Here is a 121,896-nt window from a genome sequence, read left to right as displayed (position 1 = left end):
GTCGACGTTTGGGATTGTGCCTCTATTGCGGGGGGACCAGGCCATCTGGCTGCCAACTGCCTGAAAAAACAGAAGTCCACCGCTCCGACCCCACGCACCCCCTCTGCCAAGCCACCACGGAGGTCCGGTCCTCCTCCAACGGGCTCGTCTAAGGCTGTTACCGAAGGTGATCCCGAGGAGGGGGAAGTGGCGGTTTGCCTCTCATCAGCACCCATGGATGTGGGTCCTACTCCAGATGCGGTGAGTGAAGGCAGCGCCCCCATTACGGTTCAAGCGGTTCTGGCCAACCCTGCTAAGCATACCCGTATTCTAGCCTCAGCCCTCGTAGATTCTGGCTGCTCCCATTGCTTAATCGCGGCCCCAAGTGGCTGAAGAGCTCGGTTTAGACCGAAGTTCCCCTAGCAAAGCCCATACCGTTCACACAAATGGATCGGCAGCCCACTCGGAGCCGTAGGGCCCGGCTCGATTCAAAACGCCAACCTGTTCTTCTTCGCTATGCCTGACCATTGGGAGAAGATTAGTTTCATACTTGCTCCAGTGGCTAAACATTCCATTGTCCTGGGCATGCCATGGTTATTGTTACATGAACCAAATATTATTTGGAAAAGAACGGATTCTAGAATTCACTGATCCCCCCTGTGGAGAGCATATGAATTGGGGGGAAAACCCACCACCCAATGACATAAACTCCCTGGTTTCTTCGGCTGTACACGTCCCAATGACTTTCAATTCCACTGGCATTCCACAAGCTTACCAGGACTTAGCCAGAGTGTTTCAAGAACAGGAATGTGATCAATTGCCCCCCCATAGAGACACTGACTGCAAGATCATATTACAGCCCGGGGCTCAACTACCCAAGGGTAGAATCTATCGTATGAGCCCCAACGAAGAGAAGGAACTCCGTGCCTTCTTAGATAAAAACCTTGTTTCAGCGGATTCATAATGACCCGGGCTACCAAACATCATACGCCATCCGCTCCTGTCCTATTTGTAAAGAAAAAGGACGGGTCTTTAAGACTTTGTACTGATTACCGAGGATTAAATTCTGTTTCCATGTCCAATAAATACCCTTTGCCCTTAATCAAGGACCTCTTAGATGCATTGGGCAAGGGACGGATTTTCACTAAGTTGGATTTGAGAGAAGCATACTACAGAGTCAGGATTGCAGAGGGCTACGAACATTTGACAGCGTTTAATACTAAATTTGGACAGTATGAATACTTAATTATGCCATTCGGGTTAGCTGGGGCACCCGGCGCATTCATGGCCCTCATCAATGAAGTTTTGCATGACTTATTATATAAAGGAGTAGTTGTATACTTAGATGATGTTTTAATTTATTCACAAACCATGGAGGAGCATGAGGCTTTGGTTAGGAAGTATTGCAACGCTTTTACCGACAACTCCCTCTTCGCAAAACTGTCTAAGTGCTGTTTTCATCAATCCTCCATAGACTATTTGGGCTACAGGATCTCATCCGAGGGTTTAAAAATGGATCCTGCAAAGATTGAAGCAGTCCTCCAATGGCCTGCCCCCACCAACCGGAAAGAGCTTCAATCTTTCCTAGGGTTTGCTAATTTTTATCGTGACTTTATACCCCAATTTGCTGAACTAACCCTTCCACTCACAGACTTACTACGCACTAAGGGTAAAGACCCACAGGCTGCCAAGCCTGGGGCTCCCCTCCCTTGGTCTCAGGAATGTCAAACAGCCTTCCAGCTTTTGAAATCGACTTTCACTACCGAGCCTGTCTTAAAGCACCCCGACCCAGACCTTCCTTTCGTGGTTCACGTGGATGCTTCGGACAAAGCGCTTGGCGCAACCCTGTTGCAGAGAAATAAAGATGGTAGGCTTGTTCCGTGTGCTTATTTATCAAAAAAATTCTCCGGCTCAGAACTCAACTGGACCGTAGGGGATAAAGAGACTGCTGCCATCAAGGTAGCGCTTTCCACTTGGCGCCACTGGCTTGAGGGGGCTAAACACCCCTTCCAGGTTTGGTCGGATCACAAGAACTTGGCCGCCCTCTCCACCCCCCTCAGAATGTCTGCAATACAACTACCTTGGGCCGATTTCTTTTCCCGCCTTTCTTTCACCGTCCATCTTCTCCCCGGAAAGACCAACAAACTGGCTGATGCGCTGTCGCGCCTTCCCGAGGGGTGGAGCTGCTTCTACGAGACATCCCGCCGCACTGTCCTCTCCCTCCCAACTGGGGCTAGCCGTCACTGATCTCAGACATCCGCCCCTCCTCCATCGCCCGTTCCCAGCCTTGTCTCCCCTTCCTGCGGGAACTTCGAGGAGGCGGGTCTTCGCGAGCTGCCGGGCGGAGGAAGGCGACTCCCAGCTGCGCTTAGTGGATGGTGTTTGGAAGCCGGGGAGTGTTGGTACGTGCCTCCCCCCCTTCGTGGCAGGTTCTCGAAGCCTGTCATGATGCCCGCTTCGGGCTGGACATTTTGGCTTTCTCAAGACACTGCATTTAGCCCGCCATCAGTTCTGGTGGCGCGCCATGCGCAAAGACATTGAGGCTTATATCAAGGGGTGCTCTGTTTGTGCGGAGGCCAAATCCATTCCGGGGAAGCCCCATGGACTGTTAAAACCTCTCCCGGTTGCCTCCCGTCCCTGGGAAGTCATCTCAATGGATTTTATTACGGATTTACCAGAGAGCCAGGGAAACACAGTCTTGTGGGTGGTGGTGGACCTATTCTCCAAACAAGCCCATTTCATCCCCTGCACCTCCATTCCCTCTGCTCCTAAATTGGCGCGACTATTCATTCAACATATATATCGTCTACACTCCTCCCCTCAAGGTGGTGTTGTCGACCCATCGGGCCTCAATTCATTTCAAAATTCTGGAAAGCTTTCCTGGGCTTGTTGGGGGCCACCCCGGCGGTTGCCGCCCCCTACCACGTTCAAAGTGACGGTGAGTCGGAGAGAACGAACAGAACTCTCGAACAGTATTTACGTTGTTACACCAACTATCACCAAGACAACTGGTGCGATTTAATTCCGTTTGCAGAATATGCCTATAACAATGCCGTTCATAGCAGTACGCAAAAGACCCCCTTTGAAATTGTGTCTGGTCGCTCCTTCCCGCCATTGCCCCAACTACCCGCGGAGGTGCTGCATCCTCCAGAATTCCAGCAGTGGATTTCATCTCTGGCTGAGGGGTGGAAAACGGTTCAGACTGCCTTGCAACAAGCTAAAGATTCCCAAAAGTTCCAGGCGGATAAACATCGTTCTGACTTTCCTTTGCGTGTTGGGGCTTGGGTCTATTTGTCTACTAAAAATCTCAGAAGACGCATATAAATTCTCAAAACTGGGGCAAAGTTCGTGGGACCTTTTAGAATTACAAAAGTGATTAATGATGTTACTGCCGGTTAGATCTGCCTAATTCTTTAAGTAATATCCATCCTGTCTTTCATTCAAGTTTTGCTCAAAGGAGGCTCCCGCTTCCGATGCCTGGCACGACTCCTCCGAGATACCCCCGCCGACTATAATTGATGGCCACAAGCATTATGAAATTGACGCCATTCTGGACTCTCGTTTTAACCGCAATCGCTTGCAATACTTGGTTTCCTGGGTGGGGTATTCCTCTGGTTATAATCAATGGGTGTATTCAGAAAATATTGACGCCCCCTCTCTTATTTCTGCTTTCCATCGTACCTTCCCACACAAACCAGGGGGGGAGAAGTTTTTCTTAGAGGAGGCAGAGTGTAAAGGTTTCAATGGTGTTGATTCTCAGCACAGCCGCTTGGCCTTGACTGGATTCCAGGACTCGGGCGATGGGCCAGAATCGGCAGCAATTACTCTGGTAGAGGCCTTATCTCACAGAGAGAGATGAGAATGCCGTTCCCATGAGAATGGGACTGGGGAAACCGGGAGGGGGATGGGACGGAGAAGGTTATAACCTGTGGTTCTGGCGGGAGACTTCATTCCTGTCATGTCGTGTACGTGAGCTTTCTAAGATGTCTGAATAAACGGTCTTTCAACCCAAAAAGCCTTTTATTTCTGCTCTATGGAATTCCTTACAGGTTGGTTGATAGAGGTAACACATGGTTACCTCAGTTGTAATAAGGGTTAAAAGAGTGCAGAGAGAAACAGGGTTGCCCATTCTTCATCTGAAGGACGGTGAGAGCTGGTGCATCCACTTACCATCGCCATGTGGACCCTTCCTGTATGATGCACCTTCTCTTGCCATTATAGTAGGTGAGCTCATTACATCCATTCAGGGCCACCAAGAGAGAGGACTGGGGGTGGGGACAAAATTCATGAGGCCCAAGTAAGTTGAAGGGCCCGTTAAGTCAGAGTAAAGCTAAGCTGCATCCAGCCAAATGCACTTTAATTGTATTTTAATGCCATTCTGCACTGCAGCTGCCGGGGGCACAGGGAAATCTGAGTATAGTAAAAGGGCAGTCATTCTGACTATCTGCAGGCTTTGCATTTCTGCAAGGCTGAAACAAACACTTGCCTAACAGATCAGCTAAGTTAAGCCCATCATTGGGGCAATGCATGGCAAGCCAGCACAGCGCATGCCTGCTCCAGAACTGCCAGGCTGCAGCTGGCTAACGAGGTGGTTGTCTCCTGCAGTCCATCATTTCCCTCTTCCTTTTGTTATACCCAGACCCATGCTAGTTTTGCCTACCCAGCCAGATCTTGCAAAAGTGTAGTTAGCATGTTGTAGCAAAATATAACTGTCCCTCTCTTGCCCTAAATTTCTCTCCCACGTTTCCACACTTTTCTCCTTCATTTTGCTTTCTTTTGGTATTCTCTGCATTCATTCCTTTCTCTCCCCCTACTATTTTTCTGGGCCTTTTTTATTGTCAGTCTTAGGCTCATCTCCTTCCTACCCCTGACCTTGGCAATTTATAATGAACTTAACTGTAGTATAGAAGCAAACCTTTGTTACTATTATGAACAGAAGAAGGGGGGTGGGAGTTACTGGTAATATTTCAAAGTGCATTTGAGAGCCAGTGTGGGATAGTGGTTAAGAGCAGCAGACTCTAATCTGGAGAACCAGGTTTGTTTTCCCACTCCTCCACATGAAGCCTGCTGGGTTACCTTGGGTCAATTGCAGTTCTCTCAGAACTATCTCAGCTCATGCAGAGGCAGGCAATGGCAAACCACCTCTAAACGTCTCTTGCCTTGAAAATCCCATGATCCCATACCTCTATGGCACTTTCCACAATAGCAAACCATTGCTAATATGAACAGAAGAACAGGGGAGTTAATGTTGTAAATGCATGATTATGTAATATTAATCTGTTTTAGTGGTTATGCATGTGGAAAAAGAAGTTAAAATTCCCTCCCTGCACTTAATTAAACTGAATTCATTTTAAATACTGTTCAAACACTGGGTTCAAGTGTCAGTAACACCGAACAAGTTGCTTAAAAGTTCTCTTATTATATGTTGCCTGTCAGGAAGATAATGTGGACCAGGATGTTTTGATTCCCTTTTTGGAACAGCTATTCCTATAATCATTTTGGGGTTCATGGCCAGTTCTCAAATGTGTAGCATTATTTTCTGGTGAGTTCAGAGGCGTAGCTAGGAAAAATGAAGCCTGGTTCAAAATCTGAGTTTTGTGCCCCCCCCCCCCCAATGGGCGGCCACTGTGATGCTGGAATCCACCCCCAAACAGCATAACTTTCAATGATGTTTAAACTAGGGAGCCCAGATTCTCCTTTTAAATGCACCTTAAAGGGAGAATCTTGGGTCCCCAGTTAAAACAACATTGAAAGTGATGCTGTTTTGGGATGGATTATCCCCCACCCTGAAACAGAATCACTTTCAATGTTTAAACTGGGGACCTCAGATTCTCCCTTTAAATCCATGCCGAAGGGGGTGGATTTAAAAGAAGAATCTGGGGAAATTTGGGCGGTGCCTGCTGTCAGGGGTGCAATTGTTAAGCTAGCAGCACCAAAGTTTCAGGGTATCTTTAGGAGACTCTCCTGATCATACCACCCAGGATTGGTGAAGTTTGGTTCAGGGGATCCAAAGTTATGGACCCTCAAAGGTGTAGCCCCCATCTCCTATTAGCTCCCATTGGAAACAATGGGGAATGGGGGCACCTCCTTTTGGAGTCCATAACTTTGGACTCCCTGAACCAAACCTCACCAAACTTGGGTGGTATCATCAGGAGAGTCTCCCGAAAAATCCCTGAAATTTTGGTGCTGCTAGCAGCCTAACAACTGCTCCCCCTGCAGGCCAAAAAGGGAAAAACACTTAAAATACTAAAAACCACAAACGAATCTGAAATTGTTGCACCCCCCCCCCCCAGGCGTGCCCCCAGTGCAACAAGCACACCCTGGCCCCCTGGTAGCTATGTCTGTGTGTGAGTTTTGCCTGCCACAAGAGAGACCCTTAATTTCCAATGCAAATAGCTCAGAGGTGGTGGTGATGGTTGTGTCTGGAGTAAACATGGGCTAAGGTATTCAGATGCTGTTCATCTTTGGGCCTGTAAATCTCACAGTCATCATGGATCTGGGGGCCAATTTTGCATCTCTTAGCTTTATTTTCTGATGAGTCATGCCTGCCACAAATGGACAGATAGGCAGACAAGCTGATTCTTTTCTCACTATAGATTCATATTAACAGCAAGCCAAGTGATTTGTTTAGTCATTGTATTTGGTTTGGATCATGGTCATATGCAGGACAATTAGAATCTTTTTCTGAGGACCCATGGTACTCTTGGTAGGCCTGCACTCCCTGTAACAATTAGCATCCATCATCTAAACACATAACCGTATTGGTGAGCTCTATATCATTGCTCCCCCCTGATCTTAGACCAATATTATGTCAGAAAAAAAAATCACAATAACACAACTTGTGCCTTTTTACGGGAGCAGAAAACTTCATTCTGTCAAATGCAACAGGGTTGTTTGATAAACATTTTATTTGGACAAGCATGTTATCCGTTCACCCAGTTTAGACTGCTGCAGTACGTACATGTTTAATTAAATAATAATTTAATTTAATTATGCATGTTTACTAAGATGTATAATAAGGAACATAGCTGTTTAATTAGTGAAATACATTTACAGTAAAAAGTATGCATATCAATACATATTTCATAGATGATTGGAAAAGCTGGGGAGAAATAATATAGTATTCCTGATAACAGGTGTGTGATTGTTACATACGCTGGTCTTGAAAACAAGAATGAACTTGTTGGTTGACTTGCAATTATGTATTGAAGACATTAAATAGTCACGATGAATGTGCACCTTAATGGGATAGCCCCTTTAAGAAAAGGGAGTATCAGAAGTGATGAGGAAAGCAGCTAGAAAAGGGAAATTACATAATGGGAGAGCCTTGTTAAAAGAATAAAACAAGACCACAATTTTCTGGCGGGCAGAAAGCCGTGCCTGATATTCCCACAGAGTCTTCTCTTGCATACATCGGTCCTGTGTGGGCAGATATGTCAGATTATACCTGCTATGCAATTAAGCCTCCCATTTTGGCTCTGATTAGTTGTTTCGAGTTTGCATTGTTCTGTGCTGGCATCATGGCATCTCTATTGAGATCTCACATAGTCTCAGTCTCTGGGTATTGCTGACAATTTGAAGCATTCAACACCCGTGTTTATAGGCTCATTATTGCTACTTCAATGGACATTGGCAAAAGAAATGATTGGGCAAATTTCAAGGCAAGGGGGTTTCAATCTTAAAACTAGAACAGGATGCCAACAAGAGGCCTTTAAGATCCGGCTGTGAAACATATTTTCATTCCCCCCTTCAATATCCAGCCTAATGAAGAGCTCTGGAGAACTGGAAAGCCTGTATGCTGCTTCATATTGTTTAGGCTGGTCCGAAATAGTTTATTTTATTTATTTATTTCTTGGTTTTCTATACCGTCCCATTCCCGATGATGAAAAAGGAATCACGTGGTTATTGTTTGTGGAATTTTTTGTGGACCAGTGCTTCTACCGTGAGCTCTTGATGGAAATTTGTTGTAAATATTACTAAAAAAACAGAGTTGATCCCATCAAAATTCCTGCCTAGGGTTTCTTTGTGACAAACTAGGTAGGATTCCGTTGCCCCTATTTCTTTGCTCAGGAAGTGGCGTTTGTAAATGACATCATAAGCAAGAGAAAACTACAAACGCTATTGTATTTGAAGGAGGATCTTGTTGTCTGCCGTTCCCGGAGCAGGCTGCAGGTGGCGTTGCGAGTTTAGCGCCGTCCTCTTCGCCCTCTCTCCCAAGTGCTTGCGGGCCCTACGCGGCAACAGCAGGGGGCGCCTGATCCCATACCGAAGCCGCCGCCGCCCCAGTTTGGGAGGGTTTGTGTGCCGCAGACTCCAGTCGCTTCCCGCGATCGGTTCTCCATCCGTTTTCAGCAGCGTTTAGAATCTGCCGGCTGAGGAAAGGAGCGCTGTCCATTCAGCACCACCCCGGGGGGAAAGACATCAAAACCCCAAAACCTTTAGCACAATCCGGTCTGAGCCTCTTTAGTGCGTGGTGTGTCCCGCAGTAAGTACACGGGGAGAAACTGATGGGTGGGGGCTTTGAGCGGGCATTTCATGGGTCTGATTATGAAGCTTGCTGGCTATTGTGCACCTCCGCTCTTTCCCCCGGGTCAGATTTCTAAGGAGGAGGAAACAGTGGGGAAGGGACATACCCTTTTAGTGTCTGTTTTTGCTGGGACGCTTAAAAACGAAGAGTCTTTGAGTTCAACAATAGCCACTCTTTCATAGCAGACCTTAGCAGATGCCTAAGACTAAGGGGCTGCTAAATAACAATTCGCATAAAACGCTATGCCTCAAAAGGTAAATACAGTAGTTACAATTTTTGTAAAGAATATCGCAACCCTGAGCCACAATTACCCCTTGTACAAGTCTATTGGTTTCCATGGATTTGCAACAAAGCACCAGGGTGGGGGTTGGGCATTTTGTTTCCGTGACATGATTTTGATTTATCATTTTATGAGATTTTTTTTAAAAAATAGATGCTTGATAGAACATTTTTGAAGAATGGGTCAGGGAGCATGGTTGATATTTTTTTAAATGGTAGATAAAATTTAAGTTGCTACAAAATTTAAGATGCCCTCTCTGTAGAAAGCTAGCAGGGGCTTGCAATTGAGAAGGAAGTCATATTATGCAGGGCAGACTGGAACATTGCAAGTCAGTCTCTGTTTCTGAATTGCTAGTCTTTCCCTGCCTCACCTCTGGTCCTCTGAATGCATTTTAGGTCTGGGGTCTAAGGATGGTGAAACTGGGGAGCAATTTGAATGATAAGAACAAGCAGCAGCCGTCCAATGAGGATGGTTTTCAGACAGTTCCTTTGATAACACCTTTGGAAGTAAATCACCTGCAGTTCCCTGCTCCGGAAAAGGTAAAAGAAATAATAGGCAACAATGCTTTTCTACTGTGTTTTTCTGATGTCTGTCAGGGCGTTCAAACACACACACGTACACACGCACACACTCACTCACTCACTCTCAAAACTACTGCTCTGCTTAAATGCAATGACAAAAGGGGGTTGGCTTTTGCTTTGTGTGTGTGTATGTTTTAAAACATGGCAGACTTTCACCTAATATTTGGGAGTTCCAGAGAGATCTGCCCAGTGGTCTAACCTTCAATAATATTTAGTTGGGAACAAATTCAGTTGTATCTGAACCACTTTGAAAAGTCATTTTGTGCATCATTGTCTTTTTTATGTGCACTGAGAGGGTGATGATTAGGGTATTGTGCTTTATCATCCTCACAATCATGTTTGGTTTTAGAACTGTCGTCCAGGTTGGTTTTCTGATATTAAATTGCCTTCTATGGATGAGTAGAACAATTGAATTCTTCTATATGGCAAAGGGACATTCCTTGCTTCCATTTATTTTTACATTTTCAGTTGTCTCCTGGGAAGAAATAGCTTTTGTAGAGCTTCCAATTAAAGCTCTCTGATTTCAAGTGGCGTGCTCAAAAATGGGTGTCATTGATTGGCCACTCATTGATCTGTTATCTTTATATAGCCTATTGTCTACTCCATACTCTTTATTGACATCAATACCGTCACTAGGAGAGATAATGTGTTGCTGTGAACTCATCACACCATAAGATTGCGTGCCCAGAAACCATTATGTGATGGAAATCCTTATGAAAAATGTGATTTACTGCAGCACTGCATCTCTGTATTCTAATGATGTACAGAAGGCATTTTTCCCATGGAGTAATAGCAATATACTCAGCTCTTGAATTGCATATATAATAAATATGTAAAAACATGGATACTGTGTGGACTGTATAATGCTGAAACTTTTAATAAGGAAATAAGAGGGAAGTGATACAGATGAAAGGGCTCTTTTAGTTCATCTCAGTAGATTCAGCCTCATGGCAAAACAGTGGAACTCGTCTTTCCAGATCACCAGTCAACAGATATCGAAGAATTCCTCTAAAGTGAATTGGGGATGCAGAAAGTGAGGGACAGCTCCAGCAGTCTCAAAAGGTAGCAAAGGCCAGCCTGGTTACCTGTCTGCCTGATTGCAAAGTTTCAAAAGATTTCTCTGAAATAGAAGAGGCACAGTGTGTAATCTCAGGTTCCTGATGACATTTCTGGAAACAGTTCTGATGCTGGGATTTTACAGGGGTCAAACTTATTTTGTTCCCTTTCCTTCTGTTTTTTTTTTAATTAGAAAGGCATGCTTTCCTAAATATTGTTTTTCTAAAGTTAACTTTTTCCTTCTAGCATATTTACAAAAAGATCATAAAATGATGGTACATCTATCTCTCCCCACACAGATATTGCACTATTTCCCCCAAAATACTAGGCTTAAAAAACCCCAAAGAAACACCTTGGTTCATTTATCCCACCATTCCACGAAGGGACTCAGAGATGTGCACACACAATTATCTCCATTTCATTTTCACAACAACCCTGTGAGGTAGGCAGGCCGACAGAGCCTTTTTTCTGAATGAAAACAGTAGCTCTGAATTCCAGGACCTAGTGACATCTTAACAATAAACATAGGTTTGTAGGTTTCCTAGGCAAGAGCTTGTTTAATCAGAGTAGTCATTTGTCTACAAAAGTTCATTCCATAGCCTATTTCTAGCAATTCTGATCAAGCTTAACTTAACTGCTTGCTGATAGTTAGGGGTAGTCCATGCAGAGCTTCTGCTTTGCACAAAGACAGGCCCCAGGTTCAATCCCAACATTAAAAGAGTCTGATAGTGGGTAATTTGAAAGAGCTCGCCCTGAGGCCCTGGAGAACTGCTGCTAGTCAGAGCAGACAATGCAGACCTTGATGGACCTTGATGGTCTGACAGTGAAAAGCAGCTTCATGTGTCCTGGCATTGCAAATGATAAGATCTAATCTGAAGAATGCTTTCCTGGGCATAAGCCACGTTAAATAAAATGGAGAGAACTGGCATGGTGTAATGATTAAGATATCCGACTAGGACCTGGGAAATCCAGGTTCATATCCCCATTCATGCCATGGGAGCTCATTAGATGACCTTGGGCCAGTCACACACTCTCAGCCCTGACCCTGGCTAGTATTTGGATGGGAGACCTCCAAGGAATGGCAGGGTCATGACATGGAGGCAGGCAATGGCAAACCAATGGAAGGCCAAAGTCAGTCTTGCAGCTGGACAAGCATTATATTTTCTCAGGATGATCAAGTGTCAAATTCCTGAGGAACTGCATCATGAATTTCCAAGAGAAAAATGAACACAAATTGACAAACTCTAAAAATCAAACTTTCAGCAACCAGTGGGGGAGGATTTCAGTTTCTCTGGACACAGTTATTGATATTTTAGTCGAAAAGACTCAGAGGGAGACTTCTGTGAGAAATTAATGAATCAGGATCATGTACAGATTTGGAACAATCACTTGGACTCAACAGGTACTTGGGTGGTCATTTCACTGCAAAAAAAATAATGGTTCCTTCTTATAGGTTTGTGCACATGATGCAGATGTGTCCTTCTATGCCAAAAGCTGGGAGTGGGCCACACCCTCTCTGCATTTTTCCTTTTGACTGGATCTTGTTTTCACCTGTGCTCTGCAATGCAATGTAACACATCTTCTCCTGGGAAATTTGGGTGTAACCCTTCATGTATCTGATGAAGTGGACTCTGGCTACCAAAAACCTATGCCACAGTAAACTTCTCAGTCTTTAAGGTGCCATAAGACTTTTTATATTTCTTCCCCCTCTGGAGTCTGCTTTGCAAATAATCAGATTCTGAGTGGGCTCCTGACAGGGTCTAACTACATATTATACCATCCTTGGATCATGTCTAAGTCTGGGTCTGCCCTGATGACTTTCAACCACATGTAATCTGTAAGGTCCCTACTGGGCACTCAATTTCCAGGTGCATGCCATTCCATTTGTAATTGGGACCACTGAACTTAGGGAGAGGAGACTCTTCCTCCCCACACTGTTTTCCTGACCTCAAAGCTCCACAGTTGGGCTTTTTTTTCTTGTTGGGGAAACCTGTGTGCACTCAGTCAGTACGCATGAAACCCCAATAGGGCAGGCCTAAAGTCCTCTCCCCAGTTGTCATGGTCCCAATCCAAATTGAAGGTCTCACACACACACCTAGAATTTGAGTTCCTAATGGGGCACTTAATGGTCATCTGATTTAAAGTCCTTGTGACAGACTCACAGAATTTGTAACCGGTAGTCAGATCCTCAGTTGGGAAATGGAAGGTGTAACTCCAAGGGTTCTGTGAACAGACTCCTCTGAGGCAGTGTGTGAAGACTGGGGAGTTATTCGTATTTGAGAGGTCAAGAATTGGACTGCATCTAAGTCCTGCTCATAAGAATAGTCAGTTCTGGACCAAGTGGCTGATCAAAGATATGGCAGATGCTTTAGGAAGAGATGCCATGACTTCTCAAGGAAATCTCAGTGGCTGTATTGGGCTAACACATACTGGGGAAACTTACCTTCACCAGGCTGCTATAAAGTTCAACAAGCATCAGCAAAGATGATATCTTCTCATAAATGCAATTCCCATTCTCTTTCAGAGGACTGGGGAGCAGATTTGTATACACAAACAGAGGGTCATGGGGCTGATCTATCTGTTCTGAAGAATGGAGTGCTTCTCTACCATCCAAGTCTCATATTTTCATATTTCAGTTAACTCAGAAGATGTCTGCTTGAAAATGGAAGAAAAATACCTATTGCATGATTACTGAATCTAAAGACAGAGAATATAAAAAAGACAAGGTGCTCAAAACAGTATGGTCTTAATCTACTCAGTTTGCCCTTCTATTATGATTTTTTGGGAGGGAATATATTCAGTGAGACTTAAGGCAGATTACAAAATATAAAAACAATACAATCAGCACAAGACATTCAATAAATAGGGAAATAGGGAAAGGATTACAAAATTAGAAGACAATTCAGGCTAAAGTCAACCGAAGACATGACATACCATAAATCATCCAGAAAATAGATTACTGATGCCAAAGACAATGCACTAATACTGGGCTAGGGTAATCCTTATCTTCTTTACCTATGGAAATGCCAGAGTTAGTTGGGAAGCACATATATTTGTTTTTGTGCAGAGTGATAGATGTACCTTGTCTAAGAGAAGGATCCTGAGCAAGACAGTATTAATTCACTAACAATAAATGCAACCCTATCCCTGTTGACCTCTGTTGGTTTAGAATGGCATAACTCTGTTGTGAATTGTACTGCAAGGCTTTGTTTAAGAAGGATTCGACTGGTTTGATCTCACTCATCAATCTGCATTTAATCAGCTTATTTATACCCATAATGTTTGCCCCCCCGCCCTTGATGCCTTCTAAGAAGGGATTGGAAATGTGATACAGGAGCTCATTCTTGATTAACTCAGGCTTTAGGCAGAGAGATTTCAAGCATACCTATTATGAATTGTCGCTTCAGTATCTTCAAAATACCAGATACCATTAATTCAGTTTCTTGGATGCATGATTTTCCCTTCTCTTTGAAAATCTTGGCAACTCAGTTTTCCTGGCAAGTCATTTCATGCACATAGCTAGCTTTTGAAAATGCTCATTGCTTTAAAAGGATAAACCTGTACAGTGAAGAAACAGGGTACTTCTCCCCTGTCCCCCACCCCCCACATGTAGTAAGGAGAGCAACTCACAGATTAAATGGCAAAAGGATGCCCTGACATAGTTGTCTGTAGGATTCTGTTGGGGAAGATCCATTTTCTTCTTCCTGACCTTTGGCTCATAGTATTCTGAATGGGGCCAGTCATGCTCTGAACTGATTTGGGGCATCAGATTGGCCATGACATCATTTGACTGCATTGTCAGTCCAGCCTAGCCCCTTTGCCAGGGTGTCTCTGCTGCGTTTGCTACAAAAGAATTCAGTGGCTTTTATCTCTGGCAAGAGTGGCTTTCTAGTCCCAAGATAGAGAAGAGCCAGTTATAATGTGAGCTGTAATGTCAGAAAATGGAGAAGGCCAAAGCAGGGGTTCCAACTGTTACAGGATGCCATCCTTCTTGACTCTTGCCCATTGTCACTCTTAGACCACCTGCCTTCATCATTCCTTTCTTCATTTTTTTCAGTTCTTGCCAAACAGTTTCCCATGTTTAGAAAAAGTAGCTCTGGAAAACAGAATGAATTACATTAAAAACAATGTGCAGATAGATGCACATCTGCTTAATCTGCACAGTTTGTCCTAGTAATGGAAACATAATTTTGCAATTTTAGGAGGCGTGTGTGCATCTGTGTATATGTGTGTGTGTGTGTGTGTGTGTGTGTGTGTGAGAGAGAGAGAGAGAGAGAAGAGGCTTTAATTTAAACACTGTGATAAAGGTTTGCTTTGCTTATTCTGCCCTCATTGGTAACTGAGCTATCTTAGGTAGACATTTTGTGAGCAGTTTTATGTGAACAAACATGGGGTAGCTGCTGCTGAAGAAATGAAGAATATAAGAGAAAACATGGACTCTGAGTGGAGGATAAGGGAAGGAGGGAACACGAGTTATATGTTTTAAATGTCAGCAATCTTCTCTTCTTTTCACTATTCCCTGCAAAAACCATGCTTTAGTCTTTCATGAGACTTGAAAACCTGATTCTCCACCCTGGCAATGTGAACAATTCGTCATCTTTCGGGAAAAAAAATCCATCCCATTGTCTCAGGCTATCAGGCTACTGTAAATGTTTGCCATAAATTGGGTTGAACATTATCCCCTGGGCATTTCTGAATGTGGATTTTAGCATATGAATTCACCTCACATGCTATCATAATGGAGATGCTTTTTTCTTTATATGTCTCGGTGAAATCATTCCAATCCTGAGAGCATTTTCCTTCTCTCAGATGTCTTCAAGTATTTTGTGATTAAAGTCAGTGGCCACTTGATGCCTTTTGATATAGGCTGCAAACCTAAAAGATATATATAATTGGGAAATAACCTAAAAGATATATATTTGGGAAATAAATTACATCCAAATCAATGAATCTGCTTCTGCTTCTAATCTAGCCTGGCAGTTTAAAACCCCACTGATTTCAACTGGGAGTATTTAAACACATGGGATTTATTTAATTACTTCATTTGTCCTCTACCTATCTTTCTGTGTGGACCAAAAGCGGTTTTCATCATTCTGTTCTTTGCTGTTTTGTACTTTGCTGTTTTGTCCTTGCAGCAGGGTGAGGTAAATTAGGCTAAAGGGGTGTGACTGGTCCAGTGTCACCAAGCCAGCCTCCATGGCAGAGTGGGGATTTGAACCTGGGCCTCCCAGACCCTTGTCCAGCCTTTTAACCATTACTCACTACTAGCTCACAGTGTGCTTTAAACATACTTTGACTGAATCTTGCCCACGGTTAGGAGTGAGTTGCTAGATAGTGGGGAGGGGGGGCAGGAAAAGATACAAAGCAGAATCTACCAATAATACTTCAGTGGTGCTTTGTGAATTTTGAGGGGTCATGAATTAAAATGGTTGGTGAATTATGCTTTGTGATTTATTATCATGGGGAATAATGGGTGATGCTTTGGTGGCTTGATAGAAGCAAATAAAACAGGGTCTAAGAAATGACCCATTCACAGCTGAAGTGGAGATGCAGGCTCCATATGCAGAGAATGTATATTGACGCAAAAAGTGTTTATAGTGAATGCAGGGTGTACTGAAAGGAGAATCACTGCATTAATCCTCAAGTATTGTGGATCTATTTTTAATTCCTTAGAATATAAATTCATATGAGAAACACATTCTTGATCTGAGGACATGTATTCAGAAGTTAACAACTGAGGAAAACATAGCCAGTGACAATGCCTAAACTCACTGCGAAATAAACAAGAATCATTAAACAACATTTGAAAAGCTGGAAATGACTTAGAGAATCAGAGGAGTTGTGATTATCATAATGGCCCATCTAAGTGTACAACAGAAGGATGAGTTAGTAGAGCCCTGAAACAGGAGAGGGATGCCTCTTCAGGATAGTAGAGGATGCTATTTTAAAGCTCTTCCCACTAAAAAAAAAAAAAACCCAAAAACCCTGCAGGTAGAAATCTGACATTTCAGGGGGGCAAGTTTCTAGCCCAGATTTTTCTAGAGCACTCAAGTTGTAAAGAGGTTATTTTTTTTAAACATAGGGAAGCATTCAGAGATGCAATATGAGGGAAAATTCTTTGAACTTATTACCACTAAGTTCACCTGTATGTGTTATATATTTAGAGTGAGAAGGACATTTGATAAAGACTCATAATTATTCCTGTTGCCATCTAGTCAGTATTTTGTTCTGTTTGCATAATAAAAACATTTAATGGCAAGAAAACAATCATATTCTCAGATGCACTCTGTCCTTAAGTGGAGTTTTAAAAGTGCTTATGCGAAAAGTTCTGTGTTCAGGGGTATTGGGTCTTGAAAGCCATTGTTTAAATAAGGATTATCTCTATTGGAAAAGGAAAAGCAGTCTGTGCACGGTTTCTTATATCTTTAAAATAAAAAACACACACACACAATTCCTCATGAGGAAATCATCTGCACATTCCCAGAAGTATCCAATGACACCCAGCCAGCTTCATGGCAAAGAAGGATTTGAATTCATGTCTCTGCAATCCTAGTTTGGTATTATAAACTCTACCCCACACCTGCTATCTATCAGTGAAATCTCATGCAGAGTTCCTCTGATCTAAGGCCATTGATTTCAGTGGCCTTAATTGAATTGAGGCAGAAAACAGCAAATTAAACCCTGAGCTAGAAGTGCAAAATAATGTTGCTTATAAAAGCAAAAAAGAAGCAAAAAGTCTTCTCCCAGATACATATAAATGATGATTGCTAATAAATTAGCTGTTCTGCTCAAAAATAGTTCTTAAATAAATCACTGAATGTATTAGCTCAACGTGTTGAAGCCATCAAAAACTCTGATAGGTTGATTGGGACAACTGCAAAAGGAGTAGAAAAATGATACAGATTCAGAAGTAGTGGTGCATATACAGTGTTAGAATCTGGAAGAGCCATCTGGTTTGAAGAGGAATTAAGAGATGGGGAAAATTGAGCCATTTTGAGGAAAACGTTACCTTTAAACAGTCTCCTTATACAACACCACACAAATACTAGAAGAGTGATTTGTGCAAATGCCACATAACAGGTATAAAAATGATGAGGCAAAGTTATACATTGTATCATGGTAAGATGACATTCATTACCTTAGCAGGATGCAATCAATAGGACACTGAGCAGGATTGGGGTTGCAAGAGCTACAACAGGCTCCCAAACAAATGTTGCTCTTTAAGGTCTTGCACCATCTTAACCTCGTAAGAAAACACATCATAGTACTTGCTGTTAGCATGAATAGACTGATGTTCGGATGTCTTTATCTCCTCTTTATACTCCACCCACAATCTGTTCCTTACATTTACATTCCACCCTTCTTCCTAGGATTTCAGAACAGAGTACCACATCTCACCCACTTTTTTTTTTTTTTTGCAAAAACCCTCTGATTCGGCAAGGTTGCCAGTCTCTAAGTGGTGGTTGGAGATCTCCTGGGATTACAAATAATTTCCAGGTAACAGAGATCAATTCACCTGGAGACAGTTGTCCATTCCGCACAGCACAAAAATACATCTGTGTGGCATCTTAAAAAGAGGTGACTGCCTCTTTTCACTCCGCACACTCAAACTTAGATGTTAGGGGAATGTCTTAAAAAGAGGTGGCTTCTGGGTGCTTTCCAAACAGCAAAGTCATCAGAGGGGAAAGAGGCTGTTTCCTGCCCAACCATTTTGCTCTCTGATCAGTTTCATCCTCAGCTTGTATCTGACATTTTGTGTGCAGATAAAGGGATTCTCCATTCTGCCACCATTGGCTGAAGGTTGCCCCACGCCGTTTGCTCTGCAGGCTCCGATTCTGGGCATTTTTTTAGTCCCAAAAGTACATAGTTGTACTGCTGATGCTGGTGATATATAATTTTTCTTTTTTAAATTTTTTTTGGTGAGCTATTTCCATAGCTACCTAGGCCGTTTCTGCACGGCCCATTTATGACGGCCTGGGGGCGCCAAAAAAGGCGCCCCCAGGCCGCCGTTCGCACAGGCACCGCTGCTGCAACGCAGGCAGAAAGGCGACTCCGGACTCTTCTTCCCTCCCAGGGCGGCGTCAAGCCGCCTAAACCAACAACCCTTTTAAAGAAGGTTTGTTGTTAGAGGGAGCGTCTTCCCTGGGCGGCGCGCTGCCCGAGAACGCGCCGCCACGGGAAGACGCCAGGTCTCCTGTCTCATTACTCAGAGGGGTGTCTCTATAATCACGCCCTGGGGTCGGCGCAGGCTCGCTCCACACTGTCCTCCGAACCTCCAGGGGTCGGAGGGGGGGCAGCGTATAGGCTGGCGATGCCCTGCAGGCAACGAGGGAGGGGACACCGTGAGTGGGGCGGGAGGGCGCAGAGGCAGCCCCGCGGGCGGAGCCGCCTCGTCCGTCTGCTGGCTCTCCGGCTTCCTCCCGCTTCAGATGCGAACGGGCTTGCGCCCCCACGCCGCCCGCACTCTTGGCGGTGTGGGGGCGCAAGGAGGCCGTGCGGAAACGGCCCTAGACACAAATATGAGAATCTTAGCCTGGTCAACCTGGTCAATCCAGTGAGAGGCAGACTTGGGACAACCTTCAGCAAATGGCAGTAGGGAGAATCCCTTCAACTACACACAATATGTCAAGTGCAAGCAGAGGTTAAAATTGACCAGAAAACAAAACAGTTGGGCAGGAAAAATAATGTGCCTCCTGAGCTCTGCATTCTGATCAGCCAGACAGGAGAAGTCTTGCAGGCGAGGGAAAGGTGCACTTTGAAGTATTCTCCAAAAAAGACACCTTGAGTGAAAATAAGGCATCTTGAGGATATCTTGGGAGGAAAGCTGTGTGGAGTGCCTTCCCAGGATACCTTTTTAACGTCCCCAGGACAACTTATTTAGGCTGTGCAGAATGGACCCATGGCTGTTTTGAAAGGTGAACTGTATGGCATTGAAGTCCAATTTTTCCCAAACCTTGCCTTCCTCAGACTCCACCCCCCAAATCTCTAGGTATTTCCCAACCAAGAACTGGAAACCTAGAGGCAGGTTAAACTGGAGGCGAGAACAACTGGTCTACAATCAGACTTTCCAATTTCCTTCTTATTTGTAGAAAAAAATTACAGAATTTATAACTGCACATCCACGCCATTGTTCCTGGTTTCTTGGGTGACCAGGATTTCTATAATTTTGTAGCACTAGTCTCTTTCCTTCTAGGCTACCCTGGATGAGTGTGGAGAAGACTAGATACTGTTGTGGGGTTTCCGGGTTGTATGGCTGTGTTCCACTAGCATTTTCTCCTGACGTTTTACCTGCATCTGTGGCTGGCATCTTCAGAGAATCTTTGCAGCCACAGATACAGCAAAACATCAGGAGAAAATGCTACTGGAACACAGCCATACAACCCAGAAACCCCACAACACTCCAGAGATTTCAGCCATGAAAGCCTTTGACAGGACTGCATAACTTTCATAATGTTTATGTTCAAGAGAGACGGGTGGACATTCTTATACTCACAGTGTCCTTATGTTTTTGAAAGCTCAACCAGAACCTTGGAGGAGGCAAGCAGCTTGGAATAGCCTCAAATATTTCCCTTATAATGGTAGTTCATCTGATTTGTAACTATGAACACTCAATGCATAGAGTGGAACTGTGATGGAAAGCCTCGCCTTATCTTTCTCACAGATAGATTGTGATGTTCACAAAATCTCTGTGTTAGGGTTACCAGGTCCCCCGGCCGCTGGTGGGGGATGGGAGTAGTGTTGCTTGATCCAGGTTGGAGATTTGGGGATGGAGCCTGGAGAGGACAGGGACCTCAGTGGGATACAACACCATAGGCTCCAACCTCCAAAGCATCCACTTTCTGTTGGGGAGCTGTTGTCTGAAGATGAGTTGTAATTCCAGAGGATCTGCAGGTCCCACCTGGAGGCTGGCATCCCTACTTCATGTAGGTAACTTGTGTACGTAATCTGGGATTTTGTACATATAAATTGACGATTTGTATGCTTAGTGGACGTGTTATAGTTTACACAGACAAGTCAAGACAGTTTCTGCCATAGTAATTCTACTCCCCCTACCCACACTGAGTGCATCCTGTTGCAAGTCATTTGAACAGGATGTAATGACTGCTAGATAGAGGTTAGTAGTCTGTACAGGCCTTTAGCTTCTGGCTCTAGTTGTGTTGTGCATTGTTTGAGTTAGGGTTTACAAGCCACAGCCAGAAGCCCCCAGGAAGAACTGGGGAGGGGGCCCTGATGCACCAGTATCATGCCAGTGCTCTGACATCACTTCCCAGAAGTGATGTCTTTAGATGTTCTAGGATTTACAAAAACAAAAACTCTGTGGGTGTACCATAGTGTTTTTGTAAAATGCTAGGCTGTCACAACTCACTTTGTTTTTTTGTCTTAGATCTGGAGCGGAGGTAAGTGTATTGGTGCAATGCCAGGGCATGCTCCTCCTCCTGTCGACTTTTCTCCACCCCAGAGCCTTGGGTGCCAGCAAACAATGAGGTTGGGTGCCAGGAGGCCTCCTGAATTTATGTATAACGTCATTCTGGGAACAGAAAAACCTTTTTTAACAATTATTTTTCAGTTTAGAAATATGCCAAATGGCACAAAGTCAGATTTAGAAACTGCAAACTCTAAAGTGGAAGTGTTGTGTGACTAAAGGAGTTGGTGAAATGCCATGGAAGGTAGACAAAGATCGCCTACTCTTGGGTGGGAAATTCCTGGAGATGTGGGAGTAGGGGTGGGGTTTGGGGAGGGGAGAGACCTCAGGAGGGTGGGGTTTGGGGAGGGGAGAGACCTCAGGAGGGGACAATGCCATAGAGTCTGGCCTCTAGAACAGCCATTTTTTTTACAGGTAAACTGAAATCTGTAGTCTGGTGACCAGTTGTAATTCTGGGGGATTTCCAGAACCCACTTGGAAGCTGTCAACCCTGAGGAAGAATGAACTTCACAGCTTTTGCCTACAGGCAACGGATACCCCTTTAAAACACTTCATAAAAGCCTGTTGCAAATAGAAAACCAGTGCATCCGAGAGATTTAAGTCTACTCACTTCTGATTTGCTCCTTTTTAATTGCACAGAACTTTTTATTTTAAAATAAAACAAGCATTAGAAATATATCCCCCGCCCACTCCTCCGACCCCCATCCAGCAATGTGAAGTGGTGTGGAGAATCTGTGGTGGTCAGTATAGACCCTTTTGGAAAGACCATTCTCTGAAATCAGCCACACAGAGATTAAGCCTCTTTAGTTGGATTAAAGGGACACATTAACTACTCTGCACAAGGCGGTGTGGTAATTGAACATTTTTCAGTTTTTCACTTTTTGCAGGCCTCAGCGTCTCGACTTTGAGGAAAGTCAGACATTTGTTTATTTGTTCCAGGTTCAGAATGAAAAACATATATTCCTCAGCCAGTCAATAATCACTCAGTGTTTTAGTTAAAGCCTTTATTTAAAATCAATCTTATTATTCTTGAAATGATTAGATAAGCAATGATCGCCATTACACTGATTAAACTGGAATAGCTCATAGCAATTAAATTGCACATGACATATTTATTCTACTTAAACTGAATTTATTTTATTTATTATTTATTTGGGATATTTCTATGCTGCCTTCAGAGTCCTGATTAAGATAGCTTATAACTGGAGATACAGTGTGATGTAATGGTTAAGACTCTGATCTGGAGAACTGGGTTCGATTCCTCAACAAGAAACCTGCTGGGTGACTTTGGCCGTTTCTGCATAGTGGCAGAAACGGCTCTCCACTGGCATAATTAATGCTGATGGAGGCTCAGGACCACTTGCACGGTATCATGTGGGCGGCCCTGAAGCTGCAGCGAACCACAGACTCGGGTTCATCCAGTTCACTTACCTCTCCTCCCTGCCCAGCTCTGGATGGCTGGAGGGACACGTCCACACTGCCCTCCAATCTCCGGGGGTCGGGGGGGGGGCAGCATGGGCATGTCCCTCCAGCCATTCAGAGCTGCACAGGGAGGAGAGGAAGGTGACCGGAGGGGCCAAAAGCGCCACCCTCATACCAGACCGCTTCGCTCTGCACTGGCAGGAAGATGCTGCTTTTGAAAAAAAAATTTGCTCCTGGAGCGAATTTCAAAAGCAGTGTTTTCCTGCCGGGGTGGGGGTGGGGGGGTGAGCACGGCGCTGCTGTGATGCAGCAGAACCAACTGTGCAAACAATGCCCCAGTGAATGGTGTTTTTACTGTCCCTAGAATGCTGTTCTTCAGCCGTGAAAAAATGGCCTTTGGCCAGTTACAGTTCTTTCAGAACTCCCAGATGGAGATAGGCAATGGCAAGCCATCTCCAAACATCACTTGCTTTGAAAACCCTAAAGAGTTGTCATAAGTTAACTGTGACTGGTTGGTACTTTACACCACCAATTTAGGCAAAGACATGATTCTAATCTCCTGTCCCCATCTGTCATCCCCTGCTACCAAACAGCTGGCCAGCGGGGTTGGGGGGGAAGTGTGCAAAAATGAAGGGATGGCACCAGCAGTGTCCCAAGTTGCTCACATTCCCCCTGTCCATTCAGAAGTGATTTTACCATATCTCTGGGAATGCTCTAGCATTTGAGAAAAACACTATGGTTAAACCATAGTTTTTCTCAAATACTAGAGCAGCTGCAGTGTTGCTGGCAATACACTGACATCACTTCTGATACTTACACACACACCCCTCCTCTGTTGGTGGTCGGGGGAGCCTGACAATCTTAATACAGGATGAAATATAATTATGTGAACCCCCATCAAATTAATGTTGCTTTCCCATATACAAACAGTGGCAGTTATTCAAAGTCTATATGGCCCCTTCTGCACACGCAAAATAATGCATTTTCAAACCGCTTTCACAACTGTTTGCAAGTGGATTTTGCCATTCTGCACAGCTTCAAAGAGCACTGAAAGCAGTTTCAAAGTGCATTTTTCCGCATGTGCAGAATGAGCCAAAGTGAATACACCAAGCCACATTTGCTAGGGATCTGATTCATTTTGAAGAAGACACAGCCTCTTTTCTTCCATCATAACACTTTTTTACCGTTAACCTTTCCTGAGATCTCACTGTGATGAATTCAACACACATCCAACTTTTCCAGACAACTTTCTTTATTAGATGGATAAGAGCTCCTCCCAAACCAATGACAGAGTAAAGGAATAATATTTAAGGGACTAGAATTCTTTTTCTAAAAATAGAATTGTGGTATGAGAAACGGAAGGGTAAAGAGGTAGAGTACTTTAAATTTAAATATTCTTTCATATCAAAATCTTACTGGCTATGAAAAATTAGCTTTGCATGGACTGAATGGATTTCCATAACATTCTAGTGTTCTACAGTCAAAGATATATCGAGGGTAGGAAAAGCATTCAAATATTTACCTCTGTAGAGCTAGCTGTAGGCCAAATGGCTCCCTGTCACTCACAGGCACATTGTTTCTTGAATGGACACAGATGTTAGATGGGATGCTTTCCCATGAATAATTAAATAATGAATCATAACAACACTGGTCATGCAGACCAAGGATCCCCAGCTGTTCAAGTGAAAATGAACTGTTTGCATTATTTCTTCTAACTGCTGAGTGGAGAGTTGAATATATAGCCCATTACTAGATCCAGACCTACCTCCGGCCTGCAATCAATCCTGTAACAATTTAGCCTTCAAGTTCTTCCTTCCAAAGCCATCTTTCTATGAACTGACCATTTTTTTGCCATTAAGTCAGAGCCAATATATAGCAAACACATAGAGTTTTCAAGGCAAGAGACATCTACAAGTGCTTTGCTATAGCCAACCCCTGAGTAGTGAGTATTCCTTGGTGGTCTCTCATTCAAATACTAACCAGGGCTGACACTGATCAGCTTCTAAGATCTAATGCGATTGGTTAACCAGGGCTATCTACATTAGGGCAAGGAATGAACTGCGCCTCCAAAAACATAACATGGTGTATCCCTACCTGGATTGCACCACTTCGGACTGCAGGAGGAAAGTTAGATGGAGCAGCAGGAAACCAAGAAAGGCAGGTTCCCAGAAGGTTTTAATTAAAAGGGTGGACAGGATTGAAGGATGCTTGAAAGTAGAGGCATAGAAGCCAAAGAATGAGAGGAGACTGGATACTGAAGTGAGGGAGATGGGGAAATGAAGTAAAAAACCAGGAGGAATGTGGCGCCAATGGAGCAGGCAGAGGTTCTGCGAGTGGGGAGAAGAAACACTTTAGAATGATCAATGGAGAGAAGGTGTAGAAGGACATTTAGTGGTGAAAAGAGAATGCTGGATGTAATATGTTTCTTGCTTAAACATAATTGAACAGTTTCCAATGAAATGTATAATAGAAATTATGAAGGTGCTTCTCATGCTTCTTTGTGGATCTCCAAAAGTGAGGAGGTCCAGGTGACCACTAACTGGGCACATATATTAGAGTACCATATATTTGTATCATACTTTATTATCTTCAGGAACAAATCTGGGCAAATAGATTTCATGCCTCTTCATGAACACACTATGATGAACTTTGGATTTGGATGACTCGGGTTTTTGCTGACTAGGGATGATTTTGCACGGTAAAAATGCCCCGTTGTTAGCATGGAGATTAGTCCAGTGCAGCTGGGAGTTCTTTGTGGCTCCTGGTGCTGCAGCTTGTCTGCCACGTTGTTTCCCTGGCACCACCTCGCAGTATTGGCTTTGCTCCACGAATTTCCAGAACCACCAAACTTGAGGTTCTTTTGAAATCCCCTTTGTTGCTTAGTGGCTTCTGCTGCCAAGCAAAATTCCTTGTCAGCAGAACTGAAGCCATTTTTCCTGCCTCGCTGCTGTGGCCTGCCCCACCAATGGACAGGCACTGAGAATGCCCCCCCCCCTTGCAGTGGAAAAAACCACAGAGGGAGAAACCTTCGTTTTTAGACAGAAAAGTGGCATGTGCAGGCGCCGTGTACGGGAGGGCAGCAATTCTCTTGCATACACAAAGATTAGAAGCCCTTTCCCCACTTACCTTAAGCCCTGCGCTACTCTCCGCAAGTAGCACGGGGTCCCACTGCACTCCCCACGTCAGGGGCGGCAACAGCGCAGCCGCCCCGACGCTGCCGCTCTCCCGCAACCTCAGCACGCGGCATCCCTGGCGCTGGCGAAAACGGCGCCTTGTGATGACCCCGTGCAGAGCGCGAGGTCGTGGGGATGCCCGGACACGCGCCAGGGATGCCTCGCACCGAGAGCAGCGCGCAGCAACGGCGGCAGCAGGAAAAGTGGGGAAAGGCCCTTAGATTTAGATTTTAGATGAGGGGTGGGGTGGGGTGGGGGATAGCGATTCGCTAGCACACGCAAAGATTTTAGATGGGGGGGGTGAGGGTGCCGATTCTCAACACCTGCTTTGTGTTCAGAGTCATTTAAAACTAAAATAGTGTGAGTGGGGGGAATGGGGGGGGGAGATTGAGCCAATCAAAACGTGGGAAACGGAGGTTGTCCACGCATGCATGGAAGACATTGCAGAAGAGCTCACGGTGCAAATGGAGATGCACTGGGCTCATGAAGAAACAGTTGGGGCATAACATGCTGGCCCTGCCTCGAATTCCAGGAAGAACTGGGGAGCAGTGAAGGATCAAAAGCGGGCAAAAAGCCCCATGGCAGGTTAACTCCCATGGGGCATTTTGACTGTGAAAAATTGGCCTAAAACACCAGCATGAAAATCCTCCTTGCACACTCAGGGATTGCCCTGGCCATAAGCTTTGTAAGGCTACATAGACCAAATCTAAACCTGGAAGCAGTCATTATACTTGGCAGGAACAGCATGTTTTATTTATCAGTCTTGCCAATGCCAGGGACTCTTGCAGCGAACACAACTTTCCATTATTAATAAGTCTAAGAAGCAGTATTTTAAAATTTCATGATCTGCACTTTTTGCACCACCTGACCTGCAATTTACGATATACTTCTCAGTGGCAAAGTGGGAATTACATCAGGGCTACATGTCCTTCCCTTAAAAGAATAATTTAAAGCATTCACAATCCCCAGTTATGTTAAATATTATCAATCTCTTTGTGCAGAAGATGGAAGTATCAGTGTGCATGAAGTGCCAGGAAATTATACTGTGGTTCCCCTGGTGAAGAAAGGATTTTGAATGAATGCAAGATAGAATGCTGATTCTTTGTTTCATCCTGAACATCACAGAGGCCAGATGTTACTGTGGTGTGATTTCCTGGATTGATGGCCCTTCTGGCTTCATACTGCACATTATATAGGATTGCCAAGTTCCAGGAAATGCCTGGAGTTCTCCTGGAATTGCAACTCATGTCCAAACTAGAGACTGGTTCTCCCAAAGAAAATATCAGTTTCAGATCATGTGAGGTTGCCAGACAGGGACTGAAAGCCACCCTGGGGGGCTTACCAGAAGTGGGGGCTCTTAGTAGTGATGATGCCTTGATATCTCTGGAGATCCTCTGATGTCATTCCCTGTGCACCCACATGTTATGTCATAATGTCACCAGGGATTCTGTGACATTTGGGCAAAAAACTCTGTGGTTTAAACTCCAGCTGCTACAGAATGCAGTGACCCAGCTACTGTTGGGAGCTGATGCTACACATAACTTCTTGCTGCAGATACTCCATTGGTATCTGATACCACACTTAGTTCAACTTTCCTATCACCTATACTGCCACTAATGGCATTGGACCCATGTACCTACAGGATTGCCTAGTTGTGCTATGTTTTGAAGGTTCCTTGAATAGGTAAAATCAGCAATTGGCCACTCATATGCATTCTCTATGGTGGTTTCCACATTATGGAATGCCACTGTATGAGGCTGTTAGGAAAGACGGCAAGCTATGATGCAATGGATTAATTCAGGAGACAAGGTTTTTTCTTTCTTCCAGTCCTTCAATCCCACACCTACTGTATTATGTTTTTTTACTGGGAATCTTTACCATTCAATTCAAATGTCAATATATTATGTAATCTGCTTGCTGACTGAAGAAGAGTTGGATTTATATCCCCCTTTCTCTCCTGTAAGGAGACTCAAAGGGGCTTACAAACTCCTTTTCCTTCCCCCCTCACAACAAACACCCTGTGAAGTAGGTGGGGCTGAGAGAGTTCAGAAGAACTGTGACTAGCCCAAGGTCACCCACCTGGAATGTGTTGGAATGTACAGGCTAATCTGAATTCCGCAGATAAGCCTCCATAGCTCAAGTGGCAGAGTGGGGAATCAAACCCATTTCCTCCAGATTAGAGTACACCTGCTCTTAACCACTACGCCACCACTGCTCCAGGGTTCTACTGCATTTGTAACTCACCTTGAGTCCCAGAGAGAAAGGTGGACTATAAATGAATGAATGAATAAAACTGAAATCTCACATGAAAAAAAAATCATGTAACTTGTCAACTTCCATGGGCCCACAGGGTGATCAGGACTCTTGTAATTTTGTCTCCTCAGCCCCTCCAGCAGCACTTTCTAAGGTTGGTGTTAATGTCTTGTGTACTCATGTCCTTTATAGGTTGACAGTGGCTCAGCAGCATTTCACATTTGTGCCATGTTTCCAACCTTGCAATTCCTCCAAAGGAACTGCATTTCTGTTTGGAAACCAGGGTGTGGTGATTTCTTCTGATCCTCTCACCTCACTGTGGACCCCCATTTTGGAAAGTACACTGTTCCTAAGGAAGAGTTGACCACCAGGAGCAAAGTTTGGGAGGCTCAGAGGGCTGCAGCAGGAGGGGGAAGTGGTACTGTGCCACTCCTTGATGTCCTTGGATGGTTGGATACATGACTGTGTGCATACCTGGAGTTACCTGTGGAAACACAAATCTGAGCAAAGTCTGAGAAATTTTTGTGGAAAGTAGGAGGAAGCAAGACTGCTTTTTGATGTTCACACAATTCCGATTCTCTTATGAGAGGCTACTGGGGAATAAGGCCTGATGTTGATACCCAGCTGATGTGAACACACCAGTTAGATCTTGTTAAAGTTACTCATGAATCTGATTTTGGTTAATACTTCTTGATAACACTTGTCTAGCCTGGCAAGTGTGAAGTAATGAACCTTCATATCCATTCAGCTGTAGAGCCAGACTGCCTTTGGTGTATCTGAACCTCCATTCCATGTTGTAAAATGAGAAGCGTGACCTGTCAATAAAAAATCATAAGGAATTTGAGCATGATGCTGACAGTTGTTTTAGAACTTACCTGGACAGCCAGACTAATAGACAGAAGTAAAAATTGTAGTCAGTAGTGCTCTTCACTTCAAGAGAAGCAGGAAGCCTACCTGAAAATCCTTAACGTGGCTTAGTCTGTTTTTAGATCTAGGTCAAATCACATTTTTTGGGATACTCTTGTCCTCAAGTGATTTTTATACCTGCCCTATTTATCTCTTTTTTGTACAAGACCTATGGCTCTGTTCATGGAGCTTTATAAAACAGTCTGAAAAAGTGGCATTATTATATAATAAACTAGTATGCCTTCATAAATTCATGCGTGCCCTTGGACCTACCTTCTCAGATGACATTTTCCCCCAAAAGTTATACCAGCCCAGAGGATTAGGAAGTGACTCATATACCCTCTTCTTGAGAGTCTGGTGTGATGTTTCACAATGAATGTGTAGTGACATACATCCTTTGAATGTCTCTTCAGAAATACATTTGTTCTTTCCTGAGCCTGTTCCTCAAAACCTTCCCCCTGCCCCATCACTGTGATACTCTTTGCAAATTCAGACAGTATAATAATGAAGGCTTTGAAGTATGGACAGGAAGGTGACAGAATTGTGGATTGTTTTGTAAGGCAGGCAGGATAGGGGGCAGTTGACACATTTTTTTTGTTAGTCATACTGCTTCACCTGCCTCTGCTTTCTAGCTAGGAGGACTTAAGAGTTTAATTATACTAACTAGAACATAATTTCTGGTTCTCTCTTTCCAGTGGAATGCCTCAGGTTGCTAGTACCCTGAGATTCAGTGGGCCTCCAATTATCCTGAATTTTGTTATCATTCTTGGATCCTTTGGGAATTCCAGTGGAATTCCCCAAAATTTTGTGTGAAAAATATTGGATGGGTATTATTGGACAGGTACATTGTTTTCCACAGCCCAGATAACATTGTGAGTGCAAGCTGTACTCAGTTGTGCTGACCATTAGCCCCTCTTTGAATTCTATGAAATAAACTACAGCAGGCTAGCAATTTAATTTAAATTTAACCACTGGCAATTTACTGCCCAATCCAGAGGGCTTGGGCAGCTGGGGAAAGCACCATTGCTGCACTGCTGCGCCACCTCCTGAAGGCTTCCAAGTAGTGTGACAAGGCAGCGAGAAAACCCTGGCTGCCTCAAAATCCTCCATAGCCCCAAAGGGAGGCAGCGTATGTCCAAGGGCTACACCAGAAGCATTTCTGGGCAGGATGCCTGGTGAAAATCAGCTGGGAGCTGGGAGCAAGGGGGGCAGAAGCAGCAGCCAGGTGCCCTCGACCCTGCCTATGTCGATGACAAAGACGGCAAGGACTTCCTGCTGCCTTGCCGTCTTCCTGGTCACGTGGGGGGCCAATTTTGCACCCGGAAAATAGTGGTGCCCAGAAACAGAGGGTACCCCTCATCCCTAGGCAAATACGCCACTGCACCAACTCCCAGTGAAAGGAACTACCCCTCCCCGGGCTCACTTGGACACCAGGAGTTGAGGCAAGCCAAAGAGGGGGAGACCCGGCAATGTGGCGAGGGACACCAGCCATGAGACATGCTGGCAACCCCAGGAGAAGGTGGGAACTGGCTTGACAGGGAAGCAGCCGCAGTGACAGGGAGGGGCATGTTTCCTGGCCGTTCTCCGAGGGCCTGGGGGAGAGGCTCGCCCAACTGCAGGGGCTGCGAGGCTGCAAGCGACAGACCTAGAACTAGGTGGACTAGCTTAGTCTACCAACGCCAGTAGGAGGGCAGAGGCAGCGCCCAGAAGACCCGACACCGGCCCTGACTGAGGGGGCAGGGATGAGGCTCAAGTGCTGAAGGTGGGACAAGCTAGAAGAGGGATCAGGAAGGCACTTGGGGATTGGTGGAGGGGGGTGATTGACAGAAGGGGAGAGCTTAAAAGGGAAGAAGACAGAGAAGTGGGGGGAAGTGTGAGAGGAAGAAGGAGGAGAGGGAAGAGGAGGAGAAAGGAAGGAGGCTGGAAGAAGGAAGAAAGGCGAAGGAGGAAAATGAAGAACAGAGAGCCTGAGATCTGGAACCTGCTCCGGAATTCCACTGGGAACCCCCCCCCCCCACCCAGGAAAGGGATAGTTGGTAAGAGGGAAGGGGCACTCAGAAGATGGAGCGAGGAGGGCCGGTGTGACAGGGGCAGTCATCTAAGTAGTAACCCTGTGGCTCAGGCAATTAACAGAACTGCACTGCCCGCCGACAATCAGTGGTGAGGATGAACCTACCAATGCTCATGAAGGGACAGGAGGGACGGATTTGAGCCCCAGTCGGGGCCCTAGGGTGGCCCCAGATCTACATTTTTTCCCTGCTGAGTTTACACATAAGTGAAACTAGGTGAATAAATATGTGAGCAATTAACATATAGAAAGACATACTTTTGACCATCTGAATATTCAGTGTTATTGAATATGAGATGCATTAATTTTGAAAAGTTATATCCTTCAGAAAAAAGGAAGGTTGGAGAAGATTGCGATGTACAGCTATGTATGGCATTACAACTATCCATTACCATGATCTTCTTGTTCCTTGCTTTCATTTTTAAGAGTAACTCTATCCATTTAATTCGTGGAGTTATATAAGGAAAAGTGCAAGCCATACATTTCTTCTTAAAAATCAGAAACCAGCTTGACTACAGACTTACTTTTTAAAAAGTGCCTGTGCTTTTATGACAATCTGTGTATCTGGATAATTCCTTTTTATAAAATGTGCCTCCTAAGAGGTTTTTCAAAAAGAAGCTCCCTTCTTTAAGAGTCCCCAAAGTGCTTGATCTAAGATAGTTCAGACCTTACTCTAATTAGGCATATGGGAAGCTGAAGCAATTATTAAAATACTTGTATATAGATATAGATAAAGTATATAGTATATAGATAACATGCTTTATCTGAGTCCCTGGATCCTTTTGGATTATTCAGTCTCAGTCCCTGGATCCTTTTGGATTATTCAGACTCGGTCCCTGGATCCTTTTGGATTATTGGAATTTAGTCCCCAGATTTGTAAAGCAAAGCATGTTCAGATTATTTCTTCCTTGCTGTTGAGTAACCGGAGCCTCTGCCAACACATGGAGGCAGAAGATGTGGTACCTGTCAGGGATTAGATCTATCGTCCCTTTCTGTAGAAATTAATCTCTGAAAATATGAATTACAGCACAGTTATAAGTATTATGTTTTCTGACCTTTTTTGGCCTTTCTGCCCCCTAATTAATTCTTAATACAATACTGTTAGCAGTGTAAGGGAACCTCTCTTGCATAGAGGTCATCCATGTCCCAGACATAAATTAAACAAGAAGAGGGGATTTAAAGGGAGGCAAATGGATTGAAAATGGGATATAAATCTGGGGAGGGAAGATGGATGCTGTGGCAGTGCTTCTGCATTTCACTCCATGATTACAGTGGAAAACATATGTACAAGTTGCAAGAAGGAACTGGTTGCTGTGCCTGACTGGTTTATCAGCAGAATACAAATGCATCCTCTGAGCATTTCTTAGCAGGTGCTGATGGGCACGTTTCTACAATTAATGATCCATCCTTTGCAAAGGGCACAGAGGAAGCAAATGGGATGCTGCATTAAGGGCCCAGCCTAGGCTGTAAAGCACTGCAGCAAGGAAGAGGGCAGCAGAGAGATGTTAATGCTGCTTGATGCCTTCTTGGCTTGCCTGCCCAGCATTAAAATGCAGCACGCATGACTGCAAAGCTCACAGACCTCAACTGTCTTTCCAAATGTTCCTTTTATGTATTCTGGCCAACTCCAGAGTAATGCGAACAAAAAATCTCTGCAAGGGGTCAGCAGAGTGAATTCCTTTTAAATTTTTTTGACTCATCCTGTTGAATCAACAGTCTTTGCAGTCCTTCCACTTTATCAGGGTACTTCTATATTTTAAGGATCATGCATCAGAACGTTGCACTACGCTTGGTTCTTTCCACAATTGGAAGAATTACCTTCAAAGGACATTCTGCTCCAATGAAGCACTTTTACATTATGTTGACTTGCCTGAGAGAGACTGAAGCACATCTTAACTCATTGACTTTCCAGTTCCAGAGGAGTTATCATGCCAATCTATTGCAGTTAAAAGACTGTAAAGTCTCATGGTGCTAAAGACTTAGAAATGTATTGTGGCATAAACCTTCTTGAGTTATATGGCACTTAGACGTATGTATGAAGTGTCTATCATATCACTCTATCGAATTCTCAGCATGGCTGGATTTGTGAATACTTAAATTTGGAGACTGGAGCCACAAGATAGATCTTTCTACAAAAATGGAAAAAGCCTCAGGTTTGCAGAAAAATTTAAAACCTACAAAATTACATGGGGGAGGATTAATCCCTCCCAATATAATAAAAGCAGCACTTGTCCCTTTAAGAAACAGATGTTCTCTGGAGTGGCCATTGTGGTGGTTGTTGGGCAACCACAACAGTATTGTCAGTTGTAGCTTTGGTTTCTGTCGGTAAATCCCAGGGGAGGAAGCAGGGCCCTTTTCAGGGCCCTTTTCAGGGCTATTTTGTCTTTTAGGGAAATTCAAGGGGCCAGTCCTGGCAACAACTATGGGCAACTTGCACCATGTGACTTCCATGAGTCACACAGGCCTGGCTGCTCACTACTGTTCAATAGCAGCCATCACATGAAAGCCAATGTGGTGCACTGGTTAAGAGTTTTGAATCAGGGAGACTCAACTTCAAATCCCCACTCACCCATGACATCTTGCTGAGTGACCTTGGGCCATTTACCCACTTTCAGCCTAGCCTATCTCACAAGGTTGTTTTGAAGATAAAATGGAACAGAATGATGTCAGTTGCTTTGGACCCACATGGTGGAGAAAGGCAGAGATTAAATGTAGTAGAAATAAATGTAGCAGATGATATTCTCACTGGCTAAACATGTTTTGCTACCTCTGCCAGTTGACACACAGTGGACACTCAGTGAGCAAATGCAAGCTTTTCTCCAGAATTCCATGCATAAAATTACACACACACCCAACACACACAAATTACCCTGATCCAGTTTCCCAAACAGATTGGGGGATTTGGAATCTCCCCTGCTCTGCTTCTCTGTTTTGGCCATAAGCAGATCAGCACCCACTAAACTGGGAGGAGTACCTCAGACTTTCACTATCATATAGAAGCCAGGGACAGAAAATCCCTGACTATAACCTCCCTATCCCATTATCCCTCTGCTCCATACCATGCACAGCTCTAATTTTATGTTCTTGTGATGTTAATCCTGCATATTGTAGGGTTTAACATAAAATACTCAAAACCAGTGATGTGTTTTCATTTTATTAATATTTGAATTCAGTTCTCTGGCTATCTGACTGCCCATATCCAATTTAGGCAAGACCTGCACATAAACGAGGTGACATGAAGTAGATAAAACATCATCAAGCCCCAGGAGGAGGCTAATAGTGTCTTTGGTGGAGGAGGATCAGACTAGAAAAGAACAGAGGCAGGATTATGTTGCAAAGTCTGAACATAACAACCACAGGCCAGAGATGGGACAAATACAAGACGGCAAGGCAGAGTAGGATTGCCACTTACATGAGAACAGAGCATATTGATACAAGATACTCTGTGTTCCACAGAAAGATGATACTTCGGTCAGTTGAGGTTTGTGATTGAGAAAATTGTATGCTTCCGCTTAAGAATATAGTCCTGAATGAATACAAGAATTATCATTCATTTTTATGCGCTGCCTTGTCAAAACCATTATTTTGTGCATTATTGAACATGATACTTTGATACAATATCATTTAAGATAAAATATATTTTTACTTTCAAATTTATGGGTGGGGGGGAGCAGGGCTAGGTAGGTAGGCACTAGGGCCCAGACAGAGCATTCTACAACAAAGTAGGTCTAGCATACTTTGTTCTGTGGCAGAGGAATATACAACCCTTCTATCATCTTTCTGAGGATCTGAGTATAGTAGTATGCAGTGCACAGCAGTGCCTGATCAGTGGCTCCAAACAAAGAATCATGGCTGAACTGCAAAGCAGTGTAGTAGATTCAGAGGTCTGGTTGACCTATCAGGAAGCATCCAAGGCATACATATAAGGACGTTTCTGAGACCTAAGGAACTTCCCCTTATGAAGAGAAGAGATGGAGGTCCCTCGATGGAGCCCACAGTAACATTGGGCCTTTCCCCACTCAAAGCGATCCCCCCTGTGCCGCGCGCTGCTCTCAGCGCACAGCATCCCTGGCGCACACCCAGGTGTCCCCACGACCCCTCTGCGCGGGGTCATCAAAAGGCGCCGCTTCTGTCACAAGTGTCAAGTGCCGTTTTTTTTCTGCCGCGTGCTGAGGGGGCGCAACCGCGGCAGCGTCGGGGCAGCTTCGCTGTGGCTGCCCCTGTCATGGGGAGTGCCCGAGGATCCCGTGCTACTTGAAGAGAGCAGGGCGGGACTTAAGGTAAGTGGGGAAAGGCCCATTGTTTTAGATAAGTGGGGCTGCTTTGGAAGTGCTCTTGTTACATTTAGTCCAAACACACCTCTCCTCCTTTGAGAGCAAGCTCTGCAAGAAACAGTTCTGATTTTTAAAAATTGTATTATTAGCACTATAATTACTTATGATCACTTTTCTTGTTATTTTAATTTTTCTTCCTTTCTGTACATTTTGTTGGTAAAAAAAACCTAAAGAAACAGTTCTGTCAATTTTAAGGAGAATCCAACTGACAGGGCACTGATGTGCCAGATAGTTACAGTATCACCAAGAGCATTTCCCTCGCCCCTGGAGGACATTCACATTGTCAAATAAAAGTTTCCTTAAAATTATTAATAGAGGACTAAACCAGTACATGCATAACCATTCGTGTGTTCCACCTGAAGTGGAGAGGCAAACTTATCACTGGATTAGTATTTGATTCTGGAGAGTGTACATCCATCAATTCAGTCAGGAACCTCAGAGGAAGCGGAGCTCACCCCGTGGAAAAAGAGAAGTTCTGGAAGCTGTCCTTTTATATGACAATAGGGAGACCTCTGAGAACTTTTGAGAGTGGGGAACTCCCATTCCTACCCTCCCCTTTCTCACCACTGAAAGGAGATCCCCTGTCTTTCTTGCCACCATCTCTTCACCATTGTCACTGCTGCTTTCTTGCCTCCACCAGGGCTTTTGTGCACCATTTTGGGTGGCTACAGCGTTTTTAAATGGTGCTTGAACTTGGATTCTTTTTCCTCCTCAGTTTTTAATTTCAGAAAATATAGTTTGTGTGCAATCCTGGGGGTTTCCCTGGGTTACAGACCTCTGAGAGGCAATTGGGACTGACTCTACTGTGCAGATTTTACTATTTACATGGAGACTAGACCTTTGAAGTTACATACAGTGAAGACCAATTTCACCATTAAACTTTTCAATTTCTTTGATGATGCTGGTTGCCTCCAGTGCTTTTTGGGGGCCAAATTACATGCTGCAGTGCTGTGATCCTGTTTCATAACAGGTTCCCCTCCCCGGGGGGGGGGGGACCTCATATGGAGCTCTAGCCCTCCACGTTTACTGTGATACCCACTTTTGCTCCTAGACAAGAAAAAGATAGAAGCCCACTCCTGTTGGTTAAACGTTTAAATTAGCTCCTGGATGAGCTCCTTAGAGCAGGGCCAACGACATATTCTTCAAGTGAACAGAGATCATTGCATACAGTAGGTATATAGAGCTCACTTCTGTATGTGCAGATTAGTGAAATGCTGGCATTTGAAGACTAGGATATTGTTGGCTCACTTCTGGAACCATAAGCATGGAAATGTCTGGTGAAAACAGCAGCTCTTTCAGAGCCTCTTTCTTTCCATATTATTGTTGCATGATAGGGCAATAATGGTGCTGTCATTTTCCAAGTCCAGTATGGATCATGGGAAGGTGGACTTCATTTGGGGGCATTGAATCCACAAAATATAGGACTGATTTGGGGGTGGTAGTGGTTAAAGGTTCTACCTTAATGTGGATCCTGTGCCTTCCAAGCTCTGTCCCCTTTTCAGCAGAAACCCATGTATCAAAATCTGTTGAATAACATACTCTAACAAGATCTGCTGAATAATATGATGTAACATGACCTCAAAGTCCATTTTTAGAGTCTGCTGTTTTCTCCACAAAACCCCATGCCTATGCATCCTCCATGACTGGTTAATACAATGTACTTAATGTGAAGCTGCCATTAGATCCTCTGGAAGATACAGCTAGTGAAGAATGCTGTAGTCCACATCTTATTTGGTGTAGGGATGTGTGAGCATATTTGACCAATGTTTTGGCAGCTGCAGTCACAGTGTGCTCCCAGAACCAATTTGGGATTCTGACTTTGACCTTTATTGCCTGGGTTTCATATTCCTCAGAAAGTCCTTAACCTTGTATGAGCCCTCCTGCCTGATTGAGATCATCCGGTGAGACTGTTTTCTATGTAGAAAGTAAGAACATTCACATCAAAGAGCACAGTCAAGTCTTGAGACACTGAAGTTGTCGACCTGTGGACGTATGTACTACATCCTGCTTTTTAAGAAGAAACAAATGGAGATCTACAGGCAGTTGCAGAGATGGGTGGCCAGAGCCTTCTCCAACACCCTCCTTCAGCTTGCCCAAACTCTCCAGGAGGGTGTTCTGAGGCCCCCATTGGGAGGCCCCCACTGCCAGGCTCAGCATGGCTCCTGGGTTGTTTTACCATTGCCAACAGCCTGAGGTGTAATGGGGGGATTTTGCCCCCCCCCCCAATTAATTTTTTTCCTGAAGATCTAGTGAGACCCCTAAGTTTTAAGAAAAACCGGGGGGGGGGGGGTTAGTCTGCCCCCAATCTGTGGATTTAGACTTGGGAATTAGATATATAGCTGCAGAGCCACTTTTGCCTGCAAGTGTATTGATCATCCATGGATGGGTGTTGAGACTATTCCACTGAAAGTGATTAATGCAGTGCAGTGACTGAGCTGCATTCCAGAAAATTAATGGTTCAGAGTTCATACCAGCTACATAATGCACTCGGGAGTAATGCTAATCAGGTCTACTCAGCTGTAAGTCCCATTGTATTCAACATGGCTGACTCCCAGGAAACGTTAGAATTGCTGCTTTGTTGGGCTTAGGCAAGCTGCTGTCCCTCAGTCCCTATCTGCCCAATGGGGATGACAAGAATACTAACCTGCCTGTGGCAGTGTTCTTGTGAGAATTATTGTCACCATAGATGGGAATGCTAAACGTGTTATGTAAATGCAAAGGGAGACGGCTGCTGCTGCTGCTGCTGACATTGTGTGCTGCTGACTAAAAAAAATCTAATTTTTTTAAAAAAATCTTTTAAATAGAATGAGATTTTAATTGTCTTGCACGTTTGCCTCACACACTTGGAGAAGAAATGTTTTACATCAATAATCAGGGACAGTTCCAGTAGACGAGGCCAGTTTTTTTGAAGATGAGAGATCAGGGCAGATGATAAAGGAAGAGATTCCTGGTAGTCAGTGCCCCTTAAATCTTCTGGCACAAAGACTGCCTAATCTTGATCAATGTATTCTGCAATGTGAAAAGTTGGAAATGATCATCTAGTTGTTGACTCCTGACGGTACAATCTCTACATCTAAAGCCTCCTTTTTTTTTAGAAAGGGGAGAGGGTCAGTAGCAGTTTCTGTAAACTATTTTCAGACTTAGATCACAAAATAAACTACTAACAGCAAGAGTTGCCCCCGAAGTATAAATGTTAAAATTGCTGAAAAATTTAAAATATAATGAAAGTGAGTTGCCATCCAGACTGCTGTATCATTCGGCATTAATGACTAGCCGGTATTCATCTGCCTTTGGAATATAAGCACTAGGTGAAATCTTACTATTTGTTCAATTATTCACAGGCTTGCAAGGTGAAACAATAGGAAGAATGACTATTTCTTTCCAAAAACAATGTATTTTCAAAAAGTGTGTGTGAATGTGTGTGTGTGTTGTACGAGTTAATCAAAATGACTACTGATACTGCAAGATTTTCATAGGGGTCGAAGAATACTGCAAGTGAGATACACGCCAGTTCTTAATAAGAGGGATGGTATTTTTATTGGCTTCAGCTACTGTATGAGACACAAACCTTTGAATCATACTAGATACTTCAGGCAAATGGCTCAAAATGATATACTGGTGGTGCACTGGGAGGTCAGTGTTCATCTATCCATATCTGCAATATTTCAAAATAAAGAACCAGGGAATGATGACACCGAGTAAAAAGCTAGAGATTGCATAAAATAGTTGCTGAAAACTGTAGTCCCAAGTGCCAGACAAATAGAAGAGTTCCTCCCTTCCTCTCCCCCCCTCGCAACATCTAGTGTAGTGGTGGCGAACCTATGGCACGGGTGCCAGAGGTGGCACTCAGAGCCCTCTCTGTGGGCACGCGTGCACAGAGTTTGTCACGTGGGGGGCTTGCTTCTGAGTAAACCCTCCTAGGGTCGTGATTCACCCATTCGAAGCATTGCACGGTTGCTTCAAAGCAAAGCCACCGAATACTACCAAGCTTACTCCCAGGTAACGCGTGTCTCAGATCCAACCATTTTTCCTAAACTAAAACCTCAGTATTCAGGTTAAATTGCCGTGTTGGCACTTTGCGATAAATAAGTGGGTTTTGGGTTGCAGTTTGGGCACTTGGTCTCGAAAAGGTTCGCCATCACTGATCTAGTGCAATTTATCCAATGTCCCAACACCATCAAGCTATGGGTTCCAAGCCTCATTCCTCTTCATATACTACCAATGATTGGAACAGGTAAAAATCAAGGTACTTTTTCATGGATTCCTCTATACTTCTTGTTGTGTCCTTAACAGCCCAATCCTGAGCTGTCATGCCAGCAGGGACAGACCCACTTTGGCGCTGCCCTGTCCACTCCAAAAGGCTTTCCTACAGTGTGGGAAGTCCAAAAAGTCCAAACTCCAAAAACTTACCTTTAAGGGGGGGGGGGGAGATATCATATGCCGCGAAAATTGTGGCGTATGTCCGAGTCCTGCTCCACCACTGCAAGGAGGCTAAACTGGCAGTGAAAGCTGATTAAGGTCAGGTCCATCCCTGGAAATGGCCGTGCCATGCCAAAGCAGCTTTGGGCGGCAGGGAAGCGCTGGCAGAGAGCTGGATGTGCTGGGGTCCAGGCTGCCCCCTGGATTGGAAACAGGCAATGCTGATAGTAATGTAGGTTACCAAAAATCTCCACACAGGACAAAGCAGCAACTGAAAAAATATGTTGCTTTTGGGATTATGAGTATGACACGTCTGCATCTCAAATGTTTATTTGAATCTCTGATAATCATTGGATAGTGGGAGGAAGCTAATATAAATGCAGTATTAGAAATGGTTTTGAGAACATGTAAAGTAAAAGAAATCACTTGATTGCTTTCTCTTTATATCATTCTGTTGCCTGGAATCTGCTTTTATTTTTGAACAATGCCTTGACCATTTAATGAAATTTTCCATATAAATGTAGTTTATTTTCTAGATAAATATAAATAAACCACATATGAATGACAGCATGTTCTGATTCTCATGTAACCTCCACAATACTGATAGGAGGACCCAACATGGATGTGGGAGTTCTCCATTCCCTGTCCAGACTGTCCTAGCACTGCTTCTACATAACAAAGATGGGATCCAACTCTGCCTATTCTAATAATTTACCTTCAATAGTGTGACACATCCAGTGATAAATGGAAAATATCCTAGTAGGAAGAGAAGCCCCACTGAGAAGGAGAAGAAAAGTTTGGATTTATATTCTCCTTTTCTCTCCAATAAGGAGACTCAAAGGGGCTTACAATCTCCTTTCCCTTCCCGCAAATACCCTGTGAGGTGGGTGGGGCTGAGAGAGCTCTGAAAAGCTGTGACTAGCCCAAGGTCACCCAGCTGGCATATGTTGGAGTACACAAACTAATCTGATTCTCCAGATCAGCTTCCGCAGCTCAAGTGGCAGAGCGGGAAATCAAACCCAGTTCTCCAGATTAGAGTGCACCTGCTCTTAACCACAACAGCATGTGTGTGGGATGTATTTTGCTGCATAAATAGCATCCAGTTCTCAAAGTTATAGAAGGTTTGAATGACAGTTATCTGGTCTCATGAACACACCTATGAACCCACAAGAAGTTGCCTTATATTGAATCAGACCATCACAGTCAGTACTGTGTATTGAGATTGACAGCTGCTCTTCAATGTCTCAGGCTGAGATCTTTCATTTCACCTGCTACCTGGTCCTTTTAACTGGGGATGCTGGGGATTGAACATGTGACCTTCTGCATGCCAAGCAAATGCTCATCCACTGAGCCACAGCCCTCTTGTTGGTAGAATTTTTTTTAAAAAGTGATTGCAGTATATGTGAGGTTATTCAAGGCAAAGGGTCACAGGACAATAATATTTCAGATGACAAAAATATACCTGCTTTATTATGAAAAGTTAAGATGTCAACATTTGCCCCTAGGTGATTGTGAAAACAAGAACAGAATATCAACCAGACCAGAAGACCAAAGGAAAACTCAGAGTGCCTAAAATTGCTGAATTCACAGTCAGTTTCACTGATGGTGTAACAGAAAGATTAAAGGTAAGAAATGCTAATTGCTAGCAAGCTATGTGCAGAGCTAATTATCACGGAATAATTAATAAATGACATCTGGCTTGATTCTGGTTTAAAAATAGCAACACTCTCTTCTTGATCTAGCAAGACTGATTTAGCAATCCTTCCCTTCACCCTCTAAGGAAGCTGAAAGGTGTTTGGGTTTCACAACAAAAGTCTGGAATTAGATTACTTTGTGAAAGAACATGGAATTAGCTTTATTGTCCAGCTTCAGTGTGTTCTCGACTTCAACCCACGCTGCCACCAAAAATACATTATGCTCCTTGAAAGGATCTAAAGGTAAGGCAGTTCATTCTCTGACATAAAGCAGGCTTTGAAATAAGCCTGTATCTTGATCCATCAATTACTTATGGGTGTTTATACATATCCTGCTCTACAGCCAAGGGCTCCCCATTCAGTTTGTTGGAGGAAGGGGAACTGTGAGTGCAACAAACTGATTCTGTGCTTAACTGCAAAATTCTGACAGCAGTAGACAAGTGGCCCTAGATTCTAGAAATTCCTTCTTCTGGAACTGAAACAGAGCACTCGTCCTTACATGGAGACAGCAGCCAAATCACATCATGTCTTTCACACTGCAGGGTGGTGGAGTAGCTAGACCACTGTCTGATCCACCCTCCTGCTTACCTAATCACCACTCCCACCATGGGGAGGAGTTGGAAAGCATGGGGGACCAAGCCATAGAACTGATTTCTGAGTGTGCTCATAAGTAAAGCCCACTGTGTACAACAAAGCTTGCTCCAAAGTCTGCATTGCAAGTAGAGTGGCCAGATGGTTTCAACAAAAATACTTGACAAATCTAATAAAAATTGTCAATACATGTGCACACACACCCCACGAGCATGGAGCCTGTTGAGTCGATATTTTTCCTTGGGGACCAACGGATGGTCAACATGTTAGAATTGCAGTCACCTGCAGAGAAAAACAGTGGCTCCAATTGAATGAAGAGATGTCAGGATGCTTTAGTTGGACACACATAGCTTCATTTTAAAAACTGGAAACAACAGGAAACTATTTGGTGGTGAAGTTTTTGATGTTTTTGTTGGGGGGGGGGTTGTTACTATGGCACCCAAACAATGCAGCAAGATCAGCCACCAGGTGAGGAGGGACAGCAACTCTGGCATTTCTGCCCTTCCACTTCTCTTTGATTGCCATGCTGCCTCCAGTTTGCCTCTCTGTGCCTGCCTTCTTCTCCCCGCCTTGGCCATACTGGCTATGGCTTGGTCCTCCACTCTTGCCGACTCCTCCCTATGAGGGTGGGAGTTGTGATCAGGTAAGTAGGAGGATGGGAAGCCTGAACAAGTAGGTAGGAAGTGACAGACTGGAGCTGGTGTAGCAATAGGATGGGCGGATGAAGGAAAAGCCAGAGGTGATAATGGAAAGCAGGAAGTGGAGGTGGAAAAGTGAAGTCAGAGACAACAATGGGATTTCTCCTCTGGCATGATTCAACTAGTTTGCTGTAATGGCTGAGTGCTAGTGATGTCTATTCTTCGGTAAATGCATTTGTTTTTTAATTGTTTTCCCTAAATCATGCTGTTACAATGGGTACAATGGGAATTCCTCATTCGAATCTCTGTTGCTATATTGTGTCTGGAAAGGCTTGCATCTCTCAGATGCCTGTGATAGAAACCACAGGATACTACTGTGTGAGCAATTTGCAAAACAGATGTGAGGGGCAGGGAAACAGAGGTACAGTTTACAATAAGTAAACATGTAAAGGAATAAGTTACATATTCCCCTCAGGATGGGAATGAGGCCAACAAAGTCTAAGAAATGGATGTTCATGTGTTCACAATGTGCTCAACACCACTTCATATCTGGACTATGGCTTCATGACCCTTCCAGTGCAGGATTACCTTCTTTTAAGGTCCTCATTCTGATTGCAAAAGCTACCAAGAATAACAGAGATAATGACTTCAGGTTTACTTATACAAGTGTAAATGTTTCCTTCATAGGACTGAAATGTAGGAAGCATGTTATTTAAAAACAAAGCAAAATAATATGGATTCATTTTGCACCGCTGTGAGTTACCTTCATTCCCCTTGCACTAACCTTTTCGACCTGCTTCCTCCAACTCTTGGATTTCCACCCATCTCAAACACCACCTTTTCCTTTCATCTCCAATTCTAATCCATCCATATGTCTCTTATCTGACAACAACAGCAAACTGTCAAGCTGGGAGGAAGTAAGACTTGAGGCTGAAATCAATGCTGCATTAGTTAGAATTTTTATAGGCATCCTTCCTTCCCTTCTTATAACGGCTGCTGTGGGATTAACTGTGGACCTTCCTCTGCCTGCCAACCATTTTCTTTCTCCAAAGTCCATATGATTTCTATTTTGAACTTCTCAATGTCACTTATTAATCACCCATCATCACAACAGAAGGTAGATAAGGCTGTAAACCTCTCCAGCCTGTTTTTCATAAAGCTCACATGTACCACATTAAGTTTGTGGTATTATTTCCTGACCAAAATGAGTTCAGATAATAGATTATATTTTATTGCCTTCTGTACTGGATTTTTTTTTATTACTCTTCATTTTGATTCCAATGCATATTTTAGGCAAGTTATTAAATACACTTCCCTCTGGTTATGTGCATATCTATTATCTAGAACTGATGAAATCATCTTGCATTTGTGTTTTTGTAACAGGAAGGCAAAGTAAATGCTTAAGTGTTATTAGCTCAGTTTTTGGCAGTGTGGGGAGAAAAAGGGCCAACCTATTATAAATGAGATCACCATATTTGCTGTTGCTGGGTGGATGTGCTCTACAGTTCCCTAGTTAGCAATGTGCTAGAAATTTCATTTTCACTTTCCTGAAGTGGTACGATTAAAAGGAAGTGTTTATGTATATGCATAGATCATGGCCCTTTCTGCACAACAAACTTACAGTTTTTTAGGGCTGGAAATAAAACATTTTCTCCATGGAGCTCCACAATGTTTCCAAGCAGCATTCTCTGCGTTGTTGTTTTTAAAAACCCTTTTACAATTATTCTTTTGTCTGAAATGTTTCAAAGATGGCTTCCCTCTCAGTGTGGTCTTGTTTACAATGTTTTATCTTTCTTGCTGCCAATTTCCATTCCTCTGTGTCATTGCTCAACTTCCCCTCAGCACCAATTTTTCACATCCCTCATCTCTCTTCTTTCCCCCTCGCCTCTTCATTTTCATCATTTTTGTGGGGTTATGTTCTGCTGTTTTGGGTGAATCTACAAAACATCAATTAAATGAAGCTACAGAACATTAAAGCAATAAATCAGTGAAACATCATTTCAAAGATTAAGCTAAATAAACAACTCCACCCTCACGGCAGCCATGAAATGTTTGGAGGAAGTGAGTGCAAGCAAACATTGTGGTAAAATGGGGAGGGGCTCAAAAATGTTCTGGAAATATTCTGACTTGTGTGGAAGGGGCTCATTTCTCCATCTTTTCTAGATTGTAAGTGATTTGTCTCGATAGATGCATTCAAGGTCAAATGAGTCATCATGCTGACTAAAATATGATAGCTGGCTTGTGAGAACAAAAATAGTACTTGCTTCTCTGAAGGGATTCTGGGAAAAATATTTGAGGAGATTTCTTTGATAAAGTTTGAATCTGTGGTTTGCAATTAGGTTAGGGATTTAGCTGTGCTCTTGTGCAAATTATAAGCATTTCTCTAGGGCTTGTGTCAGAAAGAGTTCCTAGATTGTTACTTTTTTCGTGTCGCCCTTAGAAGATAAGAAATGAATTAACTTTCTTTGGGGTTACCTCCTACTCAAAATCAGAATTACCTTTTCAGTGGAAAAAAAATGTTCTAGTGATATGGGAAAGTGAACCTCTGTCATTTCGTATCATGAATGGAAAATAGCTGCTGGTGTTCTGTGTCATTATTATGTTTCACCTCTTTCTGATGAGCTATTGAAGCCCTTTCTCGCTCTGCCTTGATGAATGATTGCCAGCCACAGTTGAGTATATATTGCAGCGAAAATCTATAAAGAAAAGCTGAATTCAGGCATGCCTGAATTACACAGTGAACTGAGGTTATTCCTATTTGCTTAGCTGCATAATTCTCTGTAATTTTCTTCATCTGTACATCTAACACAACTTACCCCATGTTCTGAAGTCATCAGATTGCATGTTTCCTTGACATCACTGACTTGTGGGGACAGAAATCGGCATTATACACACTGTTATACATATATGGATACATATATGGAGTAATGACATCAGGACATGGGTTAAGTATATGTTACAGAGTGGGGAACAGGAAGGGCTGCCATTTTGTGTGGCAGTCCTGTGTTTCTACCAATGCTGCAAATGCAAATGCCTGAAAGATTGTTGGACGATATGGTGGTTTTGTAGGTTGCTCCATATTTGCAGGAAGTTTCAGAACTGGATGTGCTTATCAAGCAAATCCAGAGATACCCTTTGCTTTGTGCTATTGATTATATGATTGGTTAAACGCACTAATAAAGGAGTATGAAGAAGCTGAAGCTGAACATGGAAAAGAAGCTTATGTAAGTGCATCTGTCAGGCATCTAGGATAGCATTGATGTGATCACTTAAATTGTAGTAACATCAGACAGGAACTGTTGTCCCTAGGCAACTGTTATTTTTTTCACAGCTCCTCTTGCTGAAATATTGTACCATTTCTTCAGCTTGTCAGTTCTGAAATATGATACTATATTTCCTTGTAGCTCAGCTCAATTACAGAACATCCTGAAAGTTTGGCCAATTATTCTTCAGTTGCATGACTCATCTTGTACATACATTATGACAAATATCTGAGCCACTCTGCGTAGGTGGGATACGAGAAAATGATGTTAAAATAACATTATGACCTAGCCACCGATGCACCAAAGTAATTTCTTTCATTGTAGCCTCTTCCCCCGCCCCCCACAGAGGAGAGATGTCAAAATGTTCTTGATGTAGAAGTTTTCCTGCTGTGTTATAAGAATATACTCAGGGGAAGCCCTCTAGAAGGGTTTTCCATTCTTTCTTGAACATTTCATGCAGCACAAGAAGGACAAGTATCTACTGATAGACATGGTTGAATGTAAAGGGAACACTTAAATATTTCATGGCCATTTGCATTAGGCTTGTTCACAAGTTACAGTGAACATAGGTGCAATCTGTGTATAGTGCTCCTTTGATGTTTCATTATATGATATGTGTTTTCAGTAATTCTCATGTTGCTTTCAGCCCTTGTACAACTAACGTGTGAACAATGGTGTATCAACAGAAAATGGAACCTGGGGCAAGAACTGAATTTTCTGCCCCCCCCCATTGAGCCCAGGGCAAGAACTTTTCCTGCCCCCTCACCTCCCCTCCGCCCTCCTGCCCTATCAAGCATGGGGGCTATCCTCGGGCAGCTATTTTTACCCTACTATTCTTTTAAACTAGTGCCATTGAGCAACTCTGTGCATGTCTGAAGGCGGGGAACCAAGCCCCTCCCCGGTCCGGATGTCACTATCTCTATTCAGTGCTTTTATCCCCATTTTTGCCAGAGTATAATTTCAATGTCAATTTCAATGAATTTCAATTTCAGTGAACGCTTTTAGTCTGCCCACTTCCTTTTTCACCTTCTTTAAATAACCACTGGATCAACTCTTGGATAGTTTGTTTGTTGGGTAGTTTGATGTTGCCAGTGGATTAAGATGTCTCTAGGATCCTTTTGGCCCAGCTGAGACCCTGAAAAGTTGCTGCGATACTTCCTTGGCTGGCCACCCTCTAACTGAGTTGATAAGTGTGGGAGCTCTACCTCTAGACAGAATCCAAACCTAGTATCTTGTCAAGTCTAGTTGCATTTGCAGAAGGCACTCATGACTGTTCACAGCGTATAGTCCAGGGGTCTGCAACCTATGGCTCTCCAGATGTTCATGGATTACAAATCCCAATTGGCCATGCTGGCAGGGGCTGATGGGAATTGTAGTCCATGAACATCTGGAGAGCCGCAGGTTGCAGACACCTGGTATAATCAAACAGGACTGTGTCCTAAGTATATATGAAACACTCTATTGGGGTGGTTTCTTCTACTATCAAAATATATAACTCTTTGAATGTTTATTCATAATTTTAAGTTGTCACTGATCTTGAACCCCATCAATAATCTGGTTAACATAGGAGTTACCGGACGTTTCGGGCTGTTTCCACAAGATCAGTGTGTTTGGGAAGTGAATTTTTTCGACCTTCTCCACAGTGCTGGAGCATTTTCTTGCTCCCTCAGGGGTTTCCCTGGATTTTCTGTGATATTTCTCAAGTCTATTTTGCTCTGAGGCTTTGGGAAATATTGCAGTAGCTCTTGTGCGGGTAAAAAATATTGGATTTTCTAGCCACATGGCATCCATTTTTTGACCCTGTCCCCAGAGCTGTCATTCCACCCACCATTGCTGGGAAGCGGTTTTTAATTTTTTTTAAAAAAATCTGGACTGGAATACTATTATATCAGTATACCTTTTTAACAATAGGTGTAGCTGCTTTCATTTAAAAATGTATGTCTCTAGGATGGTCTTCTGTTGCAGAGACATTAGGAAAAAAGCATATCTTCACAACAGAAAGGAATAGAGACCTACCTTTAATTATTATTATTTTTTTTGCAATTTGGAGAACTTGCTATGTTTGTGGTTACAGTGGTTATAATGATTATATCGTTATAATGATATTCTAGTGCTGAAAAACAACAACAAATGCTCTGGTGCCCAGAGGGTGGTGACCACTCCTGGGGTAGGGGTTGGGGCAGGGAAACTGGTGGGAAACATACCATCTGGAAGCACCTTGTATCTGCAATTTATCTGCAGCTACACTACAAGGAGAAGAACACAACATTCCATCTCCATGTGGAAGCCATTTTTTATTCAGTCATTTTTAAAGGATCTGTTGTTCCTTGCCCTGATAGAACAGGCAATTTTGCTGAGCAGCAAGCATGACCTCAGTAATCACTAAACTCCTCCAGAGGAATTTCCTCAGCATTGGCCTTGTCCAGCTCAGTGGTTTCATGCATCACTTGGAAGGACAGCTTGTAGGAGGCTTCCTGTGTTCCTTGCCTCTTGTGGTTATTTCTGTCAGAGATGCAAAGTGCATCAGAGCCCTAAACTTGATAGAAGTAAGCTACAGCTTTGGATGAAGTGGAAGAAAATGGGTGGGAGAGAATTCTGAACTTGGGACATTTCAGAAAAAATAATTAGACACATACATCGAACATCATTTGATTGTGCCAGACTGAAAAAAACCCTCTTTCTTTGATAAACCCAGTTTTACTGTTGCTGACGGTATCTTTTCTTTTTAATTTGTAGTCATCCTGCTAGATCAAAGCTACTGTTTAAATGTGTGTCTTTCAAACATGCTGTGGAATTTAGACTTTAATTCACTTCTTACAAGGCCAAAAAAGCAAACAGAAAATTGAAAGAAGACAGTTCTGGCCACTTGATATCTAAGCTGGCTTCTCTCTTCCTCTCTAATATGCAACGTTGCCCTCCCACTTCTGTCTGTAAGATGTTGTGCAATGCTGAGACTCTACTTAAGTCAACTAAATTGGCAAACTGATGTCAATTATATAAGAAAAGAGTGGGGTTGTGTATTTTCAATATACATGTGCAGTGCAACTCATTTATGTATAAATGGTTCAGATCTGGATGACAACCAGTTACTGATAATAGAATAACAAGCTAATACCATGGCAACCATCAGACCTTGTGCCTGCTGTCTCTGGGATGCAGAGATACTGCTGAAAAATCCCATTATATCCCATAAAATTATAATTGCTTTGGGGGAGAACACCTTCTAATGAACATGGATTTTTTCCCCCTTCTGCTTGGTTCCAGGTAATTGTCAGCTAGCTAGCTCACTTAAGTGCTGGGCTTTGCACTATGTTCAAATGCTTCTTTATTTCAGGAAAGCAAGATACAAAAGGAAGAGTGGCTGGTGTTAAAGAAGCAACTTTAGGGCTAACAACTACTGAAGAACAAAAGATAGATATTCATGCTGAAATGGTATCACCATCTCTCTGTTGAAATTCTGTCCCAAAAGGGAACTGTGGGGAGGTCTCATTGTTTTGATGCCCTCTTTTTTTCCTCACCTAGCTTAAAGCCTTTGTGGCATCTTTTCCTAACTAATCTGTGGTTTTTTATGTTGTGCAGGTGCATTTGGAGCCCAAAGGAAGGGGGAAGGGCCCAAAAGAACAGCACTGCTTTGCAGCGGCACATTTACCCTCCCCAGGGCACTTGCCCTGGTGATGGAGGCAGAAGTGCCAGTGGCCGCCAGCTGCAGAAAAACCTGAAAGTCTGGGCCTCAGCAGTGCTGCCCTGGTGTCTCGAATGGACAGTAAAATGGGTCAGGGGGTGGGGAGAAGCAAGCCAGTGTGTTCTTGGGGCCCTCCCAGGATTTTGGACCGGGACTGTAAGCTCTAGCGGGCTTTCTTAGGGGAGGTGTGTGAAGCATTTGTTGCTCCCTGTGTCTCCAGAAATCCCTCTTGGAGGCAGCAGGGTGGGGCTGCCTGACAATTTCACTTTCTCTTGGTACAATCTTTATCACTTGCTACAAAGAGGGAATCAAGCTCCCCATTCCCAACAGGGTGATGGATGCTCTCAATTCTGATGGCCTTGTTATATATGTTGAGTGCCCAATCTAGTGGTGGTGCCGACTCCCGAGACTGAAGGTAGAGATCTAAGCCCAGAAACCATGTATGTAGTGTAATATCCAGGTGTTAAATTTTCTTTTTCCTCATGTATTCCTGTTTTGCTTGATAATTTCCTTATCCATAGGTTTCTATGGTATATAGCAGAACTGGGATACTTTTATATTATTGTGGAAACAGAATGAAATCTAGGAACAGGTGGGGTTCATCCATTCCTTTCTGAAAGTAATATGTAAACTGTGTAACCAAGTCACAACAGACTCATAGTGATGCCATGAAGTACCATCTCATGGGGTTTTAAAACAGTGGTGATTTGCCACTTCCTTCTTTGTAGCAGTTTCTAGAAAATTATGCCTGCATGTTCTCCTTCAAACTGAGCGTACATTGCTTTTGGGTTTGATTCTAGGTTACACACATGTTTTGCCCTCTTTGGCAGTCACCTCGCTCTCAGATCAGAGAATCCCCATGGTTTTCAAAACCTGTTTAAGTGCAACTTTTTCTTTTCCTTCTCAAGGAAAGTCAAGGATATCCATGTGTGTTAGGCTTTCTTTGGGTTTTCTCGCTCTCCCTGCCTTCCTCCACCCACACCACAGCAGTTCTTCCCACTCTTTGTGCTACCATTCTAAAATGATCAAAAGAGCTTTTTTTAAAAAAAATAGTGCTGAAATTTACATGATCTAGTGAAGTAAAACTAGATCAAAGTGGCAGACAACCTCTTCAAATGAAGGTTGCACAGAAAGAACAAGGAAGTGGAAGGTAGGCAGAATGGTGGCTTGGCTCAGCTAGAGACACTTTGCAGGAAACACTTCTGTGTAAACAGAAAACCATAGGAAAAATCCACTGTGAAGCAAATATCCATGGTAGTCTCCCATCCAAGGACTGACTCTGCTTAGTTTCCATGCACTGACAAGATCAGGCTAGGCCAGGCTATTACAGCTACAATTTATTTTTCTGGATTTTCAATGTACCTCCAGAAATAATCTAAGACATAAGAGATTTTTTCTGGATGTCCACTGAATAAGGATCAGAACTGGATTAATTCTTGCGCCAATTTCTTTTGCTTAGTGAGGACTGAGACCTAGCATGCTAAACAAAAAATGCATAACCTATGTCTGAAGGACTTAACTTGGCCAGAGTGGGGAGATGTTCTGGATCCTTTCAAATCCCTCTCAAAAATCTCCCTAAAAATTCTTTCTTGGGACTGCCAGTGAGAATCCATTTTCAGTGGCATGACTAAGGAAAACAAATGGAAGAAGCAAGCTGTTATTGAATGTATCTCAAGGTAAGGTTTATCTGCACTTATGAAACATCTTTCCAGCCCAGCAGTCAAATCACAAGGATATTTGGAGGCTGAATTGTTAAAGCATTATCGGATTCCCTCAGAACATTTAATTATATTTATTATAAAGCATCACAGACTGCCGACCGAGCACTAATCAGGATTGAGCTTGCCTGGGTGCATATTCTCAGAGCAAGTAGATTTTCAGCAGTGTTCATTTACTCCCCTGCCAAACACTTATGACAGTCTGACTTTGGGAGCTGCAGGAGACTTTACAAACCTGATCTTTACTGATGTTTAAATGAAAGCTGCAGAGCTCTTTTGTAACCCTTCCCACCCCCAGATTTTGAGATGGGAAACGTTTGCCAATTTGAAGCTATGCATGTGTGGTAAAAAAGAAAAGCATTTTCTGTTCAAATGAGCCAAATCAACCCAAATTATTTTCTGGAGCTTCAGAATGTTATGACAGTCCCTTCCGTGAACATAATCCATGAAAACTTTTTTTAAAAAATAACTTTCGTAAGACATTGTAATTGGGCTGTTCAGAAAAGACCAATGAGAGTGGGTAGGTGGGTGCCTTTGTCTTCCATTGGACAGAGCAGGGTTGTAATCTTTCCCAGAAGAAATTGCATCAGTCTATTTAGTGGCATATTTTAACACCATTTAAATTCCTGAAAATTAAAAAAAATCTCATTTATTTTGTCAGGGGGCAAAATAAAATGGATCAGTTTAAAACTGGCGAGGTGTCTGCCTCAGGATAGAGCTCAATGCATCCTGTGGTACAACAGATGTTCTTAGACAGTTACAGTGTATTAGAGTAAAAAACTGAAACCAATTGAGGCTTTCAGCAGAGTAATTATGATCTTTGCCAGTTTCCTGAAGCTTAACATTTGTGCTTTAATCCAGGGACTTAATGTTCTTAATTTCTTGTTTGAAAGATTGTAGACCTTTGCTGTGTGCTTTCGCTGCCCCTCACCCCACCTCTTTAAGTTACTGTGGAAAACAATATGGACAGCTGTTCCAATCAGTCTCTGCTTGCAGGTGTCCAAGGAATCTGGATGGCCACTATTACAGAATGTTGGACTTGATGGACTATCTGATACTGCAAAACAGTTCTGATATTTTTATGCCCTTTATAGAATCTGACACTGAATTATACCAAAGCACGGTAGACTTCTGAGCAGATTGTTTTTCTTTCTGAGGATTGACAGACAAATGTTACTTCGTTGTGGGTTTTCCAGGCTGTGTGACTGGGGTCTGGTAGTTTTTTGCTTTTAGGAGCGAAAACTGGAAAACTCTCAACAGCCAATTTGTTCTGACCGTGAAAGCCTTCAACAATACAAATTTTGCTTTCATACAACTGTTGTTATATATGGAGGGGAAGGAACTGTTTTTCCTCGGGCTGCTGGATCACTGAGCTTTTCATCTTCCATGGCCATGAACTGTCACACACTTATTTCAAATCACTGTTTTCTAAGTCAGTTGGCTGAGAAACTGTAAATTCTATTTGGAACTCCCAGTATCAGGGATGGTGATTCTGGGGCCCTGGAAAGAAGTCTTCCCTGTTGCCCACTGACTAAGCCACTCCTGCCCAGTATTATTTTAAATTCAGGAACACGGGAGTCTGACCACTATTGTGGCAGAAGAACACCTTAAAGCAGGCGTGCAAACTCCAGGTTAGAAAGTTCCCGGAGATCTGGGGGTGGATCCAAGAGAGGGTGGGTTTTGAGGAGAGGAGGGATTGCAATAGCGCTATGATGCCATAGAGCAGTGGTGGCGAACCTTTGGCACTCCAGATGTTATGGACTACAATTCCCATCAGCCCCTACAATTGGCCATGCTGGCCATGTTGGCAGGGGCTGATGGGAATTGTAGTCCATAACATCTGGAGTGCCAAAGGTTCACCACCACAGCCATAGAGTCTACCTTTCAAAAGAGCAGAGAAACTGTTCTTTGTAGTCTGGAGATCATTTGTAATTCTGGGATACCTCCAGGCTCATCCTGCTACCTTAAACCAGGCCATTTGCTTGACCTAAGATGGCCCAGCCACTCTTTGCGTCAAAGATTTGGCCAAATAGTTGTTCCCAAGGCCATTTTATTTCAGGAAAATGGTGCAGGGAGGAAAGGCTTAGCTCCTGCCTCCTTGTATAGTGGTCTTAATTCAAACTCACCTCCATGTGCCTCAAAACTGTATCATAATAAGATAAACAGATGCTTGATTGGCAAGGCTTCCCTTGTATTTTCTGGTTTTGCCTCTGTGGAAATCCTGCCCTTTGGGCTCGATGCCTCTTTCTTTCATGATATTCATGAATTAAACTATTCACTTGTTCAGTGGTATTCTCTTCACATTACTTTTGTTCATTTTTTTTTCATTTCATGGCTATGTTTAAGATAAACCACAGGACACAGAGCTTAAGTCTGGCTCCAGTGAAGTCCTTCCTTGTAAAGCCTAGTGGGTAAAGGGGAAAAGTTAGTTGGCCTTCCTGAGCCATCACTGATTTGGATGAAAATAAACAAATGTAGCAGCTATTTAGTTTCCTCAGCATACAAGTGAAGGGCCAGGAGGAGGACTGTAAATGGCCTTCATCAACAAGTGAGGCTGCCATATAAGCAGGTGAGAATTTCCCAGAAAAATGTTTATGATCCCGGTTGGTAAGATCAAATATCTCTGTGTCTCTTTTTCCTTCCCCAGTTGTAAGCATCAAAAATATGTGCTGGATTCCTAATGATAATGATAATAATAATAATAATTTATTTGTTTTATAAAATGCCCACCCCTGGAGGGCTCTGGGCGGTGTACAGCATAGAGGAAAACACAACATACAGGAAGAGCATAAGCAAAATTACAAATATAAAATAAATATAGCTCTATAAAATTAAAATAATAAGTAAAACCAAGTAAATGCAGCGTACATAGATTAAATAGCGTCCGACAATTTTAAAAAACCCTGGAGAGGGGAATGGAAGGCCCTGTAGATACAATAGAGCCACCTAATTAAAGGGTGGGGCAATCCATCAGTGGTCAGCCTCCCCAAAAGCCCGGTGGAACAACTCAGTCTTACAGGCCCTGCGGAACTCACCAATGTCCCGCAGGGCCCAGACAGTTGGAGGGAGAGTGTTCCACCAGGCAGGGGCCAGGGCTGTAAAGGACCTGGCCCTAGTAGAGGCCAGCAGCATCATTGAAGGGCCGGGAACCACCAGGAGATTGGCCTCTGCTGACCGCAGAGGCCGAACTGGGACATATGGGGTCAGACGGTCCCGTAGGTACGAGGGTCCCAAGCCATGTAAGGCCTTAAAGGTTAACACCAGCACCTTGAAGATGACTCAGAACTCAACAGGGAGCCAATGCAGGTGGCGCAACACAGGCAAAATATGATCTCGAATGGCACCTCCTGTGAGCAAATGAGCTGCCACATTTTGTACCAGTTTCAGCCAGTGGCGAAGCCACCAGGGGGCGGGGTGTGCGCGACGTACCGGGCACACCATTTCTAGTCACATGGGGGCAGTGGTGGTATCCAAAAATTTTAGTAACAGGTTCCCATGATGGTGGGATTCAAACAGTGGCGTAGCGCCAATGGGGATGGGCGGGGCACGATGTGGGCGTGGCCGGGCATTCCAGGGGTGGGGCATTAATAATTTCTCTGTTACTGTAAAAAACTCTTACTGTAAAAAAAAGTTCCTAATTTCCAGCTGGTATCTTTCTGTCCATAATTTAAACGCATTATAGCAAGTCCTATCGTCTACTGCCAACAGAAACAACTACTTCTCCTCTAATTGACTGCCTGTCAAATACTTAATACTTCCAAATACTTAGTTTTGTTTCTAGAAATCAAAAGAAGGATACTTTCCTTAAAAATGAACTTTACCATATTTCTAAAACATGTTTTGAAAACAGCCCAACAAGGAGAATTATCCCGTTTTCTACCTTCGCTAACCAGCCACATAGGAAACAACAGGACTTTATGATTTTTGGACCTAATGGAATTTCTAACGGAAAATCAGACCCAGTTAGTAACCCCCTCTTGGCACACACAAATAATTAGTAACCCCCTCTCGGAAACTGGTGAGAAATCCCCTCCCCTCCCCTTCCCCCCCGGACACCCCCCCTGCGGTGCACCACCCCACTTACTTTTAGGAATGGAGCAGGCCGGAAGCCTGCCTACGTTGCTTGGGCCTGGTGGGAACTATATTTCCCAGGGGCTCCTGGGAAATGTAGTTCCCACCTCTGTGGCTCCAGGCAACGTGCAGGGCAGGCTTCCAGCTGCTTCTTCTCTCGACCTGCCTCGCTTCCTAAAAAAGTAAGTGGGGTGGGGGTGGTGCCAGGGGGGGAATGCCCACGTCGGGGGGAATGTGTGTGCCGGAGGGGGCTTGCTAAAGCCAGGAGAGTGTGCACCATTGCTCCAGCTATGGAAATGTATCTATTGCTTGCAACTCAGCCACAGTCATGGCCTGTGACCCTGAGCTAAACTTATTTCAGTGAATAATATTCAAGGACAAAGTCAACATTCACAAAGTGGACAACGTTCAAGACTGTCTGTAGTGATGCCCCCCCCCCACTCCCAAAGTCATCTGCTGTAAGAGGGAAGGCTTGGGGAAAACTGATTTTCCTCCTGGAGTCTGGCTGGAGTTACTGGCAAAGAGGCTGAAGAAAAACTCCTGTCACTGATTTGTTTAGCTTGGTCTTAGTCTGGACAGGGGGACTAATTCGATTGAAGTGCCTCAGTGCAATGGACTGGACCAGACCTCCTTCAGGTGTCTTCCAGCCCAATGCCGCTATACTAATGTATTATATGCAAGAAGAACCAGTGTACCATGTGTGACAGCAGCTACTTTGAGAGTTTTATTTCATGACCCATGATGGCATGTATGTAGACAAAATCCAGTTCATTACTTCAGCTTTCTCCAGAGTAAAACAACCACCCTGTTTTCTAAAAGGATCTTTAAACTATGCAAGAACTGCTTTTGATTTTATTTCAGGCAAAAGTTCATTAACTTTGGGTTGGATAAATTATTTCTGTGTTTATTTGAAAAAAAGTTTCAGTCAATCTTGGGATCTTACTGTGGTAATAAAGCAGTGTTGTATGTTATACCAGAACAGGGTATGTCTTTGAGTGAAAGTGGTTTCATTCACAGTCTCACTCCACCTTCAGGGTGGTCAGCTTGCCATTCTCCCATGTGGGACTGCACATAGGATCACAGCGATGAAAAACAACATTACACTTACCTGAGCCCTTCGGGGGTAGGGCGGTTTATCAAATCGAATTAATAATAATAACAATAATAATAATAATAATAATAATAATAATAATAATAATAATAATAATAATAACTGTTATTAATCGAGTAGTCTTCTGTACAGGCACACATCCCTCCCTCCTTCCCTGCTGTGGACTTCCTTCATCCCTCTGACACTTACCTCTGCCATAGCGGCTGGAGAACAGAGGAGACAGCTTCCTCCCACTCGAACCTTATGACCATTTTGGTGGAAAATCTCCACACCCACGCCTCCTAGGGAGAGGGGGAGAGAGTGCTCTACAACTACAGGAATACTGAGGAGAATTCACATCAATTCACATGCTCCATTTGTGGACTTGCAGGATTTCAGTTGCACTGGATATATCATTTGTTAACTTGCACCCACTGTTGTATTTTAAAGGCCTTGAGGTTTTTAATGCAAAATCCCACATGTAATGAGAGTGGCAATGTGCCATAGATGGGAAGTTATGAGATGTCACTTATGAAAGGTCAGCAGCTGAATGATGTGCCCTTGTACAGTAATCCCATTAATCGAATCGCCTACCCAGATTAGTGATTTGAAAGGCAAGTCACTTTCCATCTTTCTCAACACACATGCTTTCCTTCTCCTCATGGTCCAGTCAGAACCACCACTCTGTATGCTAAGCACTGATTGAGAATGTTGGTTGGAAATGAAGGATCCTGTCTTGGTTTTATTGCTGGAAAAACAACAGGTTGGATCCAATAATGAACAGGTGGATGGCACAGGCAGTAGTGGAACCTCTCCACTTTCCCCTCCTCCAACAACCTCTGACAAAGAAGAGTTGTTTTCTGGAGTTATGGGACACACCAGATGGGTCAATTACATGCAATGAGAAAGGGAAAGAAGTGAAATTTCCTTCCCTGCCATTTTTGGCAGCAGAGTACTGTTGGTAGAAGGGACAGGAAGGGCAATTGGGTTCCTTTACATATTCTCACTGTAGTTTCCTTACCCATGACCATTCCTCCATCCCTGGAATTTAGCTCTCTCAGAAATGGCTGAATGGGGTAGAGAAAGCCGGGAAGATCTGTACTTTTTGTGTGAGTGAACTTCTGGATCCAGTTGCATTTCTACAAAGCAACACCAGATCCTAACTGGATAAATGAGCCAAAATCAGACAGCATTCAAATTTCCGTTTGCCAGTTACATGTGTTACATAGAGCCAAAATACTTTACTGAAGGGGTTCAGTTGTAACAGTAGCACGAAGCCTTCCTTCTAATTTCACCCGGGTTAGTTCTTACTCTCTTTATAATTATCACTGGCCTCATTTTGTGTCACAAAAGTCAGACTTAAGGTTTGAGAAAAATGAAAATGCTATAGCTTCTTAGAAATCTGGCTATCATGCCTATTTACTTCACATTTAAACTTTTACATGCAAAATGAAGTCCTCAAATACTATTCCAACTATCAGGACTAAAAGACACAGTGAGACCCTTGACAATTGTGCCATTTTGTTCAAAGTTTCTTGCACATCTCAAGAATGTCTCTTCAGACTATAAAAGGAAGGCAGGACCTTTGTCTGGATGGCCGATCAGATGAGACTATTCAGTAAGATTTCATTGTCAGATCATGTGGTTTTAGCTGTGTGAGTTGTTAGACTGTTAGACATCAGTGGTTTCCTGTGGGGCCAGAAAGTAGCCTGGAAGGTCTGTGTGCACGGCACTAACCAGTTGGTTGAAAATTAATAAAAATCCAGATTGGTTTTAGGACAGCAGACTCATTGTAGCATAAAGAAATTGCTGCTGCTTTATCTTTGGTCCTCAAGCAGAGATGTCAAGATTCCTGGGAATGGAACATGTGAATCTTGGTTTTTCAATTAACATTCATGCTCAGTTGAAAAATCAAGGTAGAGGTGCTTCCTTATCACAAAAGGAATAACCTTAGTGGGCTAGGCTAGAAAGGATGTGAGGGATCCATATATCTGAATGAAATAAGTTTATTTCGCTAGAATTAATGAAAGCTGCAAGATCCTATTCTCAGATTGCACAAGGTTGCTGTATGGGAAGTCTTCCTGATTTCAGCGTAAAGGAATGGGTTCTTTGAAACTGACCAATTAAGTCATACCTTGAACTTGCTCATGCCCCTTTCTCCTTCTTGCAGGCATAATTGAATGGTTTAACCCTAGTTTAGAATTCCTACTTGTTTGGGGAAAGCAAACACCAATTCACTGAGGCACTTATTTTTGGATACCATGGTGAATCAAGGCAAGAGGTTTTGCACAAAGTTCTATACAGAAGCAGAAGTGGGAGAAATGAAGGGTGCATGTGTTGGTACACAACTGAAGTCTGATTAAAACTTCTCATGATGTCTGAAAACAGCCTAAATATCTGCACATCTGTATGATCTTAACAAAACTTGATTTTATTGCAATGCAAGTCACTTTATGTAATATGCAGTAACAAAATTCTAGCCTCTTCCATGCTTGGATGATAGGGATGAATATCCTAAGCCCCTCCCTCTAAGATAGATTCCAAGCAGGAAGTTAATATTCAGAATTTGAAAGCATCCGAAGCATTTTAAGATGTCTTGAGTGCTTGCAAAGTGGATTCTCTTTCGTGTTTGTTTGTTGAAGGCTTCGGAGTTGATAATGAAATATGTCATATGGCTTTGGCTTGGCACCACAAAACATTTTCAGATGCCGAATCCATTAGGGCTCTAACAGCCACTCGAAATGATATTACTTGATGGAGATTGACCAGTCTAATTGAGCCAGCTACTTACTGCGCAGCAATTTAATTATTTGACAAATTGCTTGGGAACATAGAATGCGTGTATGCTCTGTGCTTTTGCTACACTAGCAAAATGCATGGGGAGTTAGCACCAAAGATCTTACCTTAGGAGGTAGCCTTCTGCTTATTCTTAATTACATGACATGTAGAAGTGTAAGCACAGTGCCAAGGAGGATTGTCTGATATATTTCTAAATGCCAAGCAAGCAGAAAAATCAGAGGGGACCTGTGTTAAAGTGAAAAACATGTCAGAGAATAAGAATATTCATTTTGCCTAGCGAGTGCTACCTGTGCAAATATCTTAAGATTGGGCTTCACTATAAGCCTCTAGAGAGCCACTGATGGCCATCTTTTAAGCTTCCTAGGATTCGTTATTGGTGTCAAGGGTTTTCTAAATTTAGATGGGTTTTCCTAGGGGAATATGGAAGGCTGCTGTGAAAGCAAATCCTCTATGAGCTACCCTGTGCTTATCTATCAGCCTGGCTTCAGTGGGAATTATCAGTTATTCACCGAGGCCCATAATTCCTAAGAGCCCATTGTCATTTGGAACTGACACTGCAGTTGAACATGGTAGCAACTAATGCTTCTCACCTTCCTTTGAGGTTGAGCAGGCTTGTGCTGTGCCTGTTGGATGTATATTTTTCATTTTATTCTCTTGCTCATTCTTTGTCATCCACATGGCTGTTTCATGGACTGAATGCTAATTTTGTATGTGTGGTATATTTGCCAGGCTAAGCAACTGGTGCCTATCTGTCTTACCCCAAACATTCCACTGTGATCCATGCAATGATCACCTCCAGATTAGACTACTGCAGCTCTCTCTACTCAGGGCTACCCTTGAGACTGATCTGGAAACTTTAGCTGGCCCAGAATGCAGTGGTGAAGGTCCTAACAGGGACATCATTGAGATCACATATATAACTAGTGCTCCACTAGCTGCATTGGCTTCCAGTTGATGTTGGAATCAGGTTTAAGGTTCTGGTGTTAACCTTCAAATCCCTAAATGGTCTGGGACTATTGTACCTATGGAACTGCCTATCCCTATTATTATTATTATGAGTATTAAGCTCAACTATAATGGAGAGTATTAAGTTCAACTGGAAACAACCAACTGGTGGTTCCTTGCTTTAGGGACATCTGGTTGTCCTCGACTAGAGCCAGAGCCTTTTCATCTCTGGCCCCAGCCTGGTGGAATTCTCTGTTGAATGAGGCCCAGCCCCTGTGGGATCTTGCTCAATTTTGCAGGGCGTGTAAGACTGAGATGTTCTGCCACAATGATGCAGTGATAGCTGCATCTTAGCTGGCCTCCCTACCATTATTTTCTTTTTGTTTCTTCAGATGTTCTGGTTTTGGATTTCATTTTCTTTGATTTTTTTCCTTCTCCCTATGGTTTTTTCTGATAGGTCATTTAGTCATTCCATAGTGAGAGTCTATTGATGGAAGGTGAGCAAGTTTGTTGAGGAGGTAACTCATTATGTGGATCTCATGCCAGAGCAGGAGTATGTAAAGAGATGGGTCTATAAAACAGGGACCCATTTTTAGGGGACTACTGAAGACATCTTGTCCAGGGATCGAACAGTCCTAGAACTAATATCACACATATTAACTGTACCATATAGCAGAGGGCTGATCGCCCAACTATTATTTTGCTACCAACATTCAAATAAGCATTCAGAAATCCAGTTAAGGGTTCCCCATGGATCTCCTCCTCAACTGAGGCTAGATCACTTCATAGTTTGGGCCCTAGTTGGAAAATATTTATTTCAGTATGAAGAAGCTCCATCCACTAGCTTTCCTGACCATCAATCCCTCATTTCTCAACTTATCCTTTGGGAAGAAGAGGTTGGTAGCAGAGATTCTGGCAAATCAATGTTGCTCCCCATGTTGCTGGGGAGAATGCAAAATATTGTTCCTAATGCATGCTGCTTTTAATTACTACTGCAAGTTGTAATGTGTTGCCATCAGCTCTTCTGGAGGGAAGATTTAAGAATATAGAATGTTCTAAAAGGGTTTGCTCTTGTGATCTGGTTATGGTTGAAACACTTGACTATTCTCTGTTTGTATGCCCTAAATATGATAAGATACGCATGAAATACATTAATTCCATTTTCTTGCAATGTTCTCAGAGGCATGAGTGTTACAAGATACCCAACCTCCTGAACAGCTCTGATGTGCTCTTTTGTGAGACTGTTGCAAATTTTTTACTGGAAATCAGCAATTTTAATTATGTTTTTTAATCTTGTTTTACTTTGAAATTTTGTCCTGTTTTGTATGCCAATAAAGACTTGTTGTTGTTGTTGCTGTTAATTACATGCTGGGAATTATTTCTCCAACAGCCCTATGAACAAATGTAGGCGCATTCCCAGCACTGATGCTGGGAATCATGAGAAAAGTTGGTGCCAATGAATTCCATTGTCTGCATTGAGGCCAGGAAGCATAGGGAACAATTTTTCCCCGTCCTTTTGCGGTTTAACACTTTCTCTTCCACATACATACAGTAATTACCAGATTTCTGGGGTGACGCTACCATTGATATTATTCCTCTCTGACAGCTGGCAGGGTAAATTTGGAAGAAAGCAGCAGCAGTAGTGATGGGGAAGAGTGCCAGGGAAGCCTGATATCAGGGATCGAATAATTAATAATGATGCTCAAACATGTGCCAGTTGAGCTCACTTAGTGATCAGGCAGTCAAAATGAACTGTTTGGCTGTTGTATATTCACAAGAACAAGCTATTTGCAGCCATAAGAAGCCGACTTCTAGCTGATGAAGGATCACTTGGGAATTCACTTCTGATCGACAGTCAGGGAGATTTTGCTGTGTTTTATGGAGGGGCAGAATGAGGATTTGACTCCCAATTCGTTTTTCTGAGCACCTATTCTGAAAACTTTGCAGCAGACTGAAGTGGATGGAGGTGGGGGAGATCAGGAACCCAGCCAGTTTTCCTTTTCTTCTTTCCACCCCAAGCTGCCAGCTGGGATTGCAGCAATTCTTTCTCATCTACCTTTTGCAGTGCAGACACCTGTCCCCTCTCAGCTTGGAGGGATGGAAAGAGCTCCTTTTAAGGTGTCACCGTGTAATTATTTCACTGAGGACAGGTGGATAAGAACTTGACTCCCAACTGATCCCCCCTTCAATTTTAAGTTGCTTCTGATCAATAGGCAGCTAAGAGCTTATTGCTCAGCAGCTTTTCAAGTTGCTTGACTGACAGTCTGAGTGTTGGACAAGGAAAGCTTGTCTGTGAACAGGTTCACTGAGAGATCCATGTTACTCCTAATAATGGATATTCTCCAGAATTATTTTTGAATCTGATTTGAACCTAGATGAGAGCACTGAAGTTAATCTGGGTTGGGCAAACTCACGATTGCTATGGTGTTATACGTTATTGTGTGCCAACAGTACCCTTCTGCCATCGACATTGACTTTACTGACTGTTTTCTATGCAAGAGAAAACATAGGTACAAACCAGATATTAAGATAAAACATTCAGCAATCAATAGGGGAATATTTCAGTTTCCCTGGACACTCAATGACAGACTTAAAGTGGAACTTCAGTAGAAAATTCTGAATCAGAATTTGCATGCAAGTTTGATATCAGACTTGGACTCCATAGGAACTTAAGTTGATTAGCTCACTAGGAAAACTAATTGTTACTCCTTACAGGTTCATTACAGGTTTTTCCTACTTTGCCAGTTGGCCCATGCACACTCTGAGTTGATTGTTTACTTTTTTGGCTGGAACTTGCTTGTATTCATACTCTTCAGTATAACGCCACAAACATTTTCCTGAGAAACGAGGCCTCCCCACCTTCAGCTGTTTGGATATAAAATATTTCTGCCAACTTGAATGTAACTGTGTATCTGAGAAAGTGGGCGATGGCTTGTAAAAGTTTATGCTCCAATAAATAAATGTTCAGATTGTCAAAAGAATGTTTACCATTTTGGATTTTGGCTGCTCATAGAATCTATCATAGATTCTATCGCTAATCACAGAATCTATCACTAACAATTTTTAGTACGCCATTTCCTGCAAACTGGCTGATGGTGACAGTCTTCTTATAGTTGTGAAGGCTAGCAAATGCCAATTGGATCCTTGCCCATCAAGGCTGATTAGATCTTTCCAGCAGATATAGATCGTCCTGGTGGCCAGGATAATAACCAGCTCTTTGCTGGAGATTAGATTCTCTCAGACAGTCACTTAAGGAAACAGCGGTTCTTCCACTATTGGAATAATTGATCAGTTGTTACCAATTTTTCTTTTCCGGGGTGTGTGTGTGTATTTATTTTATCCGTCTATTTGCAAAAATTATATCCCACCCTTCTGCCTTCACAAGAGCCATTCAAAAATGACTGAGCATGTGGTAGCAGAGCAACTTCAGGATTTTTGAGTAACGCAACTTTTCTTGACTCATTTTAATTTGGCATCAGATCTTGTAGGACAGGCAAGGTTTTACTTGCATTAGGGAAGGATCTTCATTTACGAACTGATAGAAGTAATTATCCTCTGTTCATTTTATTAAATCTTTCAGTGTTGTGTTACTAATCTTTTTGGAAATTTCAGCAGGTATCCCATCCATGGCTCTTAGGTGTTTTTGTCCTTTTTTGTCCAGTAGGATGTCCAGAGATGTTGAGTCACCTCCCCTGGACTTGCGATGTGAGCTACTGCTAGGCTTGGTGCGGGCACGGATTTAATTTACACATCGGTGCAAGATCACTGAGTGAGATCACCTGCAGCTTTAGAGTTAGGTGACCTTAATATATCAATGACATGTATCCCAGTGTTTAACTAAACAGATAGAAGCAGTTTGACTTGTTCTGAATCAGTGTCTGGATTCAGTGGGCAAGTAGCTGAAGATGAAGAAATTAAAACTGACTCTTGTTGTCAAAACTAAAGTTATGCTCATGGGAGATGCTGATGAACTGAAAGGGATTGACTTGCCTTTGTTGGTTGGGGTATAGGTAGGATTGCCAGCTCTAGGTTGGGAAATACCTGGAAATTTGGGGGATGGAGACTGGAGAGGGTGGGGTTTGAAGATAGGAAGGTGTAATGCCATAGAGGCCACCCTCCACGCAGCCATTTTCTCCATGGGAACTGATCTTGGTTGTCTGGAGATAAGTTGTAATAGCAGGAAATCTCCAGTTACCACCTGGAAGTTAGCAACCTTTGATCCAGAAGATGTTGACAAGTAATTGAGATAGCTGCCATGTTAGCGAAGCTGGTGGTCCAGCCATCAATAGCCTCTTTTTTCACTTTTGGTTCATAGAGTGGGCTCAACTGATTTGGTTACACTGATCTACATTTCTGCAACTTTCAGGTTGGATTACTGTAACACACACTCAGCAAGAATTCAGTGTATTACAGTCTCCCAGCCTTGAACCATTTCAGATCAGGATTTACTGTAACCTGCCCTGAGAGTGCGTAATAAAATAGAAATGGAAAATGGCGAAGGAGGAAGACAGGAGCCTTTTGTCCAGTGGTGGGACTCAAATAATTTAACAACCGGTTCCGGTGGTGGGATTCAAATAATTTAAAATTGGTTGTTTACAAGCACCATTTTAACAACCGGTTCTGGTGAAGTGGTGCGAACGTACTGAATCCCACCACTGCCTTTGTCCCCCTGTGCTGTGTTTTTGATCTGAACTGGGCCTCTTTAGCACTTCTAAATTGAGTCCCCATGGGAAATTCACAGATGGCATATGGCTACAAGGCCCCATGTGATTGTATGATAGATGTAGCAACTCATTTGGACCTGGGTTCTCCTGAAGATGACATATGGAAGTTTCAATTGGCACGAAGTGGAGCTGTGCACTCCTTTTTGGCGATGGGGTCACATATGTGAACCTAGCGTACTTTAAAACAATGTCACTGGATTCCAATTTGCTTCCAGGTCCAATTCGTATTAAATTCCTTCGTGTCCTGGGACCCACATCAATCAAGTGCTGCCCAGCAAGTCCTTCAGAAGCTGCCCTTCTGTTTGCCAGGGTTGCAATGGCAATGGCTAGAGAATATATTCCTGTCATCTGGAATGGACTGCCCGATGAGATTCACAAGACCTTCTCACCCTTTTCATTTTACAAAGCTTGCAAGACTTGTCTATTTGAAAGGGCTTCTGCTTTATAATCACAGGCATCTGGTTTTAGTTGCACTTTCTTCAGGTATGCTTTTGTGTACCTGACATTCTGCTCTGTACCACCAGAGGGCTTTTTGTAGCTTTAAAAAATTAGTAGTTGCTATAATTTTATAATGCCATTGTGATATAGCAACTACCCTGGGGGGAAGATCAGCAAAAAGCTCTTGGGTGGTGCAGAGAGCGAGGGAATGGCAGGTATGAGATAATGATCAATGTAAAGTGGCATGAGTCTGAGTGGGAAATTTGAAAATGCACAGCTTCCTATCCAGATAGCATGCTAACCTATTGTGACTACAATCTTTCAGGAAAGATAATAGCAAAGCAGGGGGAAATCCAGTAAAGTGGACAATTGGAGGATGACATTATGTTGGATTCTTTGAAAAACATTCCTTCAGCTTGTGTGGGTGAAGCTGTGGTTGGGTGGTAAAGCATCTCAGAGGGGGCTGGGCTCAGAGGCAGAGCTTCTGCTTGGCATACAGATGACCCCAGGTTCATTCCCTGGCATTTATAGTGAGAAAGGTCAGGTAATAGGTGATGTGAAAGACCTCTGCCTGAGACACTGGAGAGCCACTGTTGGTCTGAGTAGACAATATTGAACTTCATGGAACAACTGTCTAATCTATATATATAAAAATCTAACAGTGTGTTTGTCTCTGAGGGGCTACCTCATAACCTGCTGGACGAACTCCTCCCAAACTTCCCAGGCACGTCACTCTGCCAAGCGAGAGTGTTTAGCAACATTTACATGACTCCGGCACCCGTCCTGAGCTATCCAAATCCGGCTTTCTTAGCGCGAGCTTCCTCTATCCCACGCCCCAGGTGTTCTCCTCCCCCCCCCAGATAAGCTGGCGTCCATTAGAACTTGCTCTTTCCAGCTACAAATTCCCTTCCCCTTCCAGCCAACCACGCTTCTGTGCATGCCTCAAACTCCCCTCACATCCCTCGCTTGGAGCTTAACTGTCCCGGCCATTTCCAGCAGCCACGCAGTCCTCCACTCTCCACTCAGCTGTGCATCGTTACGCTTCCTCCCGAGAAGGCGACAAAGACGCCTCTCTGCAGCGCTTCACGGCTTACATGCATACCCCTCCCCACCCCTCTTGCTTTCCCCTGGCCAGCCACTTCATCCCCAACAGCGGCCTCAGTCAGCTGGCTCAATAGCCAAACGCTTTGCCCCGCCCACTGTGGGATAAACTTCTTTTTCCCTTTCCCACCCTCCCTTTTGCTTCCCCGCTCTCTGGCCTTCCCCTTTGCACAGACACACTTCACACAGCCATAGCTCTCCTCCCATCCTTCTCTACAACCTCTCTCACTGTGCACTCCACACACTTCAACACAACCCCCTCATCTCACACACTCCTCTCTGCCCTCCCTCACAGCCACACTTCACACAGCCTTTTAGCCTCCTCCTCCCATCCTTTTTCTAAAACTTCTCTCACTGTGCACTCATACACACTTCAAACACAAACCACCTCTATCTCACACACTCCTCTCTGCTCCCTCCCTTCACAGACACACTCCCACACAGCTATAGCCTCCTCCATCCTTTTCTAAAACTCTCTCACTGTGCACTCTCACACACTTCAACACAACCACTCCTCATCTCTACACACTCACTTCTCTGCCCTCCCTCACAGACATTAATTCTACACAGCCATAGCCTCCTTGCTCCATCCTTCTTTTTTTCAAAACTCTCTACTGCACTCCCTACACACTTTCAACACACAACCACCTTTATCTCACAGCACTCCTCTCTGCCTTCCCCTCACAGCCACACTTCACACAGCCATAGCTCTCCCTCCATCCTTTTCTTAAACTCTCTCTAATGTGCACTCTACACACTTCTGGCACGACAACCAACTCATCTCTACACAATCCTCTCTGCCCCTCCTCCCTCACAGACACACACTTCTACACAGCTCTTAGCCTCCTCCCATCCTTTTCAAAACTCCCTCTCACTGTGCACTCCACACACTTCCAACACAAACTTACTCCTATCTCTCATTACACTCCTTCTCTGCTCCTCCCCTCACAGCCACACTTCACACAGCTATAGCCTCCTCCATCCTTTTTCCTACAACTCCTCTCTACTGCACTCACACACTTTAACACAACCATAATTCTATCTCACACACTCCTCTCTGTCTCCCTCCCTCACAGCTGCTACACTTCACACAGCCCTTAGCTCTCCTCCATCCTTTTCTAAAACTCTCTCAATTGCACCTGCTACACACCTCCCAACACAACCACTTCCTATATCCTCACACTACACTCTTCCCTGCCTCTCCTCACAGCCACACTTTCACACAGCTCCTTTAGCTCCTCCTCCATCCTCCTTCTCATTGACATCTCTCTCTAATTGCACTCCCCACACACTCTTAACACAACCACCTCTATCTCACACACTCCTTCTCTGCCTCCCTCCCTCACAGCCACACTTCTCACAGCCACATACCTCCTCCATCCTTTTCTAAAACTCTCTCACTGTGCACCCCCTACACACTCCCAACACAACCACCTCCTATCTCACACTCCTCTCTCTGCTCCTCCCTCATAGACACACATCTCTCACAGCCTCTTAGTTTCTCCTCCATCCTTCCATTCTAAAACTCTCCTCACTGTGCACTTCCTTTACACACTTTCAACACAACTAATCCACCCTCTTATCTCACATTTCACCTCCTCTGCCCTCCCCTCACAGACACACTTCACAGCCACACAGCCTCCATCCCAGACCTTTTTCTCAAGATTAACTCTCTACTCAGCTGTGACCCTACACACTTCTAACACAACTTACCTCTGAGAGATCTCTACACACTCCTTCTGTCCCTCCCTCACAGCTTTCACACTTCTACACATTGTGCCATGCCTCCCATCCCAAAACTCCCCTCTCACTGTGACACTCACACACTTCCAACACAACCACCCTCATCTCACACACTCCCTTCTCTGCCCTCCCTCACAGACACACTTCACACAGCCTTAGCCTCCTCCATCCCTTTCTCTCTGTGACAACTCTTTACTCACTGCACTCTCACACACTTCTAACACAAATCCACCTAATCTTATCTCACACACTCCTCTCTGTCTCCCTCCCTCACAGAAGCTACACTTCTACACAGCTCATAGCCTCCTCCCATCCTTTTTCTAAAATCCTCTCACTGCAATCCCTCACACAGCTTCTTAACACAACCACCTCTATCCTCTACACACTCCTCTCTGCCCTCCCTCACAGCCACACTTCACACAGCCATAGCTCTCCTCCATCCTTTTCTCAAAACTCCTCTACTTGCACTGCACCTACACACCCCCCCAACACAACCACCTCAATTCTCACACACTCCCTCTTCTGCCTCCCTCACAGCCACACTTCACACAGCCTTAGCTCTCTCCAGATCCTTTTCAAAAACTCTTCTCACTGTGCACTCACACACACTTCCAACACAACCACCTCTATTCTCACACACTCCCTCTCTGCCCCTCCCCTCACAGCCATTCACTTCACACAGCCTTAGCCTCCTCCATCCTTTTTCAAAAAAACTCCCTCTCACTGCACTCTACACACCCCCCAACACAACCACACTCCCATCTCACACACTCCTCTTCTGCTCCTCTCTCACAGCCACACTCCCTCACACAGCCTTAGCCTCCCTCCCTCCATCCTTTTTTTCAAACTCCCTTCTACTTGTCACTCAAGCACATCTCTCTAACACAAATCTCACCTCATCTCTACACACACTCTTCTCTGCTCCTCCTCAGACACATCTCTTGGCCAGCTTCAGCCATAGCTCTCCACCATCCTTTTCTAAAACTCTCTCAATTCAGCACTCCTCACACACTTCTAACACAAACTACCCTCTATCTCACACACACTCCCTTCCTCTGCCCTCTCCCTCACAGACACACTTCACATCAGCCTTTTAGCCTCCCTCCCATCCTTTTCTAAAACTCCTCTCACTGCACTCACACACTCTCAACACAACCACCTTCATCTCATTACACACTCCCTTCCTCTGCCCCTCTCACAGCCACACTTCCTACTAGCCATAGCTCCCAATCTATCCTTTTTCTAAAACTCTCTACACTGCACTCACACACTTCAACACAACCACCTCTATCTCACACACAATTCTCTCTCTGCTCCTCCCTCACAGACACACTTCCACACAGCTTATAGCCTCCTCTCCCATCCTTCTCTCTACAACTCTCTCTCACTGTAGCACTCCACACACTTCCTAACATTGAACCACCTTTCTATCTCTACACACTCCCTCTTCTGCCCCTCCCTCACAGACACACTTCTACACAGTAGCTGCTGGCTCCTCCTTCTTCTTCAAACTCTCTTCTTTACTGTGTGACCCCACTTTACACACCTTCAACACAACCAATTTCATCTCTACACCACACCCTCTCTGCCTCCTCCCTGACAGGACACACTTCTACACAGCCATAGCTCTCCTCCCATCCTCTCCCTACAACTCTCTCTACTTCGCACTCCCTACACACTCCTCAACACACAACCACCTCATCTCTACTTACTTCACCATTACACTTCTTTCTGCCCCTCCTCTCTCACAGCTACACTTCAGCACACAGCCATATAGCCTCTCCATCCTTTTCTCAAAACTCTCCTCTAATTGCACCTCTCACACACTTCAACACAACCACCTCTATCTCTACACTACTCCTCTCTTGTCCTCCCTCACACACCTTATACCTTCACATACCAGCCAGTAGCTCCTCCTCCATCCTTCTCGCACAAATCCTCTCTCTACTGTGACACTCACACACTTCAACACAAATCCACCCTCTATCTCACTTCACACACTCTCTCTCCTCCCTCACAGCCACACTTCACACAGCCATAGCCCTTCCTCCCATCCTTTTCAAAACCCTCTCTCCTGCAATCTACCTCTCACTTTAGTGCTCTTTAATCGCTCAATCCCTGCCTCACCCAGGAGCTCACCACTCAACTCATCCCACTCTACTCCACACACGCCAGCCTCTCCCTCGCCTCCTCCCTCAAGATTCAGCTTCATTCAGCACTTAACGCACAACTCTATCACCACACTCCAGCCCCCCCCTCCCTCAAGACTCTTAACATCACATTTCCACTTCCCTCAACCCATCTTCTACCTACACCTCTCTGCCTTCAGTTACTTCTAACACCCAGCAGCAAAACGCACCTGTAGCCTCTCTACACACACAAAACTCTCCACCGACACCACTCATCTCCTCCCTGCCTCCTGCACATTACAACTGGCCTGGCACAAGTTCACCCACTCGGCTTCCCTCTTCAAACCTTCCCTTGGTGTGTGTGTGGGTGGGTGGAGGTCTGATGTTCACTACAACCCTCCCCCCACCTCAAGCGAACAACAACCTCCTGTGTAGACGTGCTCCATGCAATAAATATCCAACGCATTCTCAGCTCTCAATGGGCTGTACGCCATAGGTAACCCAACACTACTCAAAGGGGTCCAGCAGCTAAATAAGTCCATACACTACAATCCACATCTCTAAAGGTACCTACCCTGCAACATTGCTCACTATGGGATCTTTCTATCGTCACAATTCTCCTCCCTGCAACACCCTTGCAACCCAAAAACACACCCATTAACAGAACAATTGTGACCCACAGACCATCCTTCTGCCCTCCCTTCTGTTAATGGGAGTACACATCCACAGTTCCCCAACCTCACAAGATGCACTTGGCTCAAACACAATTCCAAAAAATAGCAACAAACTGATGCCGCACTCAAGCTTCGATATTATGAAATAAATTTTTCTTTTACTATTATGTATCCAGCTTTTGTCATTTTATTTACTTCCATCGGTTTGTTGTAATTGAGGCCACAACATTGACAGGGTTCTTTCAAAGGTGAGGATGTCCCTATCCCTCACGTGATACCCATGATACCAAACAGATAGTGCTATATTCCAATTCTAAGAGACTACAGTTCCTTATCCTCGCTTTAGCATCTCGCTTTTTTCATCACCATCAACAAAGCTATTGTGGGCTGCAAGCTCTATAGTGGAAAAGGTGTCGTATCTACACTGGTCAATGCTTCTCTCATGGCCAACTATATCGCTGTAATGCTCCAGGAGTATCCAGCACTCCCCAGAACACCTCTTACATCTACACCTGCAACAGAGAAGCAAGAAATGTTGTCTACCCACAAGCACTGCAACCCTAAACCTACAGGAATACTACACTCTGTCTGCACACCCTTCCCCCTTACATGAGACTTACTTACAGTAAATCAACGCTATAACAATGTGGAACTCTAGTAAGGGAAAAGTGGTGGTGATTCCATTTGACCACCCCAAAAGGCTATGCTGCGGATCATTGAACCTGCATGCACATCTGTGTGGGTTGCGGACTGTTATGAGAAGGACAATTGCCACAGCAACGCGTGGCCGGGCCCCGCTAGTTTGGTATAAGGTAGCTTCATAAGCTTAGGTCAATTTGAACTGTGGAGTGTTGGGATTAAGATGTTTACAACTGAGCAGGGAAACATGGAGGATTATGAAGTCACAAGCAAGATAAGTTCTACTAGATGTTGAAGAGGAAAGAGAGAGTGAAATGGCTGGCTTCTTTTGTCAGTGGCAGCAGGAAATTTAATAAAATGCTTAAGGCTGGTTTCAGATCCTTCACAAAAATCAGTACAGAGTTGAATCCTTTGCAGCCGCACATTGGCAATTGGCAACAATCACCCACAGCCTCACCCACTAAGAGGGGAAAAAGGGGAGCGAGCTCCTGCTGCCACTTATACCTATTCCATTTGGGGCTTGGGCAGCAGGCTTGTAGAGGTGGCTTGGCCCCTACCCTTGGTGGCTAGGCAGGGTGGGATGGCAATGATTCTGGGGCCCTGTCCTGGACTTTTGCTCCGAAGCTGTAAGACCACCTCTGCTTGTGCGCAGAAACTGACTTGCAATGCTTGGGAACAAGTATTATTTATTTATTTATTTATTTATTACTTAAACTTTTATACCGCCCCATCCCCGAAGGGCTCTGGGCGGTGTACAACACAAAAATATAAATTAAGTTACTAAAACCATTAAAACAGCGATAGCAATAAAAAGAGGTGTCCGCCAACCCCAATTTTAAAATTCTCCCCGAGAAAAGAGAGGGGGAGGCGGAGAGTCACGTTAGATGGTAGGCCCAGATATAAGAACCAACTGGGGGCCAACTGGGGGGGCACCATTTCAGCGGCTGGACTCTCCTGATTCATACACCACTGGTAGAGTCTGATTCATACACCACTGGTAGAGTCTGGGGCCCCCAACATGGGCCACATGTAATGTTTTGATCTCTCAGCAACTTGCAAGCTCAGATACTTTTGCAGAGTGATTTAGTTTTTAACCACAGCCATAAGAACTGGATGATGTTGCATTTTGGCAAAAAGAGAAATAAAATTAAGGTCAAGTTCAAAACTGGAAGTTGCTCCAGAGACATGGAATGATGACATTAGTTTCCACAACAATCCAAAATAACATCTCGTCAGTTACTCTACAAGGAAGTGGAGTAATTGTTCCCCCTCTGTGATAAATTTCTGAGGATAAGGTTGGAGTAAAAAGTCATGATTTCCTAATGTTTGTACAGAAAAAAAATCCTTTCTATTGTGCCTGTTCTATCCACTTGCAATTTTTATTTCCCTTATGTGGGGATTTACATTGCTTAAAGGTTTACTGAGGTTCGTGTGTGTGTTTTGTGTGTGTGTGTGTGTGTGTTTGTGTGTGTGTGTGTATGTGTTTAGAGGTTTATTCGGTAGTTCAGCTCTCTGATCCCAGAGTATTTTAATGTTTAATGATTTTTTGCCTTTTTCAGAGTACTTGCAGAGCTGTAACTCATGTTTCTCACCTCCCAGCCTATAGGCAGCTTTTTATTGTCGAACTAAGCATCTGCGGACATTTTATCTTAGATCGGTTTTTATTATACATTTTCATGAATAATATTAGGCCGTGGAAATGTTTCTCTAACTAGGAAAGGTGGGGGAGTGATCCTTTATGAGAGGATGAGCTCAGGGGAGGGATCAGATTTTGGGTTAAAAAACTGGCAGATGCAACAATGCCATGTCTCCAAGAGAATGCTCAGAACCAGATAAACTGTGAGCAAAGATGAAAAATGAGACAGAGAAGCAAGAGTTGGGGGTTAGGAAAAAGGCTGGAAAGTGCCAGGGGAGAAAAATTGTGACAATCCTGTTCACTGTGTAGGTGCTCTTGAGACTAAAGTGAGGACAAAAGCCATAGCTACTAGAGACCATTAGGAATGGAGAACAGGAGCCCTCACTCTTGGCCATATGAAGCTCTGGCTGGGCAATGTATAGCTGTACCACCAACTTTCCAAGTGCTGCGATGTCCTCGGTGCAGCTCAACTTGTGTGATACTATTGAGCAGTTAGGTTTGTTCATAACTGATGGTATTTTCACAAGTTCTGAATTGATTGTTTTATACTTTTCTGCCTACATACTAGATACTAACCCTGATCAATTTGTCCAATTTATATATGTCAGAGATACAAGGAATTAGTCACTTCATAACTTGCCTTTCTTGTTCAGTTTGTTTTCACTCTCAGTGTGTTTTCACTGCAGTAGCTTCTCTATTGCTAATCTACATTCTAGGGCTAATCAGGAAATACATATGGAGCAGCTCTGCTGGAACTGAACCGCTTTAGAATTAAGGTGGAATAATCATGTGACTGATGCCTCCCCCATGATAAGAACTCCCTGCTTTTAGAAAGCTAAGCTTGTAGAGTGGGAAAGTCCAGGATTATCACTTTTTCTAAAACATTACTAGTTTGCTATATGCAAGGAGGGTTTTTAAAAAATTACTCTCAGAGAAAATTCCTGAAGGTAAATTTACAACATGTTTTTGCATCTTTGAATATGCCTTTGGTGCATTGATTTCAGTGGCTTTTTATGGCCTGAGTAACAGCTGTTTAGTTTGCTTAACCCACATGCATGAACTGAGGAACTCACCTTAAAAGCACTCAATTGCACTGTTTGACTCTAGAGCAATGTGAGAGCGGAAGAGGGGCTTCACAGCTTCCCTTTACATGCTGTTTCTGCTGGCAGAAGTGGTGCGAGAGGGAAGCCTGAGGCCTTTGCTCCTCCCCTTGCAGTGCTTCACTTTGTGAGGTGAGCTCCCCAATTCACGTGTAGCTGCAATTTGGGTCAGGGACCCCAACCGAACTTGTGCCATTTACATTGGCCCTTATAGCATCAATTCACAGGGTTTTTTCGCAGAGCTGGCAGCCTGGTGTATCCTCATCTGTCCATTTGCAGCACACAAACTTAAAAAACAGCATCTGCCTGTGACAGTAGCGCAAAGCTGGAAGTTTTCACTCTACAGTTTAGATTGCACCAACTGGTTGCTCCAACTACTTTAGTCAGAGCCGATGAGACATGTCTTCTGGTACGCCTCTCACATCAAACAGATGTAACCCAAGTATCATAGTAAAACAAATCCTTCATGAATCCTCCCCTTATCAGGAGCCTCTAATTTTGTCCCCCTGATTTCCTCTTGACAATGTGTTTAAGAAAGAATTGGTCACCCTCCCCATGTGGTTTAAGGGGAATATGGCATGCTGATTCAATTTGGCTGACTATCACTCTACCCTGAGGTTTGTTTGCAATTATTAAATACTAGCCAGCTCCTTGAAGGTTTCATCACATGGTGACTCAACCTCAAATAATGAAAGTTATCCATATGAATGGTTGTTAGTGGGTAGAGGGGTGCATTCAGGGCTGCCAGAGCCACTATTGACACCTGGAAAAAGATTCCCTCTGCATACAGTGCCTTCTCACACAGAGGGGAGATGGAGGAGAGCACAGTATACTTAGAAGGGAAGGAATTCATCAATACTTGTGAAAACAAAAAACCTCCCTAGGAATCCATAATCACTTGCTTCAACAGTTTACTTAACCAGAAAGCATAATAAAGACTTTGGCTTGGCTGATTTAATCAGATGTAACCCAAGTCTCTCTCTCTCTCTCTCTCTCTCTCTCTCTCTCTCTCTCTCTCTCTCTCTCCCCCCCCCCCCCCCTCTCTCTCTCTCTCTCTCACACACACACACACACACACACACACACACACACACAGACAAATGAGACAGGTGAGTTTCTTGGGTGTCAAGAGCAACCTGGGTCCCAAGTAATGTAGTCCCACCCCTCAGTAGCGTTGGTATTTTCCTTTTCATAATGGTAGGTAACACATAGATTTTTTGTCAGTAAGTGCTGAGAGATGGGGGGTCAAAGGCTTGGATCATATGAATAATTTTCATGACCACTATATACTTTTAGCTATGGCATGTTTTCCCCCTTCCACTAAAACTTCCAATTGCTCAAGATCAATGGATTTCAAGGAGCCCATGCATAAACAGAAATGCTAGAGGAAGTGCACTGTGTGGCAGAGGCTATCCAGTGCACATGAAACTTACACATAGGCTCCAAGCCCATTTTAAAATACTCAAACAAACCCTTCTGAGCGTTTTCCTTGGAACAATTTTGGGTGGGCTTTATTGTTGCTCTTTTATTAAAAAGAGAGAGAGAAATCCAGACTTTTATGAAAGATATACACAGAAAAATGTGTACTATGAAGCTCTGATACAAGAATACTGGACATGATATTCATTCTGTTTCCATGTTCAGATAAGTGCTGCACAATGTGATGGACAGCAGTTCATTATGCTCATTTTTAGTATAAGTCATTTGATCATGAGATTGCACATGTCAATTGACTAATATTTTTTTTCATTTTCAGGTCACAATTCTCATAAGTTTGGCTCTTGCATTCCTCGCCTGCATAGTGTTTCTTGTGGTATACAAAGCTTTTACCTATGACCACAGTTGCCCAGATGGATTTGTTTATAAGGTAAGAGATCTAAGATGGATGGACTGTCCCTGCTAATGATAGAATCTGATTGACTGTATGGGTACAATTTAGTCCTGCATTTTTCCTTTAGGACCAAAGACATCATTTGTCAAAAACATGCTGAAAAGTGGTTAGTACTTTAGGAAGCAGGGGCTTGCAGCATTCTCTGTCAGCTGCAATTATTTCAAATGCAATAGGTTTAGATCTGCAGATAGACCCCAACTATTGCTGTGTATTCCTTTCTTAATGAGCTGACAGAAACTGGCTCTCTGAGTTGGTTCATCATGAATATGACCCACAGTTTTGAGACTGACACTTATGTTCAATGAATGTTGGTTTTCTGATCAGTTTCCAGTTTCCTGAATCTGTGAAAATATGAAAGTACTAGCGGGGCCCGGCCACGCGTTGCGGTGGCAGTTGTCCTTCTCATCACAGTCCGCAACCCACACAGCTGTCCATGCAGGTCCAATGATCCGCAGCATAGCCTTTTGGGGTGGTCAAATAGAATCCCTCTTTCCCTTTTCAATTCACATTGTTATATGGTGGAGTCTTGTTTTTTTAGTATAAGGTAACCCTTTCCATTCCACAATGGAACTGTCCAGAGTGCGAATCCCGCTGTCCATGAGGCTGGTTGACACGCACAGTCCTGGCTTGAGGAAGGCAGAACTGGGGCAAGGAGGCTATCCCAGTCAGGCAGCAGAGGCAGGGTGGTGAGGCTGCTCTCAGGATCGGCGGCCAGCTCCCTGGGTTCTGGGGGCCATGTGCAAAAGAAGCAGAGCCGGTAGTGTTGGTTTGCTCCCACCCCGCGGATTTTCTTAGAAGGAAAAGGCAAACTCCAGCTCGCTTTTAGTAAAAAGAGAGCTGTGGCTAATATGTAAGTGAGGAAGTGGGTAAGTGATGGTTGGATGTGAGGGAGGGCAGAGTGAGGTGTGTGAGGATGAGCTGCGCGGTGTATGAGACTATGTGTGTTGTGTGGGAGCGGTGGGTGAGGCACAGAGAGTGAAAAGTTACCCATGCAGTGGGGGGGGGGGGGGGAACCCCACCTGACATCTCACACGGCAAAGTGTGTATGTGTTTCACTTCCATTCGTATTACCTAACAGTATTACCTATTTACTGTTTTAACTGCTCATCTCTGGCCATCTGCGTGAACATTCTAAGGGCATACCAAGCCCTCAGGCCACAGACCTGCTGCACCAACATTCTAAGGGTGACAGTTAAACAGAGCCAGCTTCATGGCCTGGTGCGCCAGGAAAAAGATGTTTTACCTGGCTCAGGTATGGACTTTCGGCGATTTGAAGGTCCGATTACCTGCCCAAAACAGGGAGGAACATCATGTGAAAATTTGGGGGCGATCTGTCCAGCCATTTTGGCGTTAGGGCATGACTAACAAAGTCACTGTTAGCTTTTTATGTATATAGATGTGCACATTCTTCTTAAGTATTGGTTCTGAAGTTGAATAAATATGTAATATATAAAATATGAGGATGGAGTTGAGAGGGTAAGCTGAGAGAATACATTGTGATAAAGCAGCCTCAGCATGAAGAGGAAATTTCAGATTATCACAGCAGACAATAAAACTATATATGTGTGTATGAAATCTAAGAAACTATAAAAGTGGCCAGAGCCTGGGCATAATGGCCTACCTAAAACGATACTGAAAGCCTCATGGCTGGTTAGAGACTTGAACCTGTGTAGGTTCCATCCTAACAAAACTTTGGCCCCTTTCAAACTGCCCTTATAATATACTGTTTGAGCAGCCAGTTGCTAATGGAATTTTTTGTGTGTCATTTCAGACACAATCATGTTGGCTCTTGGCTTCTAACAGATTTTCTTTTTTTTACCCCTCAGACAAAGCCATTTGCATCTGATTGGCATCCCAGGGCTCAGGCATTTTTATGAAAACTGCTTTCTCCCATTTTTAGTTCTTTCTTGTATTTCTGTTTAATTCTTCCAGCGTACTGTTTGAAGCGTCATACTATTTTTTCCTGCCTTTTCCTGTATTATGTTCTTTTTCAACAGCTCCATGCATGTCAATGGTGCTGCTATAGCACTAATGTTATGTAACATTTTTTTAAAAGCTGAAAGAGAACAGTGTGGAAAAAGGCAGGAAAAATAGGGCCCCTGTTTGAAATTACCAGAGTGCTTTAGAACACTTTAGAGACAGCTCAAAGACGGATTGAAAGGAGCTGAAAGAAATGCCTGTAATTGTGTTGCTTTACTAAGAATTGGGCCAACAACAGATGACATCCCGTTTACAATGGAAATATGAAAGGGGCCTTTATCTTTTTGACACTTGTAGTAGGACAAGAAGCTTTTATGGGGGAAAGGTTATTTATGCAATAAACTTAATATCCTATGACAACACTTTTTATATTAGTTAGGTATATCTTGAGCATTTTAAGGAGCATCACAGTTTAATTCAGTATTTATTAGTAGCTGCCAACATAGCTTCCACATGGCAAATCTGTGTTGACCTTTCTCTGAGGCTCATTCCGCACATGCAGAATAATGCACTTTCAAACTGCTTTCAGTGTTCTTTGAAGCTGTGCAGAATGGCAAAATCCACTTGCAAACAGTTGTGAAAGTGGTTTGAAAACGCATTATTTTGCGTGTGCGGAAAGGGCCTGACATTATGTATGTATCAAATGTGGAAGGCTCAAGGGTTGACAAAATGAACTTAATGGCAGATGGGAGAAAGATATGGCAAAATTCTGAATTAACATAGTCTTCTCTGATCACAATGTAAACATCACTAGAATTTCAATATAAATAAATCATGGGATCTTACAATAATTTAATACAGTTGATTTTGTGTACAAATATTCAGGCACACAATCCAATATCTATTTTAAATGTATTATAATATTCCTTATGTGCCTAACTTTTTTTTTTGGCAATGCTTGTGAAGTAAAAACATCTTGTGATTGTTTTATAGTACACTGAGTACAGGTCAGGTGGTGGTTGACGTATTTTCCATTGACTATGATTGCTACTTACTGATCCTCTTTTCTTTACCATCAGCATAAGCGCTGCATCCCAGCTTCCTTGGATGCCTACTATTCAGCTCAGGATTCCAACTCCAGGGGAAGATTCTACACCGTCATCAGCCATTACAGCATGGCTAAGCAAACCAGCTCACGGTCCGTCTCTCCCTGGCTTTCTTCGGGATCAGTAAATCATGAAGTCAAGGCCACCAAGACAGAAGGCCATTAAAGCAGTGTGGTGGTCAGGGGATAGGGGAGGGGAAAGGGGAAAAGAACATCGTGTCTCTAAAGCATTGCTCTAGTTCAGAGAGGGCGCCGTGCTTCTAGTGCAACAAGAATAAACTAACTCCAAGTGCAGGTGTCATCTTAATGGATCTTTCTTTCTCTTGCTCTCTTTCACTCCTTCTCTCTTTGGTGCATTGTTCTCGTTGATTTGTAACTAAGTCACAATCTTGTACAAAGGCATGTTAGGTGTTGACTATATCTTATAATGTACAAATATTTTTAAAACCATTGCTTAATATTTGTTAGAAAAATTAAAATTTAAAAACAAAAAAAAAGCAAAGGCAGATAATATTGACAAGGAAGCAGAAGAGATAGCAAATGAAATTATTCATTGCTCATTTGGTTTAGGAGATGGAGCCTTGAAGTGGGGGGAATAGGAGAACCACATTTGGTAGGCTTGGTTCATTAGAATATGGTGAGAAAAGGAATCTGTAACTACTCGTATAGGTGGAGAGGCTCTATATAATGCCACAGATCAAGAATCAAATAGTTCCTCAGTGTGTTCATATGCAGCCCAACTCAAAAGCTCCCAGAAGCACTGATGCAAATGGAACTATGCTTAACACAGAAACAAAGGGGAAAGTTCTTGTATCCAGGAAAGCTCATCTGTTCACAGGGCCCCCTACAACACACAATGAACCATCACAACAAGATTGCTATTTTGTATGTGTGCTATTTCTCAAGGAAAGAAACATTGACTATTTCTTATTTAAACATGTGAATGCATGAGTACAATACTTACACATTCAAATATTGCTTATCAGCTACCAATTGCAATTAAAATATTAACAACAAACCAGCCCTAAAATACCCCCCACAAAGGCAGGTGCCAAAGTCCAGTAGGGTCAAACCAAGTAGCCTGGCCAGTTAAGTAAATATGCTTTGTATTATGTCAAAAGCTTACAGAAAGATTCCATTAACATGGTCTAGAGGTGTGTTCCTGCTAGATTTTCATAAACAACCAAGATATCCTAGCTGTTCCTCACCCTGCTGAATCTCTCTTACCTTTTTCCAAGTTTCTTTTTTAAAAAAGTAATCTGTGGTTCAGTGTATAGAAGAAACAGGCAGAAAAAAAATCCCATGTACATTTGTGTGCACAATTGTGTATAACCTGTGATATTCACTCTGTTGCCATGGAGAGATTCTTCAGGATGAGTTTTTCACCCACTTTAGGTTCATTTTCCCTATGGACTATAAAGGCCAAATCTAAATACCACATTATGTGATGTGGAAAAACCCTATGTGACTAGCGTCACATTACAATTGGTGTTTTTTCTCCAGAAATAATCTGCATTCAATTGGGAAAAAGTTCACCGTGTTCCTTTAGGAGTAAGGTGAAAATACTTATTTTCCTATAATTACTCAGGTACTTGAATGCTAGATCCGAATGATGTTTTAATTTAAAAACTTCAACATGGAGCAGTCATTTACCAGAAACAGGGCACACTGGGTTTGTGATTTGTGAAGCATTAAAGTATTATTGATCCTCATTCTCAAGAATGAACTCCATGCTCATTTTGACACCAATAGACCACTCAAAGCCAACTCATGATGAAAAATACCCACATGAATTGGTACAGAGGCTCAATTTACATGTTATATTTGCAGAATAGTTACTGATCCCTTTTAGTTGGATCCCATGCTGCATCAACAATTTGTTGAGAGATTTCATACCACATAGAGTGCCCAGATCACTTAAGCATTTGACACATCAGTGTCAGTGGCCAGAATGGAATTGCAGTTCTAACATAGAAAACTGCTGGGAATTACTGTCCAATAGATGTCTTGGGATTCTGGTATTCAGATGGTAAATTCTCTGTCAGATTTGCTGGCTTTCAACATGAAATTTTCTTGGGAATGTGGAATGAAAAAACAAACACCTGAGATGACACAAATCACCAAACAGATCAAGACTTTAAATGTCACTTACCCAGGTGCAATGAAGGTTTGAATATGATATCTTGAAAAGTGTCTGATTGGTAAAGTATTGTAATCCACAGGAACATGTTATTTGTTTTTCTGAGTGGAACATTTAAAAATTCTTGTTTTGGTTTGCATCAGTTTCATCTCAGTTTTCATGAAGAATAGAAAACAGAGGGCATGTTCCACCAAAAATGACTCCCGTCCAATTTTTATTTTTGTTAACGGGATTTTCTGGGGGATGGCTGATATATGTATCTGAGTATGCCCAAATTAAATTAAATTAAACTGAACAGAATTCAAAGGAAAAGAACTAGGCAAAATTGAACTGGATTAAAGCCAGTAAAGTTTTTTCCCTCCATGTACAGTTCTCCTTTCTTGCAGAGACCCAGTCGAGCTAGTTCCAGCTGGTGGTGAGGATCTTAAAAAGTGAATTCCAAAGTCAGTTGTCTGAGTTAAGGTAAATGTTTATGTTTCATTTGCAAAGAAAGGCTCATTGAGCTAGAGACTGATTCAACAAGAGTCATGATAAATGGTTGTATAATGTAGCCAAAATTGTAGTGCCAAATCTCATTGTCTGACTTTAAATCCCTATCTCTACCCTTCCCATATCATTTTTCACCTGTAAATCCATTTCTCACCTAACATGTACAAATACATGGAAAAAAATAACAATGATAATGTCTAGATCAACCACTGGACAATTTATAATTTTGTGGTGTATTTTATGTCAGTAGGTAGCAGAGACTGAAGTATTTTTGGTGTAGTTCTTGACCTTTTCTGACAGGACAAATAAAGCTAGATGTGTCTGAGCGTCTTTGCTATTGTGGTACATTTGTTGTCTTTCATTTTCTCAAAAGGTGCGGAGGAAAAAGAAATGATGTGTGTGGGAGAAAGAACGTGCTTTAAATCATAAGTTGTTGACCTCCCAGATCTACTTCAGTTGGAATAGAGTGCAATGCATACATGGATTTTTCTTACATGCAAACGCATGCATGCATCTTAGTGGGATTGAGAGGCTGAGAGAATTAAGTGGTTGGGCTGCTAAATAGTTTCCAATACCTCTGAGAATCCCTTTGTTTTTTTCACAAGGGAAACAAGTACATGGCATCCTGATAGCATCCAAACACAAAATGAGGCAAACTCATTGATCTGAATATTGTTAAGCACACCCAACTTAGTATTTGATTATATGATGTTTTCATTGGCTGTTTTGTTCATTAATTATTTACCAAGCATTTTTATAATCTGTCTTTTCCCCATGTAAGGGATCAACAGATAAATTAAAACATAATATCTTCAGATAAAGCCTTTGTAAAACAAACCATCAAAAGATAATAAGACAAAAAATAAGTGTGGTCTCCTATTTCAGTTGAGTTTGAATGCTTTCAGGAAGAGAAATGCTTTTGTTTGGTCTAGAAGAGCAGTTGGGATGATGCCAATTTCATCTTTCCAGGAGAGAATTCCACAAGCTGAGGCTGGCTGCTGAAAAAGGCTTCAACAGGGTTCCAGCCAACTTAACCTCAGCCAAAACTGGTTCTGGCAGGAATGCACCATGCATAGATATTAACATATTTCTAAAATATAATCAAATCTTGAATAATTGCTTCTCTGACACAGCCCACAAAAATCAGATTGGATTAACATCCACATTGAAGAATTTCCAGAGTAATTTCATTGTGTAGCGTCACTGCATAAGATTTTTCTCCAAATTACCTATTTTTAATTTATAATGGCTTGGATCCATTCAACCATTCCACTGTTGGTTGACTACATATAAGCCAATAAGTAAACAAGTAAACAAACAAATACTATTTTACATAGCAGTTTAATTTAAAATATTTATATGCCACCTTTCCATATTAACTTGATTTGGTTTCCAGTAACAATCATACAACTGTAGTGTACAATAAAACAATATAAAATACTATGAAACAAACAACATAATCAGTATAAAAACAGTCTGATACATCAGTGTTACTATTAGTTTGTCTACTAAGATGTAAATTTGAAGAGTACAAAATATTGATCTGCAAACACCAGTGAAAAAAGACCAACCTACAAATTAGCAATTCATTAAACACACAGGTATATCAGAAAGCTCTAGCCTGGTGAAAGAAAGTGAGCAGATTTGGTGCCAGGCAGACAGTGGAATGAAGGCACTTCGCACACGAGATGCTCCAACAGATATCATAACCAACAAACTCTGACTTTCTTTTACATATAAACATAAAGATATAAATTCTATGGAGAAAGTTATGCAGTAGGTGATTTTTTTTAAAAAAATGCTGATTTCAAAACACTGCATATAGTTTTTAAATATCCCTGAATCACTTCCTTTTCTAAGACATTTAGGGCTTATCATCCCCTCCCCCTCCCACACACACACTTTTATTCTGTTTGGGATTCAATAATTCATAGGAATATGTTCTCCAGAAGTCTTCCTCAGGTTTGCTGTTAAACAGAAAAAAGTGTGTGTGTGTTTGGGGTGTGTGTGTGTTCAGGTAGTGGTGGGATTCAGCAGGTTCGCACCACTTCAGCAGAACTGGTTGTTAAAATGGTGCTTGTAAACAACCAGTTGTTAAATGATCTGAATCCCACCACCAGAACTGGTTGTTAAATTATTTGAATCCCACCACTATGTTCAGGCCCTAATTTAAGACTTTCTTGTCAGCCAAGAAAGGACAGGATACTAACCTCCAATTGAAAAACCAGCAGTTGATCAAATGTTTCTCAAGCACCAAACAGAAACAGGCAGCCCTCTTAAAAGGTCACAAACAGACAAAAAACATGCTAGTCATTAAGTCATATCAATACACAAGGGGATTAATTTTTGATGATGTGCTAGCTGAAGAGTCAATGTAATTCAAACTGAGTAATATTAATTTGGAAATCCCACCAGCACAGTCTCTTGCCAGGTTATTTCCTTCTCTTGAAAGAACCACTCTCTTCATCTGTCCCAGGGCTCTGGGAGTGGATGATGAATCATGCTGTGAAATCTGATCTAGGGATTTCAGAATCATCCCTAGAAATATTTGCTACCAAGGTATTGTCAGGGATAGTTACCATAATCTTTGAAAACTATCATCTGCAGTTAGAATTCTGTCATTTTCTTTTGTTAACCGAGACTGAAGCAATAGACAAGAATATAGCTGTGACACCTGACTTTTACGTTAACCAGTTTAAGAATTAAATTACTGTTCTCATTTGGGTCACCCAGTACACAATGCAATCTACAGCAGGGAACTTGGTAATCACAATGTAATAGATTCTCAGATTTGTTTCATATACTTCCTTGAGACACATGCAGACCACTGATGAATTTCTTGGAAGAATATAACTTTGGGCTTTTGATTCTCAATTTTCACCTTCTGGAACATTTATAAAACAATATTAAGTGAAGATTAAAATCATGACAGCACTTTATCAACTGTCTATAGTGACAGGAATTAATTTCATTTATCTGTCACCTTCCAAAAGTTAAGGGCAGTCAGCATATATGGTATTTTCTTTGTGTTAAATGCACAGTTATTCTGTCCATAGACTTGGTACATTGGTGACTGGCCCAAGAGCAGTCTATGGTCTTCTTGGCTGACATTTGCCAGTATCTGTGTCTTCCTGTCCAAGTCTAGCATTCTTGTCCCAACAACACACTGAAGGGCTATGCAAACTGAACATGTAATCACATGCAGTTTCTGGATCACATGCAGTTTCTGGATCACATTCTGCTTCCTCTGAATGAACCAAGTGAAGTATAATCCTGATAATGCATGTGAGAGGGAAATATACTGCCACTGTGGCATGCATGAACCACAGACTAAAGCCATAATAAGACGATGTGACCCTTTTAGTTTCATATGGTAAATATTCCTTGTAATCATGTTCCACCCAATATGATGGTGGCTGGTATTTGCCACATCAGGAAACCTTTAGTTAGTTAATTCCCCATCCCCTTTTTCCTCTGAAATGCTAAGTATGTGGAGGTGCACACACTGGCAGCAGTCACCCTGTGAAACTTAAGTAGCGGGATGCTGGGACCACCATGGTACTGTCAGGGTACTTGGTGAACACAAAGGCTGAGTACCTCTCATGCCCATCCACCCAATATGAAAACAAAGCTCTATTAGTTTTCTAGGAAAGGGTTCTAGGATTTTCTGCTTCAGAGGAAAGGGTAAAATCCCCCCCCCCCCCCGCAGTCTGACTACCATTTAATTTACAGGAAAATTTCTCAGGGGCCACTGGTGACCAGGGCCAAGCAGAATCAAGCAGGGCATAGCAATTTATGCCTGAGCCTCAGAGCTCTCATCAGTCATGGAAGTTTGTATCAGCTCATCAACAATATCTTTCTGCACTGATTCCAGATTTTTTTTTTGTGGGGGTGGGGTGGTGGGGGTGGTGATGAAATGGGTGAGCTAATGCCCACAGTGAGCCCCTCTGAGCTAAATGACTCTGTGATGCTGAACTGTGACACAGCAAGGACTGCTCAGCTTGATTTTCTGAAGACCTGTTTTTACTTCCCTGACCTCTCCTGGGTCTCTCCTGAGTGAGGTCAACATCATCCACAGCCACCTACCTTCAAGATCATCTCAAAATACTAACCATATAATCTTCTGATTAGTTACCAGGATCCAGTAGCTCAGCCCTAGAACTCTACCTTGATGAGTGGCACCAAGGAGACACAGTTCTAATAAGTTATTTCAAATATAAAATGGATTCGGTTTTCACAGCAGTTTTTAAGGCAAAATTTCACCAGACAGATGATTTTAGAGAGCAAGCATGGTGCAGTGGTTAAGAGCAGAGAGACTCTCATCTTGAGAACTGGGTTCAATGAGTAGATCCCCCTCTCCTCCACATGAAGCCTGCTGGATGATTTTGGGTCAGTCACAGTTCTCTCAGAACTCTTTCAACCCATAGGGAGGCAGGCAAGGGTAAACCACCTCCAAAGGTCCCTTGCCTTGAAAAGCTTAAGGGGTCACCATAAGTCTGCACTATCCACCATCAGATGACTCTATTCATCAACAATACTAGCCAATGGCAGCTTTTGTTTGTGATATTGATCTTCTATTTCTGTGAGCAGCTATGAGAATCTTCCAAGTCCCTTCCTAACCATGTTCAACTGATCTCTACTTATTTATCTTTGGAGTGCAATTATTTCCCAACTTGTGAAGGAACTATGGTTTTAAACGTCACAAGGTGAATCAGCCCTTTGAAAACTACTCAGCACTGTTCTAAACTTGTGAATAAAGTTGTCATGATAGCTAATATGGGAAACAGTCCTTTTAAACTTGGATGAAAACCAAAACAAATCTGAGGGTCTGGTGGCACCTCAAGGACCAGCAAAGACCAGCAAATCGATTACACCACAAACTTTTGTGAGCTACAGTCAAATTCATCAGATGTGCAATGAAGTATTAGATTGTTGGCAAAGATACATGTACCCAAAGCTACAAACAGTGAAAAGTGGGGGGGGGAGGGGAGGAGGTTGGAACAAGGAGAGGGAGCAGCACACATTTGTGCTGGTGGATTTGCCTTCAATGGGGCACTTACCCTGGCAGAGGGGTAAATTTGCTGTTGTGCAGCTGCTGGGACATGGTGACGGACGCAGAGCACTGGGACATGGTGCCGGACACAGAGAGTCAGCATCCCAGCACCTGTGCTGCTACTGCCTTTGTAGTGGGGGCAGGCTGGAAGCATAGCCGGGGGAAAAGCTGATGTTTGCTGGCTTCCTCCCGGCCATTTGTTGCCTTACCGCTGGCAGCTGATACTTGAGGCTTAAGCCACTGAGAAAGTGAAGTAAGTCTATTGAGTCCCCATGGGGGAAACTTTTTCATTTTGCAAACCTCCCCACATTGCTGGGAAGCCTCTATGGGAGTGGTAGGGCAGCTGCGGGCCTGCGCTACTGTGTCTGGCCGCCTGGCTGCTTGGATGGGGCTGTGAGTCAAAAGAGTAACAATCTACTCAGAGTGTGGATGATTCCTAACTGCTGATGGATCTGAATTATGTGTATAAACCTTAATGGAGAATTACGCATATAAACCTTAATAGACAATTGCTTTTTGTAGAACAACTAGAGTTGAGTCCAGTAGCACCTTTAAGGCCAATAAGCTTTTCAGGATATGGGCTTTCCACAAAGCTCTCTTTGTCAGTGAGCTGACTAACCCTAGTCTCTACAGAGTCACATCTAACAATATCAAATCTGCATAAGAATTCTAACTGACCCTCTGAAACTCTTCTAGTGAAGCACTGAAATCTTTAAGTCTATTATTAAGGCTTATTAGTTCCTAGGGCATTGAATTGCTCCGCCACTGGTTTTAGCTATCTGGTTGTTCAATGATGTCTTTGACAAAAGGGCATTTCTTGCCTTCTTTGTATTGATCCAATTTTACATATACTCCCAGAATTGTGGAACTGGTAAATAAGCACCTCCCCTCCAGCTCATCATCCAGGTGAACTCTGCAAATACCCTTTTATTCCCATTAACTTGCAGGCTCATATTTGGCACTACAACATGAAATTCTACCCTGTGATACCATTGCTTAAAATTAAACATTACACCTTTTGGTGTAATGGGGGTCAATCCTGAATTAGTAATAGGGATTTATTTATACCTAGATCCATCAAAGGTCTAGGCCAGGTTTCATTTTCAATGCAAAACATTACCCCTAGAAAGGATAAAGAACAGATCTGAGTGTCTGGGCACTCTTGGAGGTGCACAGGGCATTCCCTAAATAATTGCAGGAAATTCTCCACACATCAGGAATTAGGGGGAAGACTTGCAGATAGATTTCAGACTTAACATTTCTTGTCTAGAAATTCAACAGTGACTGGTGTGAAGAAAAGCCCCATTTTAAATGACCAAACTGTGAGTCCTTATGATATCACTATGGACATACACCAAATTGAAATGCAGCCGTCATATCTCTTACACAATGTGGTGATTAATCTGCGGAACTGGGTTTGATTCCCCACTCTGCCATATGAGTGGCAGACTCTTATCTGGTGAACCAGATTTGTTTCCCCACTCCTACATTCCTTCTGTTGGAATGACCTTGGGCTAGTCACAGTTTTTGGAACTCTCTCAGCCCCACCTCATTGTGGGGAGAGGAGAGGAAAGCAGTTTGTAAGCTCCTTTGAATCTCCTTTCAGGAAAGAAAGGGGTGGTGGTTAAATCCAAATACTTCTTATTGTGAAAGGGTGCTTGGGGTTCATCTTATCTATATCTCCTCTCTCTGTCAAGACCATTATTTCTCATCCATCCTTCATCAAAGGACGGACATCAGAGCAGCAGATCTACTTGTCATTATCATATTTTATTCTAACTAGAATCCTGAGGTAGATCAGGGTGAAAGAGTGTGACTGGCCCAAGGTCATCCAGTGAGTTTCATGGCAGAGTAGAGATAGGCACATTCTTTCAAAATTAAATGGGATTTTCTCTCCAGTTTGCCATAGGATTGCAGCCTCACCTTGTTAACTGAGAAGTATGTAACACTTGCAAGGATAAATATATATTTTGAGAAGTTGTCCAATGTCTTCAGTTGAACTTCCATCTAAAATAAGTATGCTTGGGGATGCAAACTTCTAGCCTGACCCTCAGTTAATAGATCAGTGTTAGAAGCCAGGTTCTTAAATCCTAATGAAGTTACAACAATATACTGTACTGTACAGGCTGCTACTCACTTTGCTAGCAGAAAATCAGTTTCTGGGATCAACAGATAAAAAGGGTCTCCAGGATTAAGACAGGGAAAGGTCTTCTTCAGCCTGAGACCTTGAAACTTTACTGTCTGTTAAGATTGGATGGACCAGTCATTTGACTCAGTATAAGGCAGCTCCATATGTTAACAGAAAGAAGAGCTCGTCAAAATTCATATGCTATCCCAATTTTCTCTACCAGTTCAGTAAAAATCCCCTGGGAACTCCTAGAGTTCAAATGGATAGATCTGGTTGAAAATGACAAATCGATTAATATTTGAAAATGTGTCATAAAATAGCTTGTAAGCTTTTTTCCCACATTAAAGAGGGTGGGGGAAAAGATGGCTTCTAATATTCTGCTGCATATTGATACGGACTCCATCTCCCTCACCTGCCACAACAAGTCTCTGCGGCCCAATGTTGACACTCGATGACATTATTAAGAGGGAACATTTTTCTATTTTCAGTAACACTTGAGATTTTAAAAAGTGCAACACTTTTGACTATCATATTGAGTATTAATAATAATTTGACACAAAGAGTCAGAAATTGGGACAGCAGAGAGACCGAGGTCCTTGTAATACTGATATTACTGTCAGGTGCTATATCTGTGATAAGTTCAGTCAATTTAAATGTAGAATAATTGGGTCCCTTCAAGTATTCCATCAAAGCAAAAGTGACCACATTTCTTTGTAGTAAATTGCCAAGGCAATCTGCAAATATAAGAGGTCTGCTGGTTCAGACCTGTGGTCTATGGAGCCCAGCATCCTGTTTCAAACAGTAGCCCACTGGCTGCACTGGAGGGGTAATGGATAGGGTAGAGAGGCCAAGGGCTTCCATGATACAGCCTCATGACACCAGTGTTCAGGGTTGTAGCTTCATAAAATAGTGCTTAGGGTTCATCCTGAGCACCGTGTCCCCCACCCCGCCCTGAAAGCTCTGCCCCAGCCCTGAACTCCTTGTGGAGTTCGGAACAGAGGCGCAACAGGGGTTGCCCAGCCCCAAATCTCCACGTGGAGATTGAAAGTGGCAAGGGCCCATCTGATCCTGGCCTCAGTGAGGCTTGGGCCTAGCTTTAAACTGCAGCCTTCCAGCCTGCAGCTTAGAGCTCAAGCCAGAAGCCATGATCAGACTGAGCACTGAGGACTGACACTGTTGGCTCTGCCCCCCAAACTCCACATAGAGATTAGCCAGCTTGCCAGTGTTCAGCTCTGCCTTTGCCCCAAACTCCATGGGGAGTTTCAGACTAGGGCGAAGTTGCGAAGGGTGTGTGGCTCTGCAATGCACCCCAAGGAATTGGTGGCCAGGGCTGTAGATCCCCCCTAGTTATGCCACTGCCAGAGTTTACAGGTCTACTGCATCTGAATGTGGAGATTTCCTTCAGTCATCATGGCTAGTAGCCATTGATGGATCTACCCTCCACATCTGTCTAATCTCCTTATAAAGCTATTTCTGTTATTTAGCAGTGGGAATGTGGTGTGGTATAACTTGATATTATTAGATCTTGGAAGGTAAGCAGTGTTGGTACTTGGATGGAGGACTACCATTAAAGATTTTGCAGAGGAACACATTGGCAAAACACCTCCATTTTTAATTTGTCTTGAAACTTGAAAGCCCCTTGCTGTAGTCACCATAAGTTGGTCACAACTTGATGGCACTTATGTACGTACAGATGCTTTTAACTGTCACTAAATCCACTGGAAGAAGAAGAGTTTGTTTTATATACTGCTTTTCTCTACCAAAAGGAGTCTTAAAGTGGCTTACAATTACTTTTCCTCCCCCCCCCCCGGCACCTTGTGAGGTAGGTGAGGCTGAGAGAGTTCTGAGAGAACTGTGACTAACCCAAGGTCACCCAGCAGGCTGCATGTGGACAAGTGGACAATCCATATGGAGAAGTGGGAAATCAAATCCAGATTAGAGTCTGTCACCCTTAAGTTCCTCAAAAGAGTCCTGTTTCTCTTCCCTGTCATGTTCTTTTATGAAAAAGAACTCACCAGTGACAGGCCTGACAGTGACCACCAGAGACTCTCTACCCATGCCACTTGGCCTGGGCTGGTTCCAATGGCCATCATGTAACTGATCCCAGCACTGGTGGCCACTCTATAACTCAGGAAGACTTTTCCCAGGGAGAAGCTATTAGAAGAGGGAAGGAGGAAAAGCTGAAGAGTGGAGGAAAGACAAAGGCCGTTTCTGCACGGCCCATTTATGACGGCCTGGGGGTGCCAAAAAAGGCGCCCCCAGGCCACCGTTCGCACAGGCGCCGCTGCTGCAACGCAGCAGCGGCGACCTGACTCTTCTTCCCTCCCCCCAGGGCGGTGTCAAGCCGCCCTAAACAACAACCCTTTAAAGGGTTGTTGTTGGGGAGGGAGCGTCTTCCCTGCGGCGCGGTGCGAACCGCGCCGCCGGGAAGACGCTGTCTCCCGTCTCCAGCCCACTCATCGTGTCCTCCTCGTGCGCCTGCGGGCGTGCCAGCCCGCCCACACTGTCCTCCGACCTCCAGGGGGGTCGGAGGGGCAGCGATGGCAGACTCTGACACGAACAACGGTCAGTGAGGAAACAGAGAGGCGACTCCATCGCGGGCCGCCTGCCTCCGCCTGCGTCCTCGCCTGCTCGCACGCCATTGCGGCGAGCAGCTCACGCCGGCAGAACTCCTGCCGGCGTGGGGGCGCCTCCTGGCCGTGCAGAAACGGCCAAAGTTAGGTTGGCAGATGGATGGTAGGGGAGAATGAAGCAGGAAAAAGGGTGAGGCTATGTGGCTGCCAGATAAAGAGAAAACAAAGGGGAGGGGATACAAATGAAAATGATATGCACTCTACAAGTCATTGTGGCTGCTGGAAGTGAAGGACTCTGTGCTGTCTCCTGCCTCAATGTCAGAGAGGGATCAGCAAGTCAGAAAGCTAGAGAGGGTCAAGACACTGGGCACCTTTTCTATACTGCTCTGACACTATCCTACACTATTTGATGTGTAGGTTGCAACTCTCAGGAAACTTCCTTCCTGCCCACCCGCCTCTCCTCCTCTTTCCACCATTCTTGCACACATTCCTCCATCTTACACCATACAGACAGCATTTCTCACCATCCAGCTAAACAGATTAGGATAGAGAACCTACCTCTCCAGTTTTTTATCCAGAATGTTCATAATAAAACCTCCTCTTATTAGGCATTTCCCGGACAGACAAAATATTTCGGGGGAAAACAAAGATTATACGTACTGGGATGTTTCTATCTCGGTTTCTTCCTTCGCAGCCCACCAGAGCATTCAGGCCGTGAGGAAGAACTCCAGGTGGTTACGCCCAGCCCCTGGTTTACTTTCATTTTCCTCACCAACATTGCCACGCATGCGCAACCTGTCTCGTTTTTCTGATGTTCTGATTGGCTGCAGGCGGTGAGGCAGGAAAAATAAACCCACAGTTTTGTCTCCCACAGTGTTTGCATGGGAGCGGGAGCAGAACATTTTTTTCAAAAGAATTGCCAATTTATCATTTTTTAAAAGCCGCGGGATAAGGGAAATCTCGTGGGGGGAGGGGTCGAATTAGACTTGGAAGCCATGTGGAAGTCATGGTCGAACTGGGATGTTTCACCTCCTTATCCCAGGATATATGGGCCATGTGAAAAATACCTTAGTTAGAAACTGACTCCAAGCTTCTTTTGTTTTCAGCATACACACATGCCTGGGTAAGCTTTGCTGTGTTTTGTCTCTGTGCAGTGTGCTGTAATGGAAAGGTATCTCTTACCAGCAAGAGATGCTGATGGTGGATACCCCTCTATTGTGTGTTCTTGGGTATACTTATGGAAAAGTAAAAGAGCTGCTAGGCTTCCCTGGCTGAATTTAATGCTCAGTCTCACCTTGGCATTTTCAGTCTCTTGGGGGAAAAGATTTGTAATCTTTAACTATCTAACTACAAGCAAATAAATCAAAAGGAAAAAAAGTCTAACAAAGCCTGCTACTACACAGAACAGAACCTGGAATGAGCCTTAAAACTTGAACAACAACAAAACTGAAAGACAAATGCTACTAAGAAATCTGCCACTTTAGTATTCTCACTTCCTCCTCCTACCACCCAACACCATTATACTACTCCAAATGTAATTAACAACAACAATTTGCCTTTGCTTGCGAAAATAAATATATAAAGGGGGAGCAAAAGAGATGGACTAGCCCACTAATTGGTTTTGAGTTGCAGGGAATTGGTTTGGTGCGTGACTGTTTGACAATGCAATCCACCTTGCACAAACATATGGTATTTTAATTCACTTGGGGACTTCAATGTCAGTGCCCGTCTTCGAGCCTAAATCATCAAACACAGTAATAAGTTAATTAAAACAGAGATTAATTCCTCTTGCTTTACAAATAAAATAAGAAGGATGTTTGAAACAAACTGACTGTAGTTTTCTTATACACACACAGAGAGAGATTTGGGAAACAATCTGTCAAGCCCAGTGACTGAAGTCGGTGGTTTGGAAAGGTTAAACTCCCCTTGGGACTGCAGTGTGAGGCCTACACTGCACTGGCTCTCAACCTCAGTGTGATTCTTCATGAAACACTCCCTGTTTCTTCCATAATGGGAAATAATTCATTGTAACAAAAATTGATGAATTTCAGCAAAAATTCAGCAAAACTTGTAAAGGGCTGAACTCTGCTAGCAACCTTGAAGGGTACACTGAATAAGAGAAAGAAAAACAAAAACTGTTATACATGTTCATTCTAATGGGACTACTTTTTCAAATCCGAAAATGAAGTGCCTGAGTTGCTTTTCACATTATTACATCTGAACAAAATCCTGGGATGACAGGAAGAGAGGCCTCTGTATATCTGGGCCAGTTCCCTCCTGTGATTCCTCCTGGGTCAACCAATGTGACTCCCACTAAGTTTCCAGAATTTCTTGATGTACTACTGTATTGATACTACCTTGACTTTCTGAGCTCAGAATCATTGAGTAAAGTGTTCTAACCTAAATCAATTGATGCTATAAGAGAGAAAATCATAGGTAAGCACTTTTAAGTCCTATCAATATGACAAGAGTGTAAAACATTATTTCATCTCTGTATGCTTTGACTGAATTGTGTCCTATGTTAAGGCAAGCAAGCTAGCCTGCAATAATAACTGGGTAGCCTCTGGTCATATGGGAAGCAGACCGATGTATTGGTGAAGGTAGCATACTGTTTTGACATAACAGATGCTCAGTTAACAAGAAAAAAGCATCTTCTTAATGAATATCAATGCTTGATTTATTATTCTTCAATGGAAGGACAGCTGAGGCCACAAGGAAATGGAAAATGGATGGTAAAGAAGCAGGATACATTTTGTATGAACCAAAATGGATGGTAAAGAAGCAGGAAACATTTTGTATGAATCCAAAGAAGTTGCTTGAGCGGCTGCCAGACATTTTGGCTTAATTTACAGCAGCATCTTTTCTTACTTTCTTGCCAGCGGGAAGTCAGTGAGTGATATAAAAAATCAATTTGAATTCCTATCCATGTACTGCCTGAAAACCACTAGATTCAGCATCTACTCAAAGGGAGAGTACTGTAATTGAGATGAAATACTCTTGTGCTCTCCTTGAGAAAGAATGTCTTCATTCGATTCTCTAGAAACTATTCCTTTTTGTTGTTCAAGGCAGCTCTATGTTTTTGTCACCCATTGCACTTTTTATTCCTGAACAGTAGGAAAGAAAACACTAAGCAAGACAGAGACTTCAGAAACAACACAGCCAGAGCTTGGAATCTCTAAGGAGACAAAAACACACTGCAAATGCTCTTTGACTTATGGATGCAGGAATAATTATTTGATTATCTCAATTTTTAAAAATCTGCAATATTCAAAATTCAACATTACCTTGATGGCAATTATTGTTTTCTCACAGGGGGAACACCCCATTTGTTTGCAATTTAGCAGTATTTTGAGTATTTATGTATCTATGTATTCAGCATAATGGCAGGTTGGGTAGCTGTATTTGGCACATAACCACAGCAATAAACACAAGTCTACTAGGAATGTCGAAGACATTCTCACATTCTTTGGTTTGACATGAATCCCAGGTTCTTTTGTACTGTTGGTGGAACAGCAACCATGGAATATGTTTGATTCCCTGTCAAGGTTACAGTGTAAGCATATTTTCCTCACAATTTTATTTTATTTTCATCATATGTGTTGTATCATTTGCTTTATCCATTTTGTTTATTTGGAGTGCCACACTCTGTTCCCTATGCTACTTTGTGCCTAGAAGCTGGACTACATCTTCTGGAGACCAGGGCTTGATGTATAATGTTCAAGCACTGGATTCAGCTTTGCTTCAGGCTTGGGATGTAAGCTGTCCTGCTCTGGACTTTGGAGAGGCAGCATAAAAAAAATCTCCTAAATAAATAAGTAATATGGAAAGGTCATGCCTCAGTGGGAGAGCCTGCACAAGGTCCATGATTCAATCACTGGCATCTCCTGTTAAAAAGGATAAAGTAGCAGGTAATGTGAAACACCTCTGCCTGAGCCCTTGGAGAACGGCTACTGCTGGCAGTCTGAGGAGACAATGCTGGTTATCATGAACCTATTATCAGATTTAGTATAAGATGCCTTAATGTCTTTGTGTTTTTTTTATGGTCCCATGATTTTAGTCGGCATCCATGGAACTTGAAGGTTATAATCTCCCTCAAATGAACAGAGAGGAAAAGGACATACCTCTGTGTACACAACAACAATATTCATAACTAATGATTAAAATAAAGTAAACAGATTATGTTGACTAATCTAAAACTTTCTGTGCCTGAAAGAAGCTGATTGATTTCTAAAGAGAAAAAATATATAAGAATTGAATGGTCACAGCAGATTATGGATGGCCATTGTTGGAGTGGGAAAGTCAGAGTTTTGCAGTCTCATTCACATGGCAGCCATTTTCCCTGACTCTTGTGGCCATCCCTTCTCCTCCTCCTCAGGGTACTTTTCATTTGTGTTTTTAAATCAGCAGTTGAATAATGCTATATCATAATGTTTTAATGATCTGTGTAACATGTTCTCTGATTCCCAGCTTCTTTTAATTTAAGCAAAAGAGTTGGTTTTTATACCCGCTTTTCTATATTTCCAATGAAGTGACTTACAATCACCTTCTCTTCCTTTGCCTAGAATGGGCACTTTTTGAGGTAGGTCGGGCTGAGAGAGTTCTGAGAGAACTGTGACTAGCTTAAAGTCACCCATCATGCTTCATGTGTAGGAGTAGGGAATTAAACCAGGTTTTCCAGGTTAGAGTCCACTGCTCCTGATCACAAAACCATTCTAAGTCTCTAGCTTCTTATGTTGTGGTGATATAAGGAGAAATTCTCTGCAATTGAAAGGTCTTAAAAATGAAAGCTTGGAATTCAGGTAGCCATAAATAATTTTTGTTTTAACAATATAACAATATTCAATTGCTAATTTAAAAAAACCTGAAAAAGTCTTAGGGGCCCTAGAGCAGAGGGCAGAGAGGTCTGGCTGTCACTGGATGGACTACAGTAGGGAAAATGCCTTTTGTAGAAAACACTGCCCTTTGCTCATTTCTATATACAGAGACATTCATTCTAGAATTTACCCTTATAATTCAACCACTGAGACAACATTTTGTTTATGAGATGGAACCCAGCTGCAAACTTGTAAATGACAGAAAGGAAGGGGGCAGGGGATGAGCCATCAAGAAGACCCAAGCACAGAGTACTTTAGTGATTACGTATGCTAACATCTCTATATAAAGTAGTAATGATTTACCATCTCACATCTTGCTAGAATGTAGCATCTTAAAGGACAGAGAGGGAGAATGTGGCTAGAAAGTTTTCTCTTCCTCTTTGTAGCAGGAAGATCAGAATGTCAGTGTGGGGCATTCTGCAGGGTAGATAACAGATTTCCAGGAAAAAGAGACAGAAGCTGTCTCCTATCTGGGACAGCTCTTTGGAGAGGCACAAGGCATTAAAGACTAACAGTGCAACCCAAAGAGGGAGGACCACTTGTGCAACCCCTTGAGTCCCCAAGGTCCAGATTCAAAGGCCCTTTCCACACATGGGCAGAAATGAGCCTCCACCAGCATAATTTATGCCGATGGAGGCTCTGGGACCTTTCGCACACTAGCGTGCAAGCAGCCCACACTCCGCATGGAGCTGCCTCTCGGTCAAGCCCTCCACTCACGATCATGTCCAGCATTGCCCTGGAGGGCTGCAGGGACCTGCCCACGCTGCCCTCCGACCTCCAGGGGTCGTAGGGCAGCATGGGCGGGTTCCTGCAGCCCTCCAGGGCAACGGTAGACCTGACGGTGAGTGGTGGCGACGGGGGAAGCAGCGTCTTCCCAGTGGTGCAGTTAGCACCACACCACTGGGAAGACGCTCCTTTGCAAAAACCTCGCTTATTTTGTGAGGTTAAAAGTGGCGGCTTCACACTGCTTTCAGGCGGCCAGGATGGCGCTGCCTCCTGTGCGAACAGCCGCCCAGGGACAGCGTTTTTGCAGTCCCTGGGCCGCTGTATATCACCCGTGCAGAACGGGCCAAAGTCTAAAGTAATTCTAAAAAACTCAAAATGTAAATCCAGTTTATTAAACTTCAAAGAAAGCATTTGTGAAAACATTCCCAAAGATATCAACACTGGTTCACTAACCACTATCCTATAACTGAGTCCTCTTCACAGTTCCTTGCAGATAGTACCGTATTGTAGGTTCTTCCTGAGACCAAGTCTGGAGCAGAATCTCAAAACAATCCATCTTGCCACAGGCAGGAAATCTTCCTGGAAAAACACCAAATGAGTCTTCCAGCTTGGTAGTTGCCCTAGGAGCAGTTCCCCCTTTCTCCTGGCAAGACAAGATGGTGCAGCTCTGTACTAGGGTGCTTTGGTGCAACTATGGCAAGTCCTGTTCATTTTTCTCTCAAATCACTGCCCTTCTGAAGGATTGCTCAGTTCTTTCCAGGTACTGCATTTTTCATAGAAGACAGTTCAGTTCTTCCAGCTAACAAATTCAGATTTCTGGTCTGCCCTTTTTCAGCTTTGCCTTTTAGTGCTTTAGTGCTTTTGCCTTGAGTGCTTCTCAATCAAGCTCTTTTGGCTAGCCCAGTCCTGCTTTTGGCCACCTTTTAATGTTCTGGTGATCATTTCAACAGCATGCCCTTGATCCTTTGCTAAATATACAAATTACCACAAGTCTATACACATATCAGCTATCTGCTAGTCTTTTCTGGCCTAAATTAAATCAACATATCTGTGATCTAGTAATGAGATTTAGGTCTAAAACTCTATATTTTTTAGTACAGACTTCACTCAGAAGCCAGTGTGACCCCAGCACAGATGTAAATGTTACTTGTGCCAGCAGAAGGGGCATTTATGCTGGTGCAAGGGCACTTATGCCCGTGCCAGAGAGCTGTAAGCCAGTGCAATGCTTGGGCAATAGAGCAGCCAGGAAGGCAGTGCTCCTTCGGTGCAGGAGCCTTTGCTAGAGCAGTGGTTCTCAACCTTCCTAATGCGGCGACCCTTTAATACAGTTCCTCATGTTGTGGTAACCCCCTAACATTTATCCATTTTACAAATGGAGAACACTGATGCAAAGTCTTAGGCGACCCCTGTGAAAGGGTCGTTTGACCCCCAAAGGAGTCGTGGCACACAGGTTGAGAACCGCTGTGCTAGAGGGAGTGTTCCTGGGATCAATGCCAGCTTCAGTTGACTTCCTGAATCCTTTTGGCTTGGGACTACCCTAATTTGCTGGCATGGACTTATACCAGCAAAATTGGTGGTGCAGCTCATTGAGCTACTTGTGCCACTTTCACGGGGGAAGGGGCAGCATTACTGATGGTTTCCTGGCCACGGTGCAGCAAGCCTCTTAGGAGGCAATGCTGCTGTCAATTGCTGTGGTGATACTGGCCATGGTGTAATTACCTCCCTTTCTAATGGGGATTAGAAAGGACAGGTTGGGAGGATTTAAGCATTTTCCCTTGCACTATTTTTCTGACCTGACATAGCCCAAGGGAGCTGCTATTGGGTTGGTTCAGACAAACATAGTCGTCATTTGCTTACCCATTCATGTCTTGTTCTCTCTTCAGAATTTGCCATTTTGTCAAACAATCTTTCCTCCCCCAAATCAAAGTTTTAAGCCCTGCTATTTCAAGCAGTTTGAAAGTATATTTTTCCTGGATAAGAAAATGAAATCCCTTGAGTGCTTCTTTATACCAGCAGCAATCATCTCACTATTAATGTCTTCTTCTCTCCTAATTTACCATTAGCATTTGATGAGACTGATGTACATTTATATCTTCAACGAAGGAACCCCCCCCCCTCCCCGGGCCACAAAGCACTGCCGCTGGATTTGCATGAACTGTACCAAGTTGAAATTCAAACCTTGCTAATTTCACCTTCAAATTGCTAATGTCACCTTTTCTCCTTAGAATATATTGCTAGATTCAGCTCTTTCAAAGGGGAAAAAATTGCTGAATATTCAGTTAGCTACTATGGAGACTGTATTACATCTTCAAGATATCTGGGATATCCACCAAAAGTGGAACTTTTCTCTTGATCTGGGATAGACTTGTGTTAGCAGAATGATCTGGAACTATTCCTGGTAAACTGGTTGCCTTTTATTAATCTTCTGTCATTAAATAACCATACTTACCAGAACCAAGGAAGCATGACCAGCTGGCTGCCACATGGTGCCCTCTGGGCAGAGCTGCAATGGGCAGCTGGCGCTCCCACAGTCTGCCACATTAGGTTGGTGACAAGCAGGCAGGGAGCAAGGCTGTGGGGTCTGTGAGGCTTTAAAAAGTGGGCTCACATGTAGTCTCAGCCTCACTTCTTTGGAATACAACTGCTTGCATGTTTGAGGAAAGGTGATGAGGCCTAGAGAAAGAAAAAAACATGCAAACAAATTGTCTTTGGTAAACTTTGTCGGTTACAGCTTGTTTATTAAATCTAGTCAAAGGAGCAGAGGCACAGCATGGGGTGCATTGGGTGACCTTCCCGTCACCTGAAGAATACCTGAAGAATATCATAGGATAGCAAATAACTGTGAACCGTGCAGGTGCCAGCCTCCCCATGGGCCCTCTTGCCACCTGGTGGTGTAGGTCTGCCCATTGCCCCCACCTGGGCATGTGGCTGAATGGCTACACACCACAAATTCTCTTACTGGGGCCCCCAATAATGAGGAGGCATGCACATAGGTACAGTCTTCCTCCAAAAGGATCTGTCCCAATATCTAACTCGCTAAAGACCGGGGACTACTCCTGCTGAATTCCTCTGCCAAAGCTCTAAGCCTGGAGTCAGCCCCATTGAATGTGTCAAATCTTGTGTAACCAGACATCAGTGCCCCACTCAGAGGTGGATGTCATCCATCCTTAGAAATACAGCTCCATCCTTAGAAATACAGATAGAAATTCCTCTCTCTATGATAAGGAAAGAGTGAGATATTCTGTATTTTCTTGAAAGTATACACATCTCTCATTCCATTATTTCTTAGGGGAAGTATTAGTTCTGGATTATTGTGTTAAATAGATCAAATGTGACTTTTACATAGATGCTGCAGACCTGTTTTGGGAATTCCAAAGGTTCTTTGTTATAATTGTGGATGATCATTTGGAGATGATGAAAACTGTGGAGCTATTTTTCTCAGGGCCTGATCAGGCAAAATTCTGGAAGTTCTGTGATAGAAGATCTTCAGCAACTCCCTGAGGTCCTAATAGACTGGTAAATTGGTGCAGGGAAGAAGGTTTAAATCTTATTCCCTATTCACCATGGCCCCAATTCAAATATGCCCCACATGTACCTTGAAATGACTTTTAAAAAATGCTGGAGGGCTCCTGACACGGAACTCCTGATGGACTCTTAATCAACTCTCTACTGTACTGTTAAGATGTATGTTCAGCATTTTATACAAGTACTAATGCTTTTGCAGGTGCATCTAGTACACTGACTTGCTGGAGCAGTGATTCATTCCATCTAGGATTTTTTTAACAAGATTTTTTATTTGTGATGATTATTTCCACTTAACGAATAAGTGCTTGTTTTCAAGTATATCACCCTTTTGCTAGTATGACTAGTTAGTGCTTGAGGAAAGTGCTGAAAGGGAATGAGAAATAACTTAGAGTAGGAATGACCAGCCACTTTTCTGGAACCCAGCTTTCTCAGCCATAATGTCACCACTGACCACTCCTTCATCCTGTAAATTCTCTAGGAAGCGAATGACACCCACCCCCTTGGGAATATTGTAACTCCATCCAGTTAGGACTAGCCATGTCCTTTGCGCCCCCCCCCATTTGGAATGATAAAGGAGAGATTTGGGCATTAAGCAGATATTTTTGCTTCACTTTAATAAACCCACCTGAAGATTTTCTGACTGCTAAGAAGTAAAAGATGATCCCCATGACAGAACAACAAAGAGAAACCTTATGGCATTTTAAATGCTCTTGCACTAGAAAGATTCTTAGTGCTGGCATAACATTTTGTGAATTGAGCCACTTTGTCAAATGCATGTGACAAAGTACTCTGTGATCTATGGAAGTTTGCTTTAAGGTGACACAAGACTATGGCTTATTTTTTCAAGGCTGCTCCTCTATAAATGTTACTATGGTTAGAGAATGGTACTGTCATATTACAGACTAGTTTTTATTCCTAGGGGGATAAAGGGAATTATAGAAGCATTATTGGATTAATGATCATTAAACTGGGATTATGGCACACACCAGAGTAGATTTTACAAAAACTTCAAGCAGCTTTCTGTGAGCAGTAGCTGACATATGACCCATTTCAGAAATAAGGTGACGACTCTGTCTTATCCCTTTAACCACAGACATGCCACATGCTAAAAATAAAGCTAGCCTGAGGAGACCCACAGTGAGAAATCAGTCACAGGGGTCCAGAAGTGAAATATCTAGAGCAGGCTCCGCTCTCGAAGGAATAAGAATCCACATCTAATGACCCGTTCAAGTCTCCATGTTGGTTACAGTAGTTTCATTACTTTCTGCTCTGTTATTTTGGCCTGGCAAATCCAAAATATGACTGTTAAAATAATGGATTGGTTCCTAGTAGCTGCCCAGAATTTTAGGGAAATCAACAGAGGCAGTTGCTTAAGAAAATCCTCCACTGCAATTTCTTACTTCATAAAATTATGTTTTCACCAGATCTGGTTCTCCTTCATAAGCACAGATGCCATCAACACAGAAGCAGGCAGCATGTGGGATAACAGGCAAATCAGTGAGCCAAGATTTTGGAAAGACTGCTTCCTCATACAATTAGCTCAGATTCTTGCAGACTTTAAAACATGTGACTTTTTTTCTAAAAGAGTCGGCATGCGCGAGAAAAACCAGGTTAAAGTTTGACACTGACTTTATATACTGGCATCCTTCACTTATTTGTGATGCTGTTAACTGTACTTGTCCTGCTTAGTAGTTTGGTCACTGATAAGCAAGACATAGATGTCTGATATGCCAAGAAAAAGTTTATGGGCTCTTCTGCTGAGCTACTCTAGATATTCCTTTGTTTTCATTGAACTTCCCATATAACTAACTAGTAGGATTGGACTGGGAAGAAAAAATGGAGCAAGCTGGGTTGCATGGCCTTTTCTGTGTTATAACCCAATGTTGCAGGGTCTACTCCGATCAGACTTGACCAGTGGAACCACCAACGGGTGTCAGACCATCTATTCAGTGGTGGGCTTCAAACAATTTAACAACCGGTTCCGGTGGTGGGATTCAAATAATTGAACAACTGGTTGTTTACAAGCACCATTTTAACAACCGGTTCTGCTGAAGTGGTGCGAACCTGCTGAATCCCACCACTGCATCTATTGCTTTCTCCTGTGTCACCTGCAGGTGGTCAGTATTGGGCAATATAGGAGGAGTTAAGTTTGCCTGGCCTAGAAATCAGTAGAAGACTAGAGTGGGGCAGCAGTGATAACATAACATCAGTTCCAGGAAAAGCCAAAGAGATTTCTAGAGTGAGCTGATGCACTTTCTGAATTTTTGTTGGGATTTTGCAAGTGTCTGTCACAACTCCGTCACAAAAGGGTTAACTGTTTGTATGTAAATTGTGTATGAAGTCACAATTTATGACCTGATCTATTAATTAGCTATTGGTCAGTCAAGTAGCCATTGCTTATATGTTAGTGCAGTGGTATACTGCTAATGGGGACATGGGGTATCCCATGTCCCTGGGCACATGCTGTTTCGTCACATCGGGGATACTGGCTGGGTCCCCGTGTCCGGCCTCTCCCGTGGTGCAGGGTCCTGGCCGGTGCCCAGCGGCTCCCCCTGTGCTGGGGCACTGCTTACTGGTCGAGCTGCTTGTTGTGGCTGCAGGCTGGCTCCCACCCCCTCCAGTGAGGCCAGGGAGAGCAGGAGCCAGCCTACCACCGTGCCGCCTGTCTGAAACACCCGCTGCCAAGTCCCACTCCCAGGCCTCCCTGCAGGCCAGCTTCTGTCTTTTCTGTTCTACTCTGCCAATGTATATATGTATACCCAACAATTTTTCCTGGACACGATATAAATCCCTTAAGAAATTGCTGGCAGTTTCTACAGATTATGAAGTCACTTCTGGACTTTTCCTGGAAGTGATGTTGTGCCATTGCTGATGGCATTTTAATTTTTTTTCTCCCACCAACCACTGGAGTGCCAGTATAGCAGATAAAACCTGCTGGAGATCTCCCGTCCCTAGCAGCCATATGGCAACCCTAGGAGGAACAGAGGTAAATTAAGAGGAACAAATGCCCTGGATAACGACCCTGCTCCCCCCTGCCAAGGAGAGAGGGAGAAAGAGACAGACTGCCTCCCCAGCCAGCCTTGCACTGCTCAGGGCTTGGCTGACCATTGTCCTTGCTACCACTGGGCTGACCCAGTCCCTGTGGGGCTGTCAGGGCATCATCTCACCAGGAGAAGTTTCAGTAGCTATAATCTGCCCTTAAGGAAGAGCCAACAGGTAAGCCAACACTGACCAGGTCTGATTGGAGTGTCCCCCTCACATCACAGTGTTAATGAAGTTTGGTTCTGCTGGCTCACAGCTGCAAATGGTCTCCACTGGAAACATTTCTTACAAGTTAAATGGACAGTCTGTTCCTGCTTACCAGATTCCATCACACCATTCTTCTATTAGTTCAACTCATTTATTTTTAGTTGCCTCTACAAATTGTATCAAAGTGAGGTACCAAAATTAAACACAAAATGGATGTATTTTGTCCTGGACTTTGTTGGTTCTGGTATCATTTATGGGAATGGTATTTTTAAATAAAAATTAAAAAGCTATCTTGCATTCACTAGTATCAAAGCTACAGAAATTCCTGGTACTCCATATTTGCTATATTTGTGTCATATGCATGCTATGAGTCCATTTCACTGGTTTTTAATTATCCATTTGTTTTTCTGTATTCTCAATTTCCCCATCACAATTTTGATTTGTAATTGCACTCTTTATGGCTTTTTGATTGGAAGTATTTGCACAGGCATGGACTGTTGTGATACTAAATCTACTCTGAGGTACCCTTTTTCATTAACCTCTAGCCTGTTGATGTTTATGAGAACTCTCTTCAATATGCTTGTCTAGTTCCAATACTTTCCATATCCAAGCAGGTGGGGAAGTGGAGAGAAATTGAAGTGACATGTAAAATTAGAATCACGGGGCTTTTTAGCCTCTGTGCCTTATTTTCAGCACTCATCTTCTTTGATTGACTAAAAGCCCAATAAGGGGCTACAGGAAAGTGTAGTTTTTATTCCAGTCTGTGTTGTTCCGTCGCTAAAACTCATTCACTTAAGAGGCTCACACTGATCTTTGACTCAGTTGTCTGTCTGTTGCTGAAGTCCATATGATTATTGACCTGTCCTCTATAATTTCCCAACAGCAAATGACCATTGCTAAGAAAACAATATGTTCATAATCACAGTGATAAGTTAGAAGTATGTCATAAAGTCATACAAATTATTTTCTCTTCATGTGGATGAGCATCAGTAGTATGACCATGAAAGGAGAGAGAGTTCTGGAACTGAAGAAATTCTTGTGGCAGCCTACTGCTACCTTTATTTCATATTATCACCCCATTAAGAACACGTTCTGTAGTTTTAAAAATAAATTATGTATATTATTTTATAAAATTACACACACATGGGGGGGGGGAGAAGAGATGCAATCTTTATATTCAGTCAAAGAGAAACTACAGTTTCATTATCCCTACAATAGTCCTGAAACTATTTTTGCTAAACCATTTTTGCTAAAATGGATCAATGGATAACACATCAGAACAATGAATGTGTATGGGAAATGACAAATGTATATAAAAATGCAATAGCATTTCATTAAAAAAATACAAGACCACATAGTTTTAATCTTTTTCAGTTCTTTTTCTTTGATTATTGTTTCCATTGTAGTACACCCTTGAGTAGCAGATATATGATGGGAGAGTGACAGGCTGCGAGGCTTTTCTAGAATCTCTAGAATCTCTGATCAGGAAATATTTAATGGTTTCTAGTACCAGTCAAAATGGTGGGAGAAGAGGACTACTCCTGCCCCAACACAAGCACCTGTGGAGCCAGATAGTCCGTGCATAAGTGACCAGCTACCAAAGATTCCAGGAGACCTTAGGAGGAAGTATGTAGATCTGCCCACCACCACCTGACATCTGTCAACAACCATAATTGTCAATCCCAGTGCAGCATGGTTGGTGCAGGCCAGCCTCCCAAGAGGGGGAAAGAAGAGGAAAACTTCTGCTCTCACTCATCTAGGAAGGACTTAGGCTGATTTACCATCAAGGTGCAGCTGGAGAGTCCCAGGACAACTTGGTCAAAGGAAGAAACTAAACCAAAAGAAAAGCACGAGATTACTTCTCTTTGTCTTGTTTGATGTGCCTCAAAGTGACTGATATATAATGTTTTCCAGCTTCCTTCACTATGAATTCTCCACCTCTGAATAAATAATCCCTTCTAAGGGGAATCCTCATGAAACACCATACATCAGAAGCAACAAAGAGAGACTAAGCCTTCATATTGGCTGAATAATCACTGGTTTATTGATAGAGACAGGCATATTCCTGTATGATAATTCCCCTTGCTCATTGCTGATTGGATTGTGATAAGCTGTGAAGTTTGGTGATGAATTCAATATGGTTGGTTACGTACATTTTTTTTAAAAGAGTGACTATCCAATTATTTTTTCATGTGCTGGCAGAATTTGAAGGATAATATAAAGGTTAGGAAACAAATCGAATGCAGAGACTTTTAAGCTGTTTTGGCAGATGAGGGTGTTATGTGCATATTTGCAAGCCATTCGCCTCTTATTTGTCACCTTAGTCTATTAGGAAAGAGGAATTTATTATAAATCTGAAGAATTCTATTTGAGGATGTTATTGAAGTCTGAACCTAACTCACTCCATGGTGTGGCTTGGCTCTACTGGAACATTTCTGTAGACAGAAGTATTTCCATTTAGGTCACGGGCTTTTCTTTCAGCATTTCAGGGATATTGCGGCTACTGTGAGAGGAAGGAGAAGAATGGTGTTACACTAAATGCACCATTGTATCCAAGTCTGTGCCTTGTACCTGCAGCCTCAACCTGTCTATTGAGGAGGAATAGGTGCCATTGAACACCCATGAAAGGACTCTACAGCAGTGATATCCAAAAAGTGGCAATATGCCATAAGAGGAAGGCATTACACTAGTTGGCAACTCATTTTCAACAATGGGCATATTTTGAACTGAGAAAGGGCTGATGGACCAGTAACATTGTTTCTGCCCAATCACTCAATCCCGTAAAGCCGAGACACAGGCAATGGATTCTTGCATAGATATACAAAAGAAATGCTCATATTTGTCTACTAAAACTAAACCACTTTTGTACGACGGTACATAGAAAGTACAACACAGTTTATTTGATTGTTGAAGTTTAAGAAGGTATTACCTTTAATCAGATTTCTATCATCTGATCTTTCTGCCATCTGTTTAAAAATCCGGGTCTATTTTATCCCAGTTTCTCCCTTCACATGGGTGCCCATTTCTGTGAAGGCCGGGAGGAAATACTTCCATTTCTTTCGCACAAGCTTAGCTTTTTTTGTTTTTACAATCCAGATGCAGCACACATGCTCAAACATCCCTGGTGTGCTGCATTCTGATTGATTCTTGCCTCTAAGGCAATATTTCTGATTGGCAGATCCAAAGAAACTGCAGGAAAAGCAAGCAGGACACCCCACCTTTCTCTAGCTTTGGAAAGGAGCTGGTGCAGTGAGCAACACGGCAAGCACATTGTGCTATATAAAGTAAAAACTTTTGACCAATACTGGGCAGAGCACTATGTCTCATCCATATTTAAAGGTGTGCAAGAAACCACAGCACGAGACACTTACCCCTGATATACCAAATAACATTTGACTGGTCTTGGGGGCAGGCAAGCGCATCCCCCCCAGACCCCATTGGGAATGTGAGCCTAAAGCTGGGGGGCTGGACTCTCCAGGCTGTGGCTTGCAAGTGGTGCTTGGAGAGAGAGAGCGGCACTTGGCGAGAATGAGCAAGAACAGGGTGAGCGCTTGTGCTTTCCCACAGAGGGTCACTTGCCTGGCTCCCAGAAGAGCTTCCCAGCCCCTCCCATTGGGAATGTAAACCTAGAGCTGCAGGACTAGGCTGGCCAGGCTGCAGCTTGACTAGTGAGTGGCACTTGACAAGATCAAGCTGGAACTGGGCTCGTGTTTTCCTGCATGGGCTCACTTGCCTAGCTCCTGGAAGAGCTGTCAAAGTATAAAACTTGCTTGGGGAACATTTTGGAAAGGGCGGGCTGCAACTCAGCAGAAATAAAACTGACATGATGTAAGGCGAGAAGATCAGGTGGTGGGGTGGGAAAAATAAATTGGTTTTTCTCCCATGGCCTTTGCATGGGAGCAATTCAACACAGGATTTTGGAAAGATTGACATTTCAGCTTTTTTTGAAAAACACGGGATGAGGGAAATATCATGGGTCCAACCTACTTTAGGATCAGGAACTGTGCGAACTTCTTAGCCAAACCAGGACATTTCCCTTGCTCAACCCAGGATATTTGGACCATGCTGAATTGACCTTGGCATGTTATTCTGGTCTACTGTTTGGTGTAAAACAGAAAACAGGAATTTTTTTTAAAAAAAAGTCCAGCTGTTTGAAAAATCCCATTGGGAAGACAGGCCATTTTTTGGTGGCATAAGTTGGCTGCCAGCATAGGGGACATCCTGCCCTGGCTGAAAGTTCTTAGGGATTGGACTAAAGTTGGCTCCACTCCTGGGACCACCCCCTCCCTGGAATGCCCCTGGAACACTGGTGCAGCCTCCTGTGGTACAGGGAAAACAGTAATGAGGAGCACCTCTTGGTTCCTGCATTGCAGTACTCTGCCTCCAAGGTATGTCTCTTGGTGCTGGTGTCCATGCCACTTTGCACAGTGCTGGTGGCATGGGTGCCAACCCAACTCTTCTGTCTCTTCCAATGCAGCTTAAATTGTGCCCCCCTCCCCTTTGGATTACACAGTAAGTAACTGAAAAATATGATTCTGGGAGGGCTCTGACAAAACATCTGTTTTTAGGTTCAGTGGGAAGAGGGGGTTAAAAAACCTAGGGTGACTTGACTTCAGATTTCTTATCTCTGTGTTTTGACTTGAACTTGTCATTTTGATTTCACTTCTGCTTTACATGAATCAAAACTGCATATCTTCATTTTTGCACAATTTTCTGTGTCCTCACTCCAAATATACACATTTTTCAACATTATCTGGTTGACAATAAACCACCATTGTATATTATACATATAAATGACATCCAGTGCAAGTACAATATGTATATTAGATTAAACTAGAGTATACCAAAGAAATTGATTCTACAGAACCGATGGCAAAAAGTAGGTAATTGAAGCTGTTGTAAAAAAATTTAAATAGAAATAAAACTGGGAACATCAATTCATCTCTATTAATGAGGAATGTTGCCTCTTTCTAAGCTTGCATGGTAGCAGTTAATTGATTGGGAAGCACATGGTTATGGCCCTTCATTCTTTTCTTAGTTAAAATTTTGGACCCTATTAAAAAGTAGTCACCAAATAGGGAAGTTCCCTATTTTCCTGTGGCATGTTTTGGGGAAAGACAGATGAGGTACAAATGGGGGCCTTTCCTCACTTACCTTAAGCCCCGTGCTACTTGAGGAGAGTAGTGTGGGGTCCCCCGGCACTCCCCACGAGAGGGGCGGCAACAGTGCAGCCGCCCCGACGCTGCTGCTGTCGCGCCCCCTCAGCGCGCGGCATCCCTGGTGCTCTTGCAAAGGGCGCCTTTTGATGACCCCGTGCAGAGCGCGGGGTTGTGGGGACACCTGGGCGCACAGCTTAGGGGGGATCATGCTGAGTGGGGAAACGCCCTGGGTAAGCTTTCTGGGAATCAGAAACTGATGGGGGCCAGTGGTGGTGGTGGTTATAGGAACACCATAAGGGGTTAGACTTGTGGGCCTCTCATTTTAGTTTCCTTTAAAAATTTGTATCAGGCTTATACCTTATCTGGTTACTCCAAGTGGCTTACAAAAAGCCTTCTGAAATAAAAACTCCTAAATAAAAAGGTGATGGTTATAATTGAAAGGGGCTTCATTAAAGAATAAAAATAGTAAAACAAGAAATGTATTGTAAGCAATAAACATACACTTGAAACATACAAGAACTAAGAAAAGATAGGAAGTTGGAAAGGGTTTCAGGGAAGGGTGAGAATGATCAGTCTTGAAGGGACAAAACAGAGCTGAGGGAAAAAAACAAGGAGCATTTCCAGGAGCAAAAAGAAGAGCTCACATGTGAGATGGAGGGTATGCACATGGATCCAGAACACACACAGTATGAATGAGCTAAGGATCAATATTTATACCCCAAAGTGGGTCCTGAGGCTGTATGAAGTAAGCTGGCAGAAAAAACAGACAAAAAATTGATTGCTTTTCTGGGGATCTGACAAAAGGATAGGAGAGGCTTCATGAGTCTTCAGAACCCAAGAGAATGCCTGGGCTATTCTCTTCAACACTGATTGATTGTTGGGATGGTTGCAGATATGGTAAATTATGGCTTGTTCGTAGTGCAGATTATATTGCCTTAGGGTGACACAATGGGAATTAGCTAGCCTAATTGTCCAGCCAGGCACAACTTCAGGCCAGGGGAAAAGTTCAATGACCCACTACCTTCCTGCCCAGGCCTGACATACAAGATGGATCCCCAAACTCTCTGAGAGGCACTCATTTTGGGGGAAGCAGTGTCTTTGACCCCCTTGCCTTCATAGCACCCCTTTGTGAAAGGAGAATTCTGTTTGTTTACAGATGAGGAGTGATGTGGAATGCTTCAGGGATCTGTCCTGGGTCCTGTGTTGTTCAACATCTTGAATAAAGGAATAGAGCGATGGTCATTAAATTTGCAGTTGATACTAATTTGGGAAAGGTAGCAAATACAGTAGAAGACAGAATCAAGATTCAAGGTGATCTTGACAGGCTGGAAAACTGGGCTAAAACTAACAAAATGTGATAAATTTAAAGTTCAGCTTTTAGGTAAGAAAAATCAAATACATAATTATAGGATGGGGGAGATTTGTCTTGACTGTCACATGTACAAAAAGGATTTAGGGAATCTTACATAGTAAACCATATGATAGCAAGAATAAGAAAACATAGAAATTGCTACAGGCCATATTAAGAATTCTAGTCTCTCTCTCTCTCTCTCTCTGTGTGTGTGTGTGTGTGTGTGTGTGTGTGTGTGTGTGTGTGTCTGTTAGAAGGCTGTTTACCTTATAAGATAAAACTACATGTTGAGAATATAAGGAACTTAAATATTTCTATAGTGGGAGGAAGATATGCCTAGAACCAGTGGGGGAGTTGTTGCTATGCCACATGCTAATTGGACTGTATAAAGGAAATTGTAACCTGCATCACAGAGCTCCTGTTCTTTGAAAGCTTTATGCTGCCTTTTTGCAGCTGCAAAAATAAATGTTTTTCCTTCCACTCCTGGTATTGGTTATTGGGCTCACTGATAGCAAACAAGAAGATCCTGGAACCCTAAATTAGGACAACACATACACTGAACATGAGGCAATAGTTGTGATGCAATAGCTAAAAATGCAAATGTGATTTTGGAATGCATCAACAGAAGATTAGTGTCCAGATCATAGGAAATAATAATATAACTTTACTCTGATTTAGTTAGACCATACTTGGAGTACTGTGTTCAGTTTTTGACACAACAGTTTATGACAGATGTTGAGAAGATGGAACCTATCCAGAGGAGGATGTTGGTGGGTCTGGAAACCACATCCTATGGGGAAATGTTGAAGGAGCTGGGTATGTTTAGCCTGGAAAGGAGATGACTGAGAGGTAATATGAAAGCCATCTTCAAGTATTTGAAGGGCTATTGTAACTCCTATTTAATTCAAAAAGGGATATCAAAGAAATATTGTTTTCAATTAAGAACTGAGGGAGTTCACATCTTTGACAGTGTGATCCCACCTTGTGATTCTTAACATTCATGGAAATACTAGTAAACAGACTTCAAGTTTGTTCTTTCCTTTTTTAAAATCAAAAATAATATATAGAACAAAAATAAAATAATATATAGAACAAAAATAAAATATGTAAGACAATACTTAACATGTAAAAGTTCAGACCTTTGGTGCTCAAGTAGACCAAGAATATTAACATGTAGTTTTATAACAAGATTGGAGTCCTTTAAAAAAAAATTTAAATTCTTTATTGAATAATATTCAGCTGTACATATTCATTCATCAGTTAAATATCAATATCCATACATTGTCTGACATGCAATTTATACATAACTTTAAAAAGGAGCATATCACAGTCGTCTAATATATTCTATTCATATAGCCTTTTCCTGGATTGCTCATTAACTCCCTCCCTCCCATTTTCCTCCCACCTTCCCTCCCCACCCTTTCACCCTCCCCTTTGACTTCCCCTCATTCTCCTTAAAATAATTAATCCTATTTAACGACTACTATTCTAGTCTATTAAGTATAACTTGTTCGTATATTCACAAGAAAGTTACAAATATTTCTCAATCTAAACTTAAATTCACCTAAAGCGAGAAAAGAAAAGTTAGAATATTTTAAATATTTTTCTGGAGAGATTTCAATATTATATTTATTTGATAGGTAAATTGTCCATGGTAGCCAGATCTGTTCATAGTTTTCAGCAGGTAGCCCCTAAACCTGAAAAGAAAGTCTATCCATTATGTACAGTGTTTGAACTTTCTCCCTCCACTCTTCCATCGTTGGTAGCTGATCTGTTCTCCAGTGTCTCGCTACCACAATCCTCGCTGCTGCAAATAAGTTTATGGAATAATAAATGTTTGTAATTTACAGAAATTTTCTCTTCCATTAATGACGGGCCTAACAGGTAAGTAATTGCATTTTTCTCTATATCAACTTCCAAAATTTTTGTTATTTATTTATGAATGTCACTCCAAAACTTTTTTATCCTTTTGTAGGTCCACCAGACGTGGAAGAATGTCCTGGTCTCCTTCCTGCATTTCCAACAGGTTTATTCAATTTTTCTTTTCCTTTTTCCTTCAATCTTATTATATTTTGTTTACCCAAGTAGTGCTGTAAATTGTCTGTCTTTATTGCATCTTTGGTTTCAAAAGAAACCAGTGTACTTTGGTTTCAAAAGAAAGTTGTCTGGCTTGGAACATTGCATCTAATGCATTTTCATCATTTATTATATTTGGAAAATTCTGTAATATTGTACCTTGTGATTGACTTTAACAATTAAAAATACTGTCTTGCCTTCTAAACCATCTAATATCAGTCCATTGATTATTAGACAATTTCTAAAATAAGGGAATAAGGGGTGTTTGTGGAGGAAGGAAATTTCAGTTTGTATTCCTAGCAGTTCGAGTGAAGGACTTTCTGGTCAATATTACAAAAGGACGCAATCTCAGACTTCTGAGATCTGGTTTAAGAACATAAGAAAGAGCCTGCTGGATCAGACCAGAGTCAATCTAGTCCAGCACTCTGCTACTCACAGTGGCCCACCAGATACCTTTGGAAGCTCACATGCAGGATGTGAAAGCAATGGCCTGCTGCTGCTCCCGAGCACCTGGTCTAAGGCTTTGCAATCTGATATCAAGGAGGATCGAGATTGGTAGCCATAGATTGACTTCTCCTCCATAAATCTGTCCAAGCCCCTTTTGAAACTATTCAGGTTAGTGGCCATCACCACCTCCTGTGGCAGCATATTCCAAACACCAATCACGCGTTGCGTGAAGAAATGTTTTCTTTTATTAGTCCTAATTCTTCCCCCCAGCATTTTCAATGTATGCCCCCTGGTTTTAGTACTGTGAGAGAGAAAAAATTATCTCTGTTAACATTTTCTATCCCATGTATAATTTTATAGACTTCAATCATATCCCCCCTCAGACGTCTCCCCGCTCAGTCCCAAACGCTGCAGCCTCTTCTCATAAGGAAGGTGCTCCAATTCCTCAATCATCCTCGTTGCCCTTCTCTGCACTTTTTCTATCTCTTCAATATCCTTTTTGAGATGTGGTGACCAGAACTGAACACAGTACTCCAGGTGCAGTCGCAGCACTGCTTTATATAAGGGCATGACAATCTTTGCAGTTTTATTATTAATTCCTTTCCTAATTATCCCCAGCATAGAGTTTGCCTTTTTCACAGCTGCCATGCATTGAGTTGACATTCCCATGGAATGATCAACTAAGATGCCCAAATCCTTTTCCTGGTCTGTGACTGATAGCATTGACCCCTGTAGTGTGTACGCGAAGTTTGGATTTTTTGCCCCTATGTGCATGACTTTACATTTTGCTACATTGAACTACATTTGCCATTTCTTAGTCCACTCAATTTATAAAAGTCTGCTTGTAGCTCTTTGCAATCCTTTGTAGTTCTCACCACCCTACATAATTTGGTATCATTTGCAAACTTGGCCACCACGCTACCTATCCCTACTTCCAGGTCATTTATGTATAGGTTAAGGAGCACCGATCCCAAAACGGATCCTTGGGGGACACCACTGTCTACATCTCTCCATTGTGAGAACTTCCCATTTACACCCACCCTTTGCTTCCTGTTTCTCAACCAGTTTTTAATCCATAGGAGGACTTCCCCTCTTATTCCTTGATTGCTGAGTTTTCTCAACAGTCCCTGGTGAGGAACTTTGTCAGAAGCCTTTTGGAAATCCAAGTAGTATTTCCAAAAGGACCAGGTTGTGAAAACAGCAGATCAGGTTGTGGAAACAGTAGATCAAATGGCAAAACTTTTCCTGTAACAGATTGCAGTTGCAGAAGCACATGAATGAATGCCCTCACCTTTAGAAAACTCACTGCAGATAGAGAAGTGGATGTTAGGAAGAACCAAAGGGACAATAAGACAGCAATGTTGTGTACACGTCTTTGGGAGTAAGCACACTGAACTCAGTGGCATTTTCTTCCAAGGAAACACAATTGGAAACCAAAGTACACTGGTTTCTTTTGAAACCAAAGATGCAATAAAGACAGAAATTTTTCCCATGTTTTTTCCCAGTCACAAGAAAATGAATTGCAGTAGGAGTATCTTCTGATCAGAAAACTTGTGTCAGTCTTCCAGTGGCACTGATATTGTGTTTAGAATTTTGATGGGAGAGCACATCATAATCTTCAATAACTGTTTTGTGAAATTCTCTCTTCTGTTTTCCAAGTCATCTCTATTTGCATTAGATCAGCCAGTGTGCAGGAACAATTGACTAATTACAGAATTCAATAAACTCTCCTGCTGTTCTACCACCTTTGTTCTACCACTTGGAAGCCTTTACTTCATTCTATCTTAAGAAACACCTGCCTTTGTTTCCCAATGGAGCAAACCTCCTGAAAGCCTGAAATATCAGGTGATTCAAACTCCCTGAGCTCACACATCTCTTTCTGACTGTAGAATGACTTTCCTTCCTAAGTCAGCAAGTACTTGGCCTTACTCTGATTCCCTCAGTAGACGTATACGGGCATGCAGCACACGTACATACACTCATACACCTTCTTTTTAACCTCTACCTCTGAGAAAAAACTTGTCCCCAGGAGAAAATGAAGAAGTTATACTAACCAGGCATTGTCAAGCATACATCATGCCCTTTTAGGGGCAAAATCCTCTCCAGAGTATAGTTTAACACAAAAGGAAGAGAGAATAAATAGATACACCAGAGAACTACAGTGATTGTAAGTTTTCCAAGTGAACATAGCCCTCCAAATTCTAGTTCATCTGCTATTTGTAAATGAAAATAAATAATACAGAAAAATGTAATTTTGGCCCTTACATTTAATACCATGGTTACAGATCATTCCTTGTGCCCAGATTAGGAATGCAATATTCCAAACAGCCAGCATTGTCACCAGACTGACCCAGGGAGAAGTTTTGGTTTTACTGTAGAAGTAGAGTGGTACGTTGATTTCAAGGAACACTTCTTGGCTACCTCAGAGGCTGTGTAAGCAAGAAGAGTATTAGATCATCACTTCCCTTGATGCTAAAAGATATTTGAGGTCAATTGAAGAACACAATTATAATCTGCAGAGGACTGTGGCACTGAAATTGTGGATGGTTGGATACCAGGCTCACTAGATCTGCCAAACAGTTCTAGGATCTGGTACATAGCAGGAATGTGTGAACCATGCTTGGAGAAGGCTGCATCAAATGTAACCTGCACATGACACAGAATACCTTCCTCGGTGTTCCTTGGTGTTCTGTTTCAGATAGAAAATAATCTTTCCTCTTACACAGGAATAACCAGTAGTGTCTAGTCCTGGCCACATACACAAGATGGATATGCAACAGAGGAGAAAGTTCCTTATTTTTGATAGCTCTATGGATAACATGGAAGTGGCCTCCAGTTTTCAGTGGCCTCCAGTTTTTGTACCCCAGTATTATGTTGCATGGCACCTTTCAAAATTTGCTCTTTTTGCAAGGTATAGATACCTTATAACCTTTTGCCTTAGGCCATCTCACTGATGCACTCTCCAAAATCTTTTTTGTGATCTGCTCCCTATGGCAATTGAGGAACTACTCCAAGACAATACAAATATTTGCAAAAGTCAGATTTATCTTACATTCACACCACAGGACACAGCATGGATCAGAAGAAGGAAGAGAAAAGCAAGACAAATTACAGGTATTTAAGTAAAACAATTGTCTCACCACTGATAATAGTCATTCATTTTCCAGTTGCAAAAGCCTTACATCTGTCTATTGAACATTACAAATAATATAGTCTGCCAAATGGCAGAGGAAGATCACTTCTTTTTGCTTCTTCATTGACTACCCCCCTTCTATCAGTATTTCTTTCCAGTCCCCAGATTTTAAGAGCCAAAATAGACATGACAACATGGATGCAAGGAATATATCTTGACAGTTCTTTCCAGCAGCACACAGATGATGGACATTATTTGATAATTAAAATAGTTATATTCCACCATTCTTTTGTGATTCAAGGTGGCTTACAATGGCAAATGTAAAAGTAGGCGAAGGACAAAAAACAAACCCCCTCCCCCAAAAATGCCTGCAACCTACATCCCATTAAATGCTCCAGTATTTAAAATGGCCTTGCACCATCTCCTCAAAACTTCTAGAGATGGTTCCTCTACTCACTCAGAAAACCTATTCTGTAACATGAGAACTGTAATGGTCCCTGTATCCCCTGGCAGCTCATTCCCTGTTCCTTGCTGTCGCCTGCCCAATACATGCACTATGTCAACAAGGAGATGGAATTTATCTAGTTTGGCTTCTTCTGGTCAAAGTGGATGAGAACCAGGTAGTGACTGCCACCACTGGAGAAGTTCCAGTTATTAGAATCTTCCCAGTCTGATAGTGGGAAAAATGGTCTTAGGGTCCAGCTTAGCTATATGTGCGTATGGGTGACATTGGATGTAAAACTCATGCTTCCAGGGTGCTTGTTCCCCCTCTGTTTTTCTGAGTTTCCTTCTAACTAAAGATGGAGTTGTCAGGACTAGTGTCCTTGTGTAGCCTGATCAATCTGACTGCAAGCAGTTCTTTAAAGTTCTTTAAAGGGGTCTCTCTCAGAGATGAGATACTTTGGTTTATTCCACTAAATATCAAATTAATTATGAAACACACCTGCAGCATTTTGAGGTGCATGCCTCATGTGCAGGGAGGGGGCAGATCACACACACAGATGTGATGCTTGACTTGGGAAACCCTGAGCAGAGGTAGTAAAGTATCCACTTGCTATCAGCATTCTTCTGACAGAAGATCCTGCTTTCGCCTTTGCCAAGATTCAAACTGCTCCAAACCAGGGCTGCTACCAGAAACCCACTGATCTATGGCCGAATCCCCACTGCTGATTAATCCCGGGATACTCACCCGAAATATCCAGGTTTCACAAAGAACTCCCCACAGCTGAACCGCCAAACACAGATTCATTGCGGTTCTGGCGCTCCCTCCCTTATCCCATGTTTTTCCAGAACTTGCTTGAATGTGAACCTTTAAAAAAAACATGTCTCCAATCCAGGTTGGTTGGGGGGTTTGGGGGTCTAATGTGGTTTCAAATTGCCTGCCATAGAGAGAGATGCAAATGACTTCCAGCCAATCAGAGCATGGCGGACTGTGCGGGCTGTGCATGCAGCCTTTTTTTTCGTGCCAGCTGAATCTATTGTTGTAACGTGTGAATGAGAGAACATTACTTGCTTAAACATGTGCATGAGAGAACATTACTCACTTAAACGTGTGCATGAAAGAACCGTACTCGCTTCAACGTTAGCATGGTTTTTTCATGCAAGAAATCAAGTTCCTGCCCCAACGTGGCACAATACCCTATCAGGATGAGGAAGGAAGAACCGCTGAGCAGATCGTGCATTCAATTGCGCAGTAGTGGGGATTGTGCACTGTTTGAAAGCGTGATTGAGACGGATGTCCTCATCACACACACACGCTGTGGTGGGGAGGGTGAAACCTTGATGAAAAGGTGCCGTTTCTTTTGAAACCTGGTTGTATCTGTATTTAATTTTCAGTGGGGATTTGGCCTATGATTGGGATATCCACCATTCAAACTAGAGAGCAATTTCATAGTGATCACTTCTCATTACAGTTAACTAAAGATTTATTTCTACCATCAATGGGTCCCAATTTTTCTTACAGAGTAGTAGAGGAGATAAACTGTAAGCCAAAAAATGGAAGAGAACTGAATGGAACTGAAAAATAACATTACCACCGCTTACACGGAAAGGTTTGATCAGTTGCTTTGAGAACTGCAACCCCTTTACACTATTACTATGAAAACTAAATGGTTTGATAGGGATTGCCAGGCCCTGAAGGTCCAGAGGACAAGAGCTTATCAGAAATTTAGTTCTATAGCTAAACAGCTATATGAGGCTGTACTCACAATGATAAGGGAAGCATAATTGGAAATATCATTGATGAGCTGGAGATTAAGCCCCACAGTTGCCACTGGTCCAAACATGGGGTGTCTTGCAGTCCACAATTCAAGATAAACAGGCATGCAGCCATACGCCCTCAGTCTATACTTGATGTAACCCATCCTGGTCTAATTTGTGTCAATTTAGCCAAGTTCTCGAACTTTAAGGGAATCAGGGGCAAGAACAGACTGACTCATCCCTCAGTAAGGAGAATGGGGATACATTCAACAGTATGAGTAAACTCCAGCCAATAGTATATTCATTTTATTTTCTCAGGTGAAGTTCAGCTATATTTCACATTTCTGAAATTCCAGTCACTTTCTTGGACTTATGTCTTAGCTGTATTCCTTCCTCTTAGAAAACTACCATGCATCCACTTATTTCAGTGCTCCCATTGAGTTCAGAGAGGTACTTCTTGTCAATGGGAGAAGTGTGGCTATTATTGTACCATTTATTTCTTTTTCAGGTCTATCTGATTTCAGTTTGCTAGATATTATTTGTATTAGGCCAGAGAGACACCTGCTCTCCAGATATTTGTTTCCAAGCTTCAAATTTTAAGGAAGCTGAGAATTTTTTATTTGGAAATGGCTTGGAAAAATAAGCCTTTATTACATGTCATATGAATATCATGCCATGGTTTTCTAATGTTATATTGAGATTCAATACATAAGGGGAAAAAACCCTCAATTTCCACACCTCATGTGTAGCCATAATTTACATGTTCAATTTTTTTGGTTAAATTCATACATTTTGTGGTATATATATTTCTGAGTGGAAGACACAACCTTACTTCCTCTGTCCACAGGAATTCCATATTTTTGCCTGACTATGTGGAAGTAGGCTTTCTTTTTCTTGTCTCATCCAATAGCAAAGTGGGGTTCTCATTCAAAGTTCCCACCAACAAGAAGTTTTGCTAATTAACTGTACCTTGCCCTTCTCAGAAGGGTGGAGATTTTGGGATTAGCTAAAATTTATACACACAACAGGATTCAAGGACTAAGTCTAGGTTTGGTGCTGATGCATCACTTTTGGTGTGTGTATATATTCATGGACATCTCTTGAATTTTTAATGTTTGATTACTAAAGTATGTGATGACCAGAAGCTGTAATGGATTGCTCACTGTAAAAGACTACACAAAAGTCTGTGACATCAACCTGTAGCATCTGAAGTAAAAAACCTCTAGAACATCAAAGTCAAATGAAACTTATAAAGCCTAATTAAGGTCTTTGCCAATGCCTGAGAACTAAAATCTAAACAAAGTTGTATATATTTCACCCTTGCCTACTTTCTGTCCATTTCAGTTTTCTCCTAGCCCATCTCATCTGTTTAATAAATTTTACTTCTGTTCATTGAACTTGCCTCATTCTTTGGTGATAAAAGGGATTTGCCATCAGTTAAATAATAGGGTTTCTTTCTTCTGGGAAGAAGAAAGGTTTCTTTCATAACAGGGATTCTTTCTTCTTTCACCTTCTGGGAAGTTTTAGGGCTAAGCAATGGAATTTTGAATTATCTCACACTATCATCCCAAGCAGCTCAGTCGCTAAGAAAAGAAGAGAAATCTGATCAGCTCAGTCAGAGTGTGTTTTGCTTGCCTCAGAAAGTTAGGAGGGTGAAGGGGCCTATCACACTCACAGTGGAAGTCATCACATGATGATGCAGCTACCATCAAGTGATGGGCATGTATGTGTAAACCAGCTTAATATCCAACTCTAGCAGAATCAGATTTAGAAAAATATTTTGGATTCAGTTCTGCATGCTAAATTTCTAGGTAAAGTGCTGCTGGATCACATAAAATTACCTTCCAACTGTACAGTCAAGTCAGTCACTAAAAGCTTTGTGCTATTTTCTTTCTGTGCCTCACGTGCACAGGCAAGAAAGAAAGAACTATTGATTTATGTTCAAGGCAGCTTTGTTTGTTATAAATAATCAATGTCTTATTTCATGAAACTGAGGGACAGAATAGAAAGGCTGTATCAGCTTCTTAGCAGGATCAATGAGCTGGTGTGGTGCAGCCTGGGTAACTGAGAAATTTCTGAAAGGCAGAAAACCAGCATTAATTTGGTTGAACACTGATATGGCTGCTTTTTAGGGAACTATTCATGCTATTGTTTGTACTCATTATGACAAACACTCTCAACAAGGAGGAACACTTGGCAGTGTTGGTAGCCAATAATGAACCATAACTATAATCCAGCACTTTCCCAAAGCTTGCTTGCTTATGTTTATGCCTATCTTCACATTTTCTCAAGGTAGACTTGCTTAGGCAAAGCAAACTCCCTTTCTCTAAATCAGTCCTGGAGTGTACTTACAGTTTTTAATGGAGCTGCAGCAGAAACATTAGACACAATACATGCAGAGCTGTTTTGATGAAAAACAATTATAAAGATTTTTTGTTTAAATTCCAAAATATTCCTTGTTTGGGGTCAAACTGGGAAGTCTATGAAAGGAAGACACAAGACCAGGGAGGTAAGGTGCCCATCCATGATCACAATGCTGTGCAAGAATTCTGTTGAGAGCTTATCTATCTTACTCATTTCATTGGTGTTTGTATAGTATAGCTTTTTTGTTGGATTCTGTCCAGTATGGGGCAATTATAAGTGGAGAGATGACAGAATGGAGCTGGGAGTATAGGAAAAGGAATATCTTGCTTTACTTTCTATGTTAAAAAGACACCACAGGGCCAGCATTAATGTTGTAAACTTAATTTTGCTTCTGATATCAAAATGGCAGTGTCTTAATTTAATTGGTGTGCTGTGTGGTTTCTGGGCTGTATGGCCATGTCCTAGTAGCATTTGCTCCTGACATTTAGGAGAACACAGCCATATAGCCTGGAAATCACACAACACTCCACTAATTTCGGCAGTGAAAGCCTTCGACAATATCTTCATCTAATAGTTTCACATGAGAAAATTGTAGTAACTCCAGCATTGACCAGTCTGTGAGGTGTTACACGTATGCTTTGTAAAGCAGCAAAATGGAATTAGATGGTACAAAGAAGCAGCTACCTTTAAATTACTTGTAATAGTGAGTTATCTGGAGATAATTCTCAACTGCGTATGCTTTCACCGGGAACGTGAAGATCATACTTTTTTCACCTGCAAACAAAGCATCTGAATATCCCTGATGTGTTATGTAACATAGTAAACAACTATACTAACATTTGAATTGCTGCTCCTTGTATAGTGGCTACTTCAATTCTAGCATGGGGTAGGAGTTAAGAGCATGGGGGCCCTAATCTAGAAACTGGGTTTGATTCCCCACTTCTCCACATGAGCAATAAACTCTTCTCTGGTGAACTGGATTTGTTTCCCTGCTCCGACATATGAAATCTGCTGGGTGACCTTGGGCTAGTCACAGTTCTCTCAGAACTCTCTCAGCCGCACCTACCTCACAAGGTGTCTGTAGTGGGGAATGGAAGGATAGGAGTTTGTAAGCTGCTTTGAGACTCCTTATAGGGGTATAAATCCAAACTCTTCTTGTAACTATCTGTAACAGTGCTCTGGCAAGGGGCATTAGCTGTTGCCAATGACTGGCAAGAGAAAGAAATGGTAGCTAGGACTACCTCATGTAGCCTGCAAGAGTGCCTACAGAAAATAGTGAAAGGAAGATGAGGAAGAAGAGGTGCTCCCAGATGTTTATTGTTTCTTTTTTCAAAATGGTAGGAATATTTTTAAGAGAGTGAGGGTGATAACAAAACCTGATTGGTGTGTACAATGCAA

The 121,896-nt window shown here is 42.9% G+C and overlaps 1 protein-coding gene across 1 annotated transcript; it reads left to right on the top strand.

The window, feature by feature from the left end:
* Positions 1–8,257: 8,257 nt before the first annotated feature.
* Positions 8,258–81,971, top strand: NSG2 (neuronal vesicle trafficking associated 2). The gene is made up of 5 exons (XM_048489984.1): positions 8,258–8,464; positions 9,182–9,325; positions 40,927–41,046; positions 75,853–75,963; positions 78,987–81,971. Exons 2-5 carry the CDS (start codon positions 9,197–9,199, stop codon positions 79,176–79,178), a joined length of 552 nt encoding a protein of 183 aa, XP_048345941.1. The 5' UTR covers positions 8,258–8,464; positions 9,182–9,196; the 3' UTR covers positions 79,179–81,971.
* The last annotated feature ends 39,925 nt before the right edge of the window (positions 81,972–121,896 follow it).

Source organism: Sphaerodactylus townsendi, linkage group LG03, assembly GCF_021028975.2.
Source record: "Sphaerodactylus townsendi isolate TG3544 linkage group LG03, MPM_Stown_v2.3, whole genome shotgun sequence".
Taxonomy (NCBI): domain Eukaryota; kingdom Metazoa; phylum Chordata; class Lepidosauria; order Squamata; family Sphaerodactylidae; genus Sphaerodactylus; species Sphaerodactylus townsendi.
Note: the sequence above shows the minus strand (reverse complement) of the source record. Positions and strands in the feature narration are given on the sequence as shown.

What these genes read in the sequence shown, in the direction of transcription:
- NSG2 (XM_048489984.1), top strand. Translation starts at nt 9,197, where the DNA reads ATGGTGAAACTGGGGAGCAATTTGAATGATAAGAACAAGCAGCAGCCG. An exon ending in GTGTAACAGAAAGATTAAAG is followed by an intron (nt 41,047 to 75,852) that starts GTAAGAAATGCT and finishes TTTCATTTTCAG; the next exon opens with GTCACAATTCTCATAAGTTT. An exon ending in CAGATGGATTTGTTTATAAG is followed by an intron (nt 75,964 to 78,986) that starts GTAAGAGATCTA and finishes CTTTACCATCAG; the next exon opens with CATAAGCGCTGCATCCCAGC.